Raw genomic sequence first — 144,179 nt, forward strand, 5'->3', positions numbered from 1 at the left:
ACCTGTAAGATAAAATTTTTAAGCTCCAAGGCGTTATTTAAAATAAAAAATAATCTCATGCAAAAATGTCTCCTTTTGTTATATTAAATCGAGAAAGGATTACGTTTTTTTAAACAGGCCAATTCTTTTTTGTTGTTAAATTCCGTATTATTACTTTGTTTTTACAAACGAAAATTCACCATGTTCAAGATAGCCAGGTATGAAACACTACTTAACTCCTGGATGCATACAGTTGTGTTAAAAATGCGTACTTTTGATCGAATGTTTAAATTTCGGATCTGGGATTTTCAAAAATACAGGAAAAGTGGTAGAAAGTGCACGTTGTTCTGGGATGGTGCTGTATTGTTTGCATAAGGTGGTGTCCTTAAACGGTTTCATTATTGTTGCTAATATAGTTTGTGTATATATTTGTATTAGTTAATCTTTGGTTAAGAATTAAGTTATTTATATATTAGTTTTTATTTAGCTGTGTTATGGCTACTCATTACATTTTACAGATATTTTAGGAAACCTTTTATTTCACTTGTAAACCTGCATAATCAGTTCTACTGTTAGAGATGCAAAAAAGCAGAACACCGATGAAGCTGATAATATAGTAGTGTGTATATACAGTAGAACCCCCATTTTACGTTTTTCAGGGGACCAGAAAAAAATGATGTAAAAACTCAAGGAAAATGTAAAATTAGGGAAATGTATTATGCATAATATATAGGTGGGACCACAAAATAATGTAAAATGAGGGAAACTTAAAATCAGGGGGTGCAAAATGGGGATTCTACTGTATATATACGTGTGTGTGTGTGTGTGTTTATAAAACGCTACTATACTATTTTGTCAACTTCACTGTTTTTATACTTTTGTATGTTTTGGATATGATAAACTATAGATACTAAAAATAATACAGTTGTATACATCTAAAACTGTTAGTACAAACCAAGAACCGTGTTTTTTTCTGTATTAAAATAAGATATACCCTTGAAAGGCCAGAAAACCATTAACTGTGTAGTGTTTTTAATGTCCTGTGGTGAATGTATCTGTACTTTATTCACTTACATTTTTTTTCCGCTGGCAAAAAATGTCCCAGTTGTTGGTATCTTGGGAATTGATTGCACTGTGCGGAAAAGGATAAAATGTATTGAAGTGTTGCACGCTTGGTTTGGATTTTAGATTGATGTTACTTGCAGAAGCACTTATTTGTAATTCACCATGGCAGCGAAAACTACGTTTGGGAAGGGATTATGCAGGGGTTGTAAGAAATCACATAGGAGATGTGACGTGCAGTAGTAGCGGTGTAATAGACTACAACTTGAATGGGAATATATATATATCTATTATATGTGCACACACAAATATTGCACCCAGACTATGATAAAAGCGTGGTTACCAAATAAAATCGAACTCGTGTTTTAAAATTAAAGAACACCCTTTAAACTAGAAATATAGAATTAGCCCAAGAGAGTATAACTTCACTTCCCGGCTTCATCTGTCTGTCCATTTATATTCCTTATTAATGTGTATATATGAGAGCGAATGAAAACCTACACAAACGCACACACAGCACATGTGAACGTCAGTAAGCGGCCCCCGATCCTCACGCCCCTTACTATTTCCCTGTCGGATAAAGGACAAGCTGTTCCGCTACATTTAGCCACAGTCCCATTTGTCAATGAACTTGACGCCTCTAAGCGCTTCCTCTCTCGAGTTACGATTGGAAGAAGGAGACGCAATCAGATCTCACAAGCTCCCCAACGCCTTCTACATTCCGCCAATAGGAAGGCGAGGATACCCGCCTTCTTCTTTCAGCCAATTGGAAAGAGAAGAGAGCCTCCGCTCTTCTTTAGTGAATGGCAGCAGATAGTGTGATTGACAGGGCGCCCTCTTGGAGTTCCCGCCTCCTCCCGGCAGAGCTTTAGCCAGGAGCGCTGTCCACATGAAGCGAGGTACTGAACGCGGCGGCAGACACTGAATCGCTGAGCAGCGGCAGCTATAGCCTCGGGGCACAGCCAGACGGAACTAGGAGCAGTACAGTTGCACAGTCATGGGGAAGTTCAGTAGCTCCATTTAGATCCGAGGAACCGGCCAATGCGTCAGGAAGCAGACTCCTACATTCAGCAGCCCTGCTATGCTAATTATTCCCTCCGGGTTTATCTTGCTCTGTAGAAAACTTTCCACGGCACCGGGGGCGTCGGAAGGAGCCCTTTACTCCCACTTGCCCATCGATTTATCTGTTTCCATCCACTGGAATCCAGACGGGCTCCCTGGTGGGACTGGACTGTGTCTAAACAGAGAGTATCATCAATGAATCGCTAATTCTCATCTCTAAAGCACACGCTTCTCTCTCTCTCTCTCTCCCGGCTTTGAATCTTTCTCTACGTAATAATTATTCCTGGAGTATATATATAGTTAAATAATATACACGCTGCGGGACAATCATCTTTTCCTTGGAGTATCCAGCTCTCTCCTAGTCTTCTCCGGGGCACTAGCTACTACCCCACGTGTAAACTCCTATATAACAGTAAGACTGCTCAAACTCTCGCTTTTTTTATTTATTTATTCTACTTCGTGGATCATCTGGGACTATTTCTACGCCATGAATCAGTGTGCCCCGGGCATTTTTTGTATTTCTTATAAAAAAAACAGTGTTCATGGATTATATCATCAATTTATATTTTTTGGGAAAATCAAAGCCTGAAAATTAAAAAATATATATCCCAGTGTGCCAAGCCATCCAGCTCTCTCCCTCTCTTTCTCTCTCTATATATATATCGAGTTACTGCCTGGCTTTAAACACTGTATTGCATTGAATGACTGCAGGAGTTGAGTTTGCGCGCCTGTCGCTAATAGGATGCCCTGCCTGATCTCCAGTACCCTTTTCTAAAGCCACACAGCAAGCAACTTCCCCACGCCAGGGTACAGAACTGGTCGCGTGCTCAGCAGTCGCATCATTTTGGGCTGAGCAGAAGCAGAACTAGGAGTCTCCCTGCCCGTGGGACTGGATGTGGGGGGCTGCCGAGTGCAAAGGATCCTTTAGTCCGTTTCATGTAAAGCCAAGAAGCTTGGCAGTGCAATAGGACGTTTGTCTCAGAGCAACACGGGCTTCCAGCTGGGAATCGCTGCGATGGAAATACACTGTAAGCACGACCCGTTTGCAGCAATGCATAGTAAGTAGGCAGCTTGTTCATTTACCTGACTGATCTCATGGATCCCATTGCTTTACACACCTGCCTGAGTCTTACGCGGGGAGTATCTTAGCGTTAAGTTATCTAAACATGGCGCAAACCCTGATGACATTGAATATAACATATTGAACACTAGCATTTGTTATTATGTTATCTATCCATTTATCGTATATATAATAGTCATTGTGGTTAAAAATAGGCCTGTACGGTTTACTTAAGTGTTGCAATACGAATTTAGTACTTTTTAATAATTTTCTAGAAAATGATACAACACGTTTGACAAAAAAGATCTTTTCTATTTAATGTTTCTATAACTTACCCTTGCAATATCGTAGAACCTATTTTTGGCAATTATGCTGGCTGCTATAGACAAACGATAATATCATAGGTATTTACAAAAAAAAATGACTTTTCAATTAATACAAACAAAAACAAACAAACAAAACAACTCATCTCGTGTATACAATGAAAGCCAGCACGTGGGACCACTGTATATGTTTTCTACATTCACATGCTCTATATGATTTCTCTGTTAAAATCAGTCAAGCGACTTGAGGATAAATATCTATGTTCTCTTAATATTCAGCCAATGGTTATATTAGTGGATCTTTGCTAGTTCTAGGTCTTGGGTAAAAATGAAACAAGGAACAAAGAGGGAGCGATAACCGAGCTGCGAGGGGGAGTCTGAAAGTAACTGCTCTTTTTTGTGCATTTCATCTCAGCTGAGGAGCTAACGCTCACTAAGGGAAAAGTGAAATGACTGATTAAATATACACTTCAGGCTCGGTAGTTTATTAAGAGAGAGGCCTTTAGGATATACAGTATTTCGACCAGGGAGTTCTCTTCCCTTTAAATATGGTACATTTGCTGCTGTTCTGTGGATGCACACCTGGAAGTAATAATCACATTTATTTAATAACCCAATATACAAATATGATCTTGCTTTTCTGCTTGTCTATTATATATATATATATATATATATATATATATATACATACATAAAATAGAAAGCAAGATCATATTTGTATATTGTGTTATTATTGGGTGTTATCAATATATATATATGTATATATATATATATATATATATATATATATATATATATATATATATATATATATATATATATATATATATATATATTCCTTAAGAACAATGTTCTTTGCCCCCCTCAGTTCACCCCCCACAAGCTGTACATCAATACCGAGTGAAAGCTGTGTCCCCAGGAAAACAAGTGCACAAGTTGTGTGAGCTTCCCTGATGTGATAGCACAGGAGAGAGAGTCACTCATGCAACACATTCAACTGATGTGCCTTTTACTTACATGGGCAAGTTGTCTCTCTCAGCTTGGCGCAGAACAAAGGCGAGAGGCTGGGTCAGGCTTTGCACTTGAAGGGGATCGATTGCTCCGATTTTTCCCAGCTTGTCACAAGATCCCATCCTGATCATGTAAATCCCCAGTTCTGCTACAAAAGCTGCATGTATACAATCGACCTACTTGGTCCAGTAACAGCCACCTTTAACAAAACCAGCAACATGATAACAATAGCTATCACCAGAAATCAATTATTATTATATTTATTCTCCTATAATAAAATATTGCCTTTTTATGTTGCCATTGCTGATCGGTGCTTGGGCTAGAGAGAGAGAAGCACCATGTGTTAACAACTAAAATAGGAGCAATTAAAACCACCACAGACCAAATAAGTATTAAATGAATATACGTTACTTTAAATTTAATTAAAAATAAAAGCCACCATCAACAAAGCGTTTGCTAAAAAGACAAATCAGAGCAATCCTTGTTGAAGGTCCAGTGCCTTTGTATAAAAGTTGTGGAGCTTGGGGAAATAAGTTAATATATTTTTCATCGGTCTGTCTATGCATCTAACTGTAGTATTTCTCAGCTTCAAACATGCCATAAAAATGAGACTCTGATTCAGGCTTATTTTAGTGACATTGTTAGGTTTCCTTCAATCCCCAAAGCTGCAACAGCGACAAAGCAGGTACGACCTTCTGTGTGTATTGAACAACAAAGTTTTCTTGCTAAAAATCAGCACATCAGAGGGAAAAAACAAGTTCAATGAGAGATACAGATATTTCACAAATAGTCTTTCTAATTTTAATTATGTCATTTGATGGGAGCTCACTGATTCTTTGTAGGACCACTGGGAGGGGCAATAAATGATTTCAGTTACTGCAATATTACAATATATACAACAACTACAAGTTTAACAGTTTTTAAAAGCAACTGATTTATTTAGTTCCAAAAACTAAAGCATATATATATATATATATATATATATATATATATATATCTATATCTATATCTATATGTGTGTAAATATATATATATACACACATATATATGTAAATACATGCACTTTTATGTAGCCACATTTATTTTGTCATTAATTTAATGAACTGCTGCAAACAACGAAACATTATATATATATATTATATATATACAGTAAAATGAGGGGAAACTTAAAATCAGGGTATGTAAAATAGGGGTTCTACTGTATATATATAAATATATATATACACAGTATATGAATATATATATATATATATATATATATATATATATATATATATATATATATATACTGTATATATATATATATATACTGTATATATATTTCTAGTCTGTAAATTGTTAATGTATAATTTCCCATTAGAAATAACCTCACTGTAAGCATTCCACCTATACCACATCATCATTTAAGAGATAAATAAAAATAACACTAGAAACTTCCCCAAAAATATACATTGTAACCTTTGAAAATGTGAAATATGGCTTTGTAATAAGAGGAAACCCACGTCGTTACTTTGGCTGATTGCCACTGAAAGTGTTTATCTTACAGGATTCGAGTTAATTACCATTTTGATTATTAAATGCATCCTCAAGGGGTTAGATTTCTGCCCTCAACTGGAAGCTCTGCTGTCACAGAAGTGTGCCACATGAACCAGCCAGATCATAAAGGGAAAGGTGCCCAAGCAGCCTCGGTGGATTGCTAATGCCTTCCAGTCTCTGGCCCTGTGCACACAAATACTGCTTCTGGAGCTGCAGTATATATTACCCCATGTAATCTAATTAAATCACTTGCACTTGTTTCAGGTTTGAAAATCACTTTATTGAAACTAGCCCATAAAATAAACAAATAGGGTTCTGATGCAAAATTCATTAACAATTACTCTGTCACATAACAAGGCACAGGCATCTGGATATATTAGCAGATATCCCAAACCTACAACCAGAAACCCACTGCTGGCATTTGGATATGGCACGAGTTATGGCACACTAGCCAGATCATAAAGGGAAAGGTGCCCAAGCAGCCTCGGTGGATTGCTAATGCCTTCCAGTCTCTGGCCCTGTGCACACAAATACTGCTTCTGGAGCTGCAGTATATATTACCCCATGTAATCTAATTAAATCACTTGCACTTGTTTCAGGTTTGAAAATCACTTTATTGAAACTAGCCCATAAAATAAACAAATAGGGTTCTGATGCAAAATTCATTAACAATTACTCTGTCACATAACAAGGCACAGGCATCTGGATATATTAGCAGATATCCCAAACCTACAACCAGAAACCCACTGCTGGCATTTGGATATGGCACGAGTTATGGCACACTAGCCTGTAATTATACCAAATTATATATCATATATATATATATATATATATATATATATATATATATATATATATATATATATATATATATATATATATATATATATCAATTATATCAAATGTCAGGCAATTGTTTTCAAAGTAATGAAAAAGAGCCAACTAATAACAATCGATTTATCACCATACCCTCCTCATCGATAATAATAATAATAATCATATTCCACTACAGTTACATGGAAAAATTAAAACATTACAACATTTTTTGCAAAGTTTATGTTTTTAAATAAGTGCCCTTTTAATACCTTTTAAATGCCCATACTGCCCTAATGCTAGTGGGTAGGGATGAGCAAACTTTTTTCCCAGTACAGTTTTGTGGTTTGTTTCACTGCACCCCTCCAAAACCCCCACAGATGTCATTGTTATCCACCCCTTGTCTTCCACATCAACCATTGGGATTTGGAGATTTTTTTGGCCTGAGCAACTGGGAGAAAGATATGATATATGATAGAAAAGTAAGCAACCATGAGTGGAAGAAATTGGCAATGTGGGAAGTTTATTTTCTATGATGTAATAGCACCTTCCCATTGACTCCAATGCACTTTGTCAAAATTTTGCAGGTTCATGAAATTTTCCATGGTTTTGCAAACTTTTATGCAAAGTGAAATGCTGCAAGTTTGCCCATTACTGCCACCAGGAAAATGGAGCCAATCAGCAGCAGGCATACTATTTACCTTAGTAGACTGATTGGCTTAGCAGCAGCAAGGCACATCCATTCAGTTGTCATTGATATTTATGTACTCCCTTTAGATTTTTTTCCTACTATATAAATCAGTTTCCCTATGTTGTATCCTGCCAAGCACTTCCTTCAGTGAAGGGACTTGTCATGGAATACTGATTTTCCCTTCATCACTAGTTCACGCAACCACTGCGTCCATAGCATTAGCCAGTGGGCATAATCAAAGTATAATAATAGGTGATGGTTACACAGCAGAAACACAATGGCTTTTTCTGTACGGAAATACTGCAAATGAGATTTATTTACTAAGGTTTTCCTGCCTGCCTATTTTATCAGTGAGAGAGGGATTTCTGTTCTACATCTGTTGGGTAAAAACAGTAGTCCACACTCTTTCAGTGGGCTTCTTTTATTTCATTATATCCATGTCATTAAGGTTCTATGTCTATTTGAGAGTACAGACTAGCAGGCATATTGAAGGAAAGAGAGTCAAATTAATTCACATGTAAAACAGAGGAGTAACTATTGAAGCTCCCCAGGACACCCTGTAATTTTGCTCTTGTTGTGGGTGACCTGCATATTGTGTGAGGGATTGGACCATGAAACATTTTTCGCAGGGGTGCACAGTCCCGCAAACTCAAGTCCCTATTTCAATATTTTTAAATGCTTGTTTTAGCATTTCTCAAGTGTGAAGAAATATCTATTGATCTACTAATGAAACATAAGCAGTTATTAGTAGCCAACACCTATTATTAACAGTATTACGACTGAGATCTAAAAGATTCACTGAAGGTTGATATTTCCTGATGAATTTGGGGCCTAATTTGACTATTTTTTGGAATTCAGAGCTATGGCAATTTCGCTAAGAGAATTAGGGAAATTTTATTGTTTCACATTTCAAGTGCCAATAAGGCAGATAGTATTAACTGTAGAACTGAAAATAACAGGCACATGCAAAGCAATAATATTAATAAATTAATATCAATTAAAGAGGAAATTGCCGATTTTTTTTTACATTTCTTAAAAAAGGGGCAATTTTTATTAGTCCGCATTTCCAGAGCTATGAACCCATTATGTAAGCATTATTAGCACTGGAACTGCAATGCTATCTGGAGGAAACATTGCCTGATGGGTACCAAAATGTCATATGTGTTTAATAAAAAATAAAAGTACTGATTATAATTGCCTACCACTGTACAGACACACACATATAAATATATATGTGTGCGTGATTGTGTGTGTGTGCTGTCATAGCTAAGTTTCTTTTGACCTGGCCTTACTTTTTGGTGTTATTACAAAAAAAAAAAACACATTCTTAAGCGTAATGACTAATATCCCTTTTGGAGGTAATTACTACCTGCTAAAATAACAGACATATTTGAGGGTTATTGTTACAGAAATGATACTTATGGAAACTGGTACCTGGTTTTATGCAACAGTAACACCAAGTCAGAGGGTTATACAGGAAAAAGCAGGAAAGCTACTTAGGTTGTATAATTATATTTTCTCATAAAAATGTAATTTTTAAATAATTTTGCTGAAATTCCCCTTTAATTCCCCATTAATTATCTAGATTTGTAAAACAACTTGCAATATCTTGGGATGTTTTTTGTAATTCACGTCTGAATGCATTGATATCAGGAAGTTGCATTGGTTTTGCATAAAGTATGCTTCAGTACTGTATTGCTAATCAAACTCGATCAGTTTCTTCTTCCTTTGCAACATAGGTGATTCTTTGTCATTATCATTACTAGGTGTTACTGGCCCTTTAAGCTTATGCGAATATTGTATAAGCACTTGAAACACAAGTGGATGTATGGTTGTTATTTATATAAAGCAAGGCATATGATACAAATTCAGTAGTGTATTGACTTCAGCCTGAAACCTGTGGCTGACCATAAGTGAAGTCATAGTGATATAATTCCATGAAGGTAGAAGTCCATCACAAGTAGGTATTATACTTTTTTTCAGAGCTTTCTTTCTCTGCATACTCGCATTTATAAGGAACAAGGCAGATCTATAAGCGTACCTAACCAAAGTCAATGTAAAAGCTACAAAGGTTCCAGTGTCAGGGTACATCTGATTAGCCAGCCTAAATATCAGATTTGTCTTTATGCACCTTTTTACCTTTAAGTTAACTTTGGGTATGTTATAGAATTCTAAGCAACTTTTCAATTGGTCTCTATTATTTCTTTTTTTATCATTTTTGAATTATTTGCCTTCTTTTTCTCTTTCCAGCTTTCAAATGGGGGTCACTAACCCCATCTAAAAAACAAATGCTCTGTAAGGCTACATATCGTTATTATTACTCTTCATTACTCATCCTTCTATTCAGGCCTTTCCTATTCATATTCGGGTCTCTTATTCAAATCAGTGCATGGTTGCTAGGGTAATTTTGATCCTAGTAACCAGGTTGCTACTGAATAAAAAGCCAAATATCTCAAAAACCGCAAATAATAGCACACGACAACTAATTGCAAATTGTCTCAAAATATCACTCTCTACATCATACAAATAGTTCATTTAAAGGTGAACAATCCCTTTATGATCAATTACATGATGTGTTTATGTTAAACCCCATAAAGAAAAAGAAATTTACATCATCTTTCAGTCTCCATGTTCTGCCAAGTTTATCTAGCTGGAGTGTTGAGTCCTGGAGGGTAGGATTTTTGGGCAGTGTGGGAGCACTCCAAGGCAAAAATACAAAAAGTACCATAAGGGGCAGATTTCTCAAGGGTCGAATTGAAAATTAGAATTCTAAATTAGTTTTTTATATGGTCAAAACTGTCCAATTCGACTGGGGAGTTATTAAAATTTGATTCGAGTTTTTTTTAAAAAAAACTAATTTGATTTTCGAGATTTATCATATTCTAGCCCTTTAAAAACTTGAATTTGACTATTCACCACCGTAAACCTGCCAAATTGCTGTTAAAGTCAATGGGAGATGTCCAGGGATCAATTTGGAGTTGTTTGCAACCTTACCGACATTCAATTTCCGGAGAAAAAACTTGAATCAAGTTTTTTAAATTCAAATCAAATTTGATTCAAATTAGATTCGAGTTGGTCGAATTTCGAATTTATGGGAGATTAGGGGAGTTTTTAAAAACTTACATGAATTAGAAATTCAACCTTTGATACATGTGCCTCTTAAAGTGTGATTGATCTGGCCAAGTTAGCTACCAGCATACAAAAGAGAGAGAGTTGCTCAATGCACATTCCTTGGTCCCCTGTTTCACTAGTCATTTAATATCAATGCAAGTGCATGTATTTACAAGAAAAGAGGGTTTTAGTTAAATTATGATTAGAAAATGGACAAACCACCATACCACGTCAAGGTAAACACCTTATGGTGGTCACTAACTATTTACCTCTGGTCATTTTTATAGGCTGGTACCTCCCTGCATGGTAGCATTTCTTGGTATAAGTGTCTCCTGATCAAGGGACTGATCTCAAAAGAGCCTACCTTCCCCTGACATTAGCTTTTAAAGAAGAGAGACCCCCTACCAATAGCTTTTAAAGGAGAGAGACTGCCTAGAAGAATGTGGTTGTAGCACCCATCCCTCCCTTTAATGGTAGTCTTATGCCTATGGTTGGAGGTCTGGACATTCTCTCTCTCTCTTAAAAGCCTGAGCACTAAGCCTGAAGAACCAGTTTTTTGGTCTCAGATAAGTTTGGTATGTAATGCAGCAGCCCTTTTAAAACCTCAGTCGGAGAGCAAAAAAATAAGTATGGCCAGTAGCTTTCTATAATTATTTGTGTGCCTATTGTCAGTGGATTAGAAATGGTGAAACAAAATTTACTCTTTTCTGGAATTTAAAAGTCTGTGCCAGTGTGGCTAGCAGCGGCCTTTGCTGCCTGACATCCCACTGTCTCCTCAGTCACATCTTGTCAGCCTCCATCATTTTTAATTTTTTTCTTTTACCACAGCAGTTGCTCAACTGAGTTCCTTTATTTCTGGAACCATGAAATATCGCTATGAGTGAAGGCAACGTTGTTTCTTTTGCAGTGGCTTTTTTTTTTGCACAAAATGCATTGGAGTCAATGGGCATTTAATGCAGTGATTTGTTCTCCAAAAAATACTCAGAAGTCAATGGGTGTTTTTTTTGCTGCAGCACTTTTTGTTCAAAATACATTGAAGTCAATGAGAGTTGTTACCACGTTTTTTTGTGAAAATTTCCTGTGGTTTAGAAATGGTGAAATGTGGAAGTTGGTTGTGAATCTATGCCTGCCAAAATATTTCCATTATCACTAGATGTTGTTATATATTAGATTGGGGCACATAGTTTTCTGCTTTTTCAGGGCATAATAGAATTTACTGGCTTTCAGTAGTACCGTGGGATTATATGGTTTGTTGGTTTTGTGCAGTAACATTTTTAATGTAATACTGTACCATCTACTCTAAAGTGTGCATTAGCAACATGTATGTTCCCTGTGTATATACTGCATGTTATCGTAAAATTAATGTAAGGATATTCTGAGTTTTCAATAAAAACCTTCCTGAGTAAAAAAAAAGTGTGCACTTAACAGACTTGGGAATATTTATTGTAACACAAATGATTCTACTTCCTCTTTTGATTTAAAATTGCCACATGAACATGCAGTCTTTATTGTTTGTGCCCAAGGAAAAGGGTCATTTCTTTATAACATACTAGTTGATCCTAGGCCTTGAAATTAATCTTTGATCTTTGTTATTGAATTTTAAGTGTGTACTGGGTACACAGTAGACAGCCTGGGTAATTCTGTAGCACAACAATGCTGTAACATCCGGGTGCAGCCTTCATTCTCAAATAATTAAAGCTGATGAGTTTCAAATCATCCTAGCTCTTTTGTATTTTCCACTGTCATGATCTTAACATTACTATCCCAAGTCATTTGTTCTTGCCCTATTCAGTCTGTATCAACATGGTACTTTGCATATCTCAGCAAATTATTGTTACTTTTAGTATTTGTCACCTAGGGTATCTACAACTGGGGCTATGCAGGGGACCACTATTTTGTAATTCGCACCCCCTCAGTCTGATTCTGATATTGGGAATTTATATTGTTTGTTGGGGGGAGATAAAAGAATGTTACTAATATTTTCCTGTTAAAATTAAACTTAGAATTTAAGCTTTGTTATTAATCTTTGTGCTCATTAATATGCTTTGACTTTTTTGGTCAAAGATAAGACAATGTTATTGATACTTGTAGTTTGTCTTGATATGCACAGAAGCTGAAATGAAGTAGGGATTTATTTCACAACAACTAAGGGTAAACACTTGCAGTTGATTATTATTACTGACTTACCAACATGGATGTTTGTCACTTGCTAGTTTCACAACTGTAGAAATTCATGAAAATTGGATTTTTGGACGATATTTTAGTGTCTCTATTAGGGATTTGGGCGAATACCAAACTGAATCTGAATCCTAATTTGCATATGCAAATTAGGGGTGGGAGGAGGAAAAATGTTACTTCCTTGTTTTGTGATAAAATGTCACGTGATTTCCCTCCACACCAAATCCTCCACACCAAAAAACGTTGCTTCCTTGTTTTGTGATAAAATGTCACGTGATTTCCCTCCACACCCCTAATTTGCATATGCAAATTAGGATTCGGATTTGGTTAGGCCAGGTAAAACGATTCGGGCGAATCCAAATCCTGCTGAAAAAGGCCGAATCTGGCCAAATCCCAAACCGAATCCTGGATTTGGTGCATCCCTAGTCTCAATGAGACCTTTCCTGCCATTATTATGCACAATGCAAGGCCACATTTTATTGGGGTTTAACAAATACATTTACGTTATCTAAAAGTTACAAATATGGTTTGGCATTGCTGAACATCTCCCAAAGCTAAACTATTTAAGCAAGTTTGACCTGCACAAGTATACTGGCTTTACTTTCAACAACAAATGTGTGTTATGAAATGTAATCATGGTAGTTGACTAATTACTGCTTTATGCTTTTGCAGGAAAAGCAGTATTTTGTAATAGAAACATGCTTCCTATAGGTGACTGGTATTTTCATACCCAAAATTGCTAAATTTGCTCCAAAACTGACATGGTCGGCCTGTCCTGCTAAATAAAAAATTTAGTCCGTTTTGGGGGGTATGTCTTATAAAGATCACAATTCACAGACATTTTAATTAAACTAGCTATAAATTGTGTCTAACTCCAAAATGGCTCATACTGATCATGCAATACTAACATGTTAAAGATTTTGAGGGCTGATTATAGCTCATAGCTTGGAGATAGGGTCAAAGATTTAGATTTAGTATTTTAGCCTCCAGTATACTTTATGATCAGAATTACCACTGGGGTTAAAATCTACCACTTCAGCACCCAACTAGCCCTTTATTTTACAGTGTGTACCACAGGTTAGAAAATGAATGCAAAATATATGACTAGTTGCTTTGGGCAGCTGCACTGGTGCAGTTTAGTATCTATGTTTGTAAATCAGAACTGTAGTCCACTGTATTGGTCCAATATTAGCCAAAACTTTATGTGAGTGTGTTGAAAATTGCAAGAAATAGAGTAATTAAAAATACCAATAAAGCACAAGGAGAGCCAGATATTAAGGAAGAATTGTAACAACAATAGGCTTGAAATTCAATCATACTGTTTACTGTGTGCCTCAAGAGCTTCTCCAGTGATCTTGTTACATTTTAAGGGTTATAAAATAAAAGGCACTAAGTTTGCCCTGGAGCAGTAACCCACAGCAACCAATTAGCAGGTAGAATTTACTGGGCACCTGTTTAAGAGCAACCATCTTATTGGTTGCTATAGGATACTGCACCTGGACAAACTGAGTTCCTTTAATGGGGTAAAGTTTTTGGGTGAAGTTATACCATTTTCATTTATACAGTATCCCTACATCTCCTTTATAACAGGAGCATAGGCAGTGCTCTGTGTCTGGTTCATTTGCATGCTCTATTCACATTACATTTACAGAAGCACGAGTGAAACATGTGCAAAGTTTGCAGGCCCTGCTCCAAGATGGCAGCCATGACTGCTCTATTTTTAAGAAACAAGAAAGATTATTTTGGAAAAATATGGTGTTTAGAAAGCAGGGTAAGAAAGTTTAAATGCTACTTTTGTATGCTACCCTATTCTATACATTAATGCTCAGATGTATTTTAAATGCAATCAGTGTTATATTACAAAGGGAAAAATGAAAAAGTTTGTTGCTAATGTTTATTTGAAAGATGTATTTTATTGGAGCTCACAGAGTTACTGGGTATAGGAATTCAGGTAAGCTTACCATATTTTTTAATCCATTAATGAATAAATGCAGTAATAGAGCTGTATTTAATAATTTAGCAGCACAGTAAAATAATCTGTAAATAATAGCTTTTTGATAATATACATTACCAGTCCATATCCTACATCATTGCTTTGCAGTGAGTTTCTCTAAGCGGTGTCTGAAAACCGCCACAGTGTAATTTATATTTATAGTGCAGATGGTGATTATTGAAAAAAAATGATACTCAGGTTGTCAAGGTCCTACATGTCAAATGTTCTCATTTACTAGACCAATTTGGTGTAAAAATGGCTTTGTAAATAACATAGGCTTCCTTATTATAATGAATAGCTGATTAGTAATTGATATGTAATCATGAAATTATTTCCACTTGTAAACACCATTAAAAATCAGTATAATATTTTTCATAAGCAACGCACACAGGCAAAAAAACTACATGCGAGCACGATATGTTGTGCATAGCCATAAAGGAAGAAGACTGTTTCTGAAATGTAACTGTCACAAGCTGCATTTGCTGTTCATTTTTGCTTACATTAGGAGCATTGGCTTTTCTTTTCTCTTATGAAAGTAATACACATTGGGAAAATGTGAAATTATGATGGCTCTGAATATACTGCATATTTTTTTTTACTAGAGCTATTTAGACCTAAAATAATTTTGTTAATTACTTAGGTCTACTTATAAGCTATATACTTTATATGTATTTATGAGATTTAACCAATAAAAATGAGCCTGTTTTAGCTGTAAGAGAAGAAGGCAGAAACAATCTAATAAAGGGACTGACTTACTATCATATGAGTAAATTGTACTAGTGTAGTTACCCATAGTAAACAAACAGCAATTCATTTTGATTAGATTATACAATTTAGCAGATATGTATCTGATTGTTTGCTATGGGTAAACTTACTAATGCAATGGATCACCTTTGTAATCAATTCAGCAATGTCATTTGTATGTGTAATTATTATTGTTATTACTATACTTAATTATATAACAACCTATTTTCCATTTTACAGAGGAAATTCTTACTCAATTTATAACCGACTTCAGTCTTGCTTCTGTACATCCTGGACTACAAAGCTGCTTCCACATTTTATTCTTTTTCATGTTGTGATGTTAGTTACATCCCCTCACCTTTTTGCAAAAGTAAACCCCAAGGCATTTTTAAGTGAAAACGAAATTGTTCTTTTTTTTTCCAACAGTGACTATATTTTGTAGAAAGATGCGCAAAACTTCTGTGACACAGTGTGTCAGACTTTTTTGAGATGTCAGTGACTGTTTTTCAAAAAGCTAAATTCTTCTTCCATTCCTTAGAGACAATTCAGAATGTTTACCTCTACTTTTATGAAAGCAAAAGTGTGTCACAGATTTCACTGTTATATTCACAAATATTTTTCTTTCCAATGCCAACAAATTCAAATCGAACTATCATGTATATTAACACACATGCTTAACATTTTTTCACAAATTGGTGTGATTCCTCATCCCATTTTTTAAAAAAAATATAATTTTACAGTATACTGTATGAAAAATAAAAAATAATAAAAATGAATAGACTATTTGTGAGTTTGGTAGATTTTTACAACTGCGTCAATTAACCTTTAATGTCTTATTTAGCAACACTAATGTCTATTATTTATTATTATTATTATTATTATTAACATGTATTTATATAGCGCCAACATATGCGTAGCACTGAAAAGTAAATGTGATTATACAACAAAATCACATGAATTATACACATAGAACATATGGAGTTACATACATCACAATCAATACCAGTACAAAAGGTGAGGAAGGCCCTATGCAAAGGAGCTTACACTCTGGGAACATAATTGACTGTACAGAAACAAGTTTTCTGAAACTGGAATTCAAAAAACATGTTTGGTATAGAAACAAGCCCCTAATATCTAGGGGCACATTTACTTAGGGTCAAATATTGAGGGTTAATTAACCCTCGATATTCGACCGTCGAAGTAAAATCCTTCGACTTCGAATATTGAAGTCGAAGGATTTACCGCATTTAGTACGATCGAACGATCGAAGGAAAAATCGTTCAATCGAACAATTAGATCCTTCGAATCGAACGATTCGAAGGATTTTAATCCATCGATCGAACGATTTTCCTTTGATCAAAAAAAGCTACGAAAGCCTATGGGGACCTTCCCCATAGGCTAACATTGATGCTTGGTAGGTTTTAGGCGGGCGAAGTAGGTGGTCAAAGTTTTTTTTTTAAAGAGACAGTACTTCGACTATTGAATTGGATTTTTAGTTCGAATCGTTCGATTCGAAGTCGTAGTCGAAGGTCGAACTAGCCAATTCGATGGTCGAAGTAGCCAAAAAAATACTTCAAAATTCAAAGTATTTTTTATTTTATTCCTTCACTCGAGCTAAGTAAATGTGCCCCGTAGTGTGGAAGAGCTTTTATTATAAGCCATTTAAGATGTAAGTACCACATATAAAAATTAACATACTACAGAGTAGCTGAAACACATAAATTATAAATATTCATATTCCTGCTAGGGTATAGGTCACGCAGGTGAAGCATAAGAATGTAGATGAATATTTGGAAAGGCTTTTCTTGCCACACAGGCAGCATTTCCCCAAAAAGCTATGTTGCTGCTTTTTACCCAATTGCTTCCCAAATACCTGAGCAGTAAATGAAAAACAGATGAGCAGTAGGATTAATGGTGCTGATGGTGTTTCCTATGTCATGCCGTCATTAAAATCCCTGGGGCATACCTGCCAACATACCCATTAATGACCCATCACTGCTACAATGTAAAATGATTAAATTGCTAGACTGTACACATTTATTTCCCTTTGTTTTTTTTCCCCATTCATTTTTCTTGTATTGTTGGTTTGTAGTGCTTGCAAAAGATGAAATGAAGTGCACTTGTGATTACTGCAGAGGTTATGCACTTGAGCATAAATAGCATGAATGCTACATTGTGTTGTGGGTCTCCATAATTGAGATTTATCTGGCAGATAACAGAGCCTGCAACTCAAAGCAGTGTCAGATAGTGTCTACTAAAGCTAATAATGTACTCTCTTGCATAAAAAAGGCATTGACTTGAGGGATAGAAGCATCATTTTTTTTCTTCATATATCACAGTTGGGGTTGTTTTCTCTGGAGAAGAAAAGGGGAAAAGGAAACAGTCTGTAAATATGTTGATGGCATTTTAGAGTGAAGAAAAGGCATATTTTATCTAAAGCAATATACATTTTTTTTTTACTGTGTGATTGTCAAACTATGGGATCCCCTGTCTGGTGAACATGTAATGGTAGATTCACTTAATGCCCTAAAGAGGTGTTTGGACAGGCACAGAATTCAGGGGCACAGTTGATATATAAATATAATTGATGTATGTGAATGTATATGCATATATACTATACAATAGACAGAAGGTGCTAGACTGCACAACCCTGAAATGCAGTGATAAATAGCCCATATGCTTTTCTGTATCTTTTACATAAAATATCCAAATGGACTGTCTGTTTTTTTTAATTATGTATGTACTGTATGTGTAACTGTATTTATAAAGCACTACTAGGATACACAACACTGTAATTTTACAGTATAAAAAAGTAGATAAAGGGAAAACGTTAAAATAAATAAATAAGATTACATACACAGACATTAAGGGGCACATTTACTAAGGGTCGAATATCGAGGGTTAATTAACCCTCGATATTCGACCATCGAAGTAAAATCGTTCGACTTCGAATATCGAAGTCGAACGATTTAGCGCTAATACTTCGATCGAACGATCAAAGGATTCAAAGGATTTTAATTCATCGATCGAACGAATATCCTTCGATCCAAAAAACATAGGCAAGCCTATGGGGACCTTCCCCATAGGCTAACATTGAGTTCGGTAGCTTTTAGCTGCCGAACTAGGGGGTCGAAGTTTTTCTTAAAGAGACAGTACTTCGATTTTCGAACGATCGAATAGTCAAACGATTTTTAGTTCGAATCGTTCGATTCGAAGTCGAAGTCGTAGTCGAAGGTCGAACTAGCCCATTCGATGGTCGAAGTAGCCAAAAAAACACTTCGAAATTCAAAGTTTTTTTTATTCGAATCCTTCACTCGAGCTTTGTAAATGTGCCCCTAAGTGCCACATGGTAAGAGACGCAGTAGGAAGAACTTACAATATAATTCAGATGCATGATTTTGTTATTCACATAGGGTGGTATAAAAATGTTAACAACTATTTTTCTTCCAAAATGACAATGCATTCTGTAGCAGGTACAAACATACAAGAGTAGCCTAAAAAGCAATATAAAAAGGCATGCTATAATAAAGAACAAGTATACTCTTCAATCAGTGAGGTCTATGAAACTTTGAATTTCGATTTTTTTTTTTGGCTACTTTGACCATCGAATGGGCTACTTCGACCTTCGACTACGACTTTGACTTTGAAACAAACGTTTCGAACTTATAAATCGTTTCATTATTCGACCATTCGATAGTCGAAGTACTGTCTCTTAAAAAAAAACTTCGACCCCCTAGTTCGCCACCTGAAACCTACCGAAGTCAATGTTAGCCTATAGAGAAGGTCCCCATAAGCTTTGCTATATTTTTTAGGTCGAAGAAAAATCGCTCGATCGATGGATTAAAATCCTTTGAATCAAACGATTTTTCGTTCAATCATTTGATCAAATGAATTGCGGTATATCCTTCGACTTCGAATATCGAAGTCGAAGGATTTCAATTCGGCAGTCGAATATCGAGGGTTAATTAACCCTCGATATTCGACCATAAGTAAATTTGCCCCTCAGTATACTGTGTTGTATTGTTAGAACCATGACAGCATATAATGTTAGGTTGTAAATTGAAAACAAATATATTTGATAGCAATTATGGGAGGCAAAGCATTATTTTTTATAAAGTCAGTATTGTGAAGATGCCTTATGATGTTGTTTTTCCATCTATTGTAGGACATGGAGGAGTGAATCAGCTAGGTGGAGTCTTTGTAAATGGACGGCCCCTTCCCGATGTAGTCCGGCAGAGAATTGTGGAACTGGCCCATCAAGGAGTAAGGCCGTGTGACATCTCTCGGCAACTACGGGTTAGTCATGGATGTGTCAGCAAAATTCTTGGCAGGTAATGAAAATTTTATCAGAGAGCTGTAGTCTATGTTGTACTTAACTCCTCCCATAAGTTTGTATGTATGTTATTTAGAGATTTGAATGCAAATTGCAGTAAGGAATGCCATTAATAAAAATGCTAATACAAATGATGCGCAAGTTAGTGTCAATCCAGGGAAAGCTCATGTACTACACAAATTTTGCCAGTACAGTTATGTAGCATTCCCCAATGGTCCAAAGGTACAAGGGTACAACCAGCACATTTTAATGGAGCTATTTACAGAGTGCTAAAAGCATTATTGCCTTTCGAGCCATGTTTCGATCCCTTAGGTGTGTTATATAAAATAATATTTTTATGTATGAACTATATGAAATCTCTTTATTTACTGATTAGGTGTACTCATTCCAACATTCTCCTTTGTATAGGAACACTTTGATAAGATGTTCTATACTAGGCTCTGCTAAAAGCTCTACAATGCCAGTCTATGAAAATAGATGAGGTTCAATTATGCCCATAACTCCACATATCTTGTTATAAGAACCATACCTTTTGCAGCCAAAACCTGTTGTATGTTTAAATGTGTACTTATTTAAAGGGAGTGCTGCAAAATACTGTATCTAATAATTTAGGCATGATGCACGCAGCCTATAGGCATAATATGGTGAGAGCTGGGATAAATCATTATTTGCTTTATTTGCAGTAGGTGGAACTTTATTAGGATATTATAAGATTTATTTTAAGAAGGAATAAAGGGAATAAACGGAATTCTGGCTTAAACCTAAAAGGTCTGTAAATATCTTGCCCAGTGGGGAAGTCTCTTTCTCAACAATGGGGCAGATTCACTAAGCTGTGTATTTGCGCTAGAGTCCGATTCGCTCACATCGCAACACTTCGCTAGGCGTAAATTCAGCCAGACAACGCTAATTCACTATCATGAAAATTTACGTCCAGGGCGACGAACGCTGGCAAAGTTGTGCTAGCGTTACTTCGGCAAGCAAAGCGAAATTGCGCTAGCGTTGGCTAATTTGCATATGGCGGGAAGTGAAAGTTGAATGCACGTATATGTTTCAGAAAATACATTACACTACACAAGCCCAGGGAACCTAAATGAAAAAAAATAGAGTTGTTATAATGCCCTACACATGTGCCCAGTGTATAGTTTATGCGCCATATGTTAGGGGGGGGAACCCGGGTACCCAAAACATTTTTTACAGACTCTTGCAGCCTATCATCCCGAAAAAGTGAAAAGGCGTCGGCGTCTTTTGAAAGTTACAAAATTTTTCAACAAACAAGAAAGTCATATACACTCCATTGCACTTCTCCTGGTCTGAGCTGACGAAGGCAAGTCTGGCGGAAGAGCTAACGTTCAGTAAAATCTGTATCTTAGTGAATTTGCGCAGTTACCTCCGTTCGCCAGAGCAAAAATTCTCCTGGTGTTAGAGTATGAAGTTGTACCAAAATGACGTCACGCTGCCAAATTTTCGCCATTGTTCGTCACCTCGCCCTTCAGTAAATTTGCCCCAAAGTCTTGTATAGTAATTGAGCATCAAATGAGGATATGTCAGGAAATGTAATAGTAGATTCACAATGGATACCGGTTTAGTAAACCATAGTAACCCATCAGTAGGTAGCATTTGAGCATTTGTTGGAAAGCAAACATATTATACCAGATTCAGTTGATGAGAAACGCCAACTGTATCTCCTAATTTAATTCCAAAATTCCCCATTTATTTCTATTAGGTTTTCATGAGATAAACCATGAGATTTTCCTTTCTAATTGATAATTCTAGCACATTATTGGCTGCTATGGGTAAATATACCTGGGGCAAACATTGTGTATGTTATTATGGTACCCCACTTGTTCTCAGTGTAAATGTGTTGGTGGCCACAGGCCAAATGCTTTTTATACAGGTCAAAGAACTCAGAGATTCTTTTTAATTTAATTATTCTGTAGTTCCTAGGTCTCTGTTTCTTATGCTACAGAATTTCAGTGATACATTTGTTTTACAAGCTTTTCCTTCATTTGCAAGTGTTCATAAGATAAATAGTTACATAACACTCCATTTGTTTTTGAACGTTTGTAGTAATTGTAGTGTTATGGAAAATATTGTTTTTTGTAATCTGCAGCTTGGATGATGATGTTAGCACAGTTATCTGTGTGCCTGCATTTGTGAGTGTTTTCAGATACACACTGAGGGGCAGATTTACCAAGGGTCGAAGTGAATTCGAGGGAATTTTCGAAGTAAAAAAATTCGAAAATTCGAAATTGATAGGATAGGATACTACCACTTCGAATTTACTTTGAATTCGATTTGAAGTAAAATAGTTTGAATATTCGAATATTTGATAATCGAAGTACTGTCTCTTTAAAAAAACTTCGACTTCAATACTTTGCCAAATTAAACCTGCCAAAGTGCTATGTTAGCCTATGGGGACCTTCTACAGAATTTTTCTAAGTCTTCACACATCGAAGTAAAATCGTTCGATGGTACGCTAAAATCGTTCGAATCGTTCGATTTGAACAATTTTACTTTGATTGTTCGATGGCCAAATTCGGTGAAAAATACTTTGACTTCGATGTTCGTGGGTCGAATTTCGAAGTATTTATCACTTCGAAATTTGACCCTTGATAAATCTGCCCCTGAATGTCAAGAGCCTCTCTATGTTCGAATAACATATCTACAAGGGCAATCATCCTTATTATTTGTATCATGACAACCATTGTTGGTGGACTTGTGAGCAAATGTTTTTACACATTACAATATTTGAATATTTGAATATGTTCCATGATGTCACAAGGTACATCTAATTCAAATTATTTACATTGCTGTGGACTGTTGATTTTGTTGAGCACTGGTTCAAGTCATGTGACATTGATCTTTAGTTCTCCCTCTAAGCACCCTTTAATAATACTGAACAAGGGGTTTATGAGGGCCCCAATAAGACTATGTCACCTTAGTGTTTGACATTTCTGTTCAGAAAACAGTAAGAGATGAAAGAGTCTCTATTGATCCCTGAGGCTGATTCTAAAAACAAGTCAGCTAGGCAACCACCTATATATTCAGAGTCTTCTGTTTCCACTAAGGGGCGGATTTATTTGACCACAATTCAAGGAGCACATTTACTTTGCTCGTGTGAAGGAATAGAAGAAAAAAAACTTCGAATTTCGAATGTTTTTTTTGGTTACTTCGACTTTTGACTACGACTTCGAATCGAACGATTCCAACTAAAAATCGTTCGACTATTCGACCATTCGATAGTCGAAGTACTGTCTCTTTAATAGAAACTTCGACCCCCTACTTCGCCACCTAAAACCTACTGAGGTGCCATGTTAACCTATGGGGAAGGTCCCCATAGGCTTTCTAACAATTTTTAGGTCGAAGAAAAATCGTTTGATCGATTGATTAAAATCCTTCGAATTGAACGATTCGAAGGATTTAATCGTTCGATCAAACGATTTTTCGTTCAATCGTTCGATTGAACTATTTGCGGTAAATCCTTCGACTTCAATATTCGAAGTCGAAGGATTTACATTCGGCAGTCGAATATCGAGGGTTAATTAACCCTCGATATTCGACCCTATGTAAATCTGCCCCCAAGTGTTTTTTTAATTTTTTAAAAAAAATTAAAGGCTCAGAGAGCATGAATGCATGAATTTGGTATCTAAAAACTGGTCAGTTCATGTAAAAGTAAATGGGAATTGTCCTAGGAAAAATGAAAGTGATTGTTTTCAGATTTTTATGAAGGTTGGTATGCTCATTGAAAATCATGAGTAGAATGTGATTTGGTTGCATTAAAGTAATCAAAAAAAGTTTTCACATTTTTAATCAATCAAGTTTTTAAATAAATAAACATTCAAATTTGGTGAGTTTTTGAATTTTTTCAATTTAAAAAACCTCCACACATATACATTTTGATAAATAAGCCTTTAAGAGGCCTATTTATCAAAGGTCAGATTTTAGTGGTTGCAGAGGTTTTTAAAACCAGAACTAAACTCTAAAATGTGAGATTAGAATTTACCAGAGAAAAACTCACTCACTTTCTATTCATTCCTATGGGATTTTTAGAATCATATTTATCAATGGAGTTCACCATTTGATAAATATGCTTTTAAAAATCCCATAGAAATGAATAGAAAGTGAGTGCGTTTTTCTCTGGTGAATTCTATCTCACATTTTGCTAAATCTGCCCCTTTTTAAAACTATGACATTTATTAAAAGATCCAAATAAAAAAATTATGTACGGAAAATTATCCTGAGTGAAGCCTCAAAAACCTAAAAAAATTAAAGTTTTTCAGACAGTTCCTAGTGAAATAAAATCTGAAAACGTCTAAAAGTCTGAATTGATTAAAACAGTTCAAGAGGATCAGCGCAGCTCACATTGACTTCTATAGGACCTCAACAACTTTTACCTGGCGAAGTTTTATATTAGTGGTTTTTGTGGTTTTTACACTATGGGGCAGATTTTATTGTACGATCGAACGAATTTACTTCGATTTCAAAAAACTTAGAAAAATGCTGTAGGAGGTCCCCGTAGGCTAACATAGCACTTCGGCAGGTTTAATTTGGCAAGTATTGAAGTACTGAAGAAACAGTACTTCGATTATCGAATATTCGAATATTCGAACTATGTCACTTCGAATCGAATTCGAAGTTAATTCAAAGTTGTAGTATCCTATTCGATGGTCGAAGTATCCAAAAAATTACTTTGAAATTTGAATTTTTTTACTTGGAAAATTCCCTCTAATTCACTTTGATCCTTGATAAATCTGCCCCTAAATCTCAAATTTTTAGAGCTTTTTAAAAAATAGGAAAACCACACATTTTAGACATTCGTGAAAATCAAATTTGATTGTTAGTAAAGTGTCTTAACAAATTCCATTGTTAGTAGAGTGTCTAGTTTAATTTGGACACAAATTAAAATGTTCTAAATGTTCTAAAATGTTCTAAAGTTACATTCCTTCTGTGCATTTATATTTTAAATATATGAGTTTGAACATTGATTCATTGACTCTATTAAGACATTTGCAATGGACAGCAATTCAACTATTTGGTGCCTAGGGAGAATTTTTTAGCATATTACAAGGTCTTGTGTATGTGTGACATAATTGAATTTGAGGAAATATTTTGTGAAGAGGTTTGGTGACTTTGCAGCATGTAAGAATGTAAGATACCTGAAAAACTATGAATATTATTCATTGTTCAGCTTACAAAATGAGGCCAAGGGTATATTTTCCTTCTTCTTTTAGAAGGGATAGGTTATTAAAGAGGTCTCGCGGTCATCTAGTAGCACCCTAAGCATGATATAATGAGTTGGCTTCTATCTTGTCATGTTTACTTTAATCCCTCATGTTCTGCATAAACTCTGAGTTCAGCGTGCTCCAGAAGATAAGGCATGATTACTAGTACATTTATATATGACGGCTTTCTAAAATTGTGGATCTTGATTTGTTTCACTCAAGCTGTCTACAATAAATTAGAATTTCATAGCTCATTATTTCTAGAAGTATTAATTACAGTGCAACCCTGTCTTAGTTTACCAAACAAAGTGCCACTGTAATAAGAGTTGTCAGAAGAAGAATGAATGCAATTATACAATGAACTGATTTCATAATCAACATGCCATATTATAGTTTATGTGTTTTGACTTCTTTAGGAATTCATGCATGACTTTTACAAATTTGACTGTGTGCTTTACTCACACACCTCTATGACAGGGCAATAAATCGACTGTATACAAAGCACGTGCAAACTCACATGTGAGTTGTTATAAAGTAGAAGGTAAAATCGAAGCATGGACCATCTTCTTTTAAAAAGCCAGGTACCAGGAAATCATAAGATGTACTCTCCGGTGCATCTTAGCTAAAACAGAAGAAATATGTTTCCTAGAAGAAAAAACTTTCGGTGCTTAACCACTCAGAATACGTTAAATCCATTTCATCATTAAAACTAGATCAAGGGTGTCAAGGTTTATTTCATAGGACAAGGTATCCCACAACCCCTGATGATAATGCTCAGTATGAGTGAGATTTGATGTACCTATCCAATCTAGTTGTCCAATGCAAATTTCCCATAAAGCATATTTCCTGCAGTCAGACCAAGACTGTGATTGAGGTCAATCTCTTTTCATCTTATTATAGCACACATTATTATTGACTCCTAATATACAACAATATCGTTTCTGGATTAATGATTTAAGTTGAGGCAAACTTTTTCAATATCAGTAGAGGCAGCGGATGCCCTACAGCCAGCTCCTTAGGGAGTCAGGTCTAGAAGTTCTAGAAGTGGCTGCACTGTTGACAAAATTGCTTCCTGGAGTTCTTTTTATACCTGACAACACAAATGTGGCCCTGAGTCAGCGGACAGTAAACATCATTCTAGGACTGAGTTTGAATTTTTAAACAGAGAGAGGCCCTTTTATACACACCAGGATTTTCTTTTTTAATTTTAGCAGTTAATAATGTTACAATTATGCATCATTAAAGGCTGTGTTTTCTACAGTAAGCTCATGCCAACAGAGAATCTAAACAAGTTGGTATTAAGATAAAACCATGACATTAGAACTATTTACTGCAGAACAAATATTCTACGAAGAAGCATTTGTTATGACAGATCTAATCCTTTGTTGCAGTAATAAGACCAGCCTTCACAACTACTGCTACTTTGAGGTTAACGATCATAGAATCTCATTAGCTGATCATTATAGCTCTGGATGCATATTAGACATAAAAATAGTTCTTCATTATAGCACATCTTTGCATTTTGCTAAAAATGTCTCTATGCTTTAAAAGCAGCAGCCAATGAAAGGGATCCTAAAGGGAAAACTATAGAGTAAAAAACAGCAATTATTAAAATAAAAAGGCCATTTCCGGTTTTGTAATCCTCTTAGACTTTTTATTTACTGTTTTCGTTTCAAAGCTGTAGTATAGCAGGTATGGACATTTACAGCTTTAACCAGGCTTTTGATCCCTGAATGAAAAAGAACTGCAAATATGCACGTGTTTTAATGGGTTCTTGGCTTAAAGAGTCTATTGGAAATTTTCATGTTTAAGTGGAAGTATTGCCTGTAAGTCTGGAGCTCTCCAAGATATCTGCTTCCACTCCGTATGACTGAACTGTTCTTTAACACTTAGAATATAGAAAGGGAAACAAATATTCTTATCCTGAAGCTTTTGACATTAGGTTGTTTCCTTCATTACTAGAAACATTATCATAACTTTTTATGCTTCCTTGGAGATGTTATTGTCCTCGTTCTTATGTAACTACTGTATTTCTGTGTTTTTGTTGACAAGTGGCAGATGTCTTTTGTGCTTTATAAATGTGTATTTAGGATTAACGGCTATATCCCAAAGGTCAAAGCAGGATCAGTTACTCTTAGCTAAAAGTCTAGTGATATGAGCAACTTTTTGCCTGATTTGGCTACAAACATAAAAAAATTCAGATTTTAGATATTAGAGTTTCAGATTTCATGTATTCTAAGTTCATGTCTACTCATCTCTTTCACTCCCGTTTTGCAACCACAATGAGAACATCATTGTGGTATAGGGATGTAGCGAACCGCCGAGTATGTGTTCGCGAACGCCGTTCGCGAACACCGGCAAAAAATTCGAACAGTTCGCGAACTGTTCGCGAACTTCGAACATCCGAAAATCGTTCGATTCGAACGATCGTAGGATTTTTAATCGTTCGATCAAACGATTTTCGTTCGAATCGAACGAAAATCGTTCGATTTTAGCGATCGAATGGTCGAATGGTCGAACGATTTTGACGCGAACGCCTATTGGCGAACGTCGCGCGACGTTCGCGAACTTGCGGCGGACGCGAACAGCCGATGTTCGCGCGAACAAGTTCGCCGCAGAACAGTTCGCTACATCCCTATTGTGGTATTACAAATGGTATTATAATAAAATAGTATTATTACGTGATGACAATATTTTATGTTGCAGCAACTACTTTTTTATGCTGTGGCTTATACAACCGCTAGATATAACTAATATAAAACATGAAACAGCTCCTTAGTGGCTCTTTTGAAGGGGGAACTTTTGGCTATTTCACTATAGTGCATAAATATGGCAAACTCCTACAGCTTCCCCCGAAACTCTTATTTGAGTCACATATGCAGATGAGCCAAATGGATGAAGCACTTATGACGCAAACTGGTTTCAGGGATTTCAAACCAGCACACAGATGCAACAGATGTTTTTAGTTTTTAATAATCCTATTAAGCAATTAAGCATAGAAGTGAAAGTGAAGTATATTTATTTATCGTGTATAAGTAGTAAATTCAGGGATACAATGAAGAGATATTCTATGGACATAGTACACTATGTAAAGGTAAAAATATAATTCATGGGAAATAAATGAAAGATACTCCATATAATTAAGGCTTATGCTCCCTTTATTAAGAAATGTAACTTTAGCAGCAGCCTATGATATGGAAGTTCCACAATATTACAGAATTTGAAGATAAACTATATAAACAGTGTCAGCTATTCTTGTAACAGCATTCTGAAATATTTATACATTTCCTTTAATGCATGTCAACTGTCTTCTTAGGGCAAGGCTTCTCTCCGCCTGATGAATATTATTGAGGTGGAGATAAGCGGATGCTCTGAAATCAGTTCTTCCTGTATCTGCATTTAATAGTACAGTTTTCATTTGGGAACCCGAAGGAGGTTGCAGAATCAGGAATACAAACATAAGCACTTGCTTTGAGGCCAATGAAAGAAACATCCAAGGTGTTGATCAGTAACATGTTGCTTGTGAGTCATTGGTTGGGGATCACTGACATAGATTAAATAGTTGCCAAAATGAATGTAGAAATATGAACAAATTTAGTACCGATATATAGTATTTTATGGCAACCTATAGCAGCATGTTTGGTATTCTGAGAATAATGAAAGCAAACATATGATTGGTTGCTGTAAGTTACTGGGTGTGTTCAAATTGTGTCCTCATTACTATATAACAGCTTACTTTATGTTACACATATAATTTCTTCTTCTCTATTTGAAGCTGTGTTTATTAGCATTTATTAAGTAATGACAACTTCATCTTACTAGTAATATAGTTGCAAGATTTTAATAGCACTCTAGGGTTTTACTGAACAACATATAAGGTTTGCTGCAACATATACTGTATAAACGTTCTTTAGATGACAATGCCTTATCAAGACCAATTTTCCTTTTCCAAAACATTTTACCCTGTTTTTTCAAGAGAGAAGTAGTATCATGGATAGAGTGAAAGATGACATGAAAAATATTGGTGCCATTGTGCAAAATAAAAGACATTTCTATCAGGATTTCATTCTACAGGACAATTTTGCCAAACGGCACCATCAATAATAAAACCTTTTCAAGCAGGAGCATTTTGCCAGTAACGGCAATTCACTGTCAGGGAGTTCGCTGTAAAACGCTTCTAAGTGTGATTTGTTTTCCTATAGCACTCTTGATTAATCACGCACATTCTCTGGTGATATTAGATCCTAGCTTATCCCTTAATCATATATTGTTTTTATTCTTATGCCATGAAGGAATGATATTGACTGCCGTACAGCAATTTCTGATAATGCAAGGAAATTTATCAAGATGACATTATGTGCAACACTCAGATTCCATTAAACCAGAATGTTAAATGTATTTTAACTGACTATATATTTGCACAGAAATGTAATAGTTGAAGTTGAAAAAAGACATTAACCTATCAGGTTCAACCTTTTGCTTAAATAATTGTGCCAGCCTTTACTAAAGCTACATGATCATGTAAATAATTTCTACCTAACTTTTAAATGACTAATTTTTCTATTATGAACTCTGGTTATTCTTGTGGAAATCTCTTGCTATGCATGTTTTCACTGCTTTATTTATTTATTTTTTTTGCTTGACAATAGTAACCTTGTAAATATGCTGTAAAATGTATTTTAACAGGTACTATGAAACTGGAAGTATAAAGCCTGGTGTGATTGGGGGATCAAAGCCAAAGGTTGCAACACCCAAAGTTGTAGACAAAATTGCTGACTACAAGCGTCAAAATCCCACCATGTTTGCATGGGAGATTAGGGACAGATTATTAGCAGAACGGGTTTGTGACAATGATACAGTTCCCAGCGTCAGCTCCATAAACAGGTAAGCAGACCATCTATAAATCCATTTCATCATTGGCCGAACAGTTCATTCCTAGTTTTACCATACCATGAAATCACTTTTACTGTCATAATGCGGAACAGGACTCTAATAGTTCTAAAATTAAAATGTTTTAAGAAGTGCTGAAAGCCAACATCACTGGTGATATTAATCCATAATGTCAGTATACACGCCCCTTGTAAAATATGCAGCACCAGTGTGGGACCAGCCTGCCAAAGTACCAGAGAATCTCCCAATGGGCCCAGCGTCACTAGTTTTCATAATCACTTATTTATTTCCACCATAAGTCTATGTGTCACCCATTACATTTTGTCTACATCAATTTTTTATGAGGTCAGATTCTGAAGTGGGCCCTATGAGGCCTAGTCTGACATGGCCCAGTGGCACTAAATTATCTTTCCTTAATGAGACAATAAAACATGAATAAGAGGGAGGGTCATTATTAACCACTAGTCTTTAGTCATTAGGAAGAGTGAGCTATAAAGTCATATCTATGACCAGGGCTGGAACTAGGGGTAGGAAGGAGAGGCACATGCCTAGGGTGCAAAAGTAGGGGGGCCTGCGCTTGGCACATACCTTTTCTGTTACCTATCCCAAGTCTTTGCCCTTGTCCACTTGTCCGTTACCTCCCTCCCAACATGTTGTCACTGTGCTTGTTCACGTATTCTTGTTCATTCCTTTGAGCGGGGGGAGGGGGGGGATCAATGTGGTCAGGTTTTCTAGGGCACCCAGCTCAGCCTGCTCTATGACCCACATATTTCCAGAGTTTCACGGTGACTGAGGGCAAAATATCAGTTAAAATAAATCTAAAGGTCTCCCAATCTACCCAAGACTCACATATGTTACTTGGTGAGAGACATAAAATAATAAGAAAAGTTATTACTAGTGATGGGTGAATAAATTAATCAAACACGAATCTGAAAAAAAAAAAATTCACGCATTGATTTTAATGCATTTGGACCAAATAGTTGCGTGTATAAAAATTGATGCTTGTGTCCAAATTTTTCGCAGTTTTGCGAATTTCGCAGCACAGATTCACCCATTGCTAGTTATTACCTTAAACTTAACTTACCTTAACTGATCCTATTCTAGTCTATGATACCTGAGGCCTGCTGAGTTTCATGCTCAAAAATCTGGATGCTGTTTTTTGCTTGTTAAAGCATTAAAAACTGATACTGATAAACCATTAAAAACTGATAGATACTTATCAGGCCTAAATTCATTAGATCAACTAGAAAACCCTAATTTTCAATAAAGAAGTTTGATGAAAGCAAAACAATGTTAAAGGGGTTGTAAAATAAACTTTTAATATGATGTTGGGAGAAATATTATGAGAATATATGCAATTAGTTTAAAATTTTATTATTTCTGGTTTGAGTTATTTTTCTTTTTATTCGGCAGCTCTTCAGTTTGCAATCTCAGCAATCTGGTTGCTAAGGTCCAAAATTACCCTAGCAACCATGCATTGATTTGAATAAGAAACTGGAATATCAATAGGAGAGATCCTGAAGAGAAAGATGAGTAAAAAAGTAACAATAACAATAAATATGTAGCCTTACAGATTATTTGTTTTTAGATGGGGTCAGTGAGCCTCATTTGAAAGCTATGGAGAGAGTCAGAAGAAGAAGGCAAATAATTCAAAACTAAAAAAAATAAATTATGAAGACATATTGAAAAGTGGGCGAATTTATTTGCCAGGAGCAAATTTGCAGCGAATTTCTGTGTTTTTCCGCCGGCAAATAGATTCTTGAATTTGCAGAGAAAACTTTTTTTGGCACTGGCGAAATTTTTGACGCCAGCGACAATTTAGACGCTGGTAAATTGTTGCCGGCATCACAATTCGCGTTTCACGAATTTTTCGCCCGATTTGCAAATTCCGGGGGACAAATTCACCCATTACTGTTGGCCATTCTATAACAAACTAGTTAACTTAAAGGTCAACCACCCCTTTAAAAGCCTTTATTTCACCATGGCGTAGACTCTGGCCAAAAAATCTGAATAGTAAGCTAATTATTTATTGAATAATATTTGTGTACATTTTACTATAATAATATCTTCAATGTCAGTATTTTTTCTCTTTTTACACTGTCTCAACAAACTCAGCAGGATAATTAACATTCTCTAAAACTATTAATTTGCATACAAATACATTTAGAGGTGCTACAAAATAGTTCTTCTAAAATAAAGGTATACTGTATTTAATTACCTTTTAAAATAAGTATTTAACAACCTCTATAAATAAAAATATTTCTGTTACAGACATTGACTGGTTTGGAAAAGACAGAGTTAAGCTTGCCAGGTATAGGGAAAGATGATTTTTTTGTTCTTTTTTTTATGTACAAACATTCTGTAATCCCATTAAATCAGGGTTATTCACTACATATCAGTATGAAGCTTTGGCTAGAAATAGAACATGCTCCTGGACAGGGGACCACGTATTTTATTAGACTAAAAATGTGTTAAACTTGTGGAATAAACAATAAATCCTTGGTTTTACTGGACTCATATTCATGTAAACCTTTACTTTACAACAAATCAGGCTATAGAAATTACCATACAAAATTGCCAAAAACCATTTGCTGCTGATAACAGAATACCGTAGTTTCATAAGGCTAAAAATAAATCATTATGTTTTTTAATCATTTTAACTGTTGGTCCACATGTAAAACAAGACACGTTGTTCATGTGGATTTTTAAGTGCTATTTCACTAATAACATAGTACTCCAGCTTTGTTTTGTCATGTCTTGTAGGATGGGCCTCACACCTTGTTTGATTGGGATCTGGTGTGAAAATGTGTTGTAAGGCTGTATTATGTTATAGTGGTATTGCACTTTGCTGCATGGTTAATTTATGGTTCATAAACAAATTTACAGTTACAATTAGCAGAAATGATGTATTGCCCCTCAAACTTATTTAACTTTATTTAAATTGACTTATGTAGTTCTGCCTTTTTTGCACTAGATGGAGTTCTTGCAAAACACCATTTTTTCCAGTTTGGTGCAGTAGAATAGTGCTTATTTATTCAAGGCAAGATTATTAAACTGCAAAAAGCAGTAGTAATGACTTTGTTTATAGGGCTTATGTATAGGTTAGCTTAGTGCAGAAATATAACATTGGATAACATAAAATTGGCAACTTTGAATTTCCCAACACTGGACCGCTAATCTCTAATTTCTGGCTATTTTATAACCATGTTTAACAGTTCTATAGTGCAGTCATGCATGAAACTGTTGCATTGGATTACATGATTTTGCATTACGTTTAAAATGAATTGAATTAAATAATATGGCTCGTAGAATTTGAACGAGTTGATAACTTATTGCTGTAAATATATTTACGGTGATAATTAGGCAGCTTTTAAGGGGTTGTCTTAAAATGTTCTGGGTTGTATTCCTGAAACATATTTAACAACTTAATTCAGTATCCATATAATTGTCCAATTTGTTGATGCTTGGTATTCTACATTTGGCTTGACAAATGTTAATGTTATTACTACGCGTACAGGTATAAAATAAACCACCCCTGGACTTTCTAGATATAGTTGGCATTTACCAAAACTGAGCAGAAAGCAGGAAAATAAGGATACATCTGCTCATGTGGCTGCCGATCCAAACTCAACTAAAAAAAGCACAAGATACTTTCATTTCATCCATGATATCAACTGTTCTAGAACTTGTGTTAAAGTTATATATCCTCACAAATGGTTTAGCCCTAAAGGATTCTTTCAGCTGAGAAAATAAAATTATTGATATTAACAGTCTTATAAATTACACTTACTATTTAAGATAAGCCATAACTTCATGTGTTCATCATGATACATATTCTAACACAGTATGCGACTTATATGTTAAATGCTATGTAGACCTGTGAGCCATCAAGTTTGCTATGAAACCCCATTCCTGCCAATTGTTTTATTACATTGTAAACCTTGCTTTTTTCATTGTGTAACCTTATAACCGGAAAGGTATGTGCTGTACCATTGGCAGGCTGGCGCTTTATGCTTGCAGTTGATGAAACGCATACCTTCCTGGAAACAAAGTTTTAAGGGGCAGTTTTACTAAGGGTCAAATTGAAAATTCGGGCCGACTCCTGCACAAAATCACGGGCGGGTCAAGCTCCTCTCCAGCTCTCCCTGCTTGTGACCCAGCACTTCCGGCTACCGGCTTCAGGTGCCAAAATGTATAGACTTGCGGCCCGCCCCTTTTGTGATGTCGCTGCCGGGCGGGTGCAGATCTATAAATAGAGGGGCAGCAGCGGTCTGGGCCGGGTGCAGATTGGGAGGGGGTGGGTTAGGGTTGGATGAGGGTTGAGAAATTCTAGACCCGCACATCACTAGTCCAGTGACCAATTAGAAGACGTTACTTGCCTTCCTGACATTCGAGTTATTTTCAAGGAAAAAATTTGATTTGAGTTTAGTCGAATTCGATTCAAGTTTTAGGGTCGGTAATATTCGTTCGAGTTTTAGATTTTCCTTTTTTTAAAATTAAATATCCCCCCAATCGAATGTCGAGTATATTCTAATTTATTAGAGTTTAAAAAATTCACATGAATTTAAATTTGACCTTTGATGAATGTGTCTCCCCATGTAATGTTATCCAAGTTTAGAGAAATGCCCATACTCATTTTGTCCTTTAACTGAATAAGTGCAGTAATATAAATAAACTGTGTGTCCCAGTGTTATAGTTTAATAACAGAATATTTTAACGATAAAATAAGTTATGGATGCATCTTCAAAAATTATTTCTACCATGTTACTGTAGATGGTATCCAATCATGTTGACTTAAACATCATATTTCATATTTTTTCTCAACTATTCCCTGTAGTTTCCCCTTGTTTGCTTTTTAGCTTTTAAGCAGCTTTCCAATATTTCGATTTACGAAAATGTTTTGATAATAGAAAATTATTTGGAAGCATATTTGCTATTGAAAGCAATATCTGTGTGTCCATTGCTAGTCTTTTCACTGCTCGCCTTGATAACACATACAGGTATGGGACTTGTTATCCAGAATGCTCGGGACCTGGGATTTTCCGGATAAGCAATCTTTCCATAATTTGGATTCTCATACCTTAAGTCTACTGGAAAATCATGTAAACATTAAATTTATGGTTTTGCTTCCAATAAGGATGTAGTATGTTTAGTTTGGATCAAGTACAATGTACTGTTTTATTATTACGGAGAAAAAGAAAATCATTTTTAAAAATTTGGATTATTTTGATGTGGGCCTTCCTTTTAATTTGGAGCTTTTTGGATAATGGGTTTCTGGATAACATATCCCATACCTGTACCATTGAAACAGTGGACCAAAAGTCAGCTCTTCTCCAGCCTTGCATGTAGTATGATTTCACTTCTTCATAGATCTGTTTATTACAGAAAATAAAAGGCAAGGCATTGTGGGACCTGGAGTTTTGAATAGAAGAGAATTGACTATCGCTACTTTTCATTGGTAAATGTAGTCAGAACCAGCAGTGCAGCAGCATATTTAACAAAGCCAAACCTGGTGTGTGACAGCATATATAACATAGTGGAAAGCAGACTGGTTCCTATATGAATTAACTACTGATTGAATTTGTGTCTGATCCATGTAACTCAGTTTAACCTTTTGATTGTTCCTTTTACATGAACACAGAATCATTCGAACTAAGGTTCAACAGCCTACAAATCAGCAAATCCCTCCATCTAATCACAGCATAGGTAAGAACCATTTCTCAATCATATGATTACACAGTGAAATCTTTGAGAACTTTTAATTATTGGCATGGAGAGATCATTTTGCATAAAACACTTCAGCACTCACATCCTAATACATATCCTTTGTCATTCTCCAGGGGCAGAACATGGTAAATTAATTTTACAAATAGTGTTAAAACGTTTTGTATTTTACTGATTATTATGATAAAAAGATTTCACCCTGAGACAGAAAATTGAAATTTACACTAAAAAAAATGCTAACGGGGCACTGCTTCATAATTAAAGTAATAAATCAAAAAATAGAAACGTATTCATAATATTTTATGCACCATTAGCCAGATAGTAGTTTGAATGCATTCTTCGCTACCATAGATTCTATTTTTTCATTTTTGTGCATTTGTAATCTTGTGGAGAGGTGGGAAAAGTTTTTAAACACGATTTTGAAACTAAATCTGAACTAATATCCCCTGCCTCTTTCTCAGATGACTATATTTAAATTCTTTGAATTCACAATAACTCAAAAAAAATTGTATTTATAAAGCAAGATGATTAACAGTCTTCTATTGCTACATAAATAAATGCACTTAATAAATATCATATTTATTATTTTTGCCTATGGCCATATACTGTACTAATCAATACTTGCCAAGGCAAATCTCTTTATTAAGTCCTAGAAAATGAATACGTTTTACAACTCTCTGTTTTCGTCTATACAGTATCTTTTTTTTTCAATTGTGTAATAGGCATCCTAGTTACCTGGATTAATTAGCCGTATATTGGTGAGGTGCTAGAAGGAGGTCATTCATCCAAACTCCCAACGTATTCCAATTTATATAATCATTTATAGTGCTAATAAGCAGAAAAAATTAATAAAAACTATTACTCAGAACATTTTGACACATCCTTCTATTTATATGAAACTCTTCTTAGCTTAAATACAGTAATTCATTAACATAATATGGCTTTATTTTTTTGTAAAAATGATTTTGCAAATACATTTTTATATTTTTACTCTTTTCTTGTGATTAAATTTCATTTTTATTCTTTTATTTCTGCAGTAAATGTGAGTGTTAAAACTACGTGGAATCTGTGCTATCTATACTTAGTTTTGTCTAAAATATTGGTGTTACTGGGCATAAAACACCCCCAAACCTTGGGGTAGATCAACTGTTTTGCAAACAGATATTAAAATGCTGTATTAGGTCATGTGTCCACCATGTCCACCATATTCTGGATCGCTGGGATCTTTTGTTAAGCCCCTGGTCACAAATTGCACACTGCAGTATAAGTAAGATGAAACAATAACGCCCCCCCCCCCCCCCATGCAAGCTAAAACAGTCCACAGGCAAGTCATGCGATTTTTGTCAAAGGTCTGGTACTTTTTTTCATAATGTTCCATATAAAAAAAAGAATTGTATTTTTTTGGAAACATATTCCTGTGAGTTAAGTAAATAAGTCAGAATTCCAATAAACTGATTGCTTATGGGAGCTGGTATTAAAACAGTTTACTGACTGCAAGCTTAATGCGCAGCTTGGTCCCTGTGTTCTCTTAGCTTTATATCTCTTTATAGATGCAAATTGATGATCACACATCAGTACAAAGCAGTCTTGTCTTTGTAATCCTTCTTAAAAGTGTTTCCCCAAAAGGATGGAGGATTTATACCTTCATCCTATTTAGCATTCTGTGTAGTGCCAAGGACTTATTTGTTCCTCCCATTGGAGCCTTACCCAGGTCAGCATGAGGAGTTTCATACAAAGGATTCACTGAAGCAATACCTTAGTTAGTTATTCCTTCAACTCTAAGATCTTTACCAAAGGAAAAAAAATAACATTTGTTGCTTCTTGTTAAATTCCACCTGCTAGACTTCCATTGACGGTTTGCTGATTGTAGATTACTAGAATCAGTTTGGTTTCAGACCTGGGAAATACTTATACATAAATAGAACTAGAAGGTGAGGGCAATATTTTATTATCACCTGCAGGTAATATTTATAATATAATGTTTTATATAATTAAATTAAAATGTCACAATCTATGAAGCAATATGACATTTTTCCATTAATGTCGTCATTGTTAAATAGACACTATCATCCAAAGATGATGTCCCCCCTAGTTTCAGCTTCATTCCATATTCTCCCATGACATCAGGGAGCACACTTAAGTTCACTAGGCTATGCCCCTTCTAGCATCTAAGAGAATTAAATAATATACTAAGGGTCGAATTTCGAAGTTAAAAAACTTCGAAATTCCACCATCGAATTTGATACTTCGATGATCGAAGTATTTTTCCGATCGAAAACGGCCTTTATCAATCAAAGTAAAAATTGTTCGATCGATCGATTAAATCGTTCGAATCAAAAGATTCGAACGATTTTACAAAAAAATACTTAGACTACTCAAAACTTTGCCAAAGTTTATAGGAGGTCCCCCATAGGCTAAACAGCAATTCGGCACATTTTACGGTGGTGATGTGTCGAAGTCGAAGTTTTTTAAAGAGACAGTACTTCGATTTTCTAAGTGGAAGTTTTTTCAATTCGAATCTAATTTTGGCCTATTCGATGGTCGAAGTACCCAAAAATTACTTCGAAATTCGATGTTTTTGAATTCGAAAATTCACTTCGACCGTTAGTAAATAGGCCCCTTAATTTCCTTAATTTACATATGCAAATTAGAGTTTGGATTTGGTTCGGTAACTGTCCGAATCATTCAAAAATTGATTCAGTGCATTCCTAATAACTGTACCCCTTTAAATAGCTTTACAGAAGCATCCCAGTTTGTTTCAGTATGTGTTAGCCTAGGTTATTTGGAAAGCAGTACAGAAGGTTTGTCTGCAAAACTACGGTAAATTAAAAATACAATATTAAGGAGCACATTTACTAAGGGTCAAATTTTAAAGTTAAAAAACTTCAAAATTCGTCAATCGAATTTGATACTTCGAAAGTCGAAGTTTTTTTTTGATCGAAAACGGCCGTTTTCGATCGAAGTAAAAATCATTCGATCGATCGATTAAATCGTTACTACTCAAAACTTAGCCAAACACTCAGAAAGGTTGTAGAAGGTCCCCCATAGGCTAAACAGCAATTCGGCTGGTTTAAGGTGGCGAAGTGTCGAATTCGAAGCTTTTTAAAGAGACAGTTCTTCGATTTTCGAATGGTCGAATTTGTGTAAAAAGTATTTTCAATTCGAATCAAATTTTGGCCTATTCGATTGTCGAAGTACCCAAAAATTACTTCGAAATTCGATGTTTTTGAATTCGAAAATTCACTTCAACCCTTAGTAAATGGGCCCCTAACAATTCATATCCTTATCGATAGTACAGTACATTGTATTTAAATCACTCTTCTTGGTCTTCATCACATTTTCCTGTCAAGGTAGAAAAAAAATTCAAGTTGTTGAAATATATATATATATATTTTTCTGTTTTTTTGCACTTAGCATCCACTGGATCTGTGACTCAGGTCTCTTCAGTAAGCACTGATTCAGCTGGATCATCCTATTCTATCAGTGGAATTCTGGGAATTACATCATCAAATGCAGAGACTAACAAGCGCAAAAGAGATGAAGGTAAACCTTACCATTTTTTCCCATGCAATCTGTTTTTAAATACAAGCATTATTTATGTTTAAATCAGGGATTACCTATACATAGGGATAGTATATGGTATATATATGTTAAATCACACTTATATGTATTCTGAAAGTAAGTTCATAAATCAAAAACTTAAAGAAAAGTTGTAACTTATGAGTATAGCAACGTAGGTGGGAGTCTTCGCCTGGTACGCACATCTTATATATATATATATACACAGTATATAAACTATATTCATTTATGTCCTCTTAGATAGTTTTATCTAGAAACGTCTCAAGTTTTGCATATGCATATTAACCCTCGATATTCGACCGTCAAAGTAAAATCCTTCGACTTCGAATATCGAAGTCGAAGGATTTACCGCATTTCCTTAGATTAAAAAAACCTAGGAAAGCTTATGGGGGCCTTCCCCACAGGCTAGCATTGATGCTCGGTAGGTTTTAGGTGGCTAAGTAAGGGGTCGAAGTTTTTTTTAAAGAGACAGTACTTCGAGTATCGAATAGTAGAATAGCTGAACGATTTTTAGTTCAAATCGTTCGGTTCAAAGTCGTAGTCGAAGGTCGAAGTAACCAATTTGAAGTAGCCAATTTGAAGTAGCCAAAAAAAAACATTCGAAATTCAAAGTATTTTTTATTCTATTCCTTCACTCGAGCTAATTAAATGTGCCCCTAAGTGTCAAACAAAAATCAGGTTTATTGAATCCGACGTTTCAGTTCCTTACTGGAACTTTCTTCAGTCTTCAGGGAAAAAGCAGCACACGCTATTTTACACACACATCTGAAATCCATTTCTCAAAAGAGCAAACAGATTTTTTTTATTCAATTTTGAAATCTGACATGGGGCTAGACATTTTGTCAATTTCCCAGCTGCCCCTGATCATGTGACTGGAGCAGCACTATTAACTGATTCATTTTGAATTTTTTTTTTTCCCATGACAGTATCCCTTTAAAGGATGCAAAAAAAAAGTTTTTATTGCTGGCAGCCTATTTTAGTGTATTACACATTAGAATACTAGTATTTAGAGATGAAAGATGATAAGTGTATCTATGTATCTGAAGTATAATTTGACTGCTTGCGACAAACTGACTAGGGTTGCCGCCTTTTCACTAGTTGAAGCCTGGGCATGGGGCAATTGATGTCAGGAGCTATAGCCAGGGACATCAGGGGCGGAGTTGGTGATGCAAATGTTGGTCAATGACACCAAGAGGCATGACTATGATGTAGTGATCTCCAATTGGCTGATCGCCGCCATCAATCATTTTAAGACCAGTCCGGATATCCTAATTTTGGTGGCAACCCTTGTTAAAGTAGTTTGCTGCAGTCCGCTACAGCGAAATTCCTCCACTCTCCATTCATTTCTATGAATGAACTTTCACTTTCACCCATTGATAAATAACCCACAGAAATAAATGGAGAGAGAAGCTGAATTTCAGTCTAGAAGACTGTGGCAATCTCTAACTTCACTCTCTGATAAATATACACCATTGTGCAATAGTGTCGAGAAAAAAAATGGCTGCAATGGAAATAGTAATGGTAGAGAAACACCCATAGGGTTTAACGAGCATTTTATGTTTACTGTCCATTCATAAACTGAATCTAACGGAACATAATCTTAAATGCCAATTTTGCCTAATATTATGAACTGCATCATTTAACACATGTAAAAGACTGTATAAGAAATTCCCAGCACCGTTGAATGCTTTCAGCTCATTTGATGCAAGATAGGAATTCACTTTCATGTTCCAAAAAGTCCCAAAAAGTTTTAGACCATTACCCATACATTTCATTATTAGCAAGACAGGGGTTGTTGATCAGACAATAGACTTTTGAGGGTAGTAAAATTTAATCGCCCAGGTTATTTTGTAGCAGTAATGACCCTGTAAATGGATTTCTTACTGAAATATCAGTTTAATTGGTTCTTTCTGCAAAATAGTGGCAAGCCAGGAGCATGTTCATTTAAGAACTTTAGTTCTGTGAGTCTTTTTTTAAATTTGTAACATCTAGCAACACATGTATGTATCATTGTAACACATAGGGGCAGATTTATCAAGGGTCGAATTTCGACCATCGAATTGGAATACTTTGACTTCGAATATTAAAGTCGAAGTTTTTTTCATCGAATTTGGGTATCCTGCGGTCGAAGTAAAATCGTTCGATCGAACAATTAAATCCTTCGAATGGAATGATTAGAAGGATTTCAGCAATCGATCAAATGATTTTACTTCGACTTCCAAAAACTTAGAAAAATGCTCAAGAAGGTCCCCATAGGCTAACATAACACTTCGGCAGGTTTAAGTATTGAAATCAAAGTTTTTTTAAAGAGACAGTACTTCGATTATCGAATGGTCGAATATTCAAACTATTTTACTTCAAATTGAATTCGAAAGTCGAAGTCGTAGTATCCTATTTGATGGTCGAAGTATCCAAAAAATTACTTCGAATTTCGAATTTTTTTCTTTGAAAATTCCCTCGAATTCACTTTGACCCTTGATAAATCTGCCCCTAATTTTCCATAAAATGATTAAAACAAATTGATTTGATACAGGCTGTGCAATTGCAGGAGCCCTTTTGTTAGAAAGGGGAAAAATTAGCCCAATATTGCTCCAGATTATCTTATAACTCTATGCATACCTCCAAGATGGTTGGTCAGGTAGCAAACTTTTGAGGATAATCACTCAGGAATGCTTTTGTAACTAACACAAATTATCACAGGACAAAATAAGTGAATTTAGTAAATCTGGGTACTATGATAATTTTGGCACTTAAAAAATAATGTTATTGGTCAATGATTTTTAGACAAGTGGCTTATTTGCAAAAGATAGAAAGGTCACGGTGGTGGTGGCTCTGGTTGCGACAAAGAGTCAATTCAGATACCTGAGGAAGGGGTATACAATATAACCCAAAATATTATGCTTCATATTACAAAATCGTAATTATTACTTATTTATAGATGGGGTGAAAAATGAGAAGTGAACTGATTTTTCGCATAAAAAGGACACAAATCCAAAGCCAAAGTTAAGACCTGTTTATAGGGTGTCATTTATTCTTTGAATTCCCATAACATTCATTATACCTTATATTTATGATGCCTCCAACTGATTTAAGAAAAAAGATAAGAAACTTTCTTGAATGAAAGTAAACAAAGGGCCTGCTTTTCAAATACATACATACATACACACATACCTACATACACAGTATGGGGCCCATTTACTTAGCTCGAGTGAAGGAATAGAAGAAAAAATACTTCGAATTTTGAATGGTCAAATATGGCTACTGCGACCATCGAATAGGCTACTTCGACTATGACTTTGACTTCGGATCGAATGATTTGAACTAAAAATCATTTGACTATTCAACCATTCGATAGTCGAAGTACTGTCTCTTTAAAAAATACTTCGACCCCCTAGTTCGCCACCTAAAACCTACCGAGGCCAATGTTAGCCTATGGGGAAGGTTCCCATAGGCTTCCTAACAATTTTCTGATCGAAGGAATATCCTTCGATTCGAATGATTTAATCGTTCGATCGAACGATTATTCCTTTGATCGTAGGAATAGCGCTAAATCCTTCGACTTCGATATTCGAAGTCGAAGGATTTACATTCGGCAGTCGAATATCGAGGTTTAATTAACCCTCGATATTCGACCCTATGTAAATCTGCCCCTATGTGTTATACCCACATCTATAATTATGAGAAACTTTGACTGTGAGCTAGAACAAAAATCTTGCATTTATCTTATGCAGAATAAAGCCTGGTCATAAGCGATAAAAGCCCAGAGGTACTTCCGCACTACATCAGTACTACATCACTAATCACCTCCAATTTTTTTGTGAGATTCAATTGCAATCTCTGTGTCTTTAGTGAATCGCCCTTGCTGATGATCTCACGGACTAGGGCCACAGTGAATTGCTTGCATGAGTGTATTGAAGGCCTATGGTAAATGAATGTTCTTGAGATATGGTTTATATGTACGACTACAAATTCCCTAATTTATTTTTTAACAGCGCAAATGGAGAATAAAGTCATTGTCAGTGTTGGAGTGGTCATTGTTTAATTCCCTCCCAGTCTAAGGTGACTTTAAAGGGATTCTGTCATGAATTTTATGGTGTTGTTTTTATTTCTAAATTACACTGTTTACAGTGCATATAATTCACTCTACAATATAAAATGTAATTCCTGAACCAACAAGTGTATATCTTTTTAGTTGTAATATTGGTGTGTAGACAGCCATCTCAGGTCATTTTGCCTGTTCATGTGATTTCAATGTAACTGAATGTGTCTCAGAGGGACCTGGATTTTAACTTTTTTTTTTAAACTATTGAGCGCTGTTCTTAGATCTACCAGGGAGCTGTTATATTGTGTTAGGGAGCTGCTATCTGGTTACCTTCCCATTGTTCTGTTGTTAGGCTGCTGGGGGGGGGGGTTGATATCACTCCAACTAGCAGTATAGAAGTAAAGAGTGACTGAATTTTATCAGAGCACAAGTCACATGACTGGGGGCAGATTTCAAAATTAAATATAAATAAATCTGTTTGCTCTTTTGAGAAATGGATTTCAGTGCAGAATTGTGCTGGAGCAGTACTACTAATTAATGTATTTTGAAAAAAATGTATGTTTTCCCATGACAGTATCCCTTTAAGAATTTTGTATAGTGAATCCTGTACTACATACAATTCCATGGAAATTATGTTGTACAGTTAGGGGGTTATTTACTAAACTCAGAATGCACAAATCCCCAAAAATGATTTTTTAGTATAAAATCAGACTTTTAAAAAAATCTAATATTTTTCGGAATTTATTATACCCCGAGGATGGAAAAGTCTAAATCCTGGATCTCAGACCTGTCGAGGTTGCATATAAGTCAATGGGAGAAGTCCCAATGATTTTTTGACGTGCGCTGGGTTTTGAACAATACCCTGAAGATTTCAGGAAAAAAGCATACAAAATCAGAGTTTTCGTTGAAAAATCAGAAAAAATCATGAAGTTCATATTTTCTGAAAAATCTAATAATAAATATGCAGAAAAAACCTGTGCGGATTAGATCGGAGTTTGCGGCTGGAAATGTTGAGATAAATTCAGACCTTGATAAATAACCCCCTTACTATTCAAAATACAGGACCCTGCTTATCAAAGGCTGAAGGATGCTTATTACTTCATCCTACTTCATTGGTGGATTTAATATTAATAAAGGCTTGAAAACATTTTTGTATTTAGCCAAAGTAGAAAAGTTCTGATAGTTTCAGTTGCATTTCAGCAACAAATAATATCACCCTTGCTAGGTCTCAGGTCTGTGCTGGTAAGAAAATCTAAGAGATGTTTTATTCATTGTTTTTTTTAAACTTATATATAAACTTGGTGAAGTTCTCTCTAAGTCATACTAATATGAAAGATTTCTTTAGATGTATAATCTGATGCAAATAGCTATATTTGGTTTAAATCCATATTCCATAGCACATACTTGCATACAGCATTGGCTCACAGTTTTACCATAACATGCACCCCCATATGTAATATAAGGTACTGTTTGTACTAACCAATGACAACCAATAGGATACTTGGATTTAAACAGGTGACCAGTAAATTCTACCTGCTCATTGATTGCTATGGGTTAATGCCCCTGGGCAAACGTAGACATAACTCCAATAATCTTATGATTCAGTTGGCCAGCTAGCACTGAAGCATGCTTTGTCACCATTTTCAGTGTAGTACCACCATATAACTGGCTTTCACACTGTTCCAATATGTAAATATTTATATCCAGTAGTGATGGGCGAATCTTCGTGAAACACATAGAAGTCAATGGGCATCAAAACAATTATGACGTACGACAATTTTCGGACGCTAGCATGAATTTTTATTCAAGTGACTATTTTGTCCAGATGCATTAAAGTCAATGGGCGTCTGAATAATTTCTAATGCGTTCATTTCTTTATGCGCAACAAATTTGATGCAACAATTTTTTTGTAACAATGGATTTTTCGCTGATGAATTTTTGACGCAGTTTTGAGAAAACATTAGCAGGTTGGCGAAACTTGGAAATTTGTTGCGAATCCATGCCTGCCGAATTTATTCGCCCATCACTAATATCCAGCAAAAGAAAATCATTTAAAAAAGACCAGAACTGAAATAAAGGAAGATTATCTTTTGAGACAGAAGTATAAGATAGCAGTAAATAAGTCTTCAAAAAGGTTGGCAATTTTTAAACTTTCTATATCTATTATTGTCAGATTTGGAGCTAGCTTCTTGGACTCATAGAATTGAAGGTTTTTACAATTCCAGCGTAACTTGTATAGAGTTGATTTATTACCTCTTTGTCCTCCTAACTCCTGACATCTTTTAAACAGATGTCACCAGCCTTTAACCCAGTGGGTTGCCTGCTTGGTAACAACAGGGGCAAGCCAAATCGCACAATCTTTATTAGTTTATAGGGCTCAGGGTGTCATTTTTTTCCCTGCAATAATGTGGACTTAGAGCAGATGTGACTTGGTAGGGGTTCAGTTGTTTTCACTTTGTGAGATAGGACAAATAATGGAAGACTGACACAAAGGGGAAACATGATTTCAGAGTAGTATAAATTGAGTAAAAAAAAGATTATTTAATTTGGTTTCAAAAGCTATAACATTACTTGAGATTTTTTGTTCAAAATATTGGATTCCGAAAAAATATCAAGACTAGCTTGCTGTGTATCTTGTATATTCCTATAAGGCAAAAGATGTAGAAAATGGTGAGGGTGTGATACATATTTAACATGTTCATACATTTTTATGACAAAAAAAGGAAAATGAAATACAAGCAAAAGGTTTCAAAGCACATATGCATGTATTATTAACTTTAATAAATATGTGATTTCTCGATTATGTAATGGCAGAAAAAACAGAAAACTGATGATGTATCATTCAAGATTTGTACACATATATGAAAAAACTGAGATTAAAACAGCAATCTTTTTGGCTTCCCTTTTCCCTACTTAAATTTAAAATAATATAGGCCGGTTTTATGGAATCTAAAAATCGAATACAAGATAAAGTTGTCATGCTAATATTAGGCTGATAGCCAAGTGACAAATTCCTTTGTAAATACCAAGTCAAATCACCAATATTTGACCATAGGACAAAAATAAATGAGATATTTGTTACAGAGCATTTAGGATTTTTGTTACAAAAGAAAATGACAGAAATTAAATGAGCAATACTGTATGTCTACCTTATTTCATTTTGATGTGTAAAAATGTTTGTATGAAAGTAGGGGGGTGATATGTTCTAATGTCTCTCAGCGAAGGTATTTTCTTTTATGGAACCCTGTTCATATTTCAATTTTTGAGCAGGGAGTAGGATTTTGAAAACGTGATGCCGTTATGTCTGGCAGGTAAAATAGTGGGGATATTTTCACTTGTATCAGCTGAAATACATTATTTAGTATGACAAGTGTGCACATTTTACCCCCTGCATTAGGCTCAGGAATGAAACACATATAGGTGTCTATACAGGTGTAGGATCCATTATCCGGAAACCCGTAATCCAGAAAGTTCCAAATTACATAAAGACCATCTCCCATAAACTCCATTTTAATAAAATAATTCATATTTTAGCAGGGATTTCATTGTACTTGATTCCAACTAACGAATTCTTATTGATGGCAAAATAATCCTACTGGGTTTAATCAATGCTTAAATTATTTTTTAGTAGACTTAAGGCATGGAGATCCAAATTACAGAAAGACCCCTTATCCGGAAAACACCAGGTCCCGAGCATGGGTAAAGAAACGACTATAGTTTAGAACAGAAACTATATAAATAAAACATATGCTCCTAGATAGTGTTTCATAACTACATCTGTTTAAAGGGAGGGGTCAGAGTGGCCACTTTATATCAAACAATTCAACCCATGCAGTTCCATGCTGTATATATTTTACTTCGCCCAAAGCATAGCACATGACATTCTATAGTAAATGAAGGCAGAAATTGAAATCAGATTTTTGGGGATTATTTGTCTTTAACAATTTTATTACAGCAGAAGACCATGAGTATTTTCCTGTTGTACTGAATAATAAATATACTTCCATATCAATATTACTTTTGTAGAAAATTAAAATATTACACATAGGGGCACATTTACCTAGGGTCGAATATCGAGGGTTAATAATCGAAGACGAAGGATTTTGAGCTATTATTATTTGCGCTATTATTATTTGCGCTATTATCGAAGGAATAATCGTTCGATCAGAAAATTGTTAGGAAATTGTTAGGAAGCCTATGGGGACCTTCCCCATAGGCTAACATTGGCCTCGGTAGGTTTTAGGTGGCGAACTAGGGGTCGAAGAAATTTTTAAAGAGACAGTACTTCGACTATCGAATGGTCGAATAGTCAAAGATTTTTAGTTCGATTCGAAGTCGTAGTCGAAGGTCGAAGTAGCCCATTCGATGGTCAAAGTAGCCATATATTCGACCATTCGGAATTCGAACTATATTTCCTCTATTCCTTCACTCGAACTAAGTAAATGGGCCCCATAATATACTATATATAATATATACATATATTTTTTTCTGTATTTATGACTGTTGCAAAATGTTCCTTACATGACACTTGGAGGCCTATTGAACAAAGGTTGGATTTTATCGGGTTTAGAGGTTTTTGAAACCACAACTAAACTCACAAACTCTAAAACCATAAATAGTGAAAGTTGCATAATTCAGTCGGGTTGAAAAAAAGACGAACGTCCATCAAGTTCAACCCCTCAACCAGCACCCACACACACACACTCACATGACCCCTCCACACACTATCATAAACTATAAATACAAATAACTACTAATTGTAGATTTTAGTATTACAATAGCCTTGGATATTATACTTGTCCAAGAAAGCACCCAAGCAACTCTTAAAGGTATTAACTGAATCAGCCATCACAACATCAACCCGGCAGTGCATTCTACAACCTCACTGTCCTGACTGTGAAGAACCCCCTACGTTGCTTCAAATGAAAGTTCTTTTCTTCTAGTCTGAAGGTGTGGTTTTAGCATACATACATTGAAATGAATGTATTAATTAATTACAAAAGGTCAAAACTTTAAACAACATATTCTGACACCAACATAATCTCTAGGAGTTACTGGACTATATATTTCCTAGCACCCAGTAAAGCAAAGCTGTCAGGGGCACTGGGAACTTAGTCCAACAACAGGAACTGCATGTTGGATGTATTTAATTGACTTTGTATGTTTTCCCCGGCTGGTTTTCCCTATACATCGTGCACAAGTCTGGATCATAATTTTTCTTATTAGAACCTTAATAAACTCCTGGGTGCAGCTCTATACAAAGCAAACCTTCCTGGTGCCAAGTGGGTTAAAAATATAATATAGTGTAGAATGCAGAGGCATTGCAGGATGTGTGCTCACAACCTTTTCTTCATTTTGTGGTCTGTATTCCAGCCTAGAATGTGAAGTGTAATGTTCATTTATCAAAAGGCAAACAAGTGCTTTGGAAATTGAAGAAGGATAGGAAACGGTGAAAAGGCTGATGCGAATGTTGGAGGGAAAGAAAGATAGAAAACAAACAAAGAACTCTTGATCTCCCTGGAAGATTCACAGCTAGTTTCTATTCACACCATCCTCCGTTATCTCAGTTTTATACGAGTGCTAATGCACACAATTGTGAAACTGCCTTCCGTGGAATTGGCAAGAAAACTGCCATTAAATGATAAAGTGATCATGAAAAAGGATCAGCTCTGGAATGGATGTTTGTCAATAGCAGATCTGTGGCCAATTTTCTTTTATTATCTTCCATCCCTCTAATATTTTGTTTGTCTTCTTCTATACTTTTATTGAATTGTAAATCCCTTTGTTTTTAATTCCATGTTGAAGTAACCTTATAAAAAAATTAACTTCTAAAATTTCCTTCCATAAATCAACTCTAGTAAAGGATTTTCAAAACAATGCAGCTAACAAACACTATAAGCAGACCTTCATTTTAAACTAAATATATAAATAAAACTGAGGCTTTATTGGGTAAGCCTGTAGTTTGTCTACAGTATGTGTAACAATTATAGCTCCATTGTGTGCATGGTGGCCCCATATTTGTAATGAAACAGTACAAAGTATGAACTATGTTTTACCAAAGAACAGATGGGTATTATTTGCATTTGAGAGCAAAGTTGACTCCATTGGTGCTTTAGTGAGGGGCTGTGTGCAGGGTTTGTGTAAGGGTAGAGTTGTGTTTTAAGGGCAACTTCCAGGCAATAATTAAGGAATGATATATTAATATGGCACCTTGAATAAAAGAAAGGGGATCATATTGATAGCATAATTATAGAAACAGTGTTGATTGCTTTATAGCATTTGATACTTCTTAAATATAGTTAACATAGATTTCAGTTTCTTAAAAAGTGTGTCATGATACATGTATGGTCACCAATTATAGTGCCACTTTTATAAACTAATGTAGTGAAGTTGCTTTATTGTTTTTAATTGTAGTTTTGCTATTCACTTATCTGGTGGTGGAGCTATGTAGATATAATTGCACATGTAAATCAAGAAAGATGAATCAAGAAATACTTTTACAAGAACTTACTTCATTCTAACCACATTTCTACCATTTTTTTTGGCAGAAACTGGTTTATTGTTTTTATATGTGCCAGCATGGTTTTATGCGTAATAGATCCTGCCAGACTAACTTAATTTCTTTTTATGAGAAGGTAAGCAGGGACCTCGATTCTGGGATGGCAGTGGATGTGATTTACTTAGACTTTGCTAAAGCATTTGATACAGTGCCACACAAAAGGTTACTGGCTAAATTAAGGAATGTTGGCCTGGAACATAGTATTTATACCTGGATAGAGAACTGGCTAAAAGATAGACTACAAAGAGTGGTGGTAAATAGAACGTTTTCTAATTGGACCAGTGTTGTTAGTGGAGTACGCAGGGCTCTGTACTAGGTCCCTTGCTTTTCAACTTGTTTATTAATGACCTGGAGATGGGTATTAAAAGTACTGTTTCTATGTTTGCAGATGATACTAAATTGTGCAGAACTATAGGTTCCATGCAGGATGCTGCCACTTTGCAGAGTGATTTGTCTAAATTGGAAAACTGGGCAGCAAACTGGAAAATGAGGTTCAATGTTGATAAATGCAAGGTTATGCACTTTGGCAAAAATAATATAAATGCAAGTTATACACTAAATGAGCTGGAGAAAGTGCAGAGACTAAGTGCAACTAAATTGGTTAGAGGGACGGAAGACTTAAATTATGAGGGTAGACTTTCAAGGTTGGGGTTGTTTTCTCTGGAAAAAAGGCGCTTGTGAGGGGACATGATTACACTTTACAAGTACATTAGAGGACATTATAGACAAATAGCAGGGGACCTTTTTACCCATAAAGAGGATCACCGTACCAGAGGCCACCCCTTTAGACTAGAAGAAAAGAACTTTCATTTGAAGCAACGTAGGGGGTTCTTCACAGTCAGGACAGTGAAGTTGTGGAATGCACTGCCTGGTGATGTTGTGATGGCTGATTCAGTTAATGCCTTTAAGAATGGCTTGGATGATTTTTTGGACAGACATAATATCAAAGGCTATTGTGATACTAAGCTCTATAGTTAGTATATGTATGGGTATATAGAATTTAATTAAAAGTAGGGAGGGGCGTGTGTATGTTTGCTGGGTTTTCCATTGGAGGGGTTGAACTTGATGGACTTTGTCTTTTTTCAACCCAATTCAACTATGTAACTATGTAACTATATAATCCAAAAAAAAAAAAAAAGTACCATCCCCAAATGGGTAAAGACTAAATAAAGATCTAGGCACACTTCCCTATCAGGAAGTGAATCTCTGACATGGAGAAATAAATACAGGATAAGAAATTTTACAGGAAGCCCGTGTACTGGATCATGGGGTTATGAAAGGTTATAAACAAAGTTGTAGGAATAGTGTGATAAAGAACATATCTCAAGGGTGTCAGTGAAAACTACTTGCATTCCTTTGGCAACATATTGTCATTGTCACTATATTGTCATTGTTACTTTTATATATCGCTCGTTTTTATGCACTATTATGTGCCGAGGTTAGAAAAAAATATTTTGTGTGCTATGCAGAAGTGTTTACCTTTGCTGATTTAATGGTTCGTGTAAATAGAAGTGGGAGGAGCCTATTTATTCTAAAAATACAGACAACCAGATGGAATGAATGCTTGCTATTGCTGGCTTTGGCAAGACAGTTTCTAAAATGTGATCTTATAACTAATAAAATTGTAGATCCAAAAATATCCAATTGCATTTAAGTGATATATTTCGTTTACAAAGCATAAGCCTGCCTCCTATTATCACTTTTCCTCCCTTTGTAGATGATTCCATTCATTGGACTGATGTCTGTAGAATAAAATATTATTTTAATGTCTGCATCTGCTTAGACTCAGCTTTGCACCAACAGCAAGCTCTTAAATCATTTAGACCACATTAAAGGCTCATCCTGATGATCAATTTCAACACAGGATAAAAATACGGAGAATTAGAGCTTGTTCTCTGGGGATGTCGTAAGTGTTTCTAGCTAATAAACTAATCCTTTGCAAATGAAAAATGTAACCGTGAGAACATTAAGCAGATAGCGTGTTAATGAACTAAAGATGGATGCACAACAATATGTGCTGTATTTAAAATCCAAATTACCGGCATTACAGCTAATACACAATTTGTTATATGGCTATATAGATTTTCTACTGCCCTTGTAAATGTTGACGGTATACGAGATCCCCTCAAGTACTCAGAGCAGAGGGCAAATGGCCTTCTAGAAGTAGATTTCCTTTTGAGATACAGGAGAGGAAATAAATTAAATTATGTGCGAACGCAGAAAAGAAGAAGAAGAAGAAGAAGGGGGGAAAGAAAAGGTTGTGGAAATGGAAGAGACAGAGAAAATACGCTTCGGCAGGCATTTGCAATTTAATTGATATTTGGCTGCAGGAAGCCAATCAGTATAAGTAAATTGACGTTATAAGATAAAAATAATCGCTTAATGGGATACCTTCCCCCATGGCTGATGTAGCCCAAATAAATGTAGCCACACACACAGAAGCAGCGTGACGGCTGTTACAGGGTACAACTTGCTGCTGCCTAACTGGCAGGGTTCTTCTCATTCTGCAGTTTGTTTTTATGGCATCTGTCTTTGCTCCCCGAGAGAAGGCAATGAGCGGTTTCACATTGATTGCCACTGCAGCCAACGGCGGGCGAGAGAGAGACCGTAATTAATGACTCTATTTGTTGGAGCACTGCTGAGAACAATTGAGTTTGTTATGGCTACAACTGATGCCAGCTTTCTCAGGAGCTCAGGGGAGGTGTTTCGGCCTGGAGTCCAGCAGTCATAAGCTGGGCAGTGTACCAGATGATCCACGTGCAATGGGGGGGGGGGAAGGCAGGAAGATCATTTCCTTAACTCTTTCACACTCTTTCACACTATCTGAAGCAAGTCATTTCAATACTGAAAAAAAATATAAAAAAATCATGCTTGCAGAAGATAACTGTCGACTGAGGATTACAAGGGCTTGCTGGACTTACAATAACAAAGACTTTACTGATGTTGTATATCACAACCGGCATGCAATGTAATCTAGCAGTGAATTCCACCTCTTGAACTTGCTTCTAGTTTTGTTTGTAAGCTCTTTAGTGCAAGGACCTTTTTCCCCACAATTTTGCCACATGCCATTTGGCTATTTCCTGCCATACGTTTCTGTGCATTTCTGTACCATATACTCTATGCTGCATAGAAATATATAAATCTATGAAAATCCTGAGATTTTATTTTATCTTGCCAATGCTATTCAGTGGTGCAGCCAATCAGGTGAATGTGACCATGTGAATGGTTACTAAGGGAATGAATTAGGGGCCCCTTGTTACCAGGGTCATAGTAACTGGGCCACATATGTATGCAGACAGGGAGTGATGCCCACTTGGATTCTTAAAAACGAATAATTACAGTTTCAGATAACTTGCGTTGTTTTCCAATTTTCCTTTTAACTGAAATGAATAGTGCCATCTTCTGTATATCTAATCCCCCAGTACTCATATTACTTGTTAGAACCATGTTACTACTCTCAGATGCATATTATTCTCAAAAGCAAACCCTTCACACCTATGCCCTACCCAAAACCGCTTGTGTGCACCATGTGCAGAGTATGCAAAATACAATCTGAGCAAAAATCCTTGCAATTTACCACAGCCACTGATACTATTCCCTTATACTATAACATTGGATCGTTATTTATATTGCTATACTTTTTTCATGCTGTATAATACAGTAGAACCCCTATTTTACATCCCCTGATTTTAAGTTTCCCCTCATTTTACATTATTGTTTTGTGGTCCCACCTATATATTATGCATAATACATTTCCTGATTTTACATTTTCCTGGATTTTACACCATCTTTTTCTGGTTCCCTGAAAAACTTAAAATGGGGGATCTACTGTAGTTCAAAGAGCACCAACTGTGCACCTTCCTCCTCTTTATTTACAGTAGATGCAAATCTTACAAATTACTTATGATTTATTATATTTATATTGGAGCTCCAGGAAGGCAAAGAAGAGCTACTTCGAAGCCACAATTTGCCACTCACATTGATGTCTGCTTGGTCCTGCATATGCATGTGCACAAACCCTTGGAAGGTCTGATATTGTAAATGTGTAAGACTGCCCTGAGCCATATGGAATTTTTATAATGGCTCTGGAAGAGATTGTTTTTCTTAGACCTTTAAAGAATTTTAAAGATTTTATAATACTTGAAGAAAGACTGAGGGAATGATGGACAGAATACCAAGGAAAGGTTGAGGCGCTGGAGAAGGCTTGAAGCTGGGTGTTAAATGAGCTGATGAAAGAGTATGAATAGAATCACAGAGGATACTAGTTTTCTTTTCTTTGCCAGTCTGTGCAATTTACTTTTTTGAAAAGTAGGCTATAAGACCATGCTTTATATGTATTTTTCAGCTCACTAAGTTCCAAAGAAATATCTTTTGTTTCTCTGTTTCTTCTCATTACCAGTTTGGGATGTGTTTATGTCATATACAGATAATAATTTTTAGATTTTTTTTCTAAATTCCTTTATAGGGGATGGAGTTATAGGGAATTTACAGTCCCAATTTGCAAGCGAAGATGCAATTTTAATGCAAGCTTACAACTTAGAGACATGTATCTTGATTATCAATGAGCAACCGCAACTATGCAAATTGGAAATGTGAAACATATTTTAAAAACTTTCTGTTTCTAAAAATGGGAATTAGATCAGTCACTGGATTCATTTTATACTACTTAGTTACTGAGTCTATGAATCTTCTTACATTGTTTTCTTAAGAGGAAAAAAGATGTCTAGAAAACTGTTACATAAAAATAAAACAACCCCCTTATTATGTACATTATATACAGTACCTTAAAACATAATATTTACCATGTGTTATGTAAATAGTTTTCCTAATGCACTTTAAAAAACTGAACTTTGAAAAAAAAAAAAAAGTCATATGGTGTTCATTTCACACATTCAGAAAAAGAACTGTTATGGCACACAGAAAGTGATCTGTGTACATCTCAGAAAAGGACAGCTGGTCTGTGTATACTGAACAGGTCAAGCCTTGAAATGAAGAAGCAATAAACCAGTGAAATGGTACTATCACCAAAACATGATTGATCAATTGAATTCTATCAGAGACAGTGGGCAGTGAGATTAACTCAGGCCTGATAGGTTCAATGAGTTAAAGCATGATGTTCATTTCAGCTTCATTTCACCAGTCTTTGCTTGTGAAATTGGTCAATCAATAGAGGTTGAAGATCAGATATATATATCGTTGACCATCTTATGGGGAATATAATCTAGCAGAGTCTGCTCCTGGCTCCTGCTGCTTTCAGTGGATAATAGAGAAAGAACCGAGACTCTATCAGCGGTTTTGAAATGCTCTGATATCTCCTCAAAATGAAAGGTATTTTTGGTATCTCTGATATCTTTTTTTTTTTTTTTAATTCTAGTTTCTTTTTTTATTGTCTGCAACACAATCATACTTCTCCAAGAGAAACAAAGTCATTTATTTTGAACATATTTTGTGCCATTGCAACTGGGAGAACAGTAACCGAACTTAAAAGAACACCTTAACTCATTCTAGCTCTGACGGACAGCATGATTTTGGCATTTGTACAGTCAGCATAGTTACTGCTATGAGAATACGCATTAATGTTGCACTAATGCTAATTAGAAAAACAAACCAACTATAGTCCACTTCACTTAACATCCCCTTTAATAAGCTACTTGTATTGGGTGCCAAAAGTAGCAGATGCAGATGCACATTAGGCTATACGTTTTGTTGATCCATAATCTAATATTTAATTATAAATGATCTCATAGCAGTTTAACAAAAAGGGATTAGTTCATGGTAATCTCATGGCAGATTAAACTGGATTAAACAACGCAAACATAGTTAGAAAGTTTAAACTGGCCATTTAAATCCATATTTGCTTCGAGACTTTGAATGATTTCGACCATACTGCCCAACCATCTGGGCATGTACTGTCACATCGGAGGAGCAATGTTGATAGGTGATCCTGAGATCTTTATGTATTGTAGTTAGTGTAGACTGAAAATGTCATCTGCTGAGTCAGAAATTTTCATCTTCTTTGAGTCAGATACATGGTACATTGGCTTATGAGAAATGAGCATTATGCACCTAATACCAGATTTCTTTTATCCAAAAGTTATATTTTCATTAAGATAAATCAAGCCCTAGCTAGATTTCTTTCAGTGGTTTGCTTTATTTCCTGTTTCCTTTGTCACATCTGATGAAAAACTGGGTTGTATGTATTTCCATGTAAATCAAAATATATGAAATGGCTAGCAATGTTTTTTTATTTTTTCTTTGCAGTTGAATCTGATGGTGGGCATGGACACATTTGACTTCCATGAAATGCACCAGCTAGTGAGAAATTAGCTGGAGTCATTCACTGGATTACATACCCACTCAATTTTGTCTTTGTTTTTATTCCTTTTTTTTTAAATAATTTGAGCCCATTTAATTTTCTTGACCTGCAAAATGCAATGCAGTATAGCCACATTATTTTAGATCCCGGTATTTGTGACTGTCGAATAACTAATAATAATCACACAGTAAGAGAATTCATGGGATGTCAGCCTAAATGTACACATAAATTGCTTTATCATTACCACCATGATGGAACTTGGCTCTTACAATATCTCAGGACAAAGTTAAAGCAAATTACTCCTATTAAATTGGACCTGATTCCACAATATCCTCTTTGCTCTTAGCAGTAATTCATTTCTTTTTATAAGGAGTAAAACGACAGAGGTGGCATCCATCTTAATTAGTCTGAACATTCCAGTGAAGTAAGGCAATTATCTGAGGCTCAATGTAATATAGTTGGACACTACTGGTATTAGATTCTTTCAACATGTGATATGTCCTTAGGAAGATTTAAAGTTCATATGTATGTTGCAGGAAGTTAACAGTGTGCTAAATACTGATTTCTGCCCATGACTGGCTCATTTCACAGAAAGTCAATGCCTTTATATCTTTAAAATATCTCCACCTACTAATGATAAAAAAAAAAACCAGACACCAATTATTGTGAGATTTGATGTAAAAACGCAAAATAAACTCTCCAATAATTCCTTATATTTGTTGTTTTGTAAATTAAGTCTTATCATTTTACTATAAGCCTAGGTGTGCGCAGAGGTCAAAGCGGAAAATATCTGAGTGGTTGCTATAGACAACATCACCGGTGATGTTTATCTCTAATGTTAATAAATATGGCCCTTAGAGTACAAATTCTGTGGAAATAGATCACCATGTGTGGTTAGACCTCTGTCTGTTGTAGAAGACCATAGCCAGCATGTGAGAAAGATGATATTTCTGTTGAGTAGAACTTATCATATATAGCATCATATAGCATCATCAGCATCAGCATTTACTGGTCACCTGTTTCAAAGCAAGCGTCTGGCTTCTATGCTCATGCCACGTGGGCAAAATTAGTGCCTTTTATTATACCTGGAAGTTAGCATCTAAAAACATCTTCATTGCTGCCAGTAATGAATACATTTTGGAACTGATTGTCATACTGTACTTATTTGTAACTTGAAGACAGTCTGAAGACAGTCTGTTTATGTGTTGTGCAAGTTCTATATTAATAAGTTCATTTCCAGTATTTGTCCTAGGGCCAAGTTGTGAGGTCCTGCTCTCTTCTATTATATTAATTATCCAATTCTTTAAAATTTAGTAGATACATAGGGGTATATTTATCAAATAGTGAAGTTAATAGTGAAGTTCCGCAACTAGAGTGAAATTCCGCTACTTCCCATTCATTTCTATGGGGTTTTTTAAAGGCGTATTTATCAAAGGGTGAAATTTCACTTTCACCCATTGATAAATACGCCTTTCAAAATCCCATAGAAATGAATGGAGAGCTGCGGAATTTCACTCTAGTGGCGGAACTTCACTCTTTGATAAATTTACCCCTTAGTGCAAGTGCATGTAAGGTATAGATGCATGCAAGCTTCTAAATTAACGCACTAGCTGTTAGAAAGTATTTTGGAATTCAATAATGGGAGCAACAAAGAAAGCAAAGCTGTGTCTCAAGATGATCGTCTTATATTTATATATGTGTTTCATTAGAATAAACTGTAAATATCACAAGATAAGTAATCATTTGTATTTACATTTTTATTGACAATGAAATCCATGTATTGAATTTTGTTTCACAACTTTTCTAAGTGAAAACAACACATAAAGATGAGTGACCCAATATATAACGTGGACCTTGTGGACGTATATAAGATATAATCTAAGGCTTTTACAGTATTGTACACTGGAAACAGATGTTCACTTCTCTCTGTAAAATTTTTCTCCATATGAGTGTAAAACCAACCCGCAGAGTATAATACACAGAGGAAAGTACTAATTGCAAAATTAACTCTACTAATTGCAAATTATCTGTGGCACTTTACACAGTCTTTAGTTCTCTTGGCTCTACAAAGAGAATATTGCTGCAATAAGGCATGAATAATCTCTGGTTGTCTGGTTTTAACATATGTATTGAAAAAACATATTGTTTAATATATACTACATTTTAATATAATAAATGAAAGTAAATTTAAAAAAGGTGAATTTCGTTTTCACAAATCCCTTGTCCTTGTTTTACTAGTAAATTGTATAACTATTTACAATTGTATTCCTTTTTGAGTATGAAATCTTGAAAACCTGTATCCATGCAAATTTCTTGTTTTTATGGAGAACATATGAGAGTTTTGAAGCACTAGTTTTATCTGATACTTTCATATTACTATTATTAATTATTAATAATATCCCTTGTTTATATAGCACCAATGTATTTCCGAATGCTTTACACCCTCCACCCTATTGGAGCTAATACTGTTTGCAGTATCAGTATTACATTGACCAATTTTATCAGTAGCCAATAAACCTACCTGTATGTTTTTGGAGTGTCAGAGGAAACTGGAGTAGCTGGAGGAAACTCACACAGACATGGGGAAAACATATAGACCCTTTGCAGATAGCGCCCTAGCTTTTATTGAATCTAGGACCAGGCAAGTGTATATTATATTTCTGCTAATACTAATCCAATATATCTCACTTTGTTGACTGCCCAGAACCATACTTTATACTTTTCATATTTTGATGAAAAAGGTTGTTTCCTCCTTGTAATTATTGTACAGCACATCAAATGTATGTTTGTTTTATTCCCAGGATTTTTTTTTTAAATCCCAAGAAAACATTTCATTTACTCCCTATTAACTGACATTCAGGAGATCAGTTGCTGGATTGTCAATACATGACCTCAAATGTCCCAGCTGACTGGTGCAATTGATTAATGCGCCAACTCAGACAATAGCTATAAAATGGAGAAGCATGGATTTTATGGTAATTCCTTACATGCTTGTTGACTTGGAATTATTATGATTTAAACCTATTTTATTTGGAAAATGCAAGAAACCCACACAGTCACAGGAAGAACATTTTAACTTCATGCAGTTGGGGGCCGATTCACTAAGGGTCGAATTTCGAAGTAAAAAATACTTCGAAATTCGACCCTCGAATTGAAATCCTTCGACTTCGAATATCGAAGTCGAAGGATTTAGCGCTAAACGTTCGTTCGATCGATCGAAGGATTTTTCGTTCGATTAAACGATCGATTCGAAGGATTTTAATCCAACGATCGAAGGAAAATCCTTCGATCAAAAAAAGTTAGCCAAGCCTATGGGGACCTTCCCCATAGGCTAACATTGACTTCGGTAGGTTTTATCTGCCGAAGTAGGGGGTCGAAGTTTTTTTTAAAGGGAAAGTACTTCGACGGTCGAATGGTCGAATAGTCGAACGATTTTTACTTCGAATCGTACGAATCGAAGTCGAAGGTCGTAGTCGAAGGTCGAAGTAGCCCATTCGATGGTCGAAGTACCCAAAAAATACTTCGAAATTCGAAGTATTTTTCATTCGAATCCTTCACTCGAGCTGAGTGAATCGGCCCCCTAGTGTCTTGCTTGAAATCAAACCTACAACCCCCCACTGAAAGACAGCTATCATTGTGCCATTGTGCTCATCTAATGTTATTATTTTATTGCAGGTATTCAAGAATCTCCTATCCCAAATGGTCATTCGCTTCCAGGCAGAGATTTCCTAAGAAAACAGATGAGAGGTGACCTCTTTACTCAGCAGCAGTTGGACGTATTAGATCGAGTTTTTGAAAGACAACATTACACTGATATCTTTACTAGTACTGAACCTATCAAGCCTGAGCAGGTATTGTACCTATTTTAATTTTCATTTCATAATAGGTTTAAGCATCATTTTAGAAGCCAGAAGGGAGAATATTATGTTAAGATAGTTTTATCAGTACATTCTATACAATTTAACTGATTATAGTTTAATTCTGTGACCATTGTCTCTAATTATACTAACATTTTGTTAGCGCTATAAAGACACTCAGACAGAAACATAACTGTATGGGGCACATTTACTAAGGGTCAAATATCGAGGGTTAATAAACCCTCAAATTTAAATCCTTAGAATTCGAAGGATTTAGCGCAAAGGATTTTTCTTCAATCAAAAAAAGCTTAGAAAAGTGTTAGGGTAGGTCCCCATATGCTAACATTGTACCTCGGAAGGGTTAAACTACTGAAGTATGTAGTAGAAGTGTTTTTTTAAAGAGACAGTACTTCGACTATCGAATTATCGAATAGTCAAACGATTTTAATTTTGAATCGTTCAAATCGAAGTCGAAGGTCGTAGTAGCCTATTCGATGGACGAAGTACCCAAAAAAATACTTCGAAATTAGAATTTTTTTTCATTTCGAATCCTTCACTCGAGCTTAGTAAATGTGCCCCTCTATGTATGTTACCAAAAGTACCCAGATCCACAATATGGTCAAAAGTAAAGTCATCAGTTGGAGCATCTAGGGGCATATTTATCAAGGGTCGAATTTAGAGTTTATGGGAGTTTATGAAAACTCCCATAAACTTGAAATTAAAAAAAAAAATGACCCTTGATAAATCTGCTCCCTAGTGATGCGTTCTAAGCTGTTCTTGGCATCAAGAACTATTGACAGGGAGTATGGGTGAACACTTTCAGAAAAGTCTTATGGTGCCATGTGCAATGCATTGACTGGAGTGATGTAAAGGTCATTGGAATTTTACTTTGGTGCGATGAAAACTCAAAGGTTGTTGATCACACTTTACCATTTGGCAGTCTAATGTATGAGTTTGGGTTTGGTGGATGCCAGTAGAATTTGATGTTGTACAGGCATAGAATATGTTATTCAAAATGCTTAGGACCTGGGGTTTTCCAGATAACAGATCTTTCCATAATTTGAATCTTCATACTTTTTGTAACATGTAAACATTAAGGGGCACATTTACTATGGGTCGAATATCGAGGGTTAATTAACCCTCGATATTCGACCATCAAAGTAAATTCCTTCAACTTCGATTATCGAAGTCAAAGGATTTACTGCATTACGAACGATTCGAAGGATTTTAATCCATCGATCAAACGATTTTCCTTTGATCAGAAATTGCTAGGAAAGCCTATGGGGAAGGTCCCCATAGGCTAACATTGGTGCTCAGTAGGTTTTAGGTGACGAAGAAGGTAGTCAAAGGTTTTTTTAAAGAGACAGTACTTCGACTATTGAATGGTCGAATAGTCGAACGTTTTTTAGTTCGAATCGTTCGATTCAAAGTTGACGTCGTAGTCGAAGGTCGAAGTAGCCAATTTGATGGTCGAAGTGGCTAAAAAAACCTTTGAAATTCGAAGTATTTTTCATTCTAATCCTTCACTCGAGCTAAGTAAATGTGCCCCCTAAATAAACCCAATAGGCTGGTTTTGCTTCCAATAAGGATTAATTATATCTTAGTTGGGATCAAGTAATGTTTTATTATTACAGAGAAACAGGAAATAATTTTTAAAAACTTGGATAAAAATGGAGTCTATGGGAGATGGCCTTTCCGTAATTTGGAGCTTTCTGGAAAATGGGTTTCCAGATGGATCCCATACCCATAGAGTGTTATAATATTAACATATAGGTCACAGAACTCTAAGGTGTATAATTAATATTCCTCAGACAGGGAATAAATAACACACATCTGACTGGACAGCAGAGGTTGCACAGACTTCAAGTATTGTTCACCTATGAACAGCAGAAGGCACGAGTGCGAATTGCTGGCTTTTTAATATAAACAGATTGCAGACTATGATGGGTTTTTACGTGGAAGATATGGATGTCAGTTGGGTACATGTCAGGGCTGTCTCTTTGGAGGATGGCTGTATCATCAGAGAAATATTAATTATTGAGTGACAGATACAAGGTTATATTTCATTAACATGTGTATTAAACATACACACACATTGACATATTGTTCTTTTAAAGAAATACAAAGGTAAAATGTGTCATTCGGTAAATTGAAGTAGCTTTGAAATAATTGCTCACCAGCATGTTTTAAATAGTATTTTAGAGCAAGTGCATCTATTTTTTGTATTTTTAGTAATAGAATACTGAGCAGCACTAATTAGAAAATAGCTAATATAAAAAAAGAATCATTTTAGGATATTATCCATGTAAACGTTTCATTATTGCTATGCAGTGGTTTCTCAATGCACATTAGTTTGGAAAATATTGTATTTCCAATTCTTTCAGCCAGTAGCCTGCTGCTGTCAAGTCAGTAATACTTTCTGCCGCTATCAAACCGCATGAGTCTGCCCTTGCTCGCCTTTGTCTGAATCTGTATTTGCATGAGGCAGAAGTAAGAAGCAGGTCAAGTTCTAAGATGCTCTTGTCACTATAACTGTAGGATTCATGCAAGTCTTTCCTCACCTCCCCCCAGTCTTGTTAATGAAGTAGCAAAATGTATTTATATTGTTCTTTAATATACTTCGAAAAGACAAAGAAAAGTATACAGTCTAAAAAGGAATGTAGTGAAAGCTGAAACATGTTATGCCTAACGCCAGTTATTTAACGTTCTAGGGCATCTCTTACATAAAAAAATCCAGTCTGGATTTTTTAGTAGTAAACATGATAATTTAATAATTTATATTGATAGTTAATGTTTTATTGGATTCTTAATATAATCTATTGTGAAAAAAACTCTTTGCTGCAAGGATTTGCTGCATACTGGAAATGTTGTTACTCCCAATGTAGGTTCTTTGGTTATGTGCTGCAACACCAAATACCATAGTGTTTTGGCTTTTTTTTGTTACTGTCATTTAATTGAACAGAACTGACAAAATATGCAGCACTTGGAGTATGCTCCATTAGTTCCTGCTCCAAAGAATCATACATTTAATTTCCCTATGACATTTACACAAGAACACAAACAAGGGAGCTGGTTGACCTTCTAGTGGGTTTTTGGACTCGGGTGGAACAACAGTGGGGAGAACAAGCAATGTCAATGCAGAGAGCAAGTTAAACTAAAACTCAATCAATGTTAAGCAATGTTGGTTCATGTAAAAAAAAATCTGCAAATGAGTACAGGGAATACACCAAAGTATTATTGAGTCTCATACACAGGATAATAGCGCCATGGGTTGAATTATATGCCCCATTAGACAATATGGTCTCCTAAAGTATATATCATTATATATTAGTCTACAAATATTCATTAAAGGGGGCAATTGTTTAAATTAGCCGTGTAGTGATTTTTTTATATTGGAAGTCAATTTCTATTTTGAGTTGAGCCAAGAGTTCCGGATAACAAAGATCTAGTCCTCATTAAGGTAATCCTACATTCCCCATGTCTTAAATGCAGTAGGAGTTTTTTTTTGTATAGATATGGTTCAGGATATTTATCCTCTTCCATTTCACAGCTGTCTTCTATATATTGAATTTGTATTGTATAGTCAGTTAAACTAACCTTACAATAAAACCCTTATTTTTAATATGTTTAACTGAAATGTTAAGAAAACAATATACCTATATTACGTTGTCCATGGTGCTCCAAATGTGCATCATAGTCCACAATGGAAAGTGTAGAGAATTTTTTGACAATGCTTCACATGCTGTATCACTTTAAATTGTGTCTCAGTGCTAATTTCCCCAGTCAGCTGCATAGAATTGCTCCAAATATTATGTATTGTGTCCTGTAAAGAGTAAACAGAGTTCCTCATACTGCATTACATGGAAATTGATCTTTCATTTCAAAGTCCACAAAACCTCCAAGCATTTCATCACAGTACAAACAACCCCATTAAAAACATGACATAGACAAGTGTCCTAATAATTTACATAACAAATTCCTGTAGTACCCCAAAAAAACTGGGGGGTCAAGGACCCACCAGAGCTGCAACTTCAGGGGTCCCTAAACCAGGTCCCCCACCCCAGCCGCAACCACCAGGTCCCCTGCCTCTTCTCGGGCTGAGCGGGAGGTCAGGGGGCAGAACACACGATTACAGAAGGAGAGTGAATCTGGCATGGCGGGGTCCATCATTTATTTTCCAGTGTCCCACTGGGCCAGTCCAACCCTGCATCAGTCCATGTATGATTTGCTGTAAGCAATGTTTCCCATTAATGAGGGAAACTATATTTTGACATAAAAAGCTACTTGCAAGTATCAGGCCCTTTATTATAGGGACACTTTATAGGTATTTAATGCATTGGTTGTGTGGTCCATATAAATTAAGGTGCAATTCTGCAGGTTGCTAATGTATGACAAAGACATTTCTGGGGAAATCAGTGTGTAAACATGGTAAATTGGATGTTATAAACTGTGTTCAATTTGAATGGAATAAAAAAGAATACTAAAATATTATTGGTCACAGGGGATCTCTTACAGATATTCAGTAACATCTGTAAAAAAAAAGTGACTATCGCTTTAAAATATGCCACAGACTATCTTATTTAAATTGTTTACTGTTCCAGTTATGATCATATAACGCATCCTCTGCTCTCTGGGACCTATTGTACCGTGAACTTCATTCTTATAGATTATGGAACATTTTTTAATTAGCATAAAAAGTTGACATGGGTATTTTGCCAACAAAGAGAAGTACACAACGACAACTTATTAAACATACATTTTGAGTAAAAGCTAATTTATTCATTAGTAGTATTAAAAATAATCCTTTATTTAAGCAAAATTAACATACCAGTTTTGCCTTCCCAATAACTGAAAATCCTCTAATAGAAATAATGTTATAATACTGAATTAAAACAGTAAAATAAAGGTTTCATTCAATTCTACACGATTATTGCTTTCTCGCCAAAGTTGATAAGAAAATGTTATCTTTATTTGTTCAAACCATTTTAATGCTTAAGGGGTAAAATGAATTACAAGGCCAATACAATGAAGGGCTCCTTTTAACTAGATTTGTGAGCTAATTAGCTAATTTGTATACAATTTCACCTTAATTTTTCCTAGTTAACGCTGAACCTTTTTTTGTGGCAAGTCATTAGGGATGCAGCTATCATATTTCACCTTCTTGTAGAATATTCTATAAGCCTCACAATATTTTAATGTAACTGCTAGGAATTCTAGCAGGAAATATTCAGCATAGGAAATTCTGAATCATATAAAACCATTATCAACCTTGATAAAAGATACAGCTTTTAGTGTTGACATAATATTATAATTAGTGATCACATTCATCCAATAATGATCCCCCTGGAGTTTGTCGACTTATCTGTACTTCAATATAGAGTTTTCCAAAGAACCCAGTTTTGAAAAAATCATATCCAATAAAAAATACAGCTTAACAACAACTGCAAAGATACCCCAGATTTCTCTCTACCGGTAAATAGGAGACATGGCCTGGGCAGGGCCAAATACCTGCCTCACTTTCCTTTCAACCACTCCCCTAGAAATAAACACATTTTACCCTACTTTTTCTGTTGGATTTTTATGTTTCGGCCACAGCTTTATTAGAGAAACATAAACATAAATATAAATACCAAATACATAACAACAGTATTATCACAATAAATATTTACAAGGACATAACATAAACACAACAGTAAAATTAACACCTGCAAGGTCCCTGGCAATGAACCAACAATATCTACATGTCGATCTACTTGTGCTCTCGAGCATGATGGGTACGTTGGATCTCATGCCTCAACCAACAACTCCCAGAGACCCACGCCAACCAAGTCCCACTGCCAACTTAGGACTTGGTGAACTCTGCACTGCAAAATGAGCCCCAAATACTCACCTGTTTAACTTAACCTGTATCCCACTGCCACTGGCCACCATTGTGACAACTAGCACAAAAGGGGTAACCCCAAGGGAAGGTGGGTTGGACTCCAATTATGATATCCAAATTGAATACCCTCCCTAACTGGTTAAAATTAAATCAACTCCACCCCCACACTAGTAACTAAACCCCAACTACCAAACCCTAGCCAGCAGCTTTGTCCTCCAAAAGCTGCTGGCTAGGATTTGGTAGTTGGGGTTTAGTTACTAGTGTGGGGGTGGAGTTGATTTAATTTTAACCAGTTAGGGAGGGTATTCAATTTGGATATCATAATTGGAGTCCAACCCCAAGGGAAGGTGGGTTGGACTCCAATTATGATATCCAAATTGAATACCCTCCCTAACTGGTTAAAATTAAATCAACTCCACCCCCACACTAGTAACTAAACCCCAACTACCAAACCCTAGCCAGCAGCTTTGTCCGCCCCCAGTTATGAGCCCTCAGCCAGCATGAAGCTGTGCCTGGCTTCCCTTTTGAGGTTGTGTAATAAAAGTTTGCTACAAGTCCATTTAACTATAGCATTTACTGGTCAACATCTTATTGGTTGCCACAGGTTACTGCGCCTGGGTATACTTAGTGCCATTTATTATATATCTTGGATGTTCCTATTGTTTTTAATTTCTTCATCTGGTAATTTATATTTAAAAACAGTATTTTCCCATTTACATTGGCAATGCTTTCTCTGTGTACTAACTATTAATGGATCATTGTTTTGGCTGGTTATATCTCAATCTAATGATAATAAGAAAATAATTGTACAGGGGGTATACCAGTTAATGGTAATTTGATTATGTAATGCTATCTTCTATTGCAATCCATTTGCTTTGAAGAACAAAAGCATTCACTATTTTGCAGTGTTTAGTGCAACAGCTAAAAACTATTTATATATTTATTTTTGAAAAAAAAAAAAAAAAAAAAAAAAAAATATATATATATATATATATATATATATACAGTATATATAGCAACATAAGAGTACTGCACTCAGCAGGCTCAGTTAGAGTAACTGATTTAATGCATGTTACTGTAAATCCCTTCCACACATAGCTGCTAAATGTAATAGTTCCCATATTCAAACAGGATGCTATTTACATACAAGAAATTGCAATGTCTGATCATTGCAGGGACAATTACATGGTAAGACCATTTTTCCAGCGAGGGCCTCATGACAGCAAAATAAAATTAAACACCCACAGGGTAAAGGATATGAATAGTGATGGGCGAATTTGCGCCGTTTCGCAGAAAAATGTGCGAATTTCGCGCGAAATTCGTGAAACGGCGAAAAATTCGCGAAACGGCGCCGATGTCTCGTTTTTCGAAAAAAAAATATTTGACGCCGGCGAATTTTTTCCGAGAATTTTCGCGGGAGTTTCGCGAATTTATTCGCTGGCGGCGAATCGCGCAAATTCGCCGCGAATTCGCGCCTGGCGAATAAATTTGCCCATCACTAGATATGAAAGTAAAATTACTGATCTAATTGGTATCTGTGGATTATTGGCACAGGACAAACCTTTTCTGAGGTTACAACACAACTCCTTAGAGAGTTAGGGGGAAATTTACTAACCTGCGAGAATTTGTCTAGCGACAGCTTCGAACCCATCGCTACACTTCGCCAGGCAAAAATGGGAAGTTGCATCCAGGGAGCTGAACGCTGGCGTATTTTTGCTAGCGTTACGTCGGCAATCAAAGAGAAGATGCACTAGCGTTCAGTTATGCCTAGCACAACTAATTTGCATACGGCGGGAAATTATAAAGTTGAATGGACGTATATGTTGCAGCAAATACATTACATTACACAAGTCCAGGGAACCTAAATAAAGAAAATAGAGTTGTTATAATGCCTTACACATGAGCCCACTGTATATTTTGTGTTCCAAATGTTAGAAAATAAATGGGGGAACCCGGTTACCCAAAAAATTTTTTGAAGGACTTTTGCAGGCTATCACTCTGATAAAAGGAAAAGACGCCAGTGTTTTTTGGACTTAGAACATTTTTCGACTAAAAATTGAGGAGTCCTTTGCACTCCATTGCACTTCACCTGGTCTGAGCTGGCGAAGGCAAATCTGGCGAAGGTAACGTTCAGTAAAATCTGCATCTTTGTGAATTTGCAGAGTAACGTCCATTCACCAGAGTGAAAATTCCCCTGGCGTTAGAGTGCGAAGCAATGCTAGCATTTATCTCCTTTGCGAAGTGACGCCTGCGCCCGTTAGTAAATCAGCAAAGTAACGAAATGACATCACGCTGGACAAATCATTGCCAGAATTAGTCACTTCGCCCTTTAGTAAATGTGCCCCATAGCATGTGGATTTATTACAGAATTATACAGGGAATGGGTTAGTTTGCAGGAGGTACAGTAAGTCTAAACTTTCTGGTTATAATTCTAATTTTACTTAATATTAACATTTAGGGATGAGTGAATTTTTTTGCCAGGCATGGATTCGTGGCAAAATTCTGTTTTTTGCCATTGGCGAAAAAAATTCTTCTCCAAAAATACCCGTTCCTTTCTGTGCATTTGGAAAAAGAAAAAATGGCCAGTGACTTATAGTATATTTGGAGTGAAATTTTTTTCACCATTTCATGAATTTTGAGCTGTTTCGTGAATTTTTTCAGTGAAGTGAAATAGGGCTCATTAATACCAATAACACATTGCCCCATTTGATGACCACAAGTAAGATTTTTATACAGTACATTAAAATCAGAGTTGTTTTTATTATACATTACTGTGACATCTACATTTTTTTCCATATGTGGATATGACAAGGTAAAAGCAAAAAGGCAGGTTAAATTTATATTTTAGATAAATGTATAAAAGTTGTAGTTATCTTTGTATTTATCAGTGTTAGGGGACATGTACTTTCATTAATTGTCGACTATCCAGATCTAAGGTATTTGTGTCCTTGTTTTAAAACCACTTAGATACAGGTTAAAATCGTACATTCCAAGCGTGCATTCAAATGTATATTTCTTTTCAGTTTTAATCCCGCAGTTCTCTATACTTTACTATAAGGCGAAGAAGACAATTCACTAGCGAAATAGCTCACTGATAGAGAATTTTCGCTCAGGCGAATGATTTTTAATCGGCAGATTTTTCGCCAAAGTCTATTTCGCAGATGACTTGGAGACTCATTTTGGCTCAGGATTGCCTCCAAGTCTTCCAGGCTGTGTAGAGGAGGGGGTTGTGTGTTTCTTCAGGCAGATTGTGTTGTGGTGTATGTAGTAAGTGTGAATGTTTGGCCATTTAAATTGAAAACATGTACCCCATTTAGGATGTATTCTGATGTTAGGGTCGTGACTATAGATTCAGTCCAGTTAACTGAATAGCCTGATGCTTGTCTAAAGGTCAGGAAAAGTCTCAATATATGGGGGAGGGTGGGCTGTGTTTTGTCTATGAAGAGTAGGAGGTCATCAACGAAGGCTAATAGTTTGGTTTGTATTTTCCACATCTACATTTATTTTACTTAGCCTGTTAGTTGGATTCTGTGAGTGTCTGCTAGAATTTGTTGATGGTGTAGTTATCTGTCTTCACACTGGGACTGGTAAACCTCTACACACTACAAATAAAACTTATCTTACTTGTCTTATTTTTACAGTTAATGGCATTTTCTAACCTATATGGTTGAGTTGAAAGGCCCCATATGCAAACCAATAAGCTGCCCACTCATTTTGAAGGGGCTAAGTCAACAGATATTATTATTGGCCTGCTTTACACAGTGTAGCTGAGTTGCAAGCCTTATGGAATAAACCGTACTGCAATAAATGATTTGACAAACAACTGTTTTATGGTGAAAATACATCAGCTACAAGTCATGAAAAACAAATTTGCTATAGCTACCAAGAGCAATACACTGGTGATATTTAGCCCTTGTAGCAATATCCAATGCCTTTGTACATCCCTGCACAGTGAAAGTGCACATAAAATAGATTGGACACCTTATTAAGCAACATATGAGGATTTAACAATTTAATAAGCAATTGCATTCTAAATGAGGTGCCAGCATTTGCAACTAGCCTTAGAAACAATTTGTTTGCTTGTTAATTTGTTTGAATTCTGTAAGTACAGCACATCTCTTTACTGCTCTCGTGAAAGAGTGACAAATCCTTCCATATTTACTCTCAGTAGACTATTAAGCAACACAGGCTATTAATTTGGCTTTTGAGTCTTCACTAAAGCCCATAAAAGCGCACAGTTGTCAAATGGAGTTCATTTTAATTTCCTTTCAATCACAGTAAATTATTCAGGTGATAAATCAGCTGGGACAGCCTCTTCACTGTAATAGAAACCCTAATTCCTGGCTAATTATCCAGCCCTTTGCTGCCAACAGATCAATACCACTACAAAATAGAAAGGGCTGTGGGTCTGCAATTGGATTGACAAAGACAGAAAGGCAGCTGGGAAAATTGTGTCGTCAAAGTGACCTTCTTCTAAGTTCAAAGATCAACAGAGGTTAAACAGCACAGATTTTTTTAAGGAATGTGCCTGCAACGAGAGACAGATTTGTGCAGTGTAGTCCCAGCCCACTGTCATTCTCAGCTGTTAAGGGATGGTCCGTCATTTGTTCATCATGCATGTGTCTAAATGGTTTGTCTTTAGGGATTAGTAATTTTTCCTAACGTTGACTGCGTCGTTCATTCATCATGTCAGCTCTGCCCTTGACCTTCCTCCTTTAGAACAGGTTACTAGATTTTTATCCTATTGACTAGATTAGCCACAATAAAGACACATCGGATTGACCACATTTTGCTATGGAACCACAACCAAAAGTTTTTAACATATATATGTGTGAATGTTGTCAAAGTCTTTCATTTAAAATTCTCTGCATTTAATTGCAAAATACTCTAACTATTATTAGATTAAGTACAGCACTGCTGCCTGGCTAAGATCAATTCTGGCCAGGGCATTATCTTCAAGGAGTTCATATATTCTCCTTGTGCATTCATGGATTTGCTCCTACACTTCAAAAATATACAGGCTGGTTAATTGGCTCCGGATAAAACTGACCATAGTGTGAATTCAACATGACCTTAAGCTGTAAGCTTCACTGCTAGAATGATGTATAATATGTGTATATGGGTGGGTGAAGTAGTTGATTGAGTGTCAAGGTTTGTCTTTTCCCTGACCTAAAACATATGAACCTGAGACTGACATAGGCAGGGTGTTGAACCTTTGGAGAAATACCCTATTAAATGTCAACTGACGGAACTGAAATTATTGAACTGCGTCTAATCTCACTAATTAAATTAAAAATAAATAAAATAAAATATGAACTGAATGATAAACACAGAAATTCACCATAATATATGTTTATTTCTTATACAAAGGAATTATTTGATTTGTCTATAATATCTATAAAATTCTAGTAAACTGTTACTGACTTAGTAATGGTGCAAAGTGTATATTTTTAGGCGTTGTCAGGTATTGCAAAGAAAACAAAAACAAAAAATGGAAAGGGATATTTAAAAGGTATCTACTTCACCACAGATTTTTGTCTAAATCTTAAAAAACAAGACCTTAATTTATAACAAAATCAGTTGTATCACTTACAAGTAACTGCTCACTGTTGTAATTGGCCCTAAATGCTTTTGTGCCCCATACTGAAACAACACTTGCATCATTGGTATTGGTTGGAGTCTTCCTACCTTAAACTGAATGTTAAACCATATGTGAGATTTTAAGCCCAGGAATAAGGAATTGATGAGTTTGACTGGCTAATGTCCCACTTTATGGCTCAAACACTCACACTATGAGTTTGCTATGAGAGGGAAACACAGTCACATTTCAGCATGGAGCTATCTTTGAACAACAGAAAATACACGAGGTGCTCCTACAATCTACATGTAGTAGTTTTTGTGTTTACTTGGTTCAGTGCAGCTGAGGTGATCATTATGGTATACTGGTTTTTGAGGACATTGAACTATTCACTGGAGAAAACACTTTTCCTTACTAAAGCTGAGTATGTGGGCCCAAAATGAACCAATGATTACTGGAAGAAGGGGTCTTTAAAATATTTTGTTTGTGTTTCCATGTATATGGTCTGTCTCTTTTTTTCCTATTCTCAATAATTCATTTAGAGGTAACTTAATGATGCTAAGAGTTCTGTTTAGTGAGTTTAGTGTTTTACATATTTGCTGTTTGCACTGTTACAGGATGAATCAGTAAGAGTGGTATAAAATTTAGACAACTCATTTCAGACAAGCTTATATACAGTTAAAGTGCTTAGTTTCATCTAATAAAATAACCACACAATTAAGACTTTGAAACAATACATGTAGCATAGTAGGTTTACTGGGTTTAATAATGAAGAATATGATGCAGATTATTGTTGTGCACTAAAAAGTAGAAAGTTACACACTAAGAAATCTACAGCTAAAAATACATCACACTAGTTATTTTGCATGCGCCAGCATACACAAAGCATGCTGAATCAGAACACGATCACAGTGGGGGTGATCTTGTTCTGAATATTACCTTGTGGTTTCAGCAGGTTCGTTGGCTACCACGTTTGGATCAGGTTGAGTTTTCGGGCGGCTCAGCAGCTCAGTGGCGCGATTTTCGACTTGCTCTTCATCATGAGCCCCACAGCCGAACCTCGGTAAGTCCACATGCTTTTTACAAGCAAGGTTGGAGGGTGCTTGCTTTCCAAATTATCCTTCTATTGGAGGAAGTCTTGCTGCCGTTAGCTGTCATTTTTATGTTGAACCTCAAATTACACAAAACCTCTACATCTTTTTTCCCATTTTTAAATAATTATTTCAAATACTCCCTCTGTCTTGATTGTTTGTTTTCCCTTATTGTTCTAGAACAGGCTAATGGTGGATATAGCTGACATTCTGGTAGAACATGATTCGGAGTAATAATATATATGTGTGCTATGGACACAAGTAAATGCTCTTTGGCGAGATTCATGTAAACTATGCTGAATTGCTCTGAATCAAGGGAAAAGTGTTACACAATTTCTACAATTGTTGTTTTTATCATCTTGACTGTGGAGGGCACGACCAAATAAATCTATGAATATATATATATATATATATATATATATATATATATATATATATATATATATATATATATATATATATAAAACAGTAAACTGTGAAGGAGTCGGCACTCTTGTCATTAAGTACAGAAATGCCTGGGTGCAGTGTCCAAAATTTTTAGAATATCTATCTACAAAGAAGGTCCGCACTCTCAGGTCTTAAAAAATAAATAAAAATGTTTATTGACTCACTTTGAGAAAGGCCTCGGAGAGGCCGAAACGTTAGTCCTTTAGTCAATAAACATTTTTATTTATTTTTTAAGACCTGAGAGTGCGGACCTTCTTTGTAGATATATATATATATATATATATATATATATATATATATATATATATATATATATATATATATATATATATATATATATATATATACAATCCAAAAATCTCCTAGCGCACACCGTTAAGGTGCAATACCTGGGTGCTACCTTCAATGGCTGATTGTACACTTTGTAGAAACGAAGATGCACACCAGGATTTAGCAAAAGGGTTAAAATTCCATTTTTATTAATTTACATTAAAAAAGAGCTGGTCAACGTTTCGGTCTAAATCTAAGACCTTTATCAAGACCCTCCGGACCGAAACGTTGACCAGCTCTTTTTTAATGTAAATTGATAAAAATGGAATTTTAACCTTTTTGCTAAATCCTGGTGTGCATCTTCGTTTCTACAAAAAAATAAAAAAAATAATATATATATATATATATATGACAGCGCTATATAAATAAATTATGATGATGATGATGATATATATATATATATATATATATATATATATATATTCTATTTAAACACATATAGATTTGTTGTTACCAGTAGAGTATGGATTAGGCAAATATGAAAATTGATAGTAATATAGTAACTATAGTCCATTGAGTTAAAACTTTTATGTCTATATAAAAGTTGCCTAACTGCTTGTTAATCCAGAGGAAGGCAAAAAAAAAACCCCATCTGAAGCCTGGCCAAAAAGGAAAAAATAATTCCTCCCTGACTCCAACATAGTGAATGGACCAGTCCCTGGATCAATTTTGGACTAAGAGCTATTTTCCTATATAACCCTGTATTTTCTCACTTGCTAAAAATCCATCCAACCCCTTCTAAAAGTTGTTTAATGTAACTGCCAGTACAACTGTGCCAGGGAGAGAATTTCACAACTTCACAGCACTCACTGTAATTAAACACCATTTCCATATAGTAGGAGTATTCTGTATAACGTTTTCACCCTTATGTCCTGTTCAAATATTCCTTTTGCATTCAGTGCAAAACACTTTTTGCTAAATAAAAAATGGAGGAAAGTATTATTATATATTAAATTCCCATACTATGTTAGTGTAAATATAGGAATATTGATTTTCTGTTCTCTGCTTAACAAAGTATTGAAGTGTTAAATGTATGTTGTGCACAACACAAGAGGAGTAATGGCTTAGCATCATGCTTTTACACCGTAGCCGTTATCAGTGATCTGTTAGTTTAGGATTCATTGTAATTCTGATATTAAAGGACAGCGAGTTATGTGTGGCCATGACGTCTACTGGCCCAGCATGGAATCCTGCTATATTTTATACACAAACATTGTGAAACTTCTGTAGAGTTGATTTTCCTTGTTCCACACTGCTGCATTCAGTTGCATACCTCCAAAAAACATAAACATGATGCATTATGCATATATGTATATTTGTATTGATGCAGCAGGGAGGTTGTACACAACAATTTACATAAGATTTTGGTATTTTAATATACAATCTTTGCAAAAAAGCTCTGTCACATGAAATAATAAAACAGAGGAATAAGTATCTGTCAACTAATACACAAACCCCCATATTCCATCACACGATAGTCCTTTTTAACAAATGAGTGGTGGCTGGAAAATATAAGTACAGAAGACGAGTCCATAAAGAGAGAGAGAGAGAGATGTTCTGTTGATAAAGGTTTAATGCTATGGTGGAAGAAATTAAGATTATCATAGTTGCTTTGTAATTATCAGTAGTTGGACCCTGCTTATTTTCCACTTTGCTTTCTCCGATGCCACATATATTTTACATAAGCAAATCTCACTTCCTAGAGCATTCCCATGGAAGTACAGCTGTTCAATCTTTTTCTGCTTTTATTTTATTGTACTGCAGCCGGCAGCATTACGAAAGCCAATTTAAACGGCAAATGCAAATATTCTCCATCTCTCACTTGCGCTGCTTTGTGCTCACGGGGCAGTCTCTTTATTGTATATGCTTGTGCTTGGAAGAGATTTACTGCCTTGTGGCATGCCACATGTCTCAAAAATTACACTGCCCATTTTCTACTGAAATAATTTCAACGAAGAGTGGCTCCTATTACAGCCAGAGATGTAGGGACGTCATGATTTATCATTATTTATGGTCCCAGGGCCTTGTTTATGCACGACGGGTTAGGTGCGCTGGATAGCAATGCCATTATGCAAATGACATTGAATGTCCTTTCTGAGCCTAAATAATTTTTGTGTTGGACGATTAAACCTCATCTGTTATTGATATGGGCTGCAGTCGGGCTATTAAAGAGTCCCAACAGTACTTACTCCCAGTAATGGGAAAATTGAGAGGAAGAGACTAAACAATTGCCTCAAGTGTGCTTTGATTGTCTAGTAGGAGTTGAACATAATAAACCCCCTTGAATGGAAATTGTATTTGCTACTTAGGGATAAATAAAGAGGGGAGAAAATGCAATAAATTACATTTTGTGATTTGAATAGGCACAGCAGAGTATTTACTTTGTTTTCAATTTATATATTTTATTTCTTTTTAGGCAAATAGCAAGTTACCAGGAAAGGTTTCTATACAGTGCATAATCTATTGGACAAGCAAGGGGGGGAAAGTGGGGAGAGCGAGGGGGCACATAGGTGAAGACTGGGAAGAACCAATATACTCTGTGAACAAGGCAGCTAACCTCACCAGGTTTCTCCATCTCTCGTTCCTTTTTTTTTTTTTGACACAGCTGTGCAGTCACATTTTGATCAGTGTTGATAGCTTATGAATTCCAAAATTGACAAAATTTACAGAAAAATGAGGATAATCCATCTTCCTTAGCAGCCTGTCAGGAGCTGGCTATACTTCATAATCCTCAATTACAGATGCTATTTTCCGACATTTACATGCAGATATTAAACACAAATGAAAATGAGAAACAAAGAGAAAATGGAAAATTGCACATTTATATGTGTAAATAGTGAAAAGAAATGTGAGAAGGGAGGCAATGTTCTATAGCTATGTTATTTGTCAGCCCCTGTCTTCAATAGTTTAGGGTTGCACTGTGTTCTTAATGATTTATTGAATGTATGTAAATGGGTTCCTAAATGAGTTTACATTACAGTTCATTTCAGGCCCAGAAGAAGTTAGTGACTGTGTGAATAATGTGAGAATGCAAACGTTGATGCAGAGACAGATATGACTCCCTCTCTGCTCTACTGATGCAAACCATGGTGTGTGGCTATGCCAATGGGCTCTAAGCATTTCTTCATCAATCCTAATATTCTAGTTTGAAATTTTCTTCTGAATATTGAATCAGTACTAATGTATTTGCTATAAGCTTCTGTCTTAGGAAAGATATTAAAATCTTGACGAAGAATAGTTTTGAAAAAGTATGAATACTAATAATAATTAGAGTAATTGTAGAGTCATTTTTATCAGCGACAGTAGTAATAAAAATATCGGCATCAGATTTTCCCCAACAATCCTTAATGTAACCAGCCATTAATTGATGTAGCCAATAATAGATAGATAGATAGATATAAAGCATATACTGTACATACATACAGCTGTAGTGGTAGAATTAGAATCTACTTTGTGTTAAGTATTCACGCAACTTCTGGCAACCTCAGGCATATGGATTGCCACTTGGGTGTCTTTTTCTTATATTATTAAAAATGGTTAATTGAATTAAATTAATTTGAGATTGACAGACAGTATTTTAGTTTAGTCTGGTTAACTCTATAATATATTATGATTCCCTTTGGGAACTAAGGTTTCTTTCACTTTGCATGTTAATTGGAAATTTTTGCTGGAAGTTTAAGATTATATTGTACTTTTTTTTTATCCCTTGCCATTTTAAAATATCAGTCATAATATGGCTAAGTTTGTAATTCATTAACAAAATGGTGCAAATTATACATCAATTCATGTTTGGATCCGTTCACAGTCATCACAGTTTTGGCCTCAATCTATTAAGGGCAGGACTACACGGACGATTCGGCCGCGATCCGATGCGCTGCGCAAAATCGCAAGCGTCATGTCAGATGCAACGAAATAAGGTAAGTAATTCAATTGTCCCATTGTGTCGCTGCATTGATGCGATGCGACACAACTGTCGGATGCAGACGCTGCACGCTGAGCCTGCATCCGACAGTCGTGTCGCGTCGCATCAACAATGCGACACAATCCGACACTGCCATTACTTACCTTGTTTCCATCGCATCCGACATGACACCTGCGATTTTCCGCAGCGCGTCAGATCGCGGCGGAATCGGCCATGTAGTCCTGCCCTAATGGGTCATAAATATAGAAAACAAAACAGGTGCAAATGAATGCAGAGTAGTAGCATTTTGATGGTTCAAACAGCTGTTTTAGAAAATCCTTTTGCCAAAATGTTTTTCTGAACTGATGTCACTTCATTCTTCTAGGGGTTTATAAAGGCAATATCCTGACTTGAGGGTATTTGCAACTTTTTCCTCATGTCTATTAATTACATATTTATCTAAAGAACACCTAAGGGAAGATTTATCAAAGTGGGAATTTAGAGTTTGCCACAGTACTCTTGCCAGAACTACATGAATGGGACCTGTTATCCAGAATGCTTAGGACCCGGGGTTTTTCTAGATAAGGGATCTTTCTGTAATTTGGATTTCCATACTTTAAATCTAGAAAAAATCATTTAAACATTAATTAAACCCAATAGGATTGCTTTGCATTCAATTAGGTTTTTTTATGCCATAAGCGGGATCAAGTACAAATGGTATATTTTATTACTACAGAGAAAAATGAAATCATTTAAAATATTTTTAATTACTTGATTATAATGGAGTCTATGGAAGGCAGCCTTTCCGTAATTCGGAGCTTTCTGGATAACAGGTTTCCAGCTAATGTATCCTATACCCGTACAGTACTACTCACCACACAAATCCCATAGGAATGAATAGAGTGTGGCAAAATTTTATTGTGGTGAGCTATGATTTCACACTTTGATAAATCTGCCCTATAATCTTTAAATGACCAACAATCTGTACCATTTTATCTTTCGCTTCCATATTATTTGTGTGCAACCTCAAATTACTGGTCAGTACCAGTACCAGTGCTTAATTCATTTTAACTTAAGGTCTATTTGCTTATGAGGAAGATGATTTACTATGGATTTGGTGTTTATCAAGATTTATCATTTTGCACATTTTTATGGGAATTCTTTGAAATTGAGTTTTAGATTACCTTACTATAAATGTCATTTTAATTTATCCATAGAGGATAAGACTGTATAACCTGATAACTTGTTATATCAGTTAGTCAAATCTGTTGCTACATTCATATTTCAATACATTATTTTATAATAATTTGTTCATTAAGTTTATTCATTAGATCAATATGAACTGAATTGTTTTAAATAATGGGAACTTTGATAGTCTGTAATTAGCTGTTTCCAGTATGTTATCTCAAAACTACTCAAGCTGCAAATATTTGTCTGCAACTTTCTAAATGACTGTAGACTTAGAGCCCACTCTATCAAATCAAATTTGTGTAGTTTTAGAGGTTTATTCACCCACAACTAATTTCAGGGGCAGATTTACAAAGGTTGAGGTGAGTTTTTGAATTGAAAAAATTTGAATTTCGAGCTATTTTTGTGTACTTCGACTAGTGAATAGTCCAAATTCGATGTAAATTTCCGAAAAATTTGAATATTGAAATTTATCATGTACTGTCTCTTTAAAAAAAAATTTTTTTGGAAAAAACTTCGAATCGAATTTGATCAATGCGCTATTCCTTCCATTTGATTGATTCGAATTTGGTCAAATACAGACGCATTAGATCGAAAACGGACCTATTTGACCCAAAAAAACTTAGACTTAATTTCGGTTGGTCATTTTGAATTGGAATTTCAACGTTTTTTCAATTAGAAATTCGATCCTTCATAAGTATGGCCCTTAAAAACAAAAAACAAAAACACTAATGTCTACTTATTTATTAAAAGATCTGAATTAAAAAAGCATGAACGAATAGAAATAGGGAACAAATCCAACTCAGTTTAAGACCAACACTGCAAGACAGCAACACTATCCATTGCACCATTGTGCTGCCCAGCCTATTCAGTATTAAATTATTAGGATAAAATCTAGCCTGTGAATATGGGTCATGTGTCTCGAATAATCAACTTTATGAGAAAAGCTGGACTACATTTACACTGCACTTAAAAACTCTAGGAAAGCAAGGGGGCACTAGCAAAGGTTATCAGTACCTTGGTTTAGGGCAGTGATCCCCAACCAGTAGCTTGTGAGTAACATGTTGCTCTCCAACCCCTTGGATGTTGCTCCCAGTGGCCTCAAAGCAGGTTCTTATTTTTGAATTCCAGGCTTGGAGACAAGTTTTAGTTGTATAAAAACCAGATGTACTGCCAAACAGAGACTCAATGTAAGTTGACAATCCACATAGGGGCTACTAAATGGCCAATCACAGCCCTTATTTGGCACCCCAAGAACATTTTTCATGCTTGTGTTGCTCCCCAACTCCTTTTACTTTTGAATGTTGCTCACAGGTTCAAAAGGTTGGGGATCCCTGGTTTAGGGGAATAGTGACATGTTCCTGTTAAAATCAGAAGATGATACTATCTCTTTAATTTCCTATATGTTAACGTATCCATCAGCAACAGTATATTTATCTTAAACTGATGATATCTTAAAAATAAGTACAATTATCCCTGGCTGTTAATAATTATTTATCCCAGATATAAACCCTATTGATGTTTACACCATGAAAGAGAGGACAAAGGAAAAGAAAAAAAATACATGTTTTCTATTTTATTCCCATTACCATTTAATGCAGGCTTAATAGAATCCTAAATAGTTCCTAAGTTTAGTTTAAATGCCCCATAGCAGAGCATGATAAGACTACTTTATCAAGTGTATTTTTATTAAAAATTATTTATTAATATTTTTCATTTCCAGACAGAATACTCAGCCATGGCATCGCTAACAGGGGGTTTGGATGAAATGAAATCTAGTCTAACAAGTCCATCTTCCGCAGACATAGGGGGAACTGTTCCTGGGCCTCAGTCGTATCCTCTTGTAACAGGTAATGTTGTACTTCTGCAGTTTCTATATTAATAAAAGAGCAGTTAATCCAATGAGAACAGTTATGTCAACAACTCTATTGGAATAGGGTTAATGGGTCACTGCTCATGTCTAGCAGCCCTAAGCCATTGAAGACAGAACTCCCTAAAACTTTCTACTTGCCTTCTGGATTCCATTGCTGCACGGCTTCTCCTTTGTTTCCAAGGTGCAATGAATGTAACATGCAACCTAAATACACAGGGGCCACACCAGAAATAAAGTGGGAGTAGCTCCAGGGTGCTGTCTTACACAATATTGGGCTCATGACCATGGGTAATAGCACAACTGCCCATTCAAAATATTAAATTAACATTTATGTTTGTCCTGCTTTTGTTGTCTCTATAAAAAATGTATTTGATTGACAGTTCTGCTGTGATATTTTCCCAATTGTGTGGTTAATCTATAATATGCTTCATCAAACAACTAATTGAAACCCTGGTAATGTAGCAATGTTCACTGAATGTTATTTGATGGCTTTAAATTTAGAACTTTGTGAATATTAAAAGTAAAGCTTTTAACTGGATGCTGACTACAGGCCTACCATACATGTCAGTAGTAGTAGATTATACAGGGCCACTGTTTATATCATTAGTAGTAGATCCTACAGGAAAACCATACATATCAGTAGTAGTAAATCCTACAGGCACACCATACATGTCAGTAGCAGTAGGTCCTGCAGAGACACCATACATGGCAGTAGTATTGGATTATACAATGCCACCATACATGCAGGTCTGGATTTGTGGAAAGGCCACCAAGGCCCGGGCCTAGGACGGATTTTAGGGGGCGGCATGCTGCCCAACCATACCCACATTAATTTAAAAAAAATGGAAATGTGCAGGAGATACAATAATCTTTATAATTTCCTGTGTGCCAATCCCCATTTACACGAATAGAGGGGAGGGGACAGGGGTGACGAACGGCAGTGGGCCTAGGGGCACCCACTTTGTAAATCCGGCCCTGCATACATGTCAGTAGAAGTAGATCCTACAGGGACACCATACATGAAGGTAGTATTGGATTCTACAAGGACACCATACATGTCAATAGTAGTATATCCTACAGGGCCACCATACATGTCAGTAGTAGTAGAGTCCAGAGTTACTTGTATTTACTGGATTTTAAAAATAAAATGACTTGCGAATAATTTGGCAAGGTACAAAAGAGAAGGAATAACTGAGAATATCAATATTACAGGAATCAAAAAGCAAAAGTAGGTTAAACAAATACAATTAATGACAACAGGATAATAGTTATAAATTAAATAATTATACATCACATATATAAAGCTGATTAACAGAAATTTGATTACAGGAGATGCAATACAAAGTGTTGTTATTAAAGTTACAGTATATTGAATACTTACATATTTGTGTCTTTTTAGAGTTTATGCAAAGCAAAACTATGAAATATATGAACACTCTGCTTTAAAGTATGTAGGCTCACCAAGTTGGGGCAGCTGCATAGTTTGGTAAACTCTATTCTAAGCTCTTGCTGGACTTCTTTTCAAAATGTAATATATTCTAGTTACTCATTACCTTGCCTTGATACTTCTACTGCAGTAGGGCACAAAATACATTTCCCTATTTGCTACCACATCATTGACCAACAGCGTTTGGCTAATGGAAAAAGAAGTAACAATACATCAATGTCTTTACTATAATATATATCTGGATTTTTATTTGAAGTTTAGTTAGGGATCTAGTACAATTAAATATATTCTGGTTGTTTTGTGTATTGGAATTAGTTCCATGGAAACAAAAACAGAAATTTTTTTTTTTTTTTCCTATTTAAAATGTGTTTTCCACCAAAGCAGTGGGCCATAGTGGGAAAACTTGAAAGCTATTTATATTTTTCTGCAACATTAAATATTAAATTGAAAAAAAAAAAATCTTGCTTGCTGCCACGGTTCATAAACGCTTCCTCTATTTGCAAGGCAATGACTTGAGCCTATTTCATTACTGCTACAGTCAGCACTTTTATAAGATCCTTGATTGTTATTAATTACCTGCAGATGCATTTTTACAGTGTTAGGTTGCTGACTTCAGCTTGGTTCTCATCACATTAAGACGGCAAAGTGGCACGGCAACCGATACCATAACATGGCATTTATAGAATAGGCACAGTTCACATACACACACGGCATAATTGAACACAAGTGTTAAAACAAAAGGCTTGCAGAACTGTAGGAAAACAGGTATTCCTTAATTACAAATACTCTTTATTTGGACCTGACATAGGACACAATAGTCCACAGAACTACACTTATGAGATGTGGGGGTTGAGGTTAAACATTAGATCTTAAACAAAATTATAATGTAGTGGGTGGGGGGGGGGACGAGTCATAAAAGTGTTCAGTTTAGTTAATCGCATGGCATTTTGCTCTGTGGGAAAATGTATTGCTGAATTTGCTGACCTCCACCAGAACCTGCCATCACTTTCTGCCAGGTTTGTGACAATGGTAGTCTTACATAGACATGCATATGTTAATTAAGACAAAGGCTCACCTTAATTATACTCATGTACATAATATGCTAGAATAATTATGCAAATGATGTTACAATTATGCTAATGAGGCATGCCACAGAGGTGTTATCAGCTTCCTCCCAAACAAGCACATATTTTCTTTACGCTGTGAGACCAAAGTGCTCCTTTAAACCCTTTAAAGGGAATGGTTATACATTAATAAAGGCATAATTAATTATGTTACTAGGGGTCTCATGGATTGAACTGGCAAGTGACAAATATTTTTAACAGCTTTCAAGTTTATTGCAAAATTAACCTTAGCAAGCATAAATGGTGTTGTATGTGTATGGCAGGAGGCATTGCTGCCTTCCAGCTGAAGAACCGCAACAACTGCTATCTGTAGCCAACGGTGTTGTAATTTACTACAACACAGTAGTTCCTGAGATTGACATTTGTGTTGAATTATAACTGATTAAATGATCTGTAACTCAGAAAGCAAAAATAGATTGTAAGTGCTACTAGCAAAAGTCGTTTGGTTGTAGTTAAGTCACACATGCCTCAAACATTGCAGCAGTTTCTTCTGTGCAAGTTAAGAGCTGAAGTAGAAATCACAACATAACCTTAAAAATAATATTTGTGTGAATGCTCACTCTTCATGTTATATGCGTTGGAGAGCAAAATTTCTTACTCTCCGTCCACTATCCTGCATCACTTCTATATTTGGCCTCTAAAAGTTCAGAATGGTCGGTATCTTCCTAAATACTAAGTCTGTGTTTGACACTCTCCAGTCTGGCTTCTTCAATGCCTATTGAATTTATACAACACTCACTAAGCCATTAGAAAGTTAACTAATGATCTACACACCACCAAGATGCCGACTTGAAAGATGGCTGCACTCTGTGATGAAACCAAATAACATCCATTTAGTGGGTAAAGTTTTTTGAATGAGTGAATATATTCTCATGAACGCAGCTGTAGTTGCTACAGCATTAAACATATCTTGAATATACTTGAGTGCTGTGTAGTCATTTGAGTAAGTGGGGGTGTGGGTCCAGGTGCTCATAGTGATTGATGTATTAATTGTAAGTTAAACAAATGTTGTCTACCTGATTACTAGTAATCAGTGCCACAAACAATATATGGAAGGAAACAATATATGTAACAAATGTGATGAGACATTCAATGCTCAGGTGGACAGTTAAGCTACTTTTCAGTAGTGGGTATTGAAGAATAAGGTCCCAAAGGGGGTAATGCAGTTACAAAAGTATAAAAATGTATTTAATTAACTCCATTAATGGTGTTTTTAAGACTAGCCAACCTATAGGCTGTGTGTTGAATTTAACATCTTTTCCTACCCTCTGTCTTTTATCTGAACGATGCAAGATAAACATATTTATGATTTGATAACAGTGTTCTGAACATGGACTGGTCCACAGTTTTAAAAGCAAAATCAGGAGTTGCATTTCCTTTCAAACCCAAACACAAGAATTTAAAATGTCAGTCTCACATATGATGCTGCTCCTCAAGAAATATGTGAAATATCAGAATCTCATGATTTCGCTGCAAGGGTCCAAAAAGAAGGAATTCGTATTTTAAACTATGCTTCAGTTCTTGCAACCCATTGCAGCTCCAGTTATTAGGTTTAAAAGCAAAGGTTCAGTTGGCTGATATGGAAAGCAGACATGGAACAAACTCTGCACATCTTACTATGTTGCCTCTCATCCCCTTTCAATAAATTTGTAAGGGATTTTATCAGTGTATTTATTAATGGGTGAAATTTTAGCTTTTTTGAATCTTTTTTTGAAATGGGTAAAAATAAGAGCTTTTTGAAATCACGATTAAACTCAGTCTGGCACATTTATTAAAATGTGAATTTTATCTTCATCTAACGTCACCAAAGTTCACCTCAATTTGCCAGGTGTAAATTTTTTTGGAATCAAAAATGTTCTTATGGTCTAGTTACCTAGACATAAGAAAAGTTCAGCAGAACAGATAAAGATCTTTTGTCTTTAACCCTGATATGCCCTCTGGAAATGAGCCAACATACAGTACTGCAGTTCTGTAATAGCCATTTATCATAAACAGCAGCCCCTCATATGACCTGTGGCTTTTATGACCCATTTTCAATGATCATTAGACAATGCTAAATACTGCACCTCTCACTTTTATAATCGCCAAACGCTGATTGTGGTTTATGGTGTAATACCTGTATCTTTTCTAAATAAACATTTCCTATCATCTCCTTGTGCTTCTATTACTTAACCTGAAATGCATTTTGTGCAAATAAATAAATAAATAAAAAGGGAACACACCATGGAATGAGAGTTTTTATGACACCAAAGGCCTATTATATTGTACTCGTTGCTGAACAAAAATGTGAGTTTGGTTGTCAATGGTGACTTTAGCTGTAATGTTCTCGTTGGTAGCTCTTTCTTACTTTGATCAGTGTATTATGTTGTACCTAATAATTTCTTTTTAATCTTTTCTTGCATGTACAACATATATTCTTTAAGAGTCAGGCCGCATGAGTAGTGATGGTCGAATTTATTCGCCAGGCGCAAATTCGTGGCGAATTTGCGGCGAATTTGCGCGATTCACCGCCAGTGAATAAATTCGCAAAACGCCTGCGGAAATTCACCCGTAAAAATTCGGGCGCCGGCATCAAAAATTTTCCGGCGAAGCGAAACGGCGCAAATTCGCCCATCACTACACATGAGCAGATTCGTCGCTTCATTTTCTTAAGTCGCCCGAAGTTTTCTTGTGAGGCAACTTTGGAAAACAAAGTGCCACGTGTGCCTTCCCTCAGGTGATTTTCATTGTAGCCGGCGGTGGGCAGGGGGAAGGCAGTTCGGGGAGATTGTCGCCCCGAAGAAGAGGAGATTTGTTGCTGGGTTGACTAATCTCCCCGAATCTGCTTGTGTGGCCAGACCTTAAGGCAGGGGTCCCCAACCTTTTTTTTACCCGTGAGCCACATTCAAATGTAAAAAGAGTTGGAGAGCAACACAAGCATAAAATAGTCCCTTGGGGTGCCAAATAAGGGCTGTTATTGGCTATTTGGTTGCCCCTATGTGGACTGGCAGACTAGACTAGAGGCTCTACTTGGTACTATACTTAGTTTTTATGCAACTAAAACTTGCTTCCAAGCCTGGAATTCAAAAATAAGCATCTGCTCTGAGGACACAGAGAGCAACATCCAAGGGGTTGGAGAGCAACATGTTGCTCGCGAGCTACTGGTTGGGGATCACTGCCTTAAGGGGAACCATTGCTGCTAATTTATAGTGGATGTTTAATCTCAGTGTTGTTTTTTTTACAGTAGATTATATATTTAAACAATTTATTTGTGTGTTATTTAACCTATCCTATTTTTAAGATAAAATCAACATTCTCAAGTTGTGATTCACTAACTGGCTGATTTTAGAATGAGCTAACAATTTTCAGTGCATTAGGCAAAACAATGTTAGGTGAAGGGAGCACACTAATAAACCATTTATATCTCAAAAATGATAGGAAAAAACGAAAACGATTCAAAAGGATGATTAAATCTCAACAATAACTAATATTTATAATGAAAACATCACAATTAATTATGCAGTAAAATATGCTGAAGATCATTTGTTGGTCGAAACATGAAGACCATATTATATGATGACAAGTTTTCTGTAACTCACAATTGTTTTTCCGTGCTTTTCATTGTGATTATTTGGCTTAAGGTTGTCCGGTTATGAAAAAAATCTTAATGGGGCCCCAAACAGTTTTGTAAGATGACCTGTTTTTTAACAAATGCACTAGAGTTTGGACCATATTGCTATTACTGATTAGTAGCTAGGTATACTTATTCAAAGTAAATAAATCCTGGTATTTATTTTGTAGGGGCCTATTTACTATCATTCAAATTTCTATTTTTTTCACAAATTGAATTTTTCTCTAAACATTTGTTTGTTTTTTTTTATAATTCTCTAAAACTCTGAAAATTCAATAATGTAAACTTTGCCATGTAAAAGCTGTCAAGGTCCTGTAGAAGTCAGTGGAAGTAGCTCTTATTCTCTTTGACTATTTTTAATCAATTTGGACATTTAGAGGTTCTCTGATTTCATTTATGCTAGTAACCACCCAAAAAAACTTTAATAATTTGAAGTTTTTGTGTTTTTTAGCACATTGTTCAGCATTTTTTTGTCATTCTTACTTTTTATATTCGCTTCTTTTAATAAATGATGTGGTATTTACAGTATGGTTTTAGGGAAAATTTGTTAAATCCTGTTTTCAGAAACTTTTAAAACAACTATAATTAGAATGTTGATAAATGGGCTTCCTAGGGCCAGATTCAATTACACAAGAAAGACCGGTCTCCTTATTCAGTTCCTGATTTTTCCATAGAGCCAGATGCAATTCATTGAGAAAAACATATCTCTCTGTTGATCACATGAAGTCTATCGGGAAAATCACAATTAAATAAGGAAAAAGTTTTTCTCCTCAAATTGAATGTCACCAATACGTTTGCATGTCATAAACCATAAGATTACATTTTTTTATATGGCCCTTAGGGCCAGATTAGAGAAATAAGCAGAAGGATGATCGTTGATGGTTTATGACTGGAAGGCTGGTCAAAACTGAATCTTTGGCCAAAAAACAATGGAAAGGCTTGAGCATTATAACAATTGAAAGATTTAATAGAATGGTGATATTAAGGCCTGGGCAAAATGATGATTGGAAAAATATTTGTAAATCATGTCAAAATATAATGGCTTAATTCAAAAAAATAATATTATTCATGTGAATTTTACTTCAATCAAATTATTTTACTGTTTTAAATAGGTCACATACAAAAAGAATTACATTCTCTTATCATAGTACTTATACTCGCTTACCTCTGCCTTTCCTCTTTTACCCTTGAATTTTTTTAATTAGCTTTTTTATTGTCTGAGAAATCAATTATTCTCCATCTTAAATGTATTTAATTGAGATTTGGATTTTTTGCTGCCCTGTTGTTCATTTGTTCCTGGAATGATATAAATTGAAATTAAATTGCACAAGTTTAGCTAAATAGGCCTTTGTAATAGACTACATATGGTGAGATTTGGACATGCAAAACAGAACTGTGCAGAGATTCATGCTGCAAATTATTCCACAGACTAATTTTTCCTAATTCTGTTTTATAGTAAATATTTCTAAATACAGACAAAATATTTATTTACAATGATGTCATGTTTTGATGGCTTGCATCATTTACGTTAAAATGAGATGTAACTTCAAAACAAATTCTATGAAAAAAGAAAAAAAACAATTGCCATTTAAAAAAAAGTAAATGCAACAATCACACACACTCATTCCCATCCTTAAAGTCTATGGGGCAGATTTATCAAAATTAGATTAGATCTCAATATACTGTAAAAATCCTGATCTCAAAGAGAGGTGTGTACTCATTGTGTATTTATTTGAGTTTTATGGATAACCCTGCAAGTAAATGTCATATTTTTAATTGAAACATATTCCTATTTTTAAACAAGAGGTTGTGCTTGTGGGTGAACTTACTTTCGCCTAATCAGGAAAAACTGTTGTCTACTTAAATTTTCTGGCAACCATTCTCTCTCAGAGACTTTAGTTCTGCTCCTTCCAGGCATCAGGCTTCTGTATGGCAAACACAGGCTTTTTGTTGATTGAGGTGAGGCATTTGTTAAATAACGTCACAGAGTGGAAGAAATAGGAAGTAGTGATGGGCGAATAAATTCGGCTGCCCCAAATTTGCGGCAAATTTCCGCATTTGGCCGGCAAATAAATTTGCGAATCTCCTGTGAAAATTCGCATGCGAAAATTCTCCGGTGTCCAAAAATTTTGGACGCACATCTGAATAGTCGCTCACTACTTTAACACCAGCGTCAAGATTGATGCAAGCGACTTTTTGGACGCGCGTCCAAAATTGGACACGGGCGTCAATTTTTCGAGTTTCAGGTTTTTTTCACAAATTTTTCGCCGTTTCTCTAGAAATTCACCCATCACTAAAAGGAAGATAGAAAATAAATGCAAATCAATCGTACAAACAGGGAAAAAATGGGAAATAATACTTGATACTGCATTATTCAAGTAATGACAAAATTTAAATCCTAATAAAAAATGAAATACTAAAATAGGGACAAAAACACCAAAAAATTAAGTTTTGAACATGTACAATATCATTTCTCATGCTCAGAAAAAGTTGAATACTTGTCAACTTAATTTGTTTTGCCACCCTAAGCCCAGGCCTTTGTGACCTTGCCACAAATCCGGGCCTGCTGAGTGATAGAGGTGCTTGGTGTATAGGGAAGGCTATAGAGTGGACATCCCTGTTCTATTTTCCGCTCTTTCATACTGTTAATACATATACATTTTGTTTTAAAAATATTGCTGAACATCAAAGATTGCCTATACGCTACTCCTAAAAATGAAAATTCCCAGCATCCTCTAGCCCAGGCCTTTGTGACCTTGCCACAAATCCGGGCTTGCTGAGTGATAGAGGTGCTTGGTGTATAGGGAAGGCTATAGAGTGGACATCCCTGTTCTATTTTCCGCTCTTTCATACTGTTAATACATATACATTTTGTTTTAAAGATATTGCTGAACATCAAAGATTGCCTATACGCTACTCCTAAAAATGAAAATTCCCAGCATCCTCTAGTAGAAGCAGAGTTGCCACTGCTTCCTGTATATTTCTGTTGTGATTTTAATACTCAAATGCTTAGTTAGGGAAAAAAACATTTTAACGAGCACTGTATATGCAAAGAGAAGGGCGATAACCAAAATGTCATCTTAGCTGGTTTATAAATCTTGCAGTCTCTTTTCTGAAGCAAATGCTGTTATAGCTCTGGATAACTTTCATATTCTTCCATTTGGATTTGTGCTCAGCTCAACAGTAGCAAATATAACCCTTTCACTAAAACAGTATTACTACTCTCGCTACTCTTAAAATGAGCTGCACAATTGCCTTATATAAACAGGTATACAAAAGTCTGTAATTGTACACTCAAGACAGGAAGGTTTGTAATAGGCAAGTACCTATACACATAATATAATGGAAATAGGCAATTGTAACAAAGAGTAAACCTTAAGACATTCCCCTCCTTTATGTGATACGTTTCTGAACAGTGATACACTTTTGATGCCAAATGTGCGGCCATTTATCTCCCATCATCCTCAGTTGAAGTTCTCAATAGCTTTAAGACCCTGTCACTGACATTCACAACTCCCATTGACAGACGAAAGAGAATTCAAGCTGTGGAGCTCATTGAGGAAGAAACAATATAGATTAATTTAGTAGGACATAAAAGGACATCAGAAATGTGAAATAATTCTTCAAGATAACACTCAAACGTGGGTAGATGCTCCAAGAGTAAAGCTTGCTTCCTAAAGGGTTTCTCTGTATGACCTTTGTAATTATTCCTGCTCAATCTCTGCTCAGGATTGTGTTTTTTTTCCCCAGTCTTGCTTTCTCTCGTTCCCTCTCCTGCTTTTTTTCCTTTGCTAAAAATCTAACACTCTCTCTAGTGTATTAAGTATGTGAGTGAAATTGATGGCTAGAAAGTCTCTGCTCTTTATTATGATGAATGGCTTTCACTGCTAAAGCTTTTATTGTCTGTGATTTGAAAAGAAGGGGAAACTGATTTATCATGGTCGACTGTCATATAGTTTAATACAGTTATAAATCCTGACGTCACTGACTATTGGTCAAAAGCGAGGAAACGCAGGTGGCCACTTGCCCTTTAACACCTATTTGTATAATTTGTATGGAGGAAAAACTATCAATGCTGGTTGTTCTTTCTGTATTTCATGATTCCAGAAATAACACAGCTATGAATACAAAGTCGCTAGCGTTAGCCACTTCACTCTTTAGTAAATCTGCCCCTAGGTCTTAAGGGACATCATTGTTCCACAGAATTGTACTTACAATGGAGTGTTTATGATGGTACAGGTTATGAGCAACCATATGGGGCTGCATCTATATGCAGTGTTGGGCGGATTTCTGGTGAAATTCGCAAAACGGCAAAAAATGAAATGATTTTGATGCCGGCAAAAATTCTGACGCGCATTAAAGTCAATGGGCGCCTATTGAATTGTCGCGGGAGTCAGAAAATTTGCTGGCAATTTCACAAATTTATTCGCCGCTGGTGAAGCGCTGAAATTTACAGAGAATTCGCACCTGATGAATAAATTCGCCCATCACTATCTATAGGTATAATTAATTTTACAAGCTGTTTCAGATTGGCCATTCTTCCGTAATGTAGCATGCAACCCCCATTTAATTCCAAACAAAGCAAAGAGGAAATAATTATTGACGACACTTTTATTAGACAAAAAAGAAAATAAACAATGTATTAATCATTTAGGGGCATATTTATCAAAGGTCGAAGTTAAAAAAACTTCGAACTTCGATAAGACAACAAAAAGACCAACCAAATGGTGGTCGAAGTTTTATGGGGTCGAAGTGGGCCGAATTCGGCCTACTTCGAATAGTACAATTGTACTACTTGTCCCCATACAGGTTCTAGGAGGTCCCCCATAGGCTAAAACAGCACTTCGGCAGCTTTTAGGTGGCGAATGGTCGAAGTTTTAAAGAGACAGTACTTCAAAAAAAATTTGAACTTTGAATTTCAAAGTTTTTTGAAATTCGAATGGAAGTTGGACTATTCCCTAGTCCAAGTACACAAAAAACAGCTCGAAATTCAAAGTTTTTCAATTGGAAACTTCACCTCGACCTTCGATAAATCTGCCCCTTAATGTTGTTTTCCTCTATCTCATATATCTCATAGACCTACTGTAATGCCCTGATTTATCAATGCTTGTACATTTTTACAGTGAATAGTGCTAAAACTTGAAAAACTGAAATGTAAAACTTCAGCATCTAAAAGTCAATGGGAGCAGTCCTACACAAACTATTTTTTCAATTTGAGTTTTTCAGGTTTTTTGAGCTTGTAAACACACAAAAATTATGAGTAATTTAGGAATACAAGGTATTTGAGTTTTTTCCCCACGATTTTATATAATCAAGTGCTGAAACACGAAAAACTTTGTGGGGGGGTGCAGCGTCTAAAAGTCAATGGAAGCTCTTCTACCCAAAATTAAAACTATTTATTCAATTTGAGTTTTTTCAGTTTTTCAAAAGTTTTTCAGGTCTTTTGGGCTTGTGAACACACAAAAATTATGAATATTTTAGAAATTCAATGTATTTGAGTTTTTTCCCCCACGATTTTATCTAATCAAGTTTTTAATTGGATATTTTAATAAATGACCAAACAGTTTAAATGACCAAACAGTGTAAAAAATTACACTAATTGGAATTTTGATAAATAGCCTTCTAAATGTTTTTACATGTTAATTTGAAAAGATATTACAGCCATCAGTGTATTTTGCATTTCATTTAGGGATGGTACTATTTTTATATCATAATGATACCAGCCCTTTTCTGTGCTGTATACATTCATGCATATTGGCTATTATTTGCAGAGAACAAAGGCCATAGGATATATATATATATATATACTGTATATATATATTTTAAAAAAATTTCCACTTCCAAGAATAGACCAATTAATGTTCACCCGGGAATGTTGGTACTGTTACATATACTGTTACAGTGCTACGCAATATGTTGGCGCTATATAAATACATGTTAATAATAATAATAATAATAATATAGATGTGTGTGTTTGTGTATTTAAGTTTCAGCATTTTGAAATAATAGGGAAGGGGTGATTTAAAACTAGAATCACATTTCTGTTGGTAGATGCAAGGAGTTGTTACAGCAGAAATATCACAACTAGCCCTAAATGATGTAAATAATGGTAGCTAAATTTGCCTATCCAGCTCAGATTTTCTTTTTGAACCTTGTGAATTTAAGGTTTCTTTTTTGGGGCAAAACATAGGTAGCAGTGATGGGCGAATTGCTCCCGTTTCACTTAGCCGAAAAATTTGCGAATAGGGCACATCTCCTGCTTGCCCTAGCTTTAATTTAAAATGTTGATCCCATGGTGCTCCTTTTGCATTATTGGCTAGACTTCCTGTATACTCATTTATATTAATTGCATTTGTATTTAAGGGCAATGAGAAAATTCATAAACAAAGTACCAACAATGCAGAATGTTAACATATTAAATTCACTATGCATATAAAATAACACGTATATCTCTTTACTAATACCATATATTACTTTTTTGTAACATTCAGGGCAAGGCTGATAAATCCATTATTTTCTATGCAGTCTTTGGGAAGTGTATTTATTTTTTCTGTGGTATAAGAAGACTTTTATTTTCTCTCCTTCAAATTCAAGCTGATGCCCCATGAGCAATTCTGGTTCCTTTTTAAATGAAGTGCTGGCAGTTACTCTGTGGACTAACACAATATATATGCATTTGCATAGACTAGATTGGAAACATAAAACTTAGCCACTGGTTGAAAACAAATAAACTGAACAACAATCCTTGTGGGTAGTACATAACAGAAATGGGCAAATTCCAAAGGTATTTAAATGTACCATTTTTTTTTCACCTGCTCTCTCTCTCTCTCTCTCTCTCTCTCTCTCTCTCTCTCTCTCTCTCTCTCTCTCTCTCTCTCTCTCTCTCTCCCTCTCTCTATATACTATATATAGGTGTTATTTGGTTGATGTTATTTAAGTGTGATGTTTTGATGGCTATTTAATCTTGACAAAAGCTCTAGAAACGTTGATTCTTGCCACAATGGATAAAGACGTTATTGCTTTAAAAATCCTGGGAGTGCGCTGCAACATTTGTTTGTACATACGTAATCCCCGGAGCAGCACCCGGGTATTGAAATAGCAAGATATTTGTTGGAGTGCGGATCTTTGTGGTTTGTGTATATACTGTATATATACACTGTATGTATAGTACACACACACACACATATATATATATATATATATATATATATATATATATATATATATATATATATATATATATTAGAGAGAATGGCTTCAACAGATCCTAGGAGCAACATCAATGAATTCTGTCCAGAAGAGTGCATTGCGAGGAGCATTTCCTCCAGTTCCTTGGTACAGCAGCAGCCTTAGTCACAAAGTTACCCCTAGCCTTAAGGGTCCACTACAATGAAGAAATCAACATTTGTTGTTGAATTAGGAAAACTATCTTGATTGAATGCAAAAAAATTGATGCAGTACTTTTCATTTTTGTATTACTTGCAGAAGCTTAACCCCTACTGCTACACAGTTCTCTTGCAGGGATGACTATTAAAAGACTAGAATACTTGCTATAGAGTGTCCCTAAGCAAGAGTTCCCGTGCTTCCAAGAACTGTTTAACATCAAAGCCCCCTATCCATTCCTGTTACACCAGCAGCCCCAGTGATAAGTGAAAACGCTTCTGCTGTAACAGACAGTGATCTCAATGGAATGCAGAGGATGATGTAAAAGTTATAAGAACTAGCACACAGACTCCTCCACAGGGGCACTGACCCTTTTGGGACCATACCATTCAGGTATACTGCATGAAGACAGAATGAAGAGAGACAGGTTGCTCAGAGGGGAGAGGGAAGAGTAACTTGATTTCATAAATAGTACATCATTTTTAATTGATATATTTAGAACGTTTCTATTTTAGCAATGAAGCTTATATGAAATTTTCAGAAGATGTAGCTTCATTTTATCAGTTTGCCTGGTCTAAGGTGACAAAGTAAACTCTGGCGAAAGAGGTAACATTCAGTAAAATCCGCATCTTAGTGAATTTGCAGAGTAACGACTATTCGCCAGAATAGAAAGTCGCCTGCCGATAGGGTGCGAACGAACGCTAGCGACTATCTTTTTCACTAACAAATTGTCCTCTACGCCTGTGAATTGGCGATGTCACTGCGGATGAGATTTCTGGCAAATGTTCGCTAGCGCCAGCCACTTCACCCTTTAGTGAATCTGCCCCATTATGTCTATGGGAAACCTGAATTTTGAATCTTAGCTTTGTTTTCTTTTACTTTAGTAATGGAAAAAACAATTGTCTCTGTTATTTTATTACAGGCCCAAAAGTATTGAGATAACTAAATAAACTGCTGTTCAATGTAAAGGCAACAACAACAGAGGTGACTGTATTGGCTTTGCCTGCTCAAAGTACACTGATCAAGCCACATGAGATCTCATTTCAAGCATAATGTGCATCGAAGGACAAAATTAGATTGAGAAGTAAATGGAGCCTAAAATCTCCAAAGCTTTATCCGTCATGAAACTGCTGCTCTGCAAAGTTTAAATTCTTGTTCTTCTGCAACTGAATAGCACAGGTCTAATTTTCTCCCATAGGGACTTTTAATCTAGAGGTTAAAGGGATAGTAAAATACAAGTGTATACTCTATAGTAATAAGAATATTACATGCGTCAAACATGATATTACTGTTAACTTCTGCCAAATAGGCAGTAAATATGATAGGGAAACAACCTTAAAATGTTATAGTTTATACTTAAAAATATTCATTGCATGGTTGGTTGTCAGGAATGCATTGCCCCTCTTCTGTATAAACCTTTGTGATTTAATTGCAGTTTTATTTCATTCCTGTCGGACATTGCAAGGCCTATTTATAACAATTTTAATTTGTGTAGTTTTGGAGTTTTTTTTCAACCTCAATTAAACTCACATTTTAAAATAGCACGGATGTCTACTTATTTATTAAAAAATCCAAATATAAAAAGCATGAACGAACAAAAAATGTCGAACAAATCCGAATAGCAATATGGAAAACTCAACATTTTTTGTGCATTTAAAAGCTAAAAAAAAGCTTTGAAAAATCCGAAGTAACTAAATATTTGAATTTGCTAAGGACAGCTCCAATTACTTGCTGGGCCATGGTTAAGAGACGATAATAAAATATGCTGGGGGGAGGGGAGGTCCTCAAAGAACCTTCTTTTTGCCAGTGTAGGAGGGAGAACGTGTGGTAGGGGTTCAGATGGTTTATTGTCTCCATCCTTTATCATCCTTCATTTTATTATTTATTCTAACATTCACTGAGTGCCTGCATCAGTGTCAATTACACTTTAATGTCACTATCCTGTTAACACACAATTTGATCAGGCATCAATTAACCTGCCTGTGTGTATTTGAAGTGTAGGAGGAATTCAGAGCACCCAGAGGAAACCCATGGAAGCACAGGGAGTAGCTACAAAGTCTTGAATACAGTGACTTGACTTGTATTGAAATCAGGACCTCAGTTCTCCAAGGCAGTAATGCTAACCACTGAGAAATCCATCTTGTGTATGCAGCCAAATGTTATTGTTGTAGCCTTACTAAATTAATAAATTTACTTAAACTATAGCCCATACATTTTATGCACTGCCACATGGCAGACATCCTTTATAGCCGTGGTCTCACCACGTGCAAATTGTTACTCACTGTGCATCAGCTGATTAGTATCCAGCTACATAGGCTTTTCAATTTTATCTGATGTGCATGGCTTATTTTACAGCAAATTGAAAAAAAAAAAATCTAAAGGCCTAAGTGTGTAGCAAATGATAATGCAAGGACAGCAACAAGATATTCTACTATTTAAATTTTTGGTTGGCAGTGTCTACGTTTGGCAGCATTAATATGAAGGGGGGAAATATAAACCCTTGCATAATCTTTTGCTGGGGAGAATTTTTCTCTGCGGTAGAAATTATTCGATTTTATGGTTTGCATAACAAATTACAGAGCTGGTGGCTTCCAGCTACCTTCTGTGGTCATCCAGAATTTCCAGATTTTTACTGCAAATTCTCCATTGACTAGACACATTCTCTTGGCTGCCAATTTCATGGAGCCACTTAAACGTGATGGATAATTGTGTTCTGCCTATCAGTGTTTAATTTAAAGTCCTGTTGTGCCTAACCTGAATGCCCTCTGTAAATGCCATGGCTCATTGTTGATTTCATGCCCACACCTGTGGGATTACCTGCATCACATCACCCAAAAGGGAGTCGTCAGGTGATCTAATTCCTTTGTCCCATATTTGAATAAATAGGGAATATATAAAATGCATCTTCATTGTAATATTATCTGAATCTATATATAATAGCTATTGAGTATGGAGTGATCAAAAGCTCATCATTTCAAGCATAGTAATAAACCAGATGTGTTAGGTCAAAATAATACTTAAATTGCTGCTGCAAATTATAACATCCAATCAAAAGCCTTGTTTTAATAAAAAGTTTGCCTACGATAAAACAGAGGCATTCATTTGTTATTGATGTTTTCTGCTTCTTTTGATCCAAATATTTTGCAGTGCACAGATAAAAATAATGCCTTGACCTGCCAAGCATATCAAGATATCTTGATATTCACACTGCACTACAATGACAAATTCATTGGCAGCATTCTTGGCACTTGGGGAGATGTAGAATAACAAGCCTGGCATTTATGAGTTCTCGCCTGGTGATTTGTTGTGCTTTATTCCTTAGGTCGGGATTTGGCGAGCACCACCCTCCCTGGATACCCTCCACATGTCCCCCCTGCTGGACAGGGCAGCTATTCTGCTCCAACACTGACAGGAATGGTGCCTGGTGAGTTTTCAATAATACGTCTTTAAGGCAAATTACGCTGTCAATTTTTTTCATCTGGATGATTACAAAAAAAAAAATTCAAGAATGTATTCTCATTGTTGTAAATGCAATGAACTGCAGTAAAACTGAACTGTATATTGATGTTACCTACAAACAAATTTGTTTTGCTTCATATTGAGAATTGAGTTAAATCTGTGCCCTGAAGAATTTTGAAACTGGGTTTTAATTATAAGCAAAGAACTCACGTAAGCCTATACATCTTGAACTGTCAAATTCTATTGCTCAAGACTCTTGAGTGGGATTAATGTTTGAATGAAAAACTTTATACAAATGTATTTAATGCTTGTTATGGAAATTGCATTTCTCCCTTAGAGGTGACAAAAGCTGCCAGATGTAGACCTTAATATTATTACTTGATAATACAGGTATGGAATCCATTATCCGGAAACTTGTTATCTGGAAAGCTATGTGAATTATGGGAAGGCCATCTCCGATAGACTGCATTTTAATCAAATAACCCAGATTTTAAAAAATGATTACCTTTCTCTCTGTAATAATAACACTATTAACAGTACCTTGTACTTGATCCAAATTAAGATATAATTAATGTTTATTGCAGAAAAACAATTCTATTGGGTATAATTAGTGTTTAAATGCTTTTTAAGTAGACTTAAATTATGGAGATTCAAATTACAGAAAGATCCCTTATATTGAATACCTCAGTCCCGAGCATTCTGGATAACAGATCCCATACTTGTAAAAAGTTAATAATAAAAGTTAATGCAAAGAATACAGTTGTTCTCCTTACAAGACATTATAGAAGAGATGTATTTAACTCTTTACAGAATGAATATGATAAATGCTGCTGAAAAGTGTTAAATCCTTTTGTTGAATACATAAAGGGGTATTGTGATATTCAAGGAGATGCCCCAAACTGCTCCTGGTTAGGAATAAACAAATGTTTAATTCACTTTGTTACAAAACTCACATATAAGGACCGACTTGATGCAGATTTCCTGTAACTTCTGAACCTGCCAGAAGAAAGGCCCCTGTCTTTCCATGGGAACTATTGGGTTGACTTGATCTCATTCTCCCACACTGGGGGGTTGAAATTAACAAACTCAAATTAACAAACTGAAGTCATCTAAATCTAGGGAATTTCTTAGTTAGACAATTTACCCTTTAAATACGTATTAGTTATTTCCCTTAAATACACAGTATACTGTAGTTTCTAGCTTACTGTGCATACAAAACTATGAATCCCTGCACATTGTAATTTTTCCCCAATTGTTCATGAATTGTTGGTAATTGTTCATAAATGATTTTGTAAATATCATTACACAGAATATTCAATAATGGAGGCTTTTCCCCGTAGAACATGCTTTGCAAATATCATTACCTAAATCAAAGGATACAGTGAGTTGACACATGAGTTGATCCCTGGATTTCTAAAGTCAGAAGGCAGTGATAATTCGATTAAGATGTTAGTTAGATTGGGGGGTGCCTCATTGCTTGCCTTGGCACAGTATATTATTTTAGTAGAATGTAAGCATTTAATTATAATCAGAAAATGCATTGTTCTAAACAGCTTTTAGGAGAATACTATTCCCTTTAAGGTTATGAACCATTAAAAAGCTCCTGTGCTTGACTTTTGACGGAATGCAATGTCATTATAGCACACAGGGCAATATCTTTTAAATGTTCGTATATGTAACAGTCTACTAGTATATTTGTGTTTTTGCATTTTTTTTATTGCGTTTGATTTAAATGTATCTACCAAGGCAGGAACTGATACATGGCTAATTAAGGAATTTCCAATACCCAATTTTCAGAATCCTAGTGTTAAATAAAGTTAAGTTTCTAATGATGCATTGGTAAATTTGGCGGACCCTGGGCAATCCAATACGGTACTGCATGAACTCGTGAACCAATTTGGGGAGACCTCAGGGTTAAGAGTAAATTGGCAAAAGTCCACATATATGGCACTAAACAAACCATTACCCACCTCCCATCTTCACCCAACACACCCCTTACAAAAGGTGTAGGTGTTAAATTATCTGGGTGTCTGGGTCAGTCAGGATCTGTACAAATTCAACTGGATATAGACCCAACACTACAGCAATTAAGCAACAATTTCCTGCACTGGGCAGGCCTCCCGCTCAATCTATTGGGTATCATTAATTTTATAAAAATGGTAGTACTGCCCAAACTATTATATATATTTCATAACTCCCCAACTCCCCTCCCAGCCAATATGTTTGCTAAGCTAGACTCGATGACTATTTCCTTTATATGGACCAATAAACAACTGCGCATACGCCTTAAAACCTTAACAGCTCCAAAAAAAGCAAAGCCACATAGCTAGTTTATGTAGCCTGGTGGTTTTCTGCCTCAGCCAACAATAATGCCTTTCCCATATTAGCAGAGGCAGCTGAATCGATTGAATCACTTGCTACCATTCCTTTACGGTGACTACTCAAAGGAGCTGCCCCCTCTACCCTAAGCATGTTACCCGGGACATGGGTAAAAGCCCTCAGGTAGGACAAAGAGGTACAAAACATTGTCTCCCCCTACAACCCCATATAGTGTAATCCACATATGAGCCATCCCGGACCCAGCACTGTGGGCAAAGTATAAAATCAAATATCTGGTACAACTGTATGAAAATCAAAACTTTAAGTCTTCTGAAACTCTAACCTCCCAAGGAATATTTGGTTCAGATACTTACAGCTCAGACATGCAGCAAATAACTAGTTTCCTACTCCTCCCAGGGTCTCCCTCTCAACCCTCGAGGAAACACTCAGGGCACCTATTATGAAAGGTCTAACCTTCCATATCTACTCTATCCTCAACAAGCAAAGGGGTAATCCCTTTGCACAAAGCTATAGTAAATGGGCATTTGATATTCCACAGCTAGACTTAGAGGTCTGGGAGGACATTACTCACTCATGTTTACCCTTTGTAATCAGTAGCAATTATAATCTGATACAATACCATACAATACACAGAACCTGTGAGGCTGCATTCCATAGGCCTTATGCAAAATAACTTATGTTTTGAATGTGGAGTGAGCCCGGGCACATTAGCTCATGCTTTTTGGACCTGCCCACTGATTGATACATTTTGGCCAAAAGTAACAAATTTATAGAACAAACCTGTCTCCTGGGACTGGTGGAAAATATAGTGCCTGACAAGTACCAGTGATCCCTATTGAGATTTTTACAACCCTGTAATTTGCTTTTATTTTGTAAAAGTTCCTGTGTGCAGGAATGAATACAGGCAGTGATCTGATGTACCCATATATTTCAGGACATGTATTGGTTTGTGTTTCCTTAAAATAGGCTAATAATACAACATTCTGTATATAATTAAAACAATACCCCCCCGAGCAATGTTGTGCAATATATTTTTTATAAAAAATATATTGCACAACAGCCCATGTAAATAAATAATCTCATTAATAATATACTCTTATAGCACTATGTGTCATTTGGTAATCCTAAATAGAAAACTGCCATTTTAAGTATTAAGGGCCGCCCCCTGGGAGTGTACTATTCATGGTGCACACTAACAAACCAAGGGCACATGAGCCAATTAATGGACAAGGTTTTGTCTTTTGCTCCCACACTTCTTCCTGTTACAGTTACTGTAGAACTGCATTATTTCTGGCCAGGTGATCTCTGAGGCAGCACACAGTCCATAAGAGAGAGGTAAGAGATGTAAAAGTGCAATATTTACAGATATCTACAATTTAGTTATTTTAATATGCCACTTATTATTATATAAACTCATGCTGAGAGGCTGTACATGGACTGGTCAGTCAATGCAAGAGTAGGAGTTCAGCCCATGCAAAGCAAAGTGTCTAAGCAAAACATTTTGTATTTGGAAGAACAAGGAAGAAACAATATCATGAGATGGGTTAAAAATTTCTGATAACAATTTGCGATAACAAATATTACCATATTTTGCTCATTAACACAGCTAGATCAGTCCAGCATTGGTCTAAACATACAGAGCATTTTACTTGCTCTAGATCTGCCAACCTGCTTAGCACACTTGAAATTAGCATGCATATAGCTTTAATTCAGCAGCTAGCTGTCAGACCCACTCTCAGAATCATGTTCTCCATGAGATTCTGACAAGATGACCAGAAAACACATACTTTAGTATTTTCTTCTAGAAAAGCCACGTGGGACATATTATCAATGACATACTATTGAGTTCCGACAAGTGACTTTGAAAAGAGTTAATTGGAGCTGATCCTCAAGATTGTTTCATTTTGGGCTTCCCAGGTCATAATGTATTGTTATAACGTATGGGATCCATTATCCAGAAAGCTGTTATCCAGAAAGCTCCGAATTACGGAAAAGCCACATCTCAAAGACTCTATTTTATCCATATAATTCAGATTTTAAAAAATGGTTTCCTTTTTCTCTGTAATAAAAAAACATTACCTTGTACTTGATCCAAACTAAGACATAATTTATCCTTATTGAAAGCAAAACCAGCCTATTGGGTTTATTTAATATATACATGATTTTCTAGTAGACTTAAGGTATGAAGATCCAAATTATGGATAGATCCATTATCCACAAAACCCCAGGTCCTGAGCATTCTGGATAACAGGTCCCATACCTGTATAACATTGTTCTTAAACACTTTCGGTGTCATTGGAATCTAATTTGGCCAAATGTCAGTTAAGTGAATTAATTTTATCACTATGATTAAACATAACCCTACACAGGCCGCACATGTTTTTTTGTAATATCCTGAAAATTCTTTAAAACTTGATATTAGAATTTTACAATAACATTTTATGTGTATTTGAAAAATTAAGTGTTACGTTTCTTTTATCCAAAGAATTAATGATGATGTCCTTAGAGTGTTCTAAGACAAAGGAGACATAGAAAGATTCACCTGTAATGATTAAGCTGCAGGGAAAGTCATTTAGTGTCTGGCCAATTACTCTCTATGGAAAAGGTAAAGCAAGTATCAGCAGTATAACTCGTGAACATAAAAAGCTTTGTGCCACTTAAAAGATCCAAGGGCTGGCTCATTTACTAAAAGGGGGTAAGGTGCAAAGTGCAAGAAATAGGCACAGTATTTTTGCCCACAAAATATCATTTCCCTGAAGATGTGTGCCTTTCTGCCTGTAAATAATGTAAAGAGTTGCACCTACAATGTAAGAGGCAAGAATGGGGGTGACCCCTGGGTGTTCACATGCCTACCCCTGTATTCGCAGATGAAAGATGAATCTGACGCCTTGTATTAGCTGCTAATTACAGGGCTTACTTGCACTACTTAGACCTGCACTCTGCACTTTGCAATCTGGTGCAATGCATAGAGATATATTTATCAAAGAGTGAAGTTAGAGAAAGTGGCTGCAGTCCACTAGAGTGAAATTCCGCCACTCTCACATTTTGATAAATCTACCCCATAGAGTTCTCACTAAACATGGCTTAGGTAAAAAGTCAATTTTATTAAATGGGGACCCATTTTAAAATGTATGTAATAAAATTGACTTTTTAAATTAAGCAAAAGTTCCCAGTGTGCACCTTACCTTTTGCATGTATATATATATATATATATTTAAATATACAGTCAAATAATTATTTTTGACAATAGTGCTATATAACAGAAATTACTCTTAGCAATTATTACTCGACACTAGAACAATTCAGGGTATTAAGCTAAAAAATCTTTAGGTATAAAACAGTTCCCTCTGTAGTCATAATTGCATGTGTAAATCTTCTTATTTCTCCCATGTTCCATAAAGGCCTCTGAGTTGTTTCATAAATAAGTTGAGAACAGTATTAAAATTTTATGTCAGGCAGTGCAGGTCATGCACAGCCCAGTGACTTCACAGCAAGGTGCATCTGCCTGAACCCTTGCCTCATCTATCACCAGACACATTTTGTGCAATGTAAGCTTCTGCACTTGGACTTACATAGAGTACTAAATAGAAGAGGTTTTTAAAAGTTACAGCTTTACTCAATAGGTGACAAGAATGAAATACAGTATAAATGTGTTTGTATTTGTAAAGATGCCCACACCCAACTACATGAAATTAAATATAAACCATATTTAGAACCATATTTAGAAAATTGGAGTTCTAGGCAAAAGGAAAAGCTAAAAGAGGTGCCAGAACAATAGAACTTGGTACCAATATAAAGGCCAAACTATCAACCTGTTGACACTGATGGTATGGGATCTATATCTTGGATGCTTGGGGCGGGCTTTCCATAACATGCAAAACTATGCTTTAAGTCAATGTAAAAGAGTATTTGATTAATACAATAGCATAGGTTTGCAATATGCAAGGTGATATGCTGGGTTATTTAGTTTACTTAACATCAGTGTAAATCACCATTTTGTTAAACCTATGGTGGCACCAACAACATTGCACATTCTGTAACTTGCACAAAATGTGTCATGCATGTGGATGCTAGTTATATGCACCACTTTTTTACCTAGGCAATGTGGGTGAGAATGGTATTGTTTTCAGTAGTTGGTTGTGATACTAAAATCCATATTGAAGTTTTCAGTTGAGGAATTGCTGATCTATAGCAGTGTAATAAAGGTGCAGTATTATATAGGAGTGAAGATCCTACATATATTAGATAAAAAGGTGCAATATGCCTAGAAACTGGACAGTTTATTAACACATACAGTACAAGTCCCAAATATCAAAACAGATGCAAAATGGGTTTATTTGCTCAATTAAATAACAGCAATATCACAAGTTTGTAAAAGCCTAATGCAACTGGTCATTGTAACCATCTCTGGATATGTAGCTTAATACTTTCAACCCCCAGCTGCCTCACAACTTAATTAAAAATCATTATAACATTATCTCTGAGAAGCATCTTGGACAGCAAATTAACATGGGCAAAATCTTTCCACCAGGTTGGCCATCTTTTCTCTGCTTTGAGTCCTCCTGGCCATAATAGCAGTTTGGGAAACTTTAGAATATATAATGGTTAATCATGAACTAAAGAATAATCTTTTGGGTAAACAAGACATAAATTGGTGTTGGGATAGGAAATCAGTCTCACAGCCTTCTGGCATGCAGGTAAGATGCATCAATCCATTTGCCTTGGAACAGAAAATGTGATGAAGGAGGAGAGCGCCAACGTGCAGATATACTGCTTAGGGATATTTATTGCAGACCATAGCAGCACAACGTGTTTCAGGCCCTACAGTGCCCTTATGGTCTGACATCTGATTTCTATTTAATTTTATCCACATACAGTATACTGTTAGTAAGAAATGCAGTACTTTGCCACAACCAGGGGCGATCCTGCCCAATTTGCCGCCTGAGGCGGCCTTAGTTTTTGCCGCCCACGACCACAATTGTGCTCTCTGCACTAGAAGAGCCGAATTTCTGGGTTGAAAACCGGAAATTCAGCTCTTAGTTACCAGGCCCCTGGCAACCAGGGGGGCGCTGCTGCCTGAGGCGAGTACCTCAAATAGCCTCATTGGCGGAGCGCCCCTGGCCACAACCTATATAAGTCTGACACAGTGCATTGAAGTAACTGAACTGTGGGTATAGTAAATGTTAAATTTGTTGTCTCCACTTTGAGATCTTGAGTTTGTCAGGCGAATATTGTCCGTCAAAGAGTATCCATATGTATTCATTACACATTCATAAATTCTTTGAAGTGGCTGGATTTATGGATAAATACAACCCCTTTCACGGAACACACAACTAGAAACTAAAATGAAAATAGTATGTGGAGAAATATAGAAAAAAATCCACAATGATAAATATGATATAATATTTTAATTAACAATTTTGATATATCTGTCCCAAAATGTCCATTGTTTTGTATAGATTGGATGTCTTTTCTAATTTCCTACTTACACCCACAATTAATCTGACATTTCAGAAAAAAATTGTACATTGTGGCTTTAAAACATTGCAATATATATTCAAAAATGTCTTGATATATATTTGAGCCTTTTTTTTTGTATTTAGGTTAACCAACCATAGATTAGTCTTTGCATCACTTACCAATAAAACATATTAGGGTTCATATGCCAAAAGTAGGTGCAGCACTAGGCATAGGAGTACATGCAGAATAATGCTAATTTATATTTGAACAAAGTATCTGAACTTATTTGCACTGATTTATATGAGCAACAACTTCACACTTTTTTCTCTTTCAAAAACATGAGAAAATGGCAAAAACTAAATTTTAAATTTTTAGTGACATTTTTAATTCATCTAAATTTTGAATCATAGCTTTTAGATGAGGAATTTTTATATTCACATTTTTGTGCTTAATAAATTCTGAAAATCGAGTTTTCAATCAATTGGCGATTTTTGCTGCAAAAAAATCTTGAAATATGGGAAAAGTCAAATTTGAATCTTCAAAAAGTCTGCCCTTTGTTGCATTTAACAAATGTATGGAGTATGTGCTATGTTTACTATATAAATAAAAGATATTAACAGTAATGATTCATATTTAATTTTAAAGTCTGACATGGGGCTAGACATGTCGGTTTCCTAGGTGCCCTCAGTCATGTCACTTGTGCTCTGATTACATTCAGTCACTCTTTACTGCTGCACTGCAAGTTGGAGTCACCCACCTCCCTCCCCCCCAAACAGCTTATAAATAGAACAACGAGGATGTAACCAGGTGACAGCTCCCTGGTCCCACTACAACTCCTTCAGTTACATTAAGTTGGAGAAACAATAGCATATCTGAAAGCAGTTCCATTATGAAGTGCTGGATCTTTCTAAAAGCACATGACCAGGCAAAATGACCTGAGATGGCTGTCTAGACACCAATATTACAACAAAAAAAAATACACTTGTTGGTTCGGCAATAAAATGTTATATGGTGGAGTGAATTATTTGCAGTGTAAACAGTGTAATTTAGAAATAAAAATGACACCATAAAAATAATGAACATATCCATTTAACTTCTTTTCCCACCCCAGGGAGTAATGGTAGTTCACATTTAAAATATTTGACAATTTAAAGAATGTCAGGAAACATCTCTGCTTAGGAAAAGGTTTTTTTTTAAAAAAAAACAAAAAAAAAACAACCTGGTAAAATATTCCCATTCAGTAACATACCCTAATGAGAGTCTACAGCTTATATAGAGTAGTTTAAAGAAATGCCATTTTTCTTTCTCGTTCAGTTGTTACAGTTGCGTTTCTAGTAGGATTTAATGTTTGCTATACAGTATATTTTATTGGTTTATAATCTTTTTAGTATAATCCATGTTGTACAGCGCAAATATGTCATAGAGATAGATTTGTTGTGCATTAAACAGCTATTCCTTTCTGTGCTTTTTAATGTAATACACAAGCTGCTACTGTAAATTTAGGTTGCTAAGTGCAGTATTTAGCCTGATTCTCCACGCAGTCAAGCATAGCTTAACTCCCCGAATTATGATTGTTATTGGAAATTGCTGAAAAACTTTATGATCCGTGTGATTACCCCTACAAAGGAAAGTGTTCAAACGCAAGTACAAAGTCACAGAAAGCTGGGAATTTGTTAAAGATGCTCTATGTAAATACAGTTGAATAAAGGTAATTATCACTAAGAAATAGGTTTCCAGAAAGGTTTGTGAACACACCAAATTATTATTATTATTATTGTTAGACATTAAGGTGGGATATGATGTAAAGGATTTTAAGGAGAGTTAAGTGGTAAATTCCATTTTAAAGAGACAGTCAGCTGCAAACTTACTGAACATTAAAACTAGAATACAGGTATGGGATCCGTTATCAGGAAACCCACTACACAGAAAGCTCTAAAATACTCAATGGCCATCTCCCATAGAATCCATTTTAACCAAATAATCCAAATTTTTCTAAAAATGATTTCCTTTTTCTCTGTAATAATAAAACGGTACATTGTACTGATCCAAACGAACATATAATTACTCCTTACTGGAAGCAAAACCTATTGTGTTGAAGATCCAAATTATAAATTGGTCAATGGTGCACAATTTGCAACAGTAGGCAGGACAGAAGCAACTATGACAACCACATGACTGTGCAGAAATGAAAGGATCGACTTTGGACATCTTTATTGAATGATGTCAATCCCCACAATTGTTCCCATTTTTGCACAACAGCAACTGCCATTCTAACTTAGCTCTTTAATATCTGACAATGTGGTAACATTTTTTAAAAAACACATAATACAAATACAAATGCCATGTTTAATTGAAAGTGTCTAAACCTCTGACCAGCAAGTTTAAGGGGCAGATTAATTACGGGTTGAAGGGAAAAATTGAATTAAAATTTTAGAAAAAACATTTTGTTCAAAGCTCTCAAATTCGAAATGTGAATAATACAAACTTGATTCGAGTTTTAATTTGAATTTTGAGATTTACAGTATCATACTCTGGCCCTTTAAGAACTTGAAAGTTTCCGGGTCCTTTAAATTAGTCAGAGTTTAAAAAATGTGATTTTATTAATACATTTCGACTAGTCGAATTTCGAATTTATGGGAGTTTGGGGGAGTTTAAAAAAACTCACATGAATTTGAAAACCGACTTTTGATAAATATGCTTTTTAAAGTGTTATGTTGCCTTTTTAAGATAGAAATTATATAAACGGCAGCTAGTGGTCTGTGGAATCCTTTACAAGGCCTGCTAGTCACAGTCCATTAACCAATTTGTTGGTGCCGGTAGATCTTAGTGCCACAGGCAATTCACATTCTCCAATTTATTTCATTAGGATTCTACTGGATGGTTTTCAATGAGTTCCACTTTTCGTGGTGAGCTTGTTGTATTAAAACTATGATACCATAACTGATGGATGTTTTCTTAACTCTTCTACATGTTCTCCAGCCTTTTATCTCTGCTAAAATTGTTACTGACAGCATGCTGATAAATTCCTTCAAGTCAGCCTCCTATCAGGAAGGATACCAGAAGTGACCAACAGCCTTTATTTGTCGGTAGCCCAATGACTCAGTTGTTATCACTGCTGGCCGGAGTGCCAGGAGTTTGTATGTTCTCCCTGTGCCTGCATTGGTTTCTCATTTCCTTTCTCATGCACCCCAAAAACATACAGGAAAGTTAGTTCCCTATTGATAAAACAGCAACAAAAACCTTAGATTTGGACAATATAACAGGATGACTGGGGAACTGGCAGCTATGCTCTCAATCTCAGCAAGGCACCCCCGCTCCAGGTGTAGGATATATGCAAATCAACAAAAGAGCTGAGAGAAAGCAAACGAAGAGGCAGAACTTGCTGCTAAGTGCTCTTTATTGCACACAACATGTTTCGGGCCCAGAGCCCTTTATCACTTTATCACTTGATAAAGGGCTCTGGGCCCGAAACATGTTGTGTGCAATAAAGAGCACTTAGCAGCAAGTTCTGCCTCTTCGTTTGCTTTCTCTCAGCTCTTTTGTTGATTTGCAAAAAACCTTAGATTGTAATTTCCACCGAGTCAGTGACTAATGTATAATCTCTGTAAAGCACTGATAATCATTAAGCAAAAAATGGAAATATTAAGGATAATATTTTAATTTTGCTGCCATCATATTTCTGTTTTCACAAATATATTATGGCCATGGGATCTAATGTCTGGATTGCTTGATACCTGGCATTTTCCAGATAAGGGTAATTGGGAACACAACTTACGTTTGCTAAAAATCATTTAAAATTTGGGAGGCTCATTTATTAAAGGCCACATTTTAGTGGTATTAGAGCTTTTTGAAACCATGATTAAACTCTTTGGGGCAGATTTTCTAAAGGAAGAAGGGGGCCGTCACTAGCGAAAATTCGCCAGAAATCCAATCCTCAGGGACATCGCCAATTCACTAACAGGCGAAGATGACAATTTGCTAGCGAAAGAGATCGTCACAAGCGTTCATTCACACTCTATCGCAAGGCGACTTTTCGCTCAGGCGAATGGTCGAAGCTCCGCAAATTCATTAAAGTGTGGATTTTACTGAACGTTACCTCTTTCGCCAGGGTTGACTTTGCCACCTCAGACCAGGCGAACTGATAAAATGAAGCTTGATCTTTCTCAATCTTCTGTCACTTACATCATATCCTGTCTGCCGAAAATGCATTAAAGTTAAAATAACACTGGCGACTTTTCCTTTTTTTTTGCCTGGACATTTCACATTTCTATTCATTCCTATGAATGCTTTAATGCTTTAATTGTATGTACTTTAGATATCTGTGTTCCTTTCTCTCTATGTTCTCTCCTCACTAAGCAGCTGCTCTTTTGATCGTATTTCATTATAACACATTCATTATTATCTGTGATTCCTTGAACCTTAACTAGTCCCTTTATTCTTCTTCTCAAAACAGCCATTTTTAAATTGTTCTTAAAACATATATGTAATAGTCACATGCATGAAAGGGGAAAAAAGTGTTTTTCTTTAGCAAATTGCCTACATTCAAGATCTTTTTTCCAGCACTGAAAAATTTGTTGGTGCCATATAGGTGATTTAAAACACTTTTTAAAAAATCATTGATTGTATTGATGCTTTTGGCTAGTCTATGCTGCTTCAGGCTGACAGTTTGATCACTGAGGCATAAAAACTAGAGAATTGGAAGGCTGGGCTTGTCAGGCACTAGAGTATCCCTAGAGAGTCCTAGAGATATGTGTTTGTAAAAGCAGTCAGTAAGGAGAAACTTGGTATAGCAGAATAAAAAGATAAAACAATGAACCAGCTTCTTAAATGATCTTTTAAGTAAAGCCAGTTGGGAAAAAAACAACTTGATATTATCTTTTGTCTAGAAATCTTGCAAATATAAAGGAAAATAGGTTTGGGCAACTAGGTGGAAATATAAATAAACAGATAGATGATAATGCATAAATAATTGAACCTATAGGCACTGAAGTCTTAAAGTGGAGTTGAGAAACTTGCCTCAGGCGACAGCGACCCACTAGTTACTAGGGGCAGCAAAAATGCCGCTCCTGGTAACTTTAAGAGCTGAATTTCCATTTTTCAAACCGGAAATTCGGCTCTACTAGCGCAGAGAGCGCAATTATGCTCTCTGCGCTAGCATCCTGGCACCTCTATACTCCTCTGCCTTCTTCGGGGGCGGCAGCTACATCAAGCTGACTATAAGGCGGTAGAGGGGCCAGGATCACCCCTTGAAGTGGAGTTTATTTCATTTACATTAAGATCTGAATTTTCTTCTTGTTTTCTGCTTGTAGACCATACACCTACAATTTATATTTACAGTTTGAAATTTAACTTTTAATTTGTATCGCAACAGTACAAAAATAAACTGATTCATTAAATACACTATTCATATTTTGTATTTAGGAAGTGATTTCTCTGGAAGCCCATATAGCCATCCACAGTATTCATCATACAATGACTCCTGGAGATTCCCTAATCCTGGCTTGTTAGGTGAGTATATTACTTCCTTCAATAGCCATTGCAAAGTTTGCTCTGCTCCCAAGACACACAGCAGATTTATAGTTATATATTGTGCTTTTGCTCAGTTTGCATTGATTCTGCTAAACACTCATTACAGTACCTGTGATTGCTATAGAAAGCTTTTCACAAAACACTTTCTGATGAAGAATGACACAATGGCTTATGAGCCTAACTGCCTTTTTTGGATTGCATTTTCTCTTTCATTTTGGGTAAATATGTCTATTTTGGTCAGTCATTATGTTTTCAAGTTAGTTGTGGTATAAAATAATAAAGCTTTCTAGAATAGATTTTATAAAGTGAAATTTACTTTTGTCCAATAACACCCCAACCCTAAATCTGTTTTCTTACTGCCATCGTAATTTCCAATATAAATGTAATTAATGTTAAGATAAATATTTAACCAAACTGTATAATGGCTTATTCTTTTAGCAACATTTATTTTTTAATACATGTATATTGTACTGCATAGATAGATAGTCCTCTATAAATAGCAAGTTCTTTAATTCGCACTACACATTGCTTAAGTTTTACAGTTTTGGGAAACCTTTTATCGTTTGACACAATTCACAGATTTGGTTAATTAAAATAGCTTAATATTAGAAACAAACACCAAGGGGATTATTTATCAAAATCTGAATTTTTCAGATTATTTAATTTAAAAAAGTCAGACCGAAACTGGAATCCATGATTTGACCGTATAAATTATTGAAAAAGCTGGATTTAATTGGATCTGGGAAAAACTCGATAAAATCGAGTGAAAATCCCAATGGATTTTTTAGCTGCGAATTCCCGCCACCAAATAAATTTGCGAAACCGCAGCGAAAATTCGGCGGTGTAAAAAAAAAAAATGGATGCCGGCGTCCATTTTTTGGATGCCTAATATATGCAAATGAAATAGACAATGGAAAAAAAAGATGTTCAAAATGATTCCAAGGTTCAGGTTCAGAAAGTCTCTTAATTTTGAGCTGAGGAATTATTTTGCATATTTGGGGCTGAAAATAGTTTTAGCTTCACTAAAGCTAAAATCTTACCACCCTACGACTTCCCATAAATCCCAGCCTGTATGATGGTAGACACTATATAGTTTTATCTTGATAAAGACTATGGTGCCCAACAAAATAAGGAATGTTTTCCTATTTAAGAAAAAACTAAATGGGCTCTTTTAACAGGTGAAACGAATGGTAAAATGGAAAAACAAGAATGGGCGACTTATTTATAACCAATAAATTGATATCATTAACTGATATTCAGAAGCATTGGGGTTGTCATCCGAAAGATAAGATCCGAAGATCAACTTCTCGGGTTTACTCAAGCAAATAATGTATTAAATTGGAAAAGACCGGCAACTAGTTGGGAACAAATACTTACGACACCACTAGAGGTGGATAAAGTTCTTGCAAAAGCCTATAAAATCCTTCTAAGTTCTCAGGCCTATCCTCCATCTAAGAACCCTTTTTGTATTACATGGGACAAAGAATTAAATATTAACACATCCGACCACATGTGGGAATCCATATTTAAATCAATCCATAAATCGTCAAGAGCCTCAAGGACTAGGGAGGCTTCGTACAAACTGGTTACCAGATGGCACCTTACCCCCGCCAAACTAAATAAAATATCCCCGAAATTTACCATTAACTGGTGGCGTTGTAAGGAAAATAAGGGAACACATGACCATATATGGCTGACCTGTCCTAATTTAACTACATACTGGGAAGATATTATTAAAGTGATAAAAATTGTCACCAAAAGTGATTTTAGATTAAATAACCATGCATTAATTCTGCTGAACATCCTGCCTGGTTCTGAAAATTTAGTAACCGATCCTCTCACCCTTCACCTTCTTCACTCATTAGGCGTTTAGAAGAACTAACACATATCACAAAGAATAGTAGTAGTATTTACTGGAGTATTTGGTACCCCTGGATAGAATACTGGGAGAATCATTAAACCCATAGGGCAGCATAAGAAATAATACGACAGACCCTATGATTAACTGAGTACTACTACTTGTATAAAATGAAATGATAATTAATGTGGTATTTACCCCCCTCCCCTCTCCCCTTCTTCCTTCTGTACCCTCCCCCCCCAAGTCCCCTTGTATTAAAAAAATTAAATAAAGATAATACAAAAAAAAAAATTAAATTGGAAATACTTAAATCAGTGAATTAGGGGTGAACAACCCAAAAACTCAAATTAATCGATATTCCACGGGATAAAACTCAAATTGCTCGAATTCATCGAGTTTTTGAGCGAAACCCACAAAAAAAACCAAACATCATAAAATTTAATTAAATCATAAAATTAAAATCTTCAAATGGTTCAAGAGACCTCTGCCATTGACTTCTACATGACTATAAACTATCCGAATATAAAAAAATAACAATGAAAAAAAAACACTGAACGATCTGAAAAAACACTAATATCTCTAAAACCTCTAAAAATTTGAGTTTTCAGACAATTATCAGTGGAAAAAAATCCAAAAACCTCTTAAAGTCAGAGTGATTAGAAAAAAGGTCCAGTATGATCAACACAGCTCCCATTGACTCCTATGGGCACAGTTTTTTCATGGTTTTTACACTGAATAAATCTAAAATTTTTAGAGTTTTAAAGAAAAAAGAAAAACCACAAATTTTTAGAGATTCGTGAAAAAAAAAAGAAATTCAAAGGTTAGTAAATAGGCCCCTAAGAATGAAGACCAGAGAGAGAGTTCTTTAAAGCTCTTTAAAGTTATAAAGGTGTTGTGGCAAATACCTATTTTACTTTATTCTGTCCCTATTTTTTCAAATTATTTTTCAATTCATCAAGATTGTGAGAAGCAAAAAGGTTCTAATACCCAATGTCATCTCAAAATAATGTATTTATCTCTACTTAAAGATTAAGCATGGGGTGTTGAAATAATATAAAATGTGTGTACATTACTTTATTAACAGTCAATTAATTTAAACACTTTCAAAATAGTTTTGAAGTCAATCTCCAGTTAGGAACTGAAAGAATTAGATATTATTCAGTTAAGATAAAGGGAAAAGAACAAATAAATGTGCATTAGAAAATAATTAGTGTTTTATGCACTGCTGGATTTAATTTTACAATTTCCAGAAATAGACTATGAATGAAAAAAAAAATCTTTGGTTTCCACGATGGAAAGAAATTGTTCAAGTGCCATTGATGTAACCAGGCTTTGAATAGCTGAAGTGTGAAAGAAGCCTTGATTTAATGTGATGTTCCTTTATGAAACTGGTTCTCTCCATGTAAATTGGGAGTGATTTGGGCGGTAGTGCTGACATGAACTATAGGACATTTTTAAGGCTGTTTAACACACACACGCAGAAACTAGATAATGGCAAATGCTGTCTAATGAAGAAAAATGATTCAATTTCATGCTGGTTTGTTCTAATAACTTCTTTACCATTCCCCCTCATTACTTTCCAACTTGATGTTCATCATAAAGGATTTTATTTGATACACGGTCTCTGTTTTTTATACTGAACATGACTGTGTGAGTTGTGCAATTTAACTGCAACTGGCAGAAATCCTAGGATTGTAAGGGTAGACGATTAGACATAGGTACTTTTGAAGGAGGGAGAAAAACCCAGGGAGAGTTTACTTTCAGGTTACTTTCAGAGGTCAGAAATGATCTGCATGATGCCAGCTCATGAACGATTTAAAATTTCTTGCTGGGTTATAAATTGTTTTTATAGCTCAAAGCAGTTGAATGCATTCTGATGAATTGACTCCCTTACCAGCTGATAAATGTTTCTATTTATTAAAAACATTTCCAATGTTTTTTTTCCAATTGTTGGAGTGTTCTGGTTAGCACCCACCGGATTTTTTTTCAGTGTCCCACAGGCCCAGGTTAACCCTGTTTATTAAAGGAAAACTATACCCCCAAAATGAATACTTAAGCAACAGATAGTTTATATCAAATTGAATGACATATTAAAGAATCTTACCAAACTGTGATATATATTTACATAAATATTGCCCTTTTACATGTCTTGCCTTGAACCACCATTTCGTGACTCTATCTGTGCTGCCTCAGAGATACTACAACACTAACTGTAACAGGAAGAGATCACCTGACCAGAAATACTACAACACTAACTGTAACAGGAAGAAGTGAGGAAGCAAAAGGCAGAACTCTGTCTGTTAATTGGCTCATGTGACCTTACATGTGGTCTGTAGGTGTGCACAGTGAATCTTACGATCTCAGGGGGCGGCCCTTATTTTTTAAAATGGTAATTTTCTATTTATGATTACCCAATGGCACATACTACTAAAAAAGTATATTATTATGATAATGGTTCATTTACATGAAGCAGGGTTTTACACATGAGCTGTTTTACTCAGTATCTTTTAATAGAGACCTACATTGTTTGGGGGGTATAGTTTTCCTTTAAATTATCGGGGCTTCAAGGACGAATTCAAATAGAGTAAGGGTTCATTGAAACCATATACAGTATTATCTTATATTAACATCTTGTAACTTGTGTTTTTTTCTTAAATTGTTACTGAATGTGACCCACAAAGTAAGATAAGATAAATATTTAATTTTCGATTTTCCTTCTGCTTGTAATGTATTATCGTTAAGCCTTATACAACCTGGAAGTTGTGCCGAATTCAAACCCCCCTTTCACAATTACTAAAATAAAAATAATTCAAGTACCTCTTGGACATTGCTGGATTTAATTTTCTCTAAGTAGCATTAACCTCTTTCCATCTGATTGTCTTTTGCCATGTTAAAATATTTGCAATGGAAAACATGGTCTTTTGTTCCAGTGGTCAGTATAGTTATACTTTGAATATTTAGCCTTTCAACTGGAGATTTTTAATGGAATTTTGAAATGGACCTCGACCTTGATCTTATACACAACGCATGAACTACTTTAACATAATTATTATTAGTTAACACCCAAGAAATATTATTAAAGATACTTAAAGGTATTAGAGCAACTATCAATGTAATGGATCAATGTAAAGGTAAACCAAACCAGTGCAGGAACATTTCCTTTGTCCAGTAGTACAAGAATAGCATCTACATCCAATTATTGTCTTTAGTGCCAGTGTCAAAAATCCTTACTTATTTTATTTTTAACTTTAATTAAGCCCCTAAAATGAAGTGGGCCCTAGTCCTAGTATGTGCTATACCACTTGTAGTTGCTGCTCTGAGAGCCATAAATTCCTCTGATGAAATTAAAGTACAAAAATTGTATAGAAAAATATCGACTATGTGCTTTAGAGTGTCTCCTAATGATTAAAAATGGGCCTATCATTTATTAGAGATGCCATTGTAGAAAACAAATACCAGCTAACAGATCAATAGCTTTAGTTATGTTTCTCACCAGTTTTCATTTATGCCAATTTTACTTTAACCAGAGCTACAATAGAACAGCCCCAGAAAATGATTTGAGCACAAGTGTTTATTTATTCAAAAAGATACTTCATTTCAAATATCAGTTGATGTTTTTCAAGTTGCACCTTTCATTAATGGCAATACTGTTCTGTTGTTGACAATGAAAAATCTATGTTGATGCTAAAATAGTTTGCTTCCCAGCAATAACTCCTACTATTTTTAACATTCTGTAGCCAGCAACAGGTTCCTATTGGAGTTGTTTTGGGAATTTGTTTACAATAATGAGTGATTTCTTATATTTACATGCATAATGATACTTTAAATATATTAAAACGCAAAAGGATAACTACTGTACATGAAAAAATGTTTCTTTTTTTTTAGGCTCTCCATATTATTACAGTGCAGCAAGGGGAGGAGCCCCACCTGCCACAGCCGCTGCCTATGATCGCCACTGACAGAATGCAATGACCCAAGCACTTACAATAACTTGTTGAAATTGTACTAAAGACTTATTTTCTGCAATGTGTCAGAAAGAAAGTAAAAAAGGCTTATTCTTAAAAATCCACAGGATATTTCTCTTCAGCTATCACGTTGGAGCTCAACAAAGATCCATTTTTCCGAAGGGCATTTTGTACCTTGACTTTCCATAATGATCTTTTTATGTGTAGCATCTTGATTAACTGGAAGGATCTTGATCTATGCTACACATGGACATACTAAAATAAATTACCCCATGCAATTTGTGCATTGTTGAAATTCAGTTTTGTGGTCAAGAAACCCAAATATACAAGTGTAATGTACATAACATGCTTCTTTGTGTAACTTATAAGAGTGGCTTTGCATAAACAGCAACATGGTACAGATTTGTAACTCAAAATGCTTAAAGCATATTATCTTTTATATAATGCTGCACTGATTCAAGGGATTCAGTAAGCTTTAACCAACATAAAACCAGGTTAACATCTACGGCTAAATTTGAGGCTGATATCATTTCTGATATAAAAACTCACTTGAACAATCCCCAAGCTATCTAGTTTTAAAATAAGAAGTTTTCTATATAGATTAGTTGTTGGTTCCACCTTGTAATATATATTTTATTCTTTACTGATATGTTGATGCATAATGTTTATTATTATGTTTTTCCCTACAAATCATTGAGTAAAAATCATGTTTACAACATCAAATCAAATATAAATATATGTGAAAAAATATTTTGTAAAAAGTAGTTTCTCTTTACGAAGGAGGCTTGTGACTCTATAAGAATATCATTATTTTATGCTTTAGAACATCTCTAAATCAAGTTAACTTATAGCATGCAAGCAAAGTGGTGAATGATGTATAGTTTGATTGGTCATTAAATACTAACAATTTGTTTGTCCTCAATCTTCATGTGTATAGATGACCACAATGTGTTGTTATGGTTGTTAAAAAGTTCTTTATAAAGCATTTCTCAGCAATGTAGTTTCACATTTTTTAATCATGGTACGTTTTCATTTGGAGCAGAATAATATTTTTTGCAATTTCTATAATTCAGAACTATATTTTTAAGATGCACTGATATCCTGCCTCTTCTACCTGTAAGCTTCCATCTGGTTTGAAAGTAAGCTAAATTGACCATCCACTTACAAATGCAAAGGCAAATTCCAACATAAGAATTTCCCTGTCCTATCTCAAAGCAAGTTCATTTAAGCTTTTAAAAATCTCAGACATTTATAACTCATAAAATCAGATATGATATTAAATGACAGTTTACTGTGGTGGGAATGTGTAGCCATTACATATTCTAAAACTGTGTCTCTGATGAACTTGGAAAATAAAGGATTATGAATCAAATATAAAATGATACATTTTCAGGTTCATGTTTTAGTCAACTTTTAAAAGGGAGCAGAAATCTTAGCAGGAATTCTTGCTAAGCCAGTTCTACATAATAAAATGATGGCACTTGGGAATTTTCAATTGCAATAATCATGTGAAACCTTTGCTATACAAACTAATCAAATTAAGAAATGCAGAATAGCAGAATGTATTCAGAACATATATAAATTCAGATCCCAGTGATGGTTTTCTCCAATCTTATGGTGTGTAATGTAAAAAATCAAAAACCTTACTTTGTGATTCAACCTTTTTGTTCAGTCCAATTTGCCACCTTTGTGATGACATAGATAGAACAATTTCTAAGTAATTGTCTCAATTGTCTCTGTGTATTAAATCCCAGTGTATAAAATTCATACAAAAGTGATTAATCTTGATTAAGAAATAAGAATGCCCTACACAAGGTCCCCATCCCTTACACTTACATTAAAATTAACAAATGAATGGTGCCAGATAATGGACCGGATTCAATTCCACGAGAAAGTGTTATTTTATGGTTTATCACGTGAAAATCTATGGGCAAGATTCATTTTGAGAAAAAAATTCTCCTATTTTAGTTCCAGTTTTACCCCCTTGACTTCAATTCAACTCTCATCTGATCAACAGTGAGATACATGTTTCTCATTGAATTGCATTGTATTGCATTGAATCTGGCTCCATGGGAAAATCTGGAATTGAATTGGGAGATAAGCTTTTCTCATCAAATTGAATCTGGTGCAATATGTGATAGGTCAGAAAACATGCATGTATATGTATGTATCCAGTGAGATTTTTGAAACATTTATTTTTGTTTCCTATATAAAACTCAAGTATCATTTACAGAAATATCAAAAAAATCTAGATGTTGTATTATTCTCTGAAACATATTTACTAGACCTTGACAATACAAGCTGATCAAATAAAATTTAGTTGATAGTTTACATCCTATGAACATTGTTTATCTACTAAGTATGGCAACAAGTTATTTTATGTATGGTTATCCCAATACATGATTTTCCGTGGAAAGCAAAATCTATTTTCATGTATGGTGGCAAAATAAAGCAATTCTCATGTTTGAGTTATCAGTAAACCTTGATGGGAGATCATGAAAGGTTTAAGCGTTTACAAGAAGGAAAAATGATGTAGCACTAGTGCACAGGTTCCAGTTCTGTACTGTTATATAACTAGGAGGTTGAGATTTATCAACATAAAAAACAAACCAATCATATTAGTTCAATTAATTAAATTCAGAAAGAAATATTGCAATTGATCTAATTGATCTAATTTGATTCAAAATTGATTCGAGTTTACAGGTCGATCCTATTCACCCAAATATAAAAAAATATTTTTTATTAAATAAATTTCGAGTTTATGGGAGTTGAAATGCGACCCTTGATAAATATGCCCCTAAATGTTTAAAATCATCTGAAACCACAGTTTTACAACACCAATACTAGTGAACAAATAGTTCAAGATGTCCACTAAACCCATTCATTTGATATAAGATATGTTTCTAGAAAATGTTCTGCATATCATTTGCCTGTGATTACTGGTATAGATGTATTATCCATCTTTCTGCATTGCATTGATATATTCAAAATCCACTCAATTTAAATACTATCCAAAAAAACAGGTACAAAAAAAACAGTTTTACATTTTATATGTAGTCATTTTGTAATCATATGAACTAAATATGGTAATATGTGCTTAATGTATATTAATGTGCCATATATACAGGTAACCTTTCAAGAGCAAAGGCCCCATTAGCTACCTCTATTGATGACAGAGCACATCATATAGAGAATAAGAATCTAAGGGAAAAATAGAAGGATGGCCAGAATTTCAGTGCAATCTTAATATTTAAAAAAAATTATGAGAAACTGTTTTGGAAGACGTTGGTATTATGTGAAACATGGTTTAGGGCTGCCTTCAGGCCACCTTCCTCAACTGAATTTGTCATCTTCTGGATACATTTATAGCAGTACATGTTGATCAGCAGCAGAGGGGGGATCTAATTAAAGAAACTTCCCTTTTACTGATCCACATATACTGATGTGGCTCTCCAGAATTATAAACCATTGGATAATTCAACAATGATGTTCAATCCACTTACCTAATGAAACCTAACCCAGCAATGTTACTGTACTAACACAAACAAAGGGAAGATTTAACAAAATGTGGAAAATGGCTGAATTATTACAAATGAACATTTTTTTCTAAATTAAAAAATAAATAGACAGTATTACAATTTATTTCATAATTACATTGCTTAGAACTAGTAAAAGCAGTATTATTATCCCATCATGGAGAGTTGTATATGCCAATATACTGTATTTTAAAATGACCATGAATTTTAAAACACGAACAAGATACTTTTCAACTTTGATGCTTCTTTTAAAGAACAACAATATTCTAAACATGTTCTGTGTTGTGCTTCATACAGAAGAATACATATACAGGCCGAATCCTCAGTAGACTCTGAGGATGTTTGGAGTTTGCTGTCTTTGAAAAACTATGCCTAACTGTTTTAGTTACTGCACCCTTGGTTGCTATATTCTACACCCTGATGAGCTCTCTTAAGGGAATTTTGACACTACTAGTGGACTAATGTAAGTTTTAAAAAGTGTTGTGACCATAATAGTTGGATAACAGGCAGAATTGAGATAGCGAGTATTGGGTTAAACCTTGGTAGAAGCTAGGGTGAAACAAGCAAAAGACTAGTTATATATTGGTCCCTTTATATTTCATTTAAATTTTAGATGAATATAAAAAAATTAAAACATTATAATAGCTTTTTCATGTTTGCCAACGTAAAGGGGGAGATTTATCACAGTTCAAAATTTGAATTTTTGTCACAATTCGATTTTTTTTGCACAAAAACTCACAAATTTGAGGTGTGTTGGTATTTATGAAGCACAAATTGAATGTAAGAAGTCATGTAGAAGTCAATGTGAGTTGTCCTAGGCAAAATCCAAGCCATCTTTTAATTAAAAATATTTATGTTTTTCGAGTTTTTTTGAGTTTATAAACTCACAAATTTGAGTTTTTTTAAGCCTATAAACTCCACAAATTGGAGGTATTCAAGTTTTTTCCAAGACTTGAATTTTTAAATAAAAGAGCAAAGATTCTAGTTTTTTTTAAGGTCGTGAGTTTATTCGAAGTAGAAAAAACCTCTAAAACCTCACAAATTCAAATTTTGATAAATAGGCCTCCACATGTATATGATATATAGACTGTAACATTTGGTTGTAGAGTGGTGACTGACAAATTCAGAGGGCTAAAGTGCAATAGTAGACTAAGCACTGGCCTTAGTGTTAAAAAAATATATTATAATGTATCTCTTTTCACCTACTGATGGTTATATATTAAATAAACACAGAAATAAAAAAAGGAGCATATTTATCAAGGGTTGAATTGAAAATGTGAATTTTTAAATTAGAATTTCAAGTTTATTTTAGTGTAATTCGACTAGGGAATAGTCCAAATTCTATTTGAGTTTAAAAAAAAATGTGAAATTTGAAATTTATCATGTAAATGTCTTTTTAAGATTTTGAATTAGACTATTTGCCCTCTAAAACCTGCTGAATTGATTGGTGTTTTAGCCTATGGGGGACCTCCTACAACCAATTTTGTGGGCTTTTGAAAATAATTACAAAAAAAAAAACTCGAATTGGATTTGATCGTATTTGATTCGAAATTGATTCAAGTTTACAGGTCGATCCTATTCACCCAAATATAAAAAAAATATTTTTTATTAAATACATTTCGATTGGTTGTTTTTTTTGTCTAATTTCGATTTTATGGGAGTTAATGGCAGTTTTTCAGAAAGTCCCATAAACTCGAAATGCGACCCTTGATAAATATGCCCCTAAATGTTTAAAATCATCTGAAACCACACAGTTTTACAACACCAATACTAGTGAACAAATAGTTCAAGATGTCCCGTAAACCCAATCATTTGATATAAGATATGTTTCTAGAAAATGTTCTGCATATCATTTGCCTGTGATTACTGGTATAGATGTGTTATCCATCTTTCTGCATTGCATTGATATATTCAAAATCCACTCAATTTAAATACTATCCAAAGTGGTCTGCATCATTGTACAATTTTCTCAGTTGATTTTATTGAAAAGAACCAAAACTATTATCTAATGAAACAAGGTTAAAGATTGTGAACTCATTTTGTTATTTTAGGTTATAGGATTTTTTAGAGTGTCACTATAAAGCTAACAATGCTAAGTATACTGTATGTATACTCTTTCATTTTGTTAATGTTTAGTTTCTTGCTATTTCTTCTTTCATTCGTTTCAGTTTTGTATTGTCAGACACAAGCTGCCCTCAAGAGAAATATATAAAATTGGGACATTAAGAACTTTAGGAAATCAACCACAAAAGCCCAAGTTTGAAGGAAAAAAAGTTGGGTTGTAGATGGTATTTCAATACATAAATAAACTGCACACTGTTAACAAAAGGTCCATATTAGCTCATATATAGAGTTGTAACAATCTTTTGTACCTTCAGCTGTCTAAATGCAATGATACCATATTTTTTCTTTATTATATTTCTGAAAATTGTCAAATTTCTTTTCTTAAAATATTTTATTCAAATATTTAAATATTCAGCCTCATATTGAGATTTAATGAAGCCTGGTTTTCACATACTAGTGGCCTTGTATTTAAAAAAAAAAATCAGCTTTTTTTTAAGTTGCTTTCCAAAAAGCAGAATCTTACTTATCTTAAGAGGATTGCTTTTATAAAGGGTTAGCTAATAAAATAACATACAGGTACCATGTCTGTGTAATCTGTGATGGCTGTGTAAGATAAACATACTTGTAATAAAAAACAAGAAAATTTTAAAAAAGCCTTTGAAAACTGAGATTAATTAGTCCCGGCTCAAAGAAAAGAAGCTTCTAAAGTTGTGTAAGTTTTGTACCCTTTTTGTAGGATAATATTCAACAAATATTGGTGTTTAAGTTCTTAGTGCTGTGTGTTGCTTTTGTGTGTAATATTTGAATGTAATTACAGCAGTGCCAGTTTGCCAAAGATGTTTTACATTTCTATTTTTTTCCTTTAATTGGGATGGCCAGTACTTCTGTTCATTTTTTTTTTTTTAATTTAAATTTATTTTTTGTAATGTGTAAATTTAAGTTAAATGGTTGATTGCAGATCTTTTTTAGATTAGTTGAAGAACATGCAATAAGGGTGGCGTAGATTCAATATCTGTGTGTCTTTCCATTGGAGTGACTGTTATCTGTGTATATTTGAACTTCTGTAATCTTTATGTGAGATAATTATTTGTAAATATTTACATAATTTTATTGGTTCGGAAAATAAAAGTAATTTTTTAAGTTCAAACGTGATTTTGTTTTGATTGCCCAATCTAAGTGCTAAATGTGTCCTATTTTTTCTGATTGCAAATGATCAATAATATACATTTGACAATTCTAATCCTACATGTTACAAGTCTGTGGTAGGAGTAACCTAACGGTACCTAAAAGTGTATGTGCGGGTTGGGCTTTTCAAGACCTGCACCCGCCCCGCCCTCCCACCACCTGCGCCTGACTTCCGGGTCTCTGTTATAGACCCGCGGCGCCCCGCAGATGATGTCACAAAAGGGGCAGAGCGAGAGACGTGCGTCTATAAAAACGCAACCCGGAAGTCGGAAGCCAACATTTGGAGCGTGCGAGAAAGAAAAGGAGCGTGCAAGGTCGGCCCGAACCCACCAGACATACTTATAGGAGTCTATAGGCATTTTATTCGAGACATTTCGCTCATCACTATTAGGTATATTTAGGGGCAAATTTACTTACGGTCGAATATTGAGGGTTAATTAACCCTCGATATTCGACTGTCAAAGTTAAATCCTTCGAATATCGAATGGTCGAATGGTCGAATAGTCGAAGTAGCCCATTCGATGGTCGAAGTAGCCAAAAAAAACATTCGAAATTCTATGTTTTTTTCCCCTCTATTCCTTCACTCGAGCTAAGTAAATGGGCCCCACATTGTATGAGATATACTATTTAAGAATAAGCCATCTTGAGTAGATTATTTGATCTAACACATGAGGATATATGAATCTGAAGTTTATTTTGAAACATATAGTTCACCTTAGTGATTAGGGTCCAAAATCTACGTATGAATTTGGCAGTTGACAGATTTTAGTTGTCTGCCTATTTTACTGCCCCTTTCTTCAGAACAAACATTTATTTGTCAGATACAAATGATCCACAGGTTTTGTACTTACAAGCCACAGAGGCCCCAGCAGATAATCATGATATGGCTACAACATGTATACAAAAGCACATGAGCTGATAGGAAAATGTATCTGGTTTCTTAGATCTCCAATTGTAAAGCACTCGCCAAATGTGGGAAGAGGTCCCTGTGCACCGCCCTGAACCTTCTGCTGGAGGAGCGGATAACCGTATCATGAAAAAAGGCAGGCACTTCAAAGGATCAATCTTCCAGACAGACTTGGAAAATAGTAGATAGTTTATTCGAGGTACATCAGGATACAGCCTTAAGCGTTTCGTATCATAAGACATTTAATCATCTTAATCATCTTGTGTCTTATGATACGAAACATGTAAGATTGATCATTTGGAATGTGTAAATCATGTGTAGATCATTTGATGTGCCTGCCTTTTTTCATGCTATTGCTACAACATGTCCCTTAGAGACAGCACAGTGGAACTCCCTGAGGCAACAGCATAACACCTGGATAGATACACCCTCAGGATCTCAGCACCGTGACCTGGATCCTACCATGTTGGATCAGGGAAGGCACTAGCTTTAATTCCCTATTAGTGTCCCTGTACTACAGGCCAGTCTTGCCTGAGGGGAGAGCTACCTCCTTGCTATCCCTCCTAATTGGAGCCAAGCTGCTCTTGCTACTTAACCTACCTATCTTACTCTCCTAGAGAGTACTATTACAGGTAGTATCCTATCTCTAGCTGGCCTCATTCATGGGGTCCCTTCGCCGCGACTAATCTCTCTCTAGAGGTACTGGTCCCTCTAGGACAATGTGGCTTAACTGGGCCTTGGTGCACACAGGCTTCCTGGAAACATCAACCTGAGTCAACAACCAGAAGCTCCACCCCTTCTCACTCACTATATCAAAGTGTGACAGGATGTCACAACACCTCTTGGCCAATAGCACAACTATGCAAATTATAACCAGCAACATGGGCATCTGCCCAGCAACTAGGGAGATCAGGAAGTGTAGGGATTTAAAGCCATAGGGGCACATTAACCCTATGGGTCCCTACATACACTTTAAAAAAAATCAGTAAGTAAATTATTAGGCATTATAGAGGGGAATCTTTTTTCCCCTATGCTCATTTTGTGTGCCTTACTCTGCTTGCCATATGCTCCCTGTGTGTTCCATACTCTGCCTGCCCTATGCTCCCTGTGTGTGCCATACTCTGCCTGCCCTACGTTACCTGTGGGATGTGAGCCTGGTAGCAGGGTCCTGGCAGTTTCAGGGCCCTTCTACAGACCAGACCCCCACTGCGCCGCGCACAATGTGGTTTTGCTGCAACTAGCCCAAATAATGGAGGTTGTGGCAGGAGTTAGAGAAGCAGTGTAGGATGCAGATTTGGGCTGAGGGGGGCCACAAGAGCTGGGAGCCCATCTGCCCAGTATGACCCTGCCTGGTAGGGTTTGTTCTAGGGGTTTGTTAGCATTTGTAAATTGTTGTAATCAGTGCTAGGAAGTTGCTGTGTTATCCACAGGGAAGGAGGCATATGGATTTAAGAATACATTTTAACATGACAAATTTTTCACATATCGCTGCAGTGAGCACCAACCATTTGTTTTTTTTGGTGTGCTACCACCATTAAAGCGGACCTGTCACCTACACATAAAAAGCTGCATAATGAAAGTCATTTGCAAATTAAATATGAAACCCCAAAAAAAATTTTCATTAAAACATCCATACCTGTTATAAAGGTGTTTAAATATCTAAGCTGTCAATCAAATATTACCTGTCCCGCCTCTATGCCCGTGGCATAGAGGAGGGGCAGTCAATTACTTTCACTTTCCATTCAGCACTTCCTACATGTCACTGCTCTCCTCACATTCCCCCTTCCCTCCTCAGGCTCTATAATTGTGTAGGGCACTGCACATGGACATTAGGTCCCCCATTCTGGTGCATACACAAGATTTTGGGGTGATACACAATTTCCCTTAATAACCGTGTCCACAAAATGGCTGCTGCCTGCTTGCTGTGATTGTATAATTCCAAGACAGAAGGAAACAAAATTTAAATAATAAATACAGTGTAAGTAAAGTTTATTTTGCTCAACTAACATGATAGAAAAGAATTTGAAATTATTTCTTAAGGTGACAGGTCCCCTTTAATGTGGATATGGTCTTAAACGTTTTTGTGGTAACATGGGTGTGGTTTACAGTGTCTGTGGTTTAAAAGGGGGAGTGGTCAACAGTGACTTCCATTATCAGCCCTCTACCACATAGGTCAGAAAAATTCCGGCCCTTGGCACCACAGAAGTTGGACAGCACTGTCTTACCTGATACCCTAGCCCGGTGCTCCAGTTAGCAGAAAACTGTACCAGCCCGGGGTGTTTCTGTAGAAGATTATTTAGCAATGGTAATCTTCCTTTCTCTTCTGTCTTCTTTCCTCCAGGCCTGGGCAGGTGCATGAGCACTAAACAAAGCCAGATTTCCAACTCAGTATAACTTAAACTCTACTGCCCATGTGCCTGGGGCCAGAACAAAAGAAGATGGAAGAAGGCTAAGAAGATGGAGACAACAATCTTCTACAGAAATACCCCAGGCTGGTGCAGTTTTCTGCTAACCAGAGCACTGGCCCCGGGTACCAGGTAAGTCATTAATAATCACTGGTAGGTACCCAACATTTTGGCAGCCCCATGTGATTATACTTTTTTTCTACTTTAAGCCCTTGGAATAGATATTCACAATTTGTAATATATTATCTACATAATATTCTACAACTTTCCCAGCACTTATTCTGGAAATATTAGTATTGTGTGTTATTTTTAGATTGTTATTTGTGTCTTGACTAAATTATACTTCCCCTCCATGGTTAAATTTAAAGCTAGTGTTAACTTTTATCCTACATAAGTCTCTGTGCCTATATAACACTAAGTCCAGTTTTGTCACTATGTGATGTTCGCAGTACAGCCTGATGCTGGTTTCAATTTTTTATGTATTGGTTAAATAAAAATAACTATACACTGTAGAATTTGTAATAGAGTTTTCAAACTGCAACTAATCAGCTTCAAAAAAGCAAGTACAATAGCTTTTAATTTTGTTGCTTTCAGTTTGATTTTCTGCTTGACTAGCTTTCTTTAAGGCTTGTGTACAGATGCCAACTCATCAACTTTTATTGTTAATCACAAACATAATTTTATAAGTCAAAATCATACAGTACTTTATTGTGCTGAGTACGATAACTAGCCTAATGAAAATTCCACATTTAGGCCTGTTCCCTTGTGTCATCTTTCAGTTTAAATCTCCTTTGCAAATGGCTCATGAAATTGTTCTGAAATTCTTTTGCATATAAACTTGAATCAGAAAATGCATTTGCTGTCCTGAATTCTTCTGTTATAATAATGATTATAAAGTACCTTGATATGGATTTTATCATAGTCGGTAGATTGTATTTACTTTTTAAAAAATCCGTTTCATATGACTAACATTTTTTCATTCAAAGTTAACAGAAGCATTGAGCAGTAGCTAAATGTGCCACAAATAGGGCTACAGCGTACTCTAGGTAAGGTCCTAGGCAAAAGAAATTACAAAATCAATTTTTAACAAAATTAGTTTTAGCCAAGGACCAAAACTATAGTTCTTAGAAAAGATAAAAAAGAATAATGAAAAGTCTGGGAGGCCCAGGTATTAAATGTCAAATTTTACTGGAAGTAAAGCTTTTTTGAAACCATGATTAAACTCATTGGGGGTCATTTATGAACACTGGGCAAATTTGCTCATGGGCAGTAACCCATGGCAACCAATCAAATTCTTGCATTCATTTTTCTACTTGCAGCTGGCTTTAAAAAGCTAATCAGTGATTGGTTGCTATGGGTAACTGCCCATGGGCAAATTTGCCCAGTATTAATAAATGAGGCCCACTTTCTCTAAAACCATGAATGCCATGAAAGTTATTAAATGATCCAAATAAAAAAAGTACAAAAAGTACAAAAAGTAAAAAAATCTGAACAATGAGCTTAAAAGTACAAAAACCTACGAAAATCTAAAAACCTTTGAGTCTGAATGGCTAAAAAAAGATCCAATAGGATCAGCACACCTCCCATTGACTTCTATCAGACCGCTTGGCAAAGTTGTGTATAAGAGTTTTTAGTCATTTTTACACTTAATAAATCCCAAATTTTGAAAGTTTAGACAAAATTACAAAAAACCCCACAAATTTTTAGAGAAAAAATACAGTTCATGAAAAAAATTTAAATCCGAATGTTAGTAAATAGGCCCCAAAGAAAGAACATATAATAGAAATGTTTGTATAGCACCTATACAAACATTAAGTAGGTTATTTATCAAATTAAATAGTTTGAGTTTGTGAGTTTTGTGAAGTTTTTTCTACTTTGAATAAACTCGAACGCTTGCTTATTTATGAAAAAACCCGAATGTAAAAAGTTTGATTGAATGCAATCGGGGGGGGGGGAGGAAACACGAATACCTCAAATTGATTGAGTTATTGGCTCAAATACCTTAAATACTTCAAATTTAATGAATTTTTGAACGAAAACCACCGTAAAAAATTAAAATCATGAAGGCAAAAAACATCTTCAAATGATTCAAGATACCTCTGCCATTGACTCCTATATGACCTTGACAGGTTTTAGCTGGAGTATTTTTTCAGACTCTGGCTTATAGCAGCTTCAGGGCATAATACATCTGAAAATGTCGAGGTTTTACAACCCTCGAAAAAAATTTCTGGACCTTTAATAAATAACCCCCAAAGCATTATAATAATCAATGTCAATATTATGTCAATTGATACAAACTACAAATTGACTTTGTACACAAGTGTAAATATTACCTGTAGTTTGGGAAACATGTTTTACTCCCCATCATCTAATTCAGGATGTGCAGTGGAAACTAGAGTCGTACAGAGAGAAAACCTCTAATCTTGTTAATAGGAGGGAGGCAGGTAACGTATACGTTTTAACAATAAAATGCCTTGTATAGAATTTCACATATTTGTAGCTGAATAGCATGTTGATTGCCAATCTCCTCCTTGAATATCACCATTATAACTATACTTGTGGAACTGTGATGAATCTTAATATAAAATTTACTCTCCTATTAAATGTATTTCTGTATTTGAACTCTGGTCTATTCTGCTCAGTTATGCATGAAAAGAAAGTGTTGGAGGTGTTTGATGTTATGTGAAAAATGTCAAATTGCTTTCTCATGTGCATTAATCTATTAGTAAAGATAAAATGATCTTTCTGCTTTTTTTTTTAGCTTAAGTGTCTCTTTTGTGATAGGAGCTGCTCATATTACTATTTCCAAGGCCTTTGTATGCAATCTCATTACTTTCAACGAGTCACGTAAAATAGTTGACTTGTTCTGACCTATTTTTAATATACCTTGCAAAAAGTGAGATGTTAAGTGCATGGTATTTCTTTTCCCTGTTAAAATTATCTCTTGCTAACACCATTTTTTAAAGAAACAGAGAAATCTTCAGCATTTAATAAAATATGCAAATGACAAAATCTTGAAAACCAAAGCGAAAATAATATATGGCACATTCACTAACAGACTGTTCACTACTGGTTTGATTTACTGACAGGTACAAAATTTGCACCACTTGTAGTAGATCAACCAAAACATTTACTAGTTGATTAAAAGCAAGCATTTATTCCTTGGCGTTTCCTGGTAAAAACAACTCACATACTTTTTTGCACTTTATTCTAAAAGAGTTAAGTCAGATCTTTGTTCTATGCCTGCCAAAGAGGGAACCTTGACATGAAGCAGTGAAAGGAGTATGTGTGGGTTTACTAATGGCAGTGTTTAGCAGACATGTTACTAAATAATTATGTTTTGAGAGGCAAGCAAAAATGTACAAGTTTGTGGAAGTTGTCACAAAGGCAAATTTGAATGGTCCCTTTGAAAATATTGTACTTTAAAAAGATATAAGTTTTTGTAAAACTGTCACTTGATTATCTTAAAACAGTGTACTATAAATATATCATAATTTTCTGTAGTTTAAGACGTTTAGGGTTATAGTTATAGAGTTTTTTTTACCTTGAATTAATTCAAATGACCTTGCAACTCGAATAGTATCTTATTTAAGCAAAAACTCGAACGTCTAAAACTCGAACGAATATTACCGACTCGAAAACTTGAATCGAATTTGACTGTACTCTGAAAAAAACTCAAATGTCAGGAAGTCTATTAACATCTTCAAATGGGTCGCTGGTCGCTGCTATTGACTTCTACATGAACTCGCCAGGTTTTGGGTGGCGTACTATCGAATTCGAGTTCGAGTTCCCAGGGTCAAGGTATGATAACTCTTGAATTCGAGTTTCGATTATTCCCAACTTGAATTTCTGAGTTTTGACCAAAAATCCAACTCAAAAATTCTAATTCGAATTTACAATTTGAACCTTAATAAATTTGCCTCTTAATTTAGGTAGCTATTCTGCTTAGATTTGTGCCACTATGTAACAGCCTTTAAAAACAAAACACATTTAGATATAATTCTCTAATGTAAACTTTTTTTAAGTAAAGGACCTTATGAGCTCTATGATTTAGTTCTAACTGAGGTCCCATGAGTTGTATTGTTATGGCCCTCAGACTGTCCGAAGCAAGCTGACACTATTTTGGATGGCAGACTAGAAGAGGGGGTTGGAGAAGGTCTGTGGAGAGGATGATAAACAAATAAACAAACAAACAAACAAACATATAACTCATAATTTAACCTCAGGCAATGACCACTGCTCAACTACATAATAGCATATTGAATTTGAAGCTGGAACGAAGCATCTTAGAAAGGCAAATAGTCCAGAATAAGGATTCTGATTTCCTTCCATTTCCTTGTATTATCTGTCTTCTTCTGAGCACATAATCCTTCTTCCATATGTACACCATGCAACAAGAGGGCAAGTCTGAATGTAGGTCAGGTAATATTTGGGCAAGGTGCCAGCATGTGAGGGATGTATACTTGCTGAGCAAACTTTGTGGTCATTTGGTGCTAGGACTGCACAGGTACTTTATTTGGGTCACTTGGCTGGGATATTACGTATTTCTCCCAGTTACATTGATATTGCAAGGTCATTTCAGTCTGGAATTTTAAGTAGATATTGTTTGTGAAAATTAGGCATTAACAGTAGGCCACAGCAAGAAAGTAGACTGGTGTCTTCCTTTTTCTACTAATGCAAGACAAAACAAGGGCCATTTCTGAATAGTTACACTTGTGCAAATGTGCACCTACATGAAAGAATATAGACCACAGTAGAGGGTGTGCCATAAGGCCACTGTACCTTTCCTTTTGCCCATTGTATTACATTTTATGCATATATGAAAAAAACACACATATATATATATATTCACCCCACCATTGCTATTAAGGTAATACTAAATTACATTTTTAGCCTTGCTTTAATGTTATAGGCTGGTTGCCCAAACCTTCCTCATGACCAATAGTCCTTTTGTAATATAATAGTGCTGCTGAAAGTAGTTAAAAGGTCTAGCAGTCCAGTGAATGTGGTCTAATCCTGGGGGAATGGCCAGATGAACATTGTTGCAGTAGTGACCCCTATGTTTTATAGGAAGCTGCCAGTGTGGGTTATTCCTTGTAGCCAGCACAATTCAGAAGGAACAAAACAGCATATATTATCCATCAAAATATTATGTAAACATATTTACACACATAATAGCCCTCTATTATGTCATAAGAATTAAGCTGAAGTTCTTTATTGTGATTGGTTTTAGCCTCTGATATTTATGCCTCTGATAAGGTATAAGTAGTTTGTATATTAAGCTCTCAATCTCTCCATTTAATGAGTGATCTTCAACAAATCCACTGTTAAAATACAGTATTGAATATTGGATCTAAAGGTGAATATTTTGGGTCCAATTGTGCAGTTTGGAATTTCTCATAGAAGCATCCACATGTCTATTTTTATGAAACTGCCTTGACCATGTTTAGTAAAGTTGAATTTATCAGTTCTACCTATGTCACATAGGGTGAGATTCAGTTCAGTGAGAAAAAGGTTTATCGTATGAAAACTCATGGATGAGATTCAATTTGCGATGCAATTCATTCAGCAAAATTTATGTCACTCTATTGAAGTCCATGGGAATAAACTGGAACTGAATTTGGAGAAAAGTTTGTTCTCCTCAAAATGAATCTCCTCCATGAGTTCTTTTCTTATTGTGTCTAATTATCATTTGTCATTCATTCCACATCTCGACTGGAGACAAATGGGACTGGTGAAATATCACATTGCCCTAAATGCAGAAGTTTCACAGTGAAAATTCAAGATGAGGTTTAAAACAAGGGAAAACCTAACCCAATCCTAGTTTAATTCTTAGGACTGTGATAGCTTAATGGTTTCCCAGGATAAACTTGCCCATGGCTCAGTAGAAGAGGCAAGACAGATGCAATGGCTCTTTGTATAACTATATTAAAGTGCAGATAGCTAGTTTGGATGCTAGCACTGACAATGAATGGAACCACAACTGATTTTTAACTGCACTTGCGACTGCATTAGTACAAACTGTCTGTCTGTGGAAATGATTTATGGTGTCTTCTATATCTCTGTTTGCTTGAGTCCCAAGCTAAAATATGTCTGCTTACTTGGGGTTTCTAGGATGATATGTTTGACTTGCTTCTATCTCTGTAAGCCCTGCACTCCCAGTACCTTAGAGAAATTATCTTGTAGAAAAAGTTTTATGTTACGCTCACATATTCTGTCCCATCATGTTTTAACCTCTCATGTGATGTCACCTTATGTCATGTACTACACCTCTTACCAACCTGCTACAGGCTGAACCCAACTCAGAGGCCTGCTCAATCTGACCTCCCTTTCAAATCATTGCTGTAATATATTTTTCTAAATTTCTCATTCTCCTTAAATGATTGTAACCCATGATTTTATACATATTTGTATTCTCCAGCCATTATGCCATTTGCTCTCAATTTTATTTCTATGCTGATGTTTTTATCTATCAACTCTTGTAAATGGATACAGAAACGGATTCTAATAATCCAGCTTCAGTTTTATATTTATTTAAATGAGCTGCTAAAAGGGAAGAGCAGTGGTTTAAACCGATAAACTGTCATGACCCACTGCACTGAACTTCTCTTGTAATATGGCAAAAGTGTAAGGCTGTATAATGTTTGACAACAAAACATTACTGTTAAAATTATATGAATGTGAGGTTAATCAAAGCACTCAAGTTGCAAACAATTTAAAATGGTGGGAGGAAAAAACATCTTTTAACAAGCAATGCTTGTCACTTTTCTTTCCTCCTGGATTCTCTTGCTTAGTCCCATTTGTCTAGCAGTAATCTACATTTCAAATGATTACATGGGAAGCTGAAGTGGTAGTGACAAGGATAAACGAAGCTTGTTAAACTAATAGCTGCACTAATGCCCAAATATGTGAACTTCCAGAGTCAGGCAGCATGCGAGCCTCGTGGAGCTGTCAACCATGCTCCCCTTGGGCTTGTCCGCCAGCGGCTGCCACATGATGAATGGCCCTGTCGACTAAATTCATCCGGGGCCCAATTAAACAGGCTGAAATGAGCCAGAGCTATCAACCAGAGAAAACGAAAGAAGAAGGAAAAAAAAAATAAATAAAAAATAAAACAGAGAAAAATTATTACACAAAGTCAAAGAAGCTCGAAGGCAGTGAAGTCATTCTGTCAGAAAATGGCCATTTAATGCTTTGCCGAGCTCACGACAGATATGTCATCTGAGGAAGCTTTAGAAAAGTCCCAGGGTGGTTCATTTATTAATTATCAACTCCATGTAGGGGATTGGAGCTTGTGTTCAGCTCACTTTTTTTCCTCAAAGTAGTCTCTCTCTACCTTTTCTTTCCTTCACCAGCACTGTCAGATTGCAGCCCACTCATATCACAGACTGCACAGGAAGCCTGTGAGAAAATTTCAAGATTTATCAGGGGAAATAGCTTGCAAAGAGATTGTCTACTTTTTCTCTCGGATGATCTGAAAGATTTTTGTTAGAAAATGAAACATGCCGAAATCAGTTATCGTGTGTTGATTTTCAGCAGAAGAACGCCACTATATCAAATGCCTTTTCTTTCTTCTATCTTGTATAAGACATAAAATATTTCATTTCGTTCTCTGATTTTATGTTGGGGAATTGCAATTGTAGAATGTCTAAAATAGTTTAACCACTGTTACAGTGTCTATTATTTTCCATAAAACATTTCTCATTCATAAGAATTCATAACTAATAAGGGGCATCTGCCATACTGTGTTTTTAGTATTATTGCCACACATAATAATAATAATAATAATAATAATAATAATAATAATAATAATAATAATAATAATAATAATAATAATAATAATAATAATAAAAAAGCTTGTCCTATGCACAGCTTAAAAATAATTTATAAAATAACCTAAAATGCCACATTATAGACTGCACACAGGTATGTGTATATATATATAAATATATCTATATCTATATCTATATCTATATATATATATATATATATATATATATATATATATATATATATATATATATATTTCTAAATTCAATCCCCAAAAGCAAGCTTTGTATCACTGATCATCTCTGAACGAAATGTCTGGAAAGGGCAAGGTGTAAGGCATGCCTAATTCATCCAACTCTTGTTATGTTGTTATGGGTTTAAATGTGTGCAGACCAGAGGCCTTTATTTTTAGCACCCAAAGGAATCACCTTTTTAAAGAGGAGCCCCATTGAATAACTGATTATTTAAAACACAGATCACTGAATCTAATTCATTTAGCAGGACCCTTCATTCTCTTTCATATAAATGTACAAAATTCTCTTGTTTAGGGTAAGGTCACACTGGGAGATTCAGGAATATTTTTTTTTAAAGGTTTTTATTTTGCATTTTCAAAACAAACAACATATACAAATAAAGCAAACCAACATGTTTGGCACTTGCACGACTACTGTTTCAATTATTTTATGTTTAATGACAGTTCCAATACAGAAAAAATGAAGTGACATATTCACCAGTTATCAGCATACACTTTGGGCCAGTCTAGCACTCTAGTCACAGCGCCGATTCTGGGGCTGCTGCCGCCTGAGGCAGCAGCCCAGATGCCGCCCCCCTCCTCTCCCGATCCGCGCTTAAAAATTAGCGACGGAGCGGGTTTCAGGGGGCAGTATCGCTAGTGCATTGAGCGCAATAGCGCTCTTTGCACTAGCGGAGCCGAATTTCTGGGTTAAAACCCGGAAGTTCGGCTCTTAAAGTTACAAGAGGCGGCTTTTTGCCGCCCCTTGTAATTGGCCGCTCGCTGCCGCCTGAGGCAAGGGTTTCACCTTGCCTCATGGCAGAAGCGGCCCTGTCATCTGGTTGGAGTGCATGAGGGTTCACCTCTAACCAAGGTTCCCATATTTTCTCAAATTTCTGGGGTGTTCCTCTAGCATTGTAAGTCAATTTGATTAGAGGCAGTGTCCCATTTATGAGGTCAATCCATTGCTGAAGTGTAGGGGGGGTTGGGGTTCATCCATTTCATTATTACTAGCTTTTTTGCATAGAACAAAATAGATCTTAATAGTGTTCTGGATTTTTGTAAGGGCACTACTTCATCTATAATAAACAATAAGCAAGTCTCAGGGGACTTAATTCCAGGAAAGGATAGAGATATATTAGTGTATTGGATTACTTCTGACCAGTATGTTGCCACTCTAGGGCAGTTCCATATCAAGTGGAAGAATCCAGCCTCTCCCCTGCCGCATTTCATGCATTTGGCACCCTCTGATCTACCCATAGCCTGAAGCCTTAGTAGGGTAATGTAAATTTGATGGATCATTTTAAATTGAACCATTCGGTCTCTAAGTGATATTAGGCAGGGGTACAAGTTATCTGTAGCCTCTTCCCACTGGTCCTCCTCTAGTGAAGGAATAAATGACAGCCATTTTTGTTTGGCTTTATTGAATGGGAAGGGTTGAGAAGATTGAATTATGTTGTACAGTTGAGATAGTATTTTGCCGGGGTCTAGAGTCCAAAGTCTGACTTCCCATGCCAGTGATATGGATGTAATTTGGAATGATCTGAACTGTGCATAAAAGGCATGTCTCAGCTGGAAGTATCTAAACAGTTGTATGTCTTGCCTATTCAATTTGATTTTTAATTGGTCTAGGGAGACAAAACTACCTTCCACCAACAGGTCTTCTAGGTGTCTAATACCCATTTGTGGCGATTATTGGAAATCTGCCAGCTTTCTCAAATTGGGCAAGTTAGATTTCCTCTAGAGTGGAGCTTTAGCAGATACTGAAGGTAGAGGGGTACGTACTTTGGATTGTAGTCTTACCCATACTTTGATGGGGGTAGTAATCACTTCTGGTAATGGGGGGAGGTCACACATCCGCCTATAGGGCGAGTTGCGAATGGACTCTAACGATCCCAGAATTGTGGCATGTAAGTCTGTTAGGGAATTGTTTTCATCTGGATTAAACCAGTTGTGTATATATGATAGTTGGGAGGGAAAATAATAGTGTTGCAAGTGGGGGAGGGCGAGCCCTCCTTTGTCCTTAGGGGCAGTTAGGGTGGTCCAGTACATTCTTGCGGCTTTATTGGCCCATATGAAGGAAATTAGCTCACTATTTATTTTTTTAAAGAAAAGGTTAGTGATATAGAGTGGTGAGTTCCATAATGGGTATATAAATCTAGGTAGATATAACATTTAAAATAAGTTAACTCTACCCCACAGAGTTAGCGGTAGTTTAATCCATTGTGGAATTGCGGTTTTAAACCTTACAAGGATGGGGTCCAAATTCTCAGTTACATATACAGAGGGGTCTGCCGTAACAATGATACCCAAGTAGCGGAATCTAGTTACCAAGGTGAGTGCTGAAGACTCCTCTCTGGCAACCAGGTTCCCCAGGGGAAATAAGTTTGACTTGTTTTTATTTATCCATAAGCCACTTAATGACCCAAACTTCTCAAGAACTTCCAATGCAGCTTGTAACGAGGGACCAGCATCTGCAAGGAAAAGTAACACATCGTCTGCATATAAAGCCACTTTTCCCTCTATTTTAAGATTCAGGAATATTTAGTCGCCCAGTGACTAATCACCTCTTCTTTGGGGGTGATTAATCTCCCCGAACTGCTTCCCCCTGTCTTCCACCTGCTAGAATGAAAATTCGGCTGAGGCCCGAAGTTGCCTCATGAGGAAACGAAGTGCTGCGAGTGCTATTCCACAGGCATAGAAAATTTTTCAAACTCTCAAAAAATGAAGGCGTCTTTTACTTTTTTCAGGGTGATAGCCTTTGGTTACCCGGGTTCCCCCCTACATTTCTTAATATTTAGCACATAAACTATACACTGGGCTTATGTGTAGGGCATTATAACAACTCTATTTTCTTTTATTACAGTTCCCTGGGCTTGTGTATTGTAATGTATTTGCTGCAACATATACGTCCATTAAACTTTCACTTCCCGCTGTATGCAAATTAGCCAACGCTAGCGCAATTTCGCTTTGCTTGTTGAATTAACGCTAGCAGAGCTTCGCCAGTGTTCGCTGCCCTGGAAGCAACTTTGCATTTTAGGGAATTAGCGTTGTCCTGGTGAATTTACCCCTGGTGAAGTGGGCGAATCGGTCACTAGCGAATTTAGGGAATTTGCCCCCGTGTGTTAATCCTGCCCAATGGGAAATAATCTTGTAGTACTGGAGCATATAGAAACTATTCAGATTCACTATCCAAGGTGCTGAATATTGGAAAGTTTGGAATCTTCACTGCCTAAGACCCAAAAATCCTCCTTAAAAAGGAAAAAGCATGTGTAAAAGGAGAATTTTTAAGGAGCATGTTTTATTCTATTATGCTTTATTGTAACCGTTTACCAAACAAGTAAAGAATGGATGACAAAGGGGTTTATTTATCAATGTTCTTATTTTTTCTGTGATTCCATTTCTTTTATGATAAAAATCCTAAATTTTAATAAATGATGAATAAAATACAAATTTGAGGAACAAGTATGGGACCTGTTATCCAGAATCCTCAAAATCAAATTTAAACCTAATAGGTTGGTTTTGCCTCATATATTTTACTTTGGATCAAGTACAAGGTATAATTTTATTATTACAGAGAAAAAGGAAATCATTTTTAAAATGTTTTTTTAACTTTTTTTTGGATAAAATGGAGTCTATGGGAGATGGTCATCCCATAATTTAGAGCTTTCTGGATAGCGGGTTCCTGGATAACAGGTCCCATACCTGTATTTGTATCTGTATTTTTTTTTATTAAATCATGTTTTTTATATTCAGATTTTTCAACAACATTCATATTATATTAATTGTAAATTAATTTAAAGTATTTACAACATCTAAAATTACACACATTTCAATAAATAGACCGCTGTGGCACCTTGAATGATGAACTTGTTTATCAGCCACAGTGCATTTCATATATTTGAAGTTGTGACAGACAGACAGGGCCTTTACCCATCACTGGGTTTGTTTCCAACATTATTTATTAGTAATACATAATAAGGAGGAGTAAAGCTACTAACTTAAACAAGAGAACCCTAGCAAAGGCCATCCTCCCCAACTACTCCATCCGACTTCTGAAAGGGGCCCATTCCCCTGTTCCAGTGCAGGAAATTAAAAGTTGGTCATTGTGGTCGCACCTGCCATGATTCGTCATATTATATTATATCACTACTGTTATTAACAGATAGGAGCATGCTCATTGAAAAGTTAGGACCACTGTGACTTTCAGTGAATATGCTCCTTTGAAATAACATCAGTGAAGGCTCTGAGAGGATGTGCTGCAGTTCAATATGGCAGCCACAAGCAGTCCTCTTAATTGTGTAAACAATAGTTTAAATACTAATCACATTGAATTCTAACTACTCCCAGACAGGAACTACATAAACCCTGTTTTCTACCACCATTGCTCAGTCCCTTATTTCTTAGAAGGGGCCTTAAAGGAGAAGGAAAGGCTAAAATTAAGTAAGCTTTATCAGAAAGGTTTATATAAATACACCAGTAAACCCTCAAAGTAATACTGGTCTCAGTCCTCTGTCAAAAGAACACACAGCATTTCATTCCTTTTATTGTGTACACATGGGCTTCTGTATCAGACTTCCTGTTTTCAGCATAAACCTCCAGGGCAGGGCTTGAGCATGCTTAGTTTGCTTCTCTCTCCACCTCCCTGTTGGCAATAAACCATCTTGGAGCTTTCCTTCTCCTTCAATAGAATTACACTCTGATGGTGATACTAAGTATACTGCACATAATGGAAGTATACGATTAACAGCAGAATACTGTAAATGAAACTTTCACTTTAATTGGTAGCAGAAAAATTACCCAATGAGACATTTAAAGGGAAATAATATTATGTTATCATCTGTAGACCTTAAATTGTTAAGGGAAAACAATGTCTAATGTTTTAAATTATTTTCTCTATCTACATCAACTTGCAGAGTCCTTTAGGAATGAATGAATAGAAGTGAGATTTCATCAAAGTAGCGTAGAGTAGATGGCATTAAATTAGCTGACAAATCTGTAAATCTGACTATGTCATTTATAAGACAATTAGTTTGAACTCTGTCAAGGGAGATGTGTGATTGTGTATGTATGTGTGTGCAGCTGAATAATTTAAATAAAAATTAAATATGAAGAGTATGGAATTGCTTTTAAGGGTACATTCACAAGGGTGTTTTTAACGTTACTGCAAACTGTTGCATATTACAAATGGGAGTCTTATTCACCTTATGGAAATGCAAACAAATAACTCAGATTTATTTCATAAATACATGCATGTGATCCATTATCCAGAAACTCATTATTCAGAAAGCTCCAAATAACAAAAACGCTATCTCTCTTAGACTCCATTTTATCCATGTAATCTGAATTTTTAAAAAAGGATTTTCTTTTTTCTCTTCATTAATAAAACAGTACCTTGTACTTGAACCCAGCTAAGATATAATTAATCCTTATTGGATGCAGAATCAGTCTGTTGGATTTATTTAATGTTTATATTATTTTCTAGTAGACATAAGGTATGAAGATCCAAATTACAGATCCATTATCCCGAAAACCCCAGGTCCTGAGCATTCTGAGTAAAAGGTCCTATGCCTGTATTGTATTTTACAATAATCAATGTAGCCATATAATTTCATTGATTGCTATTTGGCAAATAATAGGCATATCTAAAAATAAATGATATTTTTGGAAAACAATATTTATTTACTTCTGAAAAAAGTTATAACTGAATTTCCTGTTTTTGCACTCAAGTATGTATCTAATTCCTTTTAGCAGTCCTGTCTTTTTTTGCTCAGCCCAATTGCAATTACATATATACCCAGTCCTGACCTGCCCACTTCTGATGTCAATGGAAGTGGTGGGGTGATGGTTAAAGAGATCCTGTCATCTGAAAACATGTTTTTTTTTAAAAATGCATCAGTTAATAGTGCTACTGCAGCAGACTTCTGCACTGAAATCCATTTCTCAAAAGAGCATACAGATTTTTTTATATTCAATTTTGAAATCTGACATGGGGCTAGACATTTTGTCAATTTCCCAGCTGCCCCTGGTCATGTGACTTGTGCCTGCACTTTAGGAGAGAAATGCTTTCTGGCAGGCTGCTGTTTTTCCTTCTCAATGTAACTGAATGTGTCTCAGTGAGACATGGGTTTTTACTATTGAGTGTTGTTCTTAGATCTACCAGGCAGCTGTTATCTTGTGTTAGGAAGCTGTTATCTGGTTACCTTCCCATTGTTCTTTTGTTTGGCTGCTGTGGGGGGGGGGGAAGGGAGGGGGTGATATCTCTCCAACTTGCAGTACAGCAGTAAAGAGTGATTGAAGTTTATCAGAGCGCAAGTCACATGACTTGGGGCAGCTGGGAAATTGACAATATGTCTAGTCCCATGTCAGATTTCAAAATTGAATATAAAAAAATCTGTTTGCTCTTTTGAGAAATGGATGTCAGTGCAGAATTCTGCTGGAGCAGCACTATTAACGGATTCATTTTGAAAAAAAAAAAGATTCCCATGACAGTATCCCTTTTAGTACATAAACTAAATACAGCAGCAGGGGTTGAACCAGGAAGTACTTTGGGGGACTGATGGGTGAATAAATTCGGCAGGCATGGATTTGCCGACGTATAATCCAACGCGCGTTAAAACTTCAATGCAGTTCAAATTTTCAAAGTTTGTGAACTTTTCCGCAGTTTCATGAAGTATTCGCAACAGATTCACCCATTGCTACTTTGGGGTATGCTGGGTAGAGGATATTAATGACACTGGCTGAGAGTGTCCAGACTTTCAAAAGTACTCCCTGGAAAAGCAAACCCAAGCAACCAGAGTTGAAGAACAAAGAGTAAAAAGAAGACAACTGCAAGGTAACCTACCCCTTTATAATTGGTTATGATAAATTGTTTATCACAAAAATCATATGACAATGAATGCACTTCATAGAAAGGTAAACGGTAGTAGATAATTTGCTTTATATTATAAAATTATATCTGAACTGCTTACTTTATGGCCACATATTTTTTGAGAATCAATATACAGAGGTGCCAGGAAATTTCAATGTATGATGCACTGTAGCAATACTTAGTAAGTGTGGCCCAAAGTACCTTCTGGAAATTAAAAAAAGCATTCAACCTTACCCTAATGCTATGCAAAAGGCAGTGAATGTCTTTAGAAATATTGAGAAACACTGACATTTCCATAGATTTTGATTGCCTTTAAAATTCATGCTTTATTAAGTTTTGCATTGCATAATTTGGTCATGGAAAATGGTATAAAAGGTTATATCATTTGTTTGATGAAGTATAGAAACTTTGAGAACACTAAATGCATTTCTTAGTTGTAAGTGTATAACAAGAAACTGAGATATGCGTTTGCATCATAATGTGATTTCAACCTTAAAATTAACATCTGCTTTTTTTTTTCAAATGTCATGGTTTCATCAGAAGTACTTATTTGGCCATACTGTTAGATATGAATGTACACTGGGTATATTGTAATTCATTAATTTTCTTTTTCCATTGTATTCTGCAGATGGCAAAAATGAAATTGCAGTTATCTTTCACTGCAGTTTAATTTAAAACCATCCTTGATGCTTAAATAAAACAGCATTTTCATTTAGTATTTCAGAGCTATTTTAAGGAAAAAATGGCTTATGTGAAAATGAGTGACAGTTAAGGGATAGAGTGATAGTTTTGGATATTAACAAATGTTGAGGCTATAACACAAATGACACTGTGACAGATCATTAGAAACCTTTTTTAAAAAAAAATCATATTTGAAATAAAATAAATAAACTTACTCAAAACCATATACGTTATGGCAAAAAGTTTCAAGATAGGCCTTCTAAAATTACATGTCCTTAGGTGGAACACACATTGTCTCTGGAGGTAATGTCAGCACAAGATCTATTGGTTACCATCATCACACACAAGGCCAAGGGTTGGATAGAGTGTTGTGAAGGTAATTTCCATTATACTTTGAAGTAAAAGAAATGCTTTCTCTGAAGTGATGAATAGTGTTTCATCATTGAGCAGTTACAGATGGATTTTGGTTTGCAGATACCAGGAGAATACTATCAGCTTGAATTGGTAGTGCAGACTTTAAAGATTGATGAAGGACACTACTGTTTTGGGGCTGTATTTTATGGTTTAGACTTGGGCCCCTACACTCTTACTCCTTAATACTACAGTGTACAATGACATTCTTGACAACTACTTGCTTCTTACTTTATGGCAACAGTTTGGTGAAGGCTTTTTCATTGTTCAAATATAATCTTTCTCCTTGGACAAAGTGAGGTCTGAGAACCAACTTCATATTAAAGTGGACGTGTCATCCAGACATAAAAATCTGTATAATAAAAGTCCTTTTCAAATTAAATATGAAATCCAAATAATTTTTTATTAAAGCATTCATAGCTGTTGTAAACTCAGCTGTTAATCACATATTGGCTGCCCCTCCACTATGCCTTAGGCATAGAGGCAGGGCAAACAAATACTTTCACTTTCCATTCAGCACTTCCTAGATGTCACTGCTCTCCCCACATTCCTCAGTTCTCTTGACCATTTGAAACCAGTGCATGGTGATGGACATCATGTCCTCTATCTTTTCTGGTGCACAAACAAGATTCTGAGATGATGCAAGGCTTGTCTTAATAACTGTCCAAAAAATGGCTCCTGCCTGCTTGCTATAATTATTTCCCAGACTGATGGAAACAAGATTCAAATAATGTATACAGTGTATTTAAAGTTAATTTTGCTTGACTAACATGATAAAATAGGATTTGGAATAATTATTTTGGGTGACGGGTCCCCTTTAATACCTATGGATTCATAATCAGATGTTGGACAGGCAAATGGACAGATACTTTTGGGAAAAAAATAATATATGTAAACTTAAAACTCTCATAAAATGAGATTAGTAATATGGATGAACTGGTCAGTTTAGTACAACGTCACCAAAAGTTAAAGTAGTAATCTCCAGCATTTTGAAAGGCTTTAATAATTGATAAACTGCCTTAGATAACGTTCAGAATGCAGACCTCTTTAGCTTTCCCAAAAATAGGTTCTTCAAAGCATTCTGATATGCAGTTGTGTAAAGCTAACTAAAAAAAGATCTCCTTTTGCAAGGAAGTATGCAGTGAATTCCTAAAATAAAGAACTGCATTTATTAATGAGGTATAAAAGGTATATTGAAAGTAAGTGATTCCAGACAGCTGTCACTTCACAACTAAATTAAGGAACTTACATCCTGTCATTTAAGATTATATATCAGAGTTTTCTATGTAAGAATTCGGAGCAGTCACACTTGCCTAGGATTTTAGCTACAAGGAAATATGATTGATTTTGTTTCAGCCCTGGACAAAATACAATATTAGCACATTTTAACAAGAGACTTCATTCTTTTTTCAACATCCTTGTGGTCATTTCTTTTGTTCAACTATGGAAGTAGGCCTTTTCCACTCTAGAATGGATCTTTCAACACTTAACCTAGTATGCCCCACACCGACCTTCCAAATCCTGGAAACCATCTCAGATAGGCCATTTGCTTTTTTTTTTGCTAGTAC

The 144,179-nt window shown here is 35.6% G+C and overlaps 1 protein-coding gene across 2 annotated transcripts; it reads left to right on the top strand.

Annotated features, from left to right (window-relative positions):
• The first annotated feature begins 1,509 nt into the window (after positions 1 to 1,509).
• On the top strand, positions 1,510 to 120,939 carry pax5.L (paired box 5 L homeolog). 2 transcript variants are annotated; one of them, XM_041587520.1, is made up of 11 exons: positions 1,510 to 3,161; positions 19,729 to 19,894; positions 29,805 to 30,002; positions 35,650 to 35,714; positions 39,147 to 39,275; positions 59,904 to 60,079; positions 60,489 to 60,491; positions 80,225 to 80,351; positions 97,261 to 97,362; positions 110,619 to 110,705; positions 116,470 to 120,939. In XM_041587520.1, exons 1-11 carry the CDS (start codon positions 3,119 to 3,121, stop codon positions 116,541 to 116,543), a joined length of 1,170 nt encoding a protein of 389 aa, XP_041443454.1. In that variant the 5' UTR covers positions 1,510 to 3,118; the 3' UTR covers positions 116,544 to 120,939.
• Positions 120,940 to 144,179: the final 23,240 nt, after the last annotated feature.

This window comes from Xenopus laevis, chromosome 1L, assembly GCF_017654675.1.
Source record: "Xenopus laevis strain J_2021 chromosome 1L, Xenopus_laevis_v10.1, whole genome shotgun sequence".
Lineage (NCBI taxonomy): Eukaryota > Metazoa > Chordata > Amphibia > Anura > Pipidae > Xenopus > Xenopus laevis.

What these genes read in the sequence shown, in the direction of transcription:
- pax5.L (XM_041587520.1), top strand. Translation starts at nt 3,119, where the DNA reads ATGGAAATACACTGTAAGCACGACCCGTTTGCAGCAATGCATA. An exon ending in GTCAGCAAAATTCTTGGCAG is followed by an intron (nt 19,895 to 29,804) that starts GTAATGAAAATT and finishes GTATTTTAACAG; the next exon opens with GTACTATGAAACTGGAAGTA. An exon ending in ACTGACAGGAATGGTGCCTG is followed by an intron (nt 97,363 to 110,618) that starts GTGAGTTTTCAA and finishes TTTTGTATTTAG; the next exon opens with GAAGTGATTTCTCTGGAAGC.